Consider the following 144,179-nt stretch of genomic DNA (forward strand, 5'->3'; position numbering starts at 1 on the left):
CTGTAATGGATGATGTGCTTAGCTTACAAAATTAGTCACAGTGGAAAAAATGCGAGTCTATTAAATAGTTAAGTTGAAGGAAGTTTCTGACGCGGAGTTTATGCTATTCTCACGTCAGCACTATGTAATGACTCTTCTGGGCATCACAGCATCGATGTGAAGCCATTTTGAAGTTTTCACTAATCCAGGAAATATCATAGTTCGAGAAAATCCACTGTGAAGTGTGAAGTTACCGGATAATTCAATTATTACCGTACTTATTACTATCATTTTCTTCATACTGCTGCTGGAACACATGTGCTTGAAGATCACTTAATGCCTTTTGGTCACTATGGAAGTAGTTGCCCAAGAACAGGTTCTTTCCCTGTCTACGGAATCCTTTTCATGTTAATATCAAACATCAGCAATTACTCGTAGATTACATCGAAACTAAAGTAACTGATGAAGACGTTACTTGATAACAACAGCGCGCTGCCTTTCTTCATTTACTTGCGGCCAGAAATGGCTGTCGAATACTGCCAAACCAAAAGCCAAGTGATCTTACTGCCTTCCGAAATACGTCGCTGTCAGTTCTTCCATATGATTTGGTCGACGTAACCTGTTTCAAGTTGAGTATGACAGAGAATGTTTTAGAAAATCAATTGTATTCCTTTGCAATAAACGGAAAGATTTTCCGTTCTAAGCTATCCAAGTTCAAAATTTTCGGAATATTAGTTCAAATTTAATATTCGCTTCTATAATGTAGGAAAGTATTTCACAGTTGCAAAACCCGTTGGTCTCTCTCTCTCTCTCTCTCTCTCTCCCTCTCTCACTCACACACACACACACACACACACACACACACACACATTCTTTTTTTATTTTTATTTGTTTGGTGTGCTCGACTATCGACGAGGCCAGAAAACTTCCGTGAATGAGTTTATTAGGCTTGAGCAGAGCTACGAAAGAAATATAAAAACAACCATCAGAGTTACTGATTTATGATGCTTAGTTTGCAGTCAGTTCTGAGTATTATTAGTAACTACGCTCCAGTCCCAGAACCTGGTTACAGAAATGCGAATCAGACGCAATACGTATTCCAGGCCGTCACAGCCGCGTCTTTGAAAGGCCAGCTGTGGTCACTTCCCATCTGCTGTAGGATCACATCGGTTCGTCTTCTTCCTGCTAGTACTGTAACTGAGATTTGGCAACGAGGCAAGGTATGTTTGGCAACTCTGTGTGCACGGAATAAAGCCTCAAAGTTCATTGATTTTTCCTGTCTTTTCCATTGAATTATCTGAGTTATTATCGCTTCAGGTGTAACAATTCTAAATTTACGGTTTTCAGCCCAGGAAAGTCGTTGCATGTGTAAATCGCAACTAAACCCGTCCTTTAAATAGCGGTTTACAAGTTCTAGACTCTATTGGCCTCGTAAGAGAAATGCACACCACATACCTCTTCGCTAGCTCCGTGGTGACGTGCTGACCTCTGAAAAAGCGTCTGTTATGGTTCGTGATTCGTGTCTCGCTGAGTGTAACGTTTTTATCCCTTCTGTGAAAGAGCTACAAGCGGTCAGATCAAACATCGATAAGTAAATCGCAAGAAAATACTTTCAGCTTGTGGTGTCACCGCCAGACACCACACTTGCTAGGTGGTAGCCTTTAAATCGGCCCCCGTCCTTTAGTATACGTCGGACCCGGCGTGTCGCCACTATCAGTGATTGCAGACCGAGCGCCGCCACACGGCAGGTCTAGAGAGACTTCCTAGCTCTCGCCCCAGTTGTACAACCGACTTTGCTAGCGATGATTCACTGACAAAATACGCTCTCATTTGCCGAGATGATAGTTAGCATAGCCTTCAGCTAAGTCATTTGCTACGACCTAGAAAGGCGCCATTACCAGTTATTATTGATACTGTCAATCATGTAACGTCAAGAGCGACGTTCACCATTAATGGATCGAAGTATTCCACCAGCTACGTCCGTTTTTTCTAAATTCTAATTTCCCTGTCCTGTTAAAGGCCTCACGCCAGCCTGTGTGATCTAAAACGCGTGCTTATTGGCTTCCTCCAGTAACCCGGTGTTGGCTCTCCTGCCAACCACAACATTGGCGACGAGGATGGGATATGTACTCAATGCCCGAGGCATATGTCCCAGTCCCAAGCACCTCCGTGCCATACAAGACTTGCCTTCGACGCAGAATTTGAAGCAGCCACAGAGTGTGCTGGGAAAACTTAACTATTATCACAGATATGTGCCGCTTACGCGGTAAAGGTGTTCCGTTCATCTGGACGACGGCATGCGAACGCGCCTTTCGCCAGTTGAAATCGGCGTTGCTTTCCAATACTTGCCTTACGCCATTCGATCCCCAGAAGCCCCTTTTGTTGATGGTGGATGCATCGGATTTCGGGATCGGTGCTGTGCTTGCGCACAAAGATGGTTCGCACCATCGCCCTATTGCCTTTGCGTCCAAATTGCTCTCGTCTGCAAAAGAAATTATTCACAGATCGAGAAAGAAGCATTGGCTCTCGTATTTGGTGTTACAAAGTTTAATTATATCTTGTATGGTCGTCACTTTACCATCATCACAGACCACAATCCTCTGACATCGCTTTTTCATCCGACCAAGCCTGTACCTCCACGTACAGCGCAGAAACTCATTCGCTGGCCTATTTTCCTCTCGCAGCACCGCTACGATATCTTGTATCGGTCCACTGCTAAACATGGAAACGCCGATGCGTTGTCCCGTTTGCCTGTTGCTGAGGATAGAGCATTCGATTCCTCCGAACTTGCTTGCATGTTCATTGATTCGGAAACCGATGACGTGGTCGAATCGTTTCCGATTGATTTTCGTCGTGCAGCTACAGCCACTGCTGCCGACCCAGTCCTTGCTACCGTTCTGCGTTTTGTCGCTACGCAATGGCCCTTGTTAAAGTCACGGATCGGGGATCCGTTGGTTCGCCGAATTTTTGCTCACCAGGAGAGACTTTTTGTACGACGTGGTGTTTTGCTGTTGCGTTCAGATAATGATCAATCCATGGTCGTGGTACCATGTTCGTTACAGTCCTCTGTCTTACAGCTTCTCCACCAAGGACATTGGGGAATAGTGAGAACGAAACAACTTGCTCGTCAGCACTGTACTTGGTTCGGAATCGATGCCGCGATTACGAATATGTGCTCTTCTTGCATGGTGTGTGCCGAACAACAATCAGCACCACCGCGGAAATTCTTTGCATGGCCAAAAGCCACTTCCCCTTGGAGACGCTTACACATCGATTTTGCTGGTCCATTCTGGAATGCTATTAAGTTGGTTGTGGTAGATTCATTCAGTAGTTTTCCTTTTGTTGTCTGGATGTCTTCCACGACGTCATCTGCCACCATCCAAGCGTTATCTGCTATCTTTTGAATTGTAGGTCTTCCACAGACTATTGTTTCCGACAATGGCCCACAATTCATGTCCGCAGAATTTCAGTCATTCTGCAAGGCCAATGATATTCTACATCTGACGTCCGCGCCGTTTTCGCCACAGTCAAACGGTGCCGCTGAACGACTGGTCAGGACTTTCAGGTCACGGATGTTGAAGTTGAAAGAGTCGCATTCTCGGGAGGACGCGTTATTGCTCTTTTTGTCCTCGTATCGCTCTCAGCCCCGAGATGGTCGCTCGCCGGCTGAGTTCCGCCACGGTCGCCCTCATCGAACCTTGATGTCTTTGCTACATCCGCCGCATCAGGTTCCTGTGCAGCGGCAGACACCTGCTTTTGCCCCAGGCGACGTAGCTGATGTTGGCGTGCACCCTGGAGCAGGTTTTCAGGCGTTTCCTAGCTCCCCGCATTCCGAATGGCAGGATGCGGGTGGCACAGCCTCGCCTGTTGTTAGGCTCCCCACCTCGTCGCATACGTCAACATGGGGTCCTCCCGACGGCGGGCGGAAGCCTTATGCCACAATCGTACGCCGATTTGCGGGGGAGGAATGTGGTGTCACCGCCAGACACCACACTTGCTAGGTGGTAGCCTTCAAATCGGCCGCGGTCCGTTAGTATACGTCGGACCGGCGTGTCACCAATATCAGTGATTGCAGACCGAGCGCCGCCACACGGCAGGTCTAGAGAGACTTCCCAGCACTCGCCCCAGTTGTACAACCGACTTCGCTAGCGATGGTTCACTGACAAAATACGCTCTCATTTACCGAGACGATAGTTAGCATAGCCTTCAGCTACGTCATTTGCTACGACCTAGCACGGCGTCAATACCAGTTCCTATTGATACTGTGAATCATGTAACGTCAAGAGCGACGTTCACCATTAATGGATTAAAGTTAAGTATTCCACCAGCTACGTCCGTTTCTTCTGAATTCTAATTTCCTTGTCCTGTTCCAGACCTCACGCCAGCCTGCATGAGCTAAAACGCGTGCTTTTCGGCTTCCTCTAGTCACCCAGTGTTGGCTCTCCTGCCAACCACAAAAATGGCTCAAATGTCTCTGACCACCATGGGACTTAACTTCTAAGGTCATCAGTCCCCTAGAACTTAGAACTACTTAAACCCAACTAACCTAAGGACGTCACACACATCCATGCCCGAGGCAGGATTCGAATCTGCGACCGTAGTGGCCGCGCGGTTCCAGACTGTAGCGCCTTTAACCGCTTGGCCACCACGGCCGGCCCTGCCAACCACAACACAGCTCATAGTGCAATGGTGAAAAACTTACAATGCTGCACAGCAAGTAACGCCTCGTTCCGCTGCTGACAAGCAAATTTTGGGTCTCTAGGAATATCGTGGGTAGTTTTATTTCATTTCCTTTAATACAGCGCACAATAATCGTAAGGTTTCTTTTAGTCTTGTTAAAACAATACTAAACATGAGAGAGAAATAAATCATCAACGATATATGCGAATTCTCTGATGTGATCTACACTCCTGGAAATGGAAAAAAGAACACATTGACACCGGTGTGTCAGATCCACGATACTTGCTCCGGACACTGCGAGAGGGCTGTACAAGCAATGATCACACGCACGGCACAGCGGACACACCAGGAACCGCGGTGTTGGCCGTCGAATGGCGCCAGCTGCGCAGCATTTGTGCACCGCCGCCGTCAGTGTCAGCCAGTTTGCCGTGGCATACGGAGCTCCATCGCAGTCTTTAACACTGGTAGCATGCCGCGACAGCGTGGACGTGAACCGTATGTGCAGTTGACGGACTTTGAGCGAGGGCGTATAGTGGGAAGGCGGGAGGCCGGGTGGACGTACCGCCGAATTGCTCAACACGTGGTGCGTGAGGTCTCCACAGTACATCGATGTTGTCGCCAGTGGTCGGCGGAAGGTGCACGTGCCCGTCGACCTGGGACCGGACCGCAGCGACGCACGGATGCACGCCAAGACCGTAGGATCCTACGCAGTGCCGTAGGGGACCGCACCGCCACTTCCCAGCAAATTAGGGACACTGTTGCTCCTGGGGTATCGGCGAGGACCATTCGCAACCGTCTCCATGAAGCTGGGCTACGGTCCCGCACACCGTTAGGCCGTCTTCTGCTCACGCCCCAACATCGTGCAGCCTGCCTCCAGTGGTGTCGCGACAGGCGTGAATGGAGGGACGAATGGAGACGTGTCGTCTTCAGCGATGAGAGTCGCTTGTGCCTTGGTGCCAATGATGGTCGTATGCGTGTTTGGCGCCGTGCAGGTGAGCGCCACAATCAGGACTGCATACGACCGAGGCACACAGGGCCAACACCCGGCATCATGGTGTGGGGAGCGATCTCCTACACTGGCCGTACACCACTGGTGATCGTCGAGGGGACACTGAATAGTGCACGGTACATCCAAACCGTCATCGAACCCATCGTTCTACCATTCCTAGACCGGCAAGGGAACTTGCTGTTCCAGCAGGACAATGCACGTCCGCATGTATCCCGTGCCACCCAACGTGCTCTAGAAGGTGTAAGTCAACTACACTGGCCAGCAAGATCTCCGGATCTGTCCCCCATTGAGCATGTTTGGGACTGGATGAAGCGTCGTCTCACGCGGTCTGCACGTCCAGCACGAACGCTGGTCCAACTGAGGCGCCAGGTGGAAATGGCATGGCAAGCCGTTCCACAGGACTACATCCAGCATCTCTACGATCGTCTCCATGGGAGAATAGCAGCCTGCATTGCCGCGAAAGGTGGATATACACTGTACTAGTGCCGACATTGTGCATGCTCTGTTGCCTGTGTCTATGTGCCTGTGGTTCTGTCAGTGTGATCATGTGATGTATCTGACCGCAGGAATGTGTCAATAAAGTTTCCCCTTCCTGGGACAATGAATTCACGGTGTTCTTATTTCAATTTCCAGGGGTGTATAACAGTCTGACATTGCACATGCATGAAGAAAACTTGTTCTGAGTTAAAGCTGTCAAACAATGTTTGAAGAAGAATAAAATGCCACTACCAGATGACAGCTAATGTAGAAAATACTTTTCTGACTATTTTGGCACGACGCGCTCTCCCCATACGTAATACAAAAGATTCGAGATGCATCTGCTGCCTGGCCGTCTATTAAACCTGAAAAGAACAAAATGTCGCAGAAGTTAGCCCTCTTTCCACATGCGGCTATTTTGTGTTGAGAAGTGAAGGTAATTATGTTGAATGTTCCATTAAATTGGTAACTTCAGCAGACAGCAGAATTCCATTGTAAAATATGTGGCAGCGAATGAAATGGAACTCGCGACATCTTATCTACAGTGTGATGATGATGTTTGGTTTGTGGGGCGCTCAACTGCGTGGTTATCAGCGCCCGATTATCTACAGTGTGTGACACCGTGACGCTACTAGCTGTCATCTACCTACAGCATCTCTAGAAGTCAACAATAGCTCCACCAAAAACAGCTTCCGCTTTCCACAGTGCTGTGAGGTAATGCATATGGCCGGATCTAGACTTCTGAGAGACAGACAGTTACAGCTTTTCTTTTGCACTGCACGACGTTTTCAACAAACATATAGTGCAATAGTGTAGCTCTAATGGAAAAGAACACTTCCTCTTTAAATTTCTGCATCCTACACTGTTGGCAGTTCTGTGTAGGTGGCCTTACATGATTTTATTTCGGTGCTTACAAAATAGAGTCGAATGCTTGCACTGGGTAGCCGAGGCAGCTAGTTCATGGCAATTCGGCCAACCAAGTAAATGAATGTACTGAACATGCTGCAAACCACTACAGGTAGCCTGTGTGTCAGAATTCTCATCGAGTGTGCCGCAAAGGTGTTATGAAAGAAAATTGAGTCGTACAGAAGATGATTTGGTGGTCTGTTGGATTGATGATAGGTTTCTATGATGATGGTCTGTGTTTGATTCCAACTTCTGTCCATGAGTTGTAATAGGGAGAGACAGATTGTATTCTCTTCTGGCTACGCCTAGTGAAGAAGGTATAATGGCATTGTGGTCTGAAATTCACATTAAACATGATACTCCTTCTCTACCAAGTAGTCGTTAGGTTGCACCACAATAAAGACAGGAGTGGCGAATTGTGGGAACTCTGTCACCCGCAACCTTTCTTATACTAGTTACTTATTTACAGTGACGAAACAAACGCTATGTAGGGTCTCAGGACCCTTATTCCATCTTTTATTTGATCTTCTGGACGTCGATAAAATTAGTTCTGAACTTGGAATGCAACTCAGACTGCCCTTAACACGGAATTTGATCCCTTCGTGACAATACAGCTCGACTACAATTTGTTGTTTGTTCAAAACTGCAGATTCCTCAACATCTCCACATATTGCCCATGAAAGGGTTCTAATGCTGGCCCGGCACTAAAGTTTTCACTATGTATTATCAAGCTCTAGCATGAGAACACCTATCTGCTGATGGATAATAATTTTGATTTTTAATGCATTTTCATTCGTTGTCAACACTAACGATATCTGACGTTTTTGACTCTCAGTGAGAGACAGAACTATTTGAGAGATCACACTAAGTTCAAGGATGTTATTCCGAGCTGCTGGTGGAAAATAATTCTGTAGCTGACGTCTCTTTGTGTTTTGTCAACAACGGTATGGTTCAAATGGTTCAAATGGCTCTGAGCACTATGGGACTTAACATCTGTGGTCATCAGTCCCCTAGAACTTAGAACTACTTAAACCTAACTAACCTAAGGACAGCACATACATCCATGTCCGAGGCAGGATTCGAACCGCGACCGTAGCAGTCGCGCGGTTCCGGACTGAGCGCCTAGAACCGCTAGACCACCGCGGCCGGCCAACAACGGTATGTGTGCGGTTCGATTCCCAGTCAGCAGTGAACTCTTCGTCATAGTTAAAACATGCTCACATGTCGCTGCTGCTGTTAAAAATGTTTACGTTATGTAATTTAAAGTTGATATTTGCCAACTGATACTGTCTAAAATCGAGATATATCACTCTCTGTATGGCTAGTCAGGAATGACTGTCAGTTTCCGTCAGTCACGAAATCTTAGTCTGCATGACATGGGTTTGAATCCAAATGCAGAACGAGACGCTTCGTCGTGTCATTTGAAGTTCATACATATTCTCAACTAGCTTCTCGTGAATAACTTAAATTTTTAATATCATTTTGTGTTAAATAACAAGTACGGTATTTTACTTTGAAGAGGAAATCATGAATACCACTAACTTACTACGCGCATTACCTATCTGACATAATAATGAGAGTGGTAACATTTCAGTTATGTCATTTATTGCAATAAATGTGAACCTACAAGTCTTCAGGACAGTCTTATCTGTGATAAGGTGTTCCCTGATATTTTTAGTATCGTGGTGTTTCTTTAAACCTTCAATTATTGCGATACAGAGCCGAGTTTTCTGGTGGTGACTTGTTGGAGCCATTTTCAATAGTCAAATGACTGTACCAAGGAACGATTAGAGAACCTGCTAGACAGCTGCGTTATGTGGGTTGCATGCGAATCCGGCGAAATGCAATTCAGGTCGTTCGGATACTTCTACGCACTCTTGGATAAATATCTGTGGACACTCATTAGTATGACATGAAGGATCAAGGTCGGCAGATGATGCAGTGGACAGTGATTAAGCCGAACATGTTATGGGATAACTTAGCCAGTGGGATAAGAGAGCCTACAGACCATTGCTCGTGCGTCGTAATAAACTATTTTAATGTATACGTAGCTTTTTCTCAATTTTTTGATTAATTTGTGGCCTACAGACACGTGGCCCCATCAGCCTACTCCTGATGTATGTCATGTTACAAATGATAGTGAGTTACACGTAATTCAGTAAATAAGTATTCAATGACACACACATGCACACACACACACACACACACTCACACTCAGACACACACTCACATACACACACACACACACACACACACACACACGCACACACACATTGTGCCATTCCTACCACAAACTTTTTTCATACGTGACAGAATAAAGGCTGAAAATAAGTTAAAGAGACTGTCAAACGGCGGAGGTTCGAGTCCTTCCTCGGGCATGGGTGTGTGTGTTTGTCCTTAGGATAATTTACGTTAAGTAGAGTGTAAGCTTAGGGACTTAAGTCCCGTAAGTTTTCACACACATTTTGTACATTTTAACTGTCAAAAGCATTAATGACAAACAAACATTGAAATACACTCCTGGAAATTGAAAGAAAAACACCGTGAATTCATTGTCCCAGGAAGGGCAAACTTTTATGACACATTCCTGGGGTCAGATACATCACATGATCACACTGACGGAACAACAGGTACATAGACACAGGCAACAGAGCACGCACAATGTCGGCACTAGTACAGTGTATATCCACCTTTCGCAGCAATGCAGGCTGCTATTCTCCCATGGAGACGATCGTAGAGATGCTGGATGTAGTCCTGTGGAACGGCTTGCCATGCCATTTCCACCTGGCGCCTCAGTTGGACCAGCGTTCGTGCTGGACGTGCAGACCGCGTGAGACGACGCTTCATCCAGTCCCAAACATGCTCAATGGGGGACAGATCCGGAGATCTTGCTGGCCAGGTGTAGTTGACTTACACCTTCTAGAGCACGTTGGGTGGCACGGGATACATACGGACGTGCATTGTCCTGTTGGAACAGCAAGTTCCCTTGCCGGTCTAGGAATGGTAGAACGATGGATTCGATGACGGTTTGGATGTACCGTGCACTATTCAGTGTCCCCTCGACGATCACCAGTGGTGTACGGCCAGTGTAGGAGATCGCTCCCCACACCATGATGCCGGGTGTTGGCCCTGTGTGCCTCGGTCGTATGCAGTCCTGATTGTGGCGCTCACCTGCACGGCGCCAAACACACATACGACCATCATTGGCACCAAGGCAGAAGCGACTCTCATCGCTGAAGACGACACGTCTCCATTCGTCCCTCCATTCACGCCTGTCGCGACACCACTGGAGGCGGGCTGCACGATTTTGGGGCGTGAGCGGAAGACGGCCTAACGGTGTGCGGGACCGTAGCCCAGCTTCATGGAGACGGTTGCGAATGGTCCTCGCCGATACCCCAGGAGCAACAGTGTCCCTAATTTGCTGGGAAGTGGCGGTGCGGTCCCCTACGGCACTGCGTAGGATCCTACGGTCTTGGCGTGCATCCGTGCGTCGCTGCGGTCCGGTCCCAGGTCGACGGGCACGTGCACCTTCCGCCGACCACTGGCGACAACATCGATGTACTGTGGAGACCTCACGCCCCACGTGTTGAGCAATTCGGTGGTACGTCCACCCGGCCTCCCGCATGCCCACTATACGCCCTCGCTCAAAGTCCGTCAACTGCACATAAGGTTCACGTCCACGCTGTCGCGGCATGCTACCAGTGTTAAAGACTGCGATGGAGCTCCGTATGCCACGGCAAACTGGCTGACACTGACGGCGGTGGTGCACAAATGCTGCGCAGCTAGCGCCATTCGACGGCCAACACCGCGGTTCCTGGTGTGTCCGCTGTGCCGTGCGTGTGATCATTGCTTGTACAGCCCTCTCGCAGTGTCCGGAGCAAGCATGGTGGGTCTGACACACCGGTGTCAATGTGTTTTTTTTTCCATTTCCAGGAGTGTATAACTGTGGGGAAAACATTATGTCATTAAAAGAACCAACGCGTTTGTATGTAATTGAAATAAAATCACTGACAGTGTAAAATTATTATTATCATTGTTCATGTTCGTTTGATGGAGAAGGACACTTTCGTTTGTCTCTTTTCATGGAAGTAGGTTTCAATGGCCGCCATTGGTGACGAAATCTCCAAAAACGCGGCCTGTCTGCTCTCGTCTGATAATGTAAGTGTAATACTGCGGAATATAGATTCTAAGATTTATGTGTTACCTTTCATTTATTCAAAAAGTCATTTTCCGCTTCCCCATCCTATCATATCAACTGATTATCGGATTGCCCGTTTGCTTGCAGTATTGCTTAGTCAATGGCGGTTAGACGCATTTGAACTAACAGTAAATATAAAATCATATTACACGGCCGTAACAACCTTGAGAGCTGAATATAAATATTATATATATCTTCAAGATTAAATTGTACGTATATTTTGTTTAGAGAGAGAAAACTAGAGCTTGCAAAAAGTTACTAGCAAAGATTAACTTTCTTGGCGGCCTACGGTCACATTTCCATTCATTACGCAAAAGGTATTAATATCAAATGCAATTTAGGAGCGTGAATGTTTATACCAGCCACTGCCAAAGATATGTTCAAAATAGCCGGGACACAGAGATTGTCATTTGCACGTTTGCTTGTTTGTGATTTGGGAAAGGTTAATTAAATGGCAACCACAGCCACACAATTTATCTTTTCACTTCATAAGAAGCCATTTAGATAGACCAACCTGTGACTTTCTTACAAAACTAAACAGCAACTTCTGCTGACCTCCTTTGAGTTCAGGAGATTCTTTTTGGCCTATCTGCTTCGGTTTTTCCACTCCTTAGAGATATGGAAATGTTTCGAAGACGTTCTTTACTTAGCTTCTTATAGTGCCAGCTGAAGGCCTGACAAAAGTCACCTGGAATCTGTGAGGAACATCTCCACATTGGGCATTGTCTATGAAACACACATGTGCCCAGAATACCAGCGTTAAGACCTGGACTTTCAGCTAGAAACATTTTTATGACACACTGTCCATTCGTCTCTTGTGCCTCTCACTTTCCCACAGTCTGGTACAGGGTGCAACTTCCAGAGAAACATCACATGCATCTTTCCCTCAATAGTAATGAAATTGAGAATCACTTATTAGTTTTACAATGATTGGTGCATGTTTCGATAATTCGCAGTTTCATTCCCCAGTAGTAATTTGAATTTAATCTGAGTGGTTTAATTTTGATCGAGGACTATTAACTAGGTCATAGAGCAGTTTTGGAAAAGCTGTCTCATGACCCCACTTAAAATGTCTTTCCACAGCTGCAGACTTGTTTTACATTGTATGGATGTTGTACCTGAGTGAATGTCGGTATCTGTTATAGTATTCCTATAATCGAACGTCGTGTAGATAAACCAAACCAACTTGTATATCATGAGGGATGATAACAGATGACTCTATAAATACACTCCACATGGCATATTGTGAATAGTAATCTGGTCAGCCCTGATGTGAAGGTCTGTGATACTGCCGCACTGTGGTTGAAAATTGAAGTGTGCATTTGGACAGCCACAGTAGAATGAGCTGCACCTGCTTACGGAACTCTCAGTTACGATAGTTATGAACGGAAAACTGGTCGGATACTGTAGGGAGCGTAACAGGCTGTACGGGATCAAGTGTCTAGGAAGGAGACGTCCAACGAACACCATGTTGTAATTTCCTGGCAGATTAAAAATGTGTGCAGGAGAGCTTCTGTAAAGTTTGGAAGGTAGGAGGCGAGGTACTGCCAGACGTAAAGCTGTGACGACGGGACGTGAGTCGTGCTTGGGTAGTTCAGATGGTAGAGCACTTGCCCGCGAAGGCAAAGGTCACGAGTTCGAGTCTCGGTCCGGCACACAGTTTTAATCTGCCAGGAAGTTTCATATCAGCGTACACTCCGCTAAAGAATGAAAATCTCATTCTGGGAACACCATATTTCTAACACCGTTTCGTCAGTAAACGGAAACAAGGCTGATGGAATCACAACTCCACGACCTATCAGGACAGGAAACTGGACGGACTGCCGCTTTAGAAGAAGCAGTAGTTACTCGCACATGTGAGGAGCCTTGGTACAGGTCTCGATCAGTTAGATGTGGAACAAGTACCACTTGCAATGTTGACTTCGGTTTTCGTATTGTGTTGAGCCAGTTGAGCGAACGATTGCTATGTTTACTTTCCTGCGCAAGTGCTTTTCCCAGTGTAGTCTGCTTCACTCGAGATGTAGCTAATTCCTAGGCTCGTAATAATCATGTATGAACCACCGAGAGTTCCAACGTCACAATTGAAAAGAGCCGCGAAAACAGATGTCCAGTGAGCTACAGACGCATGAGTCAATGATCCCATAATATGCCCGCTAAACAGTTCCTTTGTACACAGTGTTTGGATCAGACGTACAGGATGTTCCGAAAAGATTTATCCGATTTTAGAAGACAATGTCTTCTACATAAATGAAAACTTGGAGTGTACTTTGAATTATGTACAGAAACTACAAGCTTACCCTGGCGCCAGCTGTAAACTGTCGGCCCATTTACACTACTGGCCATTAAAATTGCTGCACCACGAATATGACGTGCTACAGACGCGAAATTTAACCGACAGGAAGAAGATGCTGTGTTTTGCGAATGATTAGCTTTACAGAGCATTCACACAAAGTTGGCGCCGGTGGCGACACCTACAACGTGCTGACAAGAGGAAAGTTTCCAACCGATTTCTCGTACACAAACAGCAGTGTTGCCTAGTGAAACGTTGCTGTGATGCCTCTTGTAAGGAGGAGAAATCCGTACCATCACGATTCCGACTTCGATAGAGGTAGGATTGTAGCCTATCGCGATCGCGGTTTATCGTATCGCGACATTGCTTCTAGCGTTGGTCGAGATCCAATGACTGTTAGCAGAATATGGAATCGGTGGGTTCAAGAGGGTAATACGGAACGCCGTGCTGGATCCCAACGGCCTCGTATCACTAGTAGTCGAGATGACAGGCATCTTACCCACATGGCTGTAACGGATCGTGCAGCCACGTCTCCATCCCTGAGTCAACAGATGGGGACTTTTCTACATCTACATCTACATCTATACTCCGCGAGCCACCTTACGGTGTGTGGCGGAGGGTACTTATTGTACCACTATCTGATCCCCCCTTCCCTGTTCCATTCACGAATTGTGCGTGGGAAGAAGGACTGCTTGTAAGTCTCCGTATTTGCTCTAATTTCTCGGATCTTTTCGTTGTGATCATTACGCGAGATATATGTGGGCGGTAGTAATATGTTGCCCATCTCTTCCCGGAATGTGCTCTCTCGTAATTTCGATAATAAACCTCTCCGTATTGCGTAACGCCTTTCTTGAAGTGTCCGCCACTGGAGCTTGTTCAGCATCTCCGTAACGCTCTCGCGCTGACTAAATGTCCCCATGACGAATCGCGCTGCTTTTCGCTGGATCATGTCTATCTCTTCTATTAATCCAACCTGGTAAGGGTCCCATACTGGTGAGCAATACTCAAGAATCGGACGAACAAGCGTTTTGTAAGCTACTTCTTTCGTCGATGAGTCACATTTTCTTAGAATTCTTCCTATGAATCTCAACCTGGCGCCTGCTTTTCCCACTATTTGTTTTATGTGATCATTCCACTTCAGATCGCTCCGGATAGTAACTCCTAAGTATTTTACGGTCGTTACCGCTTCCAATGATTTACCACCTATGGCATAATCGTACTGGAATGGATTTCTGCCCCTATGTATGCGCATTATATTACATTTATCTACGTTTAGGGAAAGCTGCCAGCTGTCGCACCATGCATTAATCCTCTGCAGGTCTTCCTGGAGTACGTACGAGTCTTCTGATGTTGCTACTTTCTTGTAGACAACCGTGTCATCTGCAAATAGCCTCACGGAGCTACCGATGTTGTCAACTAAGTCATTTATGTATATTGTAAACAATAAAGGTCCTATCACGCTTCCCTGCGGTACTCCCGAAATTACCTCTACGTCTGCAGATTTTGAACCGTTAAGAATGACATGTTGAGTTCTTTCTTCTAGGAAATCCTGAATCCAATCACAAACCTGGTCCGATATTCCGTAAGCTCGTATTTTTTTCATTAAACGTAAGTGCGGAACCGTATCAAATGCCTTCCTGAAGTCCAGGAATACGGCATCAATCTGCTCGCCAGTGTCTACGGCACTGTGAATTTCTTGGGCAAATAGGGCGAGCTGAGTTTCACATGATCTCTGTTTGCGGAATCCATGTTGGTTATGATGAAGGAGATTTGTATTATCTAAGAACGTCATAATACGAGAACACAAAACATGTTCCATTATTCTACAACAGATTGACGTAAGCGAAATAGGCCTATAATTATTCGCATCTGATTTATGACCCTTCTTGAAAATGGGAACGACCTGCGCTTTCTTCCAGTCGCTAGGTACTTTACGTTCTTCCAGCGATCTACGATAAATTGCTGATAGAAAGGGGGCAAGTTCTTTAGCATAATCACTGTAGAATCTTAAGGGTATCTCGTCTGGTCCGGATGCTTTTCCGCTACTAAGTGATAGCAGTTGTTTTTCAATTCCGATATCGTTTATTTCAATATTTTCCATTTTGGCGTCCGTGCGACGGCTGAAGTCAGGGACCGTGTTACGATTTTCCGCAGTGAAACAGTTTCGGAACACTGAATTCAGTATTTCTGCCTTTCTTCGGTCGTCCTCTGTTTCGGTGCCATCGTGGTCAACGAGTGACTGAATAGGGGATTTAGATCCGCTTACCGATTTTACATATGACCAAAACTTTTTAGGGTTCTTGTTTAGATTGTTTGCCAATGTTTTATGTTCGAATTCGTTGAATGCTTCTCTCATTGCTCTCTTTACGCTCTTTTTCGCTTCGTTCAGCTTTTCCTTATCAGCGATGATTCGACTACTCTTAAACCTATGAAGAAGCTTTCTTTGTTTCCGTAGTACCTTTCGTACATGATTGTTATACCACGGTGGATCTTTCCCCTCGCTTTGGACCTTAGTCGGTACGAACTTATCTAAGGCGTACTGGACGATGTTTCTGAATTTTTTCCATTTTTGTTCCACATCCTCTTCCTCAGAAATGAACGTTTGATGGTGGTCACTCAGATATTCTGCGATTTGTGCCCTATCACTCTTGTTAAGCAAATGTATTTTCCTTCCTTTCTTGGCATTTCTTATTACACTTGTAGTCACTGATGCAACCACTGACTTATGATCACTGATACCCTCTTCTACATTCACGGAGTCGAAAAGTTCCGGTCTATTTGTTGCTATGAGGTCTAAAACGTTAGCTTCACGAGTTGGTTCTCTAACTATCTGCTCGAAGTAATTCTCGGATAAGGCAGTCAGGATAATGTCACAAGAGTCTCTGTCCCTGGCTCCAGTTCTGATTGTGTGACTATCCCATTCTATACCTGGTAGATTGAAGTCTCCCCCTATTACAATAGTATGATCACGAAACTTCTTCACGACGTTCTGCAGGTTCTCTCTGAGGCGCTCAACTACTACGGTTGCTGATGCAGGTGGTCTATAGAAGCATCCGACTATCATATCTGACCCACCTTTGATACTTAGCTTAACCCAGATTATTTCACATTCGCATTCGCTAATAACTTCACTGGATATTATTGAATTCTTTACTGCTATAAATACTCCTCCACCATTGGCGTTTATCCTATCCTTGCGGTATATATTCCATTCTGTGTCTAGGATTTCGTTACTGTTCACTTCCGGTTTTAACCAACTTTCCGTTCCTAATACTATATGCGCACTATTTCCTTCAATAAGAGATACTAATTCAGGAACCTTGCCCTGGATACTCCTGCAGTTTACCAACATTACGTTAACTTTTCCTGTTTTTGGTCTCTGAGGACGGACGTTCTTTATCAACGATGATAATGTCCTCTCTGGTAAGCCGTCAGGTATTTTATCGTTTCGCCCAAGGGGGGGTCCCTCTAACCTAAAAAACCCCCGTGTGCACGCCACACGTACTCTGCTACCCTAGTAGCTGCTTCCGGTGTGTAGTGCACGCCTGACCTGTCTAGGGGGGCCCTACAGTTCTCCACCCAATAACGGAGGTCGATGAATTTGCAACCATTATAGTCGCAGAGTCGTCTGAGCCTCTGGTTTAGACCCTCCACACGGCTCCAAACCAGAGGACCGCGATCGACTCTGGGCACTATGCTGCAGATATTAAGCTCAGCTTGCACTCCGCGTGCGATGCTGGTTGTCTTCACCAAATCAGCCAGCCGCCGGAAGGAACCAAGGATGGCCTCAGAACCCAAGCGGCAGGCGTCATTCGTTCCGACATGTGCTACTATCTGCAGCCGGTCACACCCAGTGCGTTCAATAGCTGCCGGAAGGGCCTCCTCCACATTACGGACGAGACCCCCCGGCAAGCACACCGAGTGCACACTGGCATTCTTCCCCGACCTACCCGCTATTTTCCTGAGGGGCTCCATAACCCGCCTAACGTTGGAGCTCCCTATAACTAATAGGCCCGCCCTCTGTGACTGTCGGGACCTTGCCGGAGAATCGGCCACTGGCCCAACAGGCGAGGCATCCTGTGGTGGCTCGGAAACGATGTCATCACCACTAGGAAGCACCCCGTACCTGTTGGAAAGGGGTAAGGCAGCTGCCACGCGGCCAGATCCCACCTTCGCCTTTCGGCCAGGCACGCGAGAGCCCACCACTGTCCGCCATTCACCCTGGAGTGATGGCTGACCGGTAAGATGCTCACTGCCGGAAGACGCAGCGACATCAGGGGTTCCATGTGATTCCAAGGCCACCGAAGTAGGCATAGGTCTCACCACAGTTGCTCCAACGCCACTACGAGCCGACGCCTGCGCCTCGAGCTCGATGAGCCTAACAGACAAAGCCTCCACCTGCCCCCGAAGAGTGGCCAATTCTCCTTGCGTCCGCTCACAACAACCACAGTCCCTACACATGACTATGTTTACCCTACCCTATACGGTGACAAATTCCCAAGATAATCTTCTGATGAGCTACTCTGATAATCAAGAAACACTCACTGAAATACGAGACGCGAAAACTACGCTAGGTTTTCCCAGAAAAACTATTTAAAAGCTAAGCGCAGCAAATAAGTACAAAAACGCTTTATACAAACAGTACTCGCTGCTGCTGGTGCTCTCGCTCTCGCTGTCACAAGACAACTGCTGATTCAAGTGACTAGTGGCTAACGGCCGCGAAACAAACAAATGACGGTTTTAGGGCGCTTTCTGTTCTAAACGATCAAGAAAACACTAAGAAATCTAACACGAAAACTACGTAAAGTTTTATCAAGAACTGTTAGTTACTATGCAGAGCAGATAAACACAAATAGAATCCCTTCCTTAGTGGAAGGTCGTAAACAAAATGCAAAATAAACGCTTTATACAAACAGTACTGTGCTGCTGCTGGTGCTCTCGCTCTCGCTGTCACAAGACTTTTGCTAGACAACAACCATCTGCACGAACAGTTCGACGACGTTTGCAGAAGCATGGACTATCAGCTCGGAGACAATGGCTGCGGCTACCCTTGACGCTGCATCACAGGCAGGAGCGCCTGCGATGGTGTACTCAACGACGAACCTGGGTGTACGAATGGCAAAACGTCATTTTTTCGGATAAATCCTGGTTCTGTTTACAGCGTCATGATGGTCGCATCCCTGTTTGGCGACATCGCGGTGAACGCACATTGGAAGCATGTATTTGTCATCGACATACTGGCGTATCATCCGGCGTGATGGTATGGGGTGCCATTGGTTACACGTCTCGGTCACCTCTTGTTCGCATTGACGGAACTTTGAACAGTTGACGTCACATTTCAGATGTGTTACGAGCCGTTGCTGCACCCTTCATTCGATCCCTGCGAAACCCTACATTTCATCAGGATAATGCACGACCGCCTTTTGCAGGTCCTGTACGGTCCTTTCTGGATACAGAAAATGATCGACTGCTGCCCTGGCCAGCACATTCTCCAGATCTCTCAGCAATTGAAAACGTCTGGTCAATGGTGGCCGAGCAACTGGCTCGTCACAATACGAACTGTGGTATCGTGTTGAAGCTGCATGGGCAGCTGTACCTGTACACGCCATCCAAGCTCTGTTTGACTCAATGCCCAGGCGTATCAAGGCCGTTATTACAGCCAGATGTGGTTGTTCTGGGTACTGACTTCTCCGGATCTATGCACCCAAATTATGTGAAAATGTAACCACATGTCAGTTCTAGTATAATATATTTGTCCAATGAATACCCGTTTATCATCTGCATTTCTTCTTGGTGTAGCAATTTTAATGGCCAGTAGTGTAGTTGCCCGGAGGTGTCTGCAGGGTGCACCTAACTCGCTCGCTTGCACACCCGTTCATTAAGAATTTCCGTCGAGTGGAGGTATCGATGACACAGCAACAACAGGCGTTTCGCATTCTCCGTTTCGAAAGGTGCAATTAAATGTAACTTCGAGGCGGGATTTTCGTCTTGACTGAAGCCTCCTGTACACCAACAAATTTTTTGTCTCCGTGACGGGTCAAGTCACTGCAGCAACCCTGCCGTTTTATTTACGCGCTGAATATCGCGTGTCACGATGGTCGTTTTCGTTTATAGATCAAAAATTGCTTGTGTTGTGAGAGCTGTGTATTTCTCCGCCTGAACGGTGGACATAAGGTTATGAGGGACCATCGAAATATAGTTAAAAATGTAGGAAAATACAACTATAACAGATTGTACAAACGATCAGAGCAGAACGAATACCGAATGTTCTTGTCAAAGGTCATAAAGCAAATTTTCTACGCTCTGAGAGTTGAAAGAACGGAAAAGTGTTGTCCAAACATTCAAAACGTACACATTTATTAGTTTCACAAAATGTGTCTCTGAAAAAACATCACAAATATTTAGAATGCAGTAAATAGCACAATCTTACTTTATCCTTCGTATCTTGTTTGAAATGCCACAGAACATCGAAAATTTTTTTTCTCGTCAAGTAATTCTGATTTTTGACTGTTGAAATAATTTTCATATAACACGTTCTTATTTGTGCATAGCCTTGCCGTTTTCTTTGTCCAGGCATTTTAAAGCGTAAATAAGTTTTTTCCTTTCAGATATTTAGTCTCTCCTGTTGGAGATCTCTAATAGGAAAAATACCAGGACCTCCTGCACACTTTTCAGTGTGTCACAAAAACAGCAAACAATACCTCAGATATTACAGAGACACGAAAGCACAAAATACATTTCTATTACTATTAATATTATTATTTACATTTTATGGCCTTCATTGGACCAGTCTAGCCAACTTTACACAAAGAAATTTTTAGTTTCCTGTACGCCCAATACTTCTTCATTCTCTCAGACATCATCCTTCTTTCTTCATCGGAAATCACCCTTCCTATTGTCTGTTTGTTGATTCTCGTTTGCAGTCTGGTTTGTTTGGCTGCCAGTTTCCTGATTTTGTCAGTTTTGTTTCTTAGGTCTTCCAATGTAGTCTGTAGCTCATCCAGATCTTCCTTGATTTCTGTAATCCACTTAATGTTACACTTATTATTCCACAATTTTTCTATTATTCTCCTGTGTGCAGATTAAATGTCTCAAAAATGAAATGCATTTCTTCCTGATGTACTCATTACCGGTTCTATTTCCTTGTAGACTGTTTTATTTGTAGCTTCTCTCCAGTGTCCATCTTTCTGGTACGATTTGTTGATGCATGTTCTGATGATTATTCTCTCTATTTTGAGTATTTTCTCTATTTGTGCAGTGTTAGTTGTTTTGAAGATGGTTTCACTTCCTTATGTTATTTCTGGTTGAGTGATGATTTTGTAGTGTTTTAATTTTGTTGCTATTGACAGACGCTTTTTGTTGTAGGTGTTGGTGGTATATTGTGCTCTAGTCAATTTTTTTATTCTGTTATGCCATGTTGGCTTTTCATTGAGGTTATATGTTGTGATTTCTCCCAGATATTTGAATTTATTTACCATTTTCATTTCTTGGTTTCCTACGGCAATTTTGTTTATGAGTGGTGAGTCAGTTCACATGATGACTGTTTTTTCAAAGGATATTGCAAGACCATTTTTCTGTACTATTTCCTGTAATGAGATAACTTGTTGTTTGGTTTTCTGAATAATTTTGGACAAGAGAGCAAGGTCATGAGCAAATCCTAGACAATTTAAAATTATGTTGTTTTTGTGTTTTCCAACACAAGGGGCGATCAAGAAGTTTCCGTTCGATAGTCAGTTCAGAATCGGTACGCCAATCAGGTAAAATCGCCATTAACATCGAGGCATTCATCCCACTGATGAACCACGTTGAAGATATCCGCTTGATAAAACAGCAAAGGGCTTGGAAGAGCAGTTGAACGGAATGGATGGTGTCTTGAAGGGAGGATATAAGATGAACATCAATAAAAGCAAAACCAGGATAATGGAATGTAGTCGATTTAAGTCGGGTGATGTTGGGGGTATTAGATTAGGAAATGAGACACTTGAAGTAGTAAAGGAGTTTTGCTATTTGGGGAGCAAAATAACTGATGATGGTCGAAGTAGAGAGGATATAAAATGTAGACTGGCAATGGCAAGGAAAGCGTTTCTGAAGAAGAGAAATTTGCTAACATCGAGTATAGATTTAAGTGTCAGGAAGTCGTTTCTGAAAGTATTTGTATGGAGTGTAGCCATGTATGGAAGTGAAACATGGACGGTAAATAGTTTGGACAAGAAGAGAATAGAAGCTTTCGAAAGGTGGTGCTACAGAAGAATGCTGAAGATTAGATGGGTAGACCACATAACTAATGAGGAAGTATTGAATAGGATTGGGGAGAAGAGAAGTTTGTGGCACAACTTGACCAGAAGAAGGGATCGGTTGGTAGGACATGTTCTGAGGCATCAAGGGATCACCAATTTAGTATTGGAGGGCAGCGTGGAGGGTAAAAATCGTAGGGGGAGACCAAGAGATGAATACGCTAAGCAGATTCAGAAGGATGTAGGTTGCAGTAGGTACTGGGAGATGAAGAATCTTGCACAGGATATAATAGCATGGAGAGCTGCATCAAACCAGTCTCAGGACTGAAGACCACAACAACAACAAAACACCGTGTCCTTCAGCGTGTCCGTGACTGCTTGCTGCACATTCTCGTCCGACAGGAATCTTTGACACTTGAAGGTTTTTTTTTAAGGGACCGAAGGCGTAATAATCGCATGATGACAGATCAGGCCTGTAGGGCAGGTGCTCTGGTGTCTTCCACATGGCATAACTTCTGCGTTATGATGTTTGCGATATGGGGACGTCTTGTGTCGAATCACGACCGGCACGCAACTAGGCGCACCATTCCACAGACTTGCTGCCCCATACACATCTTTCATTTTGCAATGAATGGCTACCGGTCTTTCTTCGGCTGCCAAGAAAAGAATAACTGCACGTTGGCCCTGTTTGGTCGTATTTCGTAATAACGTCGCCCTGTTCGCGTTTCCGCATCATTGAGTAAAAGAGTGTTCATTGTGCAGAAGCGTGTAATCAGAATAATTGCAGGAGCTCACCCAAGATCATCCTGCAGACTTTTATTTAAAGAGCTAGGGATCTTCACTGTAGCCTCACAATATACATATTCACTTATGAAATTTGTTATGAACAATCAGAACGAATTCAAAAATCAAGGTTAAATCTCACTCTGGCTCACAAAGGGGTAAATTATGCTGCCACAAAAGTCTTTGGTCACTTACCTAATAGCATCAAAAGTCTGAGAGATAGACATATGGTATTTAAAAGGAAATTAAAGGAATTTCTGAATGGCAACTCCTTATACTCATTAGCTGAATTTTTAGATATAGTAAGTGGGTATTTTCCCAACCCCCCACCAAAAAAAATAATTAAAATGTTGACAGTTATGTAATATTTTGTGTAATGTAATATTTTGTATATACATCTTTTGTTAACCTGACACGTTCCACATCATTACGAAGTGTCGTATTCATGATCTATGGAACAAGTACTAACCTAATCTCTAATCCGAACGCACGTCAGAAAAACACGAATGCTACCCGAATCCATTGCCTACTTGTCCTTACGTATTCACCAGCATCGGAGTCGCCCTAGGTTCCGTATACGCTGGAGCAACATCCTCGGACGGAAATCTTTTGATAGTCCCGTACAGGACTGAGCTTGGTGACAGAGACAAACTTTCGATGTTACCAGACAACGTAGCAGTCCACCGTTACTGCGCCCTCAGTATTTTGGAATTTCACACTCAGTACAGTCAATTTTTTACTGACGTCACTGGTCAACTCGCAAGTGGTTGACAGCTGATTTACAAGCGAACATATGACGCGCACCGACAACAGGTAGCCGATTTTGAGTAGAAAGTCGTTCGTGTTAAAGAGGCTTTACGGGTTCTACGATGGATCAGCTGGAACGTTTGGATCTCACATTGCACCATCGAAGTTCGCCTGATTTCGCAAAAGGTGAAATACACTCCTGGAACTGGAAAAAAGAACACATTGACACCGGTGTGTCAGACCCACCATACTTGCTCCGGACACTGCGAGAGGGCTGTACAAGCAATGATCACACGCACGGCACAGCGGACACACCAGGAACCGCGGTGTTGGCCGTCGAATGGCGCTAGCTGCGCAGCATTTGTGCACCGCCGCCGTCAGTGTCAGCCAGTTTGCCGTGGCATACGGAGCTCCATCGCAGTCTTTAACACTGGTAGCATGCCGCGACAGCGTGGACGTGAACCGTATGTGCAGTTGACGGACTTTGAGCGAGGGCGTATAGTGGGCATGCGGGAGGCCGGGTGGACGTACCGCCGAATTGCTCAACACGTGGGGCGTGAGGTCTCCACAGTACATCGATGTTGTCGCCAGTGGTCGGCGGAAGGTGCACGTGCCCGTCGACCTGGGACCGGACCGCAGCGACGCACGGATGCACGCCAAGACCGTAGGATCCTACGCAGTGCTGTAGGGGACCGCACCGCCACTTCCCAGCAAATTAGGGACACTGTTGCTCCTGGGGTATCGGCGAGGACCATTCGCAACCGTCTCCATGAAGCTGGGCTACGGTCCCGCACACCGTTAGGCCGTCTTCCGCTCACGCCCCAACATCGTGCAGCCCGCCTCCAGTGGTGTCGCCACAGGCGTGAATGGAGGGACGAATGGAGACGTGTCGTCTTCAGAGATGAGAGTCGCTTCTGCCTTGGTGCCAATGATGGTCGTATGCGTGTTTGGCGCCGTGCAGGTGAGCGCCACAATCAGGACTGCATACGACCGAGGCACACAGGGCCAACACCCGGCATCATGGTGTGGGGAGCGATCTCCTACACTGGCCGTACACCACTGGTGATCGTCGAAGGGACACTGAATAGTGCACGGTACATCCAAACCGTCATCGAACCCTTCGTTCTACCATTCCTAGACCGGCAAGGGAACTTGCTGTTCCAACAGGACAATGCACGTCCGCATGTATCCCGTGCCACCCAACGTGCTCTAGAAGGTGTAAGTCAACTACCCTGGCCAGCAAGATCTCCGGATCTGTCCCCATTGAGCATGTTTGGGACTGGATGAAGCGTCGTCTCACGCGGTCTGCACGTCCAGCACGAACGCTGGTCCAACTGAGGCGCCAGGTGGAAATGGCACGGCAAGCCGTTCCACAGGACTACATCCAGCATCTCTACGATCGTCTCCATGGGAGAATAGCAGCCTGCATTGCTGCGAAAGGTGGATATACACTGTACTAGTGCCGACATTGTGCATGCTCTGTTGCCTGTGTCTATGTGCCTGTGGTTCTGTCAGTGTGATCATGTGATGTATCTGACCCCAGGAATGTGTCAATAAAGTTTCCCCTTCCTGGGACAATGAATTCACGGTGTTCTTATTTCAATTTCCAGGAGTGTAGTTTTTGTTTGGGGTTTTCCCTGGTTCAGTGACCAGAGTGGCTGGCTGCTACGCCTAGGATCCGTGCACTCCTATGGATTTTTCCTCGGTGGGAGGAATGGAAAGAGACGCACTCACCCTCGTGATGCCAACAGTAGCTACGTGACTGAGAAATAGCGGCTCCAAGGTCTAGAAAACCGACAACAGCCGGGAGAATGGTGTGCCGATCTCATGCCCCTCCATACCGCATCCGAATGACGCCACTGGCGCCATTTTCAGAGGATGACGCGGTCGGTCGGTCCCGACTGATCTGTGGCCTGAAAGCGGAGTTTTGCTTTGTTCTGTGGAACACTCCGTCTCAGTGCCTTTCTCTCTAACAAGTTGGGTGAATTTCGACGAGCAATAGCAGTGAATGCAGTGACGGCAGACAGGCTCGCAAAATAACGGAAAGAGTTAATTAACGTCTGCAGGGTTGACGCGCGTGTGTTGTCGGGCCCACTGAAGATTTATGAAAGGAAAATAAAACCTTTGATCTTAAACGTAATTGCAAATAGTATCACAAAGTTATACGTGATGAATGAAACAATATACGCTTGTAAAATCGGATGGCTCTTTTGAAAATTAAAAAGAATAAAAAAATTCATTTGTTCACGCCACCTAAACATTAGCCCACTTTTCTATCCTTTATCTGCGTAAAACGAGACTGCCATCTTACAGTGAACTAACAATTCCATTACGACAAGTTATTTTGTATGACGAGATATACTCTGAAGATGGACGACATTGCACGAAACCAGTCATTTTGAAATAAAAGTCTGCGATCAACAGAATACCTGGATGTAACAATGAGTAAGAATGGAATGATTACATTGCTCAAATGGCTCTGAACACTATGGGACTTAACATCTGAGGTCATCAGTCCCCTAGAACTTAGAACTACTTAAACCTAATTACCCTGAGGACAACACGCACATCCATGCCCGAGGCAGGATTCGAACCTGTGACCGTAGCAGTCGCGCGGTTCCGGACTGAAGCGCCTAGAACCACTCGGCCACAGCGGTCGGTTCACATAGGTCAGTCGTGGGTAAAGCAGGCAGCAGCGTTCGATTTATTGGTAGATTATTAGGGAAATTCAATCGTTCTACAAACGAGGTTGCTTGCAAATAACTCGTGCGACCTATCCCAGAATATTGCTCAATTGTTTGGACCCGTAGCAAATGGGACTAGTAGGGGATATTGAACGTATACAGAAAAGGGCAGCAGGAATAGTCACGTATTTGTTTGACCCGTGGGAGATTGTAACAGAGATACTGAAGGAACTGAACTGAAAGACTCTTGAAGATAAATGGAAACTATCCCGAGTAAGTCCATTAACGAAGTTTCACGAACCGGCTTTAAATTATGACTCTACAAATATACAACAACCCCCTACATATCGCTCCCACAGGGATCGTTAGGACAAGATTCGATTAATTACAGCACGCGCGGAGGTTTTTAAACAGTCATTCTTCCCGTGTTCAATACGTGAATGTAAGGGGGGAAAGGCCTAATAACTGGTACAGTGGGACGTGCCCTCTGCCAACAACTTCGCAGTGGTCCGCAGAGTATAGATGTAGATGTGGAAGAGAGCCAAACATTTGGAATAGGAGGGCGTAACTGGAGCGTAGAACGTGGCGCCCCGTGTCTCCGTGGATGCCAACTTGGCGCTGTTCTCTCCCCGTGAGTTATGCACCGGCCAACCGTATCGCGCGCTGTCGCCGACTTCGCAGGCGCGCGTGTGCCATGCTGTAGGTAGGCGCCGGTCGATATGGGCACCGCAACAGGTGGTCTGCCTGCCTCTGGAGAGGAGAGGCGCCAACAGCCCAGAAGAAGTGACAACTCGCACGAGAGGCTGAGGGGCTGCAACGCTGGCGAGGGTGAGAGGGCCGGATTTGCTCATCTGCTATCTGATATCTGCTACAGCCGTCCTCGCACGGGACGCGTTTCTGATGGCGAAGCACGCCAGATGTGGCGTCCGTTGAGGTAGCTGCACGCTCTGAACCGACCTGCTACATCTCACGGTTGCTTGTTTAGGAAAATGGATGATCGTTAGGTAGTTCTTTCAACTCTTAACGATCGTCAAAGACGCCCGTAGAAAATCGGAAAAATGATTCTCGTATCGTCGATGGCTTGAAGACGAATTGCTGGTAGAGGGACACTACATATGCTCAGTGGCGGCTCGTGAGTATACCGGGTGATCAAAAAGTCAGTATAAATTTGAAAACTTAATAAACCACGGATATAGATAGAGAGGTAAAAATTGACACACATGCTTGGAATGACATGGGGTTTTATTACAACAAAAAAAAGTATTGCTAGACGCGTGAAATATCTCTTGTGCACGTCGTTTGGCGATGATCGTACGCTGAGCCGCCACTTTCGTCATGCTTGGCCTCCCACGTCCGCAGACCTCAGTCCGTGCAATTATCGACCTGAAGTCGCAAGTGTATCGTGGACGACTGACATCTCTAGGGATGCTGAAAAACATCCCACGCCAATGCCTCACCACAACTCCAGACATGATTTACAGTGCTGTTCACAACAGTCTGCAGCTCGTGGTCGTGCGGTAGCGTTCTCGCTTTCCACGCCCAGGTTCCCGGGTTCGATTCCCGGCGGGGTCACGGATTTTTCTCTGCCTCGTGATGACTGGGTGTTGTGTGATGTCATTAGGTTAGTTAGGTTTGAGTAGTATTTAAGTTCTAGGGGACTGATGACCATAGCTGTTAAGTCCCATAGTGCTCAGAGCCATTTATTCTTGTTCACAACATTATTCCTCGAATACAGCTATTGTGGACATATTGAGCATTTCCTGTAAAGAACATCATCTTTACTTTGTCTTGCTTTGTTATGCTAATTATTGCTATTCTCATCAGATGAAGCGCCATCTGTCGGACATTTTTTGAACGTTTGTATTTTTATGGTTCCAATAGAACCCCATGTCATTCCAACCATGTGTGTCAATTTGTATTTCTCTATCTACATTATTCCGTGATTTATTCAGTTTTCAAATTTATACTGACTTTTTGATCACCCGGTAATATCTGGGTATTCACAAAATTTTAGATTCAGATCAATCTGAGAGTGGAAATTAATGGCATCTGCTGTATATCAGTTACGCTTATCAGCAAGTTTATACAACTATAGCCGCTGGCAATAATAATAATAATAATAATAATAATAATAATAATAATTACAACAGTTATAACAATAATAACAATGTACATAATTTATTAGAGAAAAGAAAGAATTGTTTTGTGGAACTTCGTTGTCTTGTACATAATTAAGTTAAGTTTAGGGCAAGAACGAAATAATGTGTAAGCTTTTGCAACTCTCCGTTTCGCATTTTTGTAAAACTGGGAGTGTTCGTCCTTTTCCATTTTTTCGTACAAATGTACAAGATCCCCATCAGATGTATTAGCCCACGAATTTACTTCCAGAATGAATATCAGAGATTCCTACGTTGTACTCACCAAACAGCTTCTGCTAATTGTACACTTCCTTGTTCAATGTTTGCTTATATAACACTTATTTGATTTCGTCACTGTCTCAGTCAACGGATCTGGTCTCGGGGGCCCTCCTTCCTTTGCAGTTTACTATTCCTGGTTATTTACTTTTTTGTTCCCAGAATGATATTTTCACTCTGCAGTGGGGCGTGCGCTGATATGAAACGTCCTGACGTCCTGGCAGATTGAAGCTGTGTGCCGGACCGAGACTCGAACTCGGGAGTTTGGCCTTTCGCGAGCAAGTGAGCTACTGACCGAGCTACCCAAACAAGACCCGTCGTCACAGCTTTGCTTTTTTGTTAACATTTAAAATCAATTCTACATAATTCATGTTTACACTGTACTCGAAACCCGATTTCCACACAGTAAACAACAAACTCTAAACACAAGCTGCCGGGTGTAGAAATGATTAATTTCAAGTAGTACTGTCTACCAACATGATCACGCGACTAGAATGGAAATGAGGTGCTGAGATTCATAAGGACCTTAAGCCCAACGTCGTCGATCACACATTTAAGGGAAAATCAGAGAAACCAGATTTCGTGAATTTTCATGTACACAATGTGGGCCTACAGCACAGGTGAAACTTACTCACCATTTCAGAAACATGAATAAATGCTACAGTCTCACAATCGACAGTGATTTACACCCTTGTGATTCTCAGCGCTTCAAATTATGATAAAACTATACACTTAATGTACTACAACTCATTCAGAACCCACAAAATAGGTCTTTCTATCAATATAACTATAACATATACTGACATCCGATCTATTTAGTGAGTGGATTGGCATGTCTGAGGAGTGTGCTATCATCTAGCGGGATTTACGCCGACAGAACGGGGATAAAAGTCTGCCACATTGTGCTACCTCGTGATAGCGCTGCAGTAAACTTCTAGTTATCTGGTAAGTGCAAGCTGTGCACATGCACATCGTGAACCGTGTACGTTGTTTATCAATTCTGTATGTATTTGGCCTTTAGGGCAATTACGTCACGCCAGTTGCGCATTCGTAAATGCTCCTTAAAATGGGCACAACCGATGATATGCTCGCGACCCTGATGCTAGGTTTCACAGAGTCTACAGGGGCAATAGTGCGGCAGATTTAAGTGCCGTATCTTTCAGACTTCAGCATCTATGTTAAGTTGAAGAGCATTCAAAGACAAATACCCAATAAATCCGCGAGGTGTCCAAAGTTCAGTTGTTCACGTGCTCTTGTGCTCTTCACAGCAGCCGTTACGGCATACTCTGCACAACGATTTGCATATGTGGCATAAATTAATGGTTGACTCTGTTGAATATCTATCACATTTTCGGGTTTAAATTGAAAGTAGTTGAAGTATTGTGCGTTTCTAATGTCTGTTTCCACACACACAATATGCATAATCTAGGTGTGATATTCGCTACAGTACCTCTGAAATAACCGACTTCAGCACATACGTGATCAAAAGTATCCGGACACATCCAAAAGCATATATTTATCATATTAGGGGCATTGTGCTGCCACCTACTGATAGGTAATGCATATCAGTGACCTCAGTAGTCATTAGACATCGTGAGAGAGCAGAATCGGGCCTTCCACAGAACTTAATGTTGAATTTGTATCTGTCCTGAGACGCCATGACCGGCCTCATTTGAACTCTTCTGTTGGGAGAGTTAATTTGGAGTTGGAATGGCTGCTTGGGTCGGGTGCAGGGGCTCATATTGGTGTGGTTTCTGTTGATTCTCTCAGTAGGTGGGACTGTACCAGCCACAGCCTACATCTCAACAGAAAAGGGAAGGGTAAACTGGCTGGGGTAATAGCAGGAAATTTAAGGGGGAGGCACTGCCATGAATGGTAAAATTACTAGTGGTTACAGGTGTTGGAGCAGCACCTTTTTTAGAATAGGTAAGACAGAATGATGCCAAGTTCTACGAGAGGTCAGGATTCAAACAAATCTTCAGTTTAGGAAAGAAATTAAACAGCACAATTCTAGCACATTGGATCACCAATCACAGCTGTCAATTATAAATTTTCACCAGTAACCAGAAATTTTATCTCCACCAAGTTGTATATCTGTCCTAGGTAATTGCATTGATGAATAAAAGTCACCCAACCCAGTTGACATAATCTGCCTCTCTGATCACCATGTAACCACTGATATAGGAACTAGGCCTAAGCACAATGAGAAACTCAGACAGGAGAGTACTGCAAATGTTAGAATAAGGAAAGGTTCTCATAAAAGTATAATTAAAAATAATGTAAGTATATTTCATCAGTATATTGGGAGTTTAAAGAATAAAATAGATGAGCTTCTGGTTTGTTTAGAAGATTTAGAAGCTGATGATGAAATAGATATACTATGCCTGTCTGAGCATCACATTGTTACTGATATGGATAAGATAAATGTAAGTGGATATAAGCTCTCTGCACATGTGATTAGAGAAAATTTGGAGAAAGGAGGAGTTGCCATATATGTCAAAAGTTATCATTGTGCAAAAAGTATAGAAACATAAAAGTTTTGTTTAGAGAAACATATAGAAGCATGTGCCTGCGAGCTTAAATTAAATAAAGGCACATTTATAACTGTAACTGTATATAGGTCCCCATCGGGAAATTTTCATCTATTTCTGAAAAATTTGGACTCCTTGTTGTGCTATCTGTCAGACAGGGGAAAGCAAATTATTATTTGTGGGGACTTCAATGTAGATTCTCTGAAAGAGGGTGATAGGAAAAATGACCTTGAAGTATTACTCGGTTCTTTCAATTTGACACCTACTCGGGTGCTAAAGGATAGCAGCTCACTGATAGATAACTTCTTCATAGACCAAGATAAGTTTAACCAGATAGATGCTCAGCCTGTTGAGAATGGTCTTTCTGATCTTGGTGCACAGCTAGTTACAATATATGACATAGCTCCATTCAGCAGTACTAAACAGTCCTCCAAAGTAGTACGTTCAGTCAACAATTTAAAAATTGCAAATTTCAGGGAAAGCCTACAGCAGTTAGACTGGGATTAGGTGTACCGTGAACCTGATTTCAATTTAAAATATAATTTATTTCATGACACTTTTGTAAACGCATTTGAAAACTGCTTCCCCAAGAAAATAATTAAATATACTCGTAAGAAACCATGTAACAAACCATGGCTTACTAAGGGTATAAAAATATCTTGTAACCGGAAAAGGGAAATGTATCTGACAGCAAGAAAGAGTAGTGACCCAGAAACTATCAAACATTATAAAAACTACTGTGCTATATTAAGACAAGTTATTAAAAATCCACAAGTATTTGTATCATGTCTGAAATCAGCAACTCTGATAATAAAATTAAAACAATTTGGAATGTTATTAAAAGAGAAACAGGTCAACCAAGGGCACAGGAAGACAGTATTACCATCAAATTGAATGAAAACTTTACGAACGAAAAGTCAGAAGTTGAAAATATTTTTAATAATCATTTTCTAAATGTTGTGGATATAGTAGGATCCAGGTGTTCATTAGAAGATGCTAGGTAGTTAATGGAAGAGGCCATACCTATGAAATTTGATACAATTCAAATCTCACCCACTTCTCCCTCTGAAATTAGGAAAATAATAAACTTGCTTAAAAGCAAAAACTCACATGGAATTGATGGCATTTCCAGCAAAATACTAAAAGCTTGTTCTCAACAGATAAGTAAGATTCTCAGCCACCTGTGTAATAGCTCTCTGGAACAGGGCATTTTCCCTGATAGACTGAAATATGCTATTGTTATACCTTTCATAAAAAAGGGGATAGATTTCATGTCAACAATTACCGTCCAATCTCCCTTCTAACAGCTTTATCCAAACATTTTGAGAAAGTAATGTATTCAAGAGTAGCTTCACATATCTGTAAAAAGGAAGTACTAACAAAATGTTAGTTTGGTTTCCAGAAAGGTTTTTCAACAGAAAATGCCATATATGCTTTCATCAATCAAATTTTGAATGATCTGAATAACCGAACACCACCCACTGGGATTTTTTGTGATCTCTCAAAGGCTTTTGATTGTGTAAATCATGAAATTCTGCTAGACAAGCTCAAGTATTGTGGCATGAGTGGGACAGTGCACAAATGGTTTAATTCGTACCTCACTGGAAGAGTGCAGAAAGTTGAAATAAGCAGTTCTCGTAATATGCAAAGATCAGCACATTCCTCAAACTGGGGAACTATCAAGAATGGGGTTCCACAAGGATCGGTCTTGGGTTCTTTGTTGTTCTTAATATACTGTATATTAATGACTTGCCGTTCTATATTCATGAAGAGGCTAAGTTAGTTCTCTTTGCTGATGATACAAGTATAGTAATCACACCTGACAAACAAGAATTAACTGATGAAATTGTCAATAATGTCTTTCAGAAAATTACTAAGTGGTTCCTTGTAAACGTACTCTCACTGAATTTTGATAAGATGCAGTACATACAGTTCCGTACAGTAAATGGTATGACGCCATTAATAAATATAGACCTTAATCTGAAGCATATAGCTAAGGTAGAATATTCAAAATTTTTAGGTGTGTCCATTGATGAGAGATTGAATTGGAAGAAACACATTGATGATCTGCTGAAACGTTTGAGTTCAGTTACTTATGCAATAAGGGTCATTGTAAATTTTGGTGATAAATATCTTAGTAAATTAGCTTACTACGCCTATTTTGACTCATTGCTTGCATATGGCATCATATTTTGGGGTAATTCATCACTGAGGAATAAAGTATTTATTGCACAAAAGCGTGTAATGAGAATAATAGCTGGAGTCCACCCAAGATCATCCTGCAAACGTTTGTTTAAGGATCTAGGGATATTCACAGAAGCTTTTCAGTATATATACTCTCTTATGAAATTTGTTATTAACAACCAAACCCAATTCAAAAGTAATAGCAATGTGCATAATTACAATACTAGGAGAAAGGATGATCTTCACTATTCAAGATTAAATCTAACTTTGGCACAGAAAGGGTGAATTATACTGCCACTTAAGTCTTTGGTCACTTACCAAATAGTATCAAAAGTCCGACAGATAACCAACAAGTATTTAAGAAGAAATGAAAAGAATTTCTGAATGACAACTCCTTCTACTCCATAGAGGAATTTTTAGATATAAATTAAGAAAAAAGGAAAAAAAAAACAAACAAAAAATTATAAAAAAATTTAAAAAACAACAAAATAAAAAAGTTGTTATATTAACTTAATAATGTTGTTAAATTAACTTAATTATGTCATGTATTGGAAAATTTGACTCGTTCCACATCATTACGAAATATCGTATTCATGATCCATGGAACTAGTATTAATCTAATCTAAATCTTATCTCACGTAGTTCAAACGTGGTCAGGTGATTGGGTGTCACTTGTGTCATACGTCTGTACGCGAGATTTCCACACCCCTAAACATCCCTAGTACACTGTCTGCGATGTGATAGCGAAGTGGAAACGTGAAGGGACACGTACAGCACAAAAATGTACAGGGCGACCTAGTCTGTTGACTGACAGAGACCGCCGACATTTGAAGAGGGTCGTAATGTGTAATAGGCAGACATCTAGCCAGACCATCACACAGGAATTTAAAACTGCAAAAGGATCCACTGCAAGTACTATGTCAGTTAGGTGGGAGGTGAGAAAACTCTGATTTCATGGTTGAGCGGCTGGTCATAAGCCACACATAACGCCAGTAAGTGCCAAACGACACCTCGCTTGGTGTAAGGAGTGTAAAGACTGGACGATTGAACAGTGGAAAAACATTGTGTGAAGTGACGAATCACGGTACACAATGTGGTGATCTGGTGGCAGTGTGTGGGTATGGCGAATGCCCGGTGAACGTCATCTGCCAGCGTGCGTAGTGCCAGCAGTAAAATTCGGAGGCGGTGGTGTTATTGTGTGGCCGTGTTTTTCATGGAAGGGGCTTGCAACCCTTGTTGTTTTGCGTGGCACTATCACAGCACAGGCCTACTTTGATGTTTTAAGCACCTTCTTACTTCCCACTGTTGAAGAGCAATTCGGGGATGGCGATTTCATCTTTTAACACGATCGAGCACCTGTTCATAATGCACGCCCTGTGGCTGAGTGGTTACACGACAACAACATCCCTGTAATGGACTGGCCTGCAAAGAGTCCTGATCTGAATGCTATAGAACACGTTTGGGATGTTTAGGAACACCGACTTCGTGCCAGGCCTCACCGACCGACATCGATACCACTCCTCCGTGCAGCACTCCGTGAGGAATGGGCTACCATTTCCAAGAAACTTTCCAACACCTGATTGAACGTATGCCTGCGAGACTGGAAGCTCTCAAGGCTACGGGTAGCCCAAGACCATACTGAATTGCAACATTACCGATGGAGGGCACAACGAACATGTAAGTCATTTTCAGCCAGGTGTATATTCCAAGACAGAGATTTGTTTCGCAAGCTCATTGTAATGGAACAAGAGATTTTTCTAAGCTACACATCATCACTGGAAAAGAAAATGCCGGCAAGGTACAAATATGAGGCAATCTATAAAACCAAGATATAGGCATTTATATCGTTTACACTTTTAGGTATTTATAACTTTTAGATAAAGTTTCACAATAGCAAAAACTTCCATTGTGTTACATATCTAATTTCTGACATACGCTGATGAGCCAAAACGTTTGACGACCTGTTTAATAGCTTGTTTGTCCGTCTCTGGAACTAAATACTGCGTATCAGGGATCCGACAGTATGTTGATTGGTTTGTGGAAGTATGTGGCATTAGACGTCTACGTACAGTCCACGTAATTAGCGATTTTGGTCGCCGAGATATCAACATGAGTTCACTATAATGCTCCGAAACCCACTGTAGCACTGTTCTGGCTTCGAGACACGGACATTTAATTTGCTAAGCGATGACAACGCTGTTAGGGAAGGTGGTTCGCAGCAGCCAGCTGCTAATTCGGCAGAGATGCCACAGATCATCATCTATCCTACGTTACAGACCAGACAACCGTCCGATCCCCACAAACGTTGAAGAGTCGTGGACGTCCAACCACTTAGCTCCTAGTGATAGTTTCACTATCCTTCTGTTTCTTTCCGTAGATGCTCGCGGCAGTAACACGTGAACGTTCGAGCAACTTCGCTGTCTTTGAGATACTCCTTTGCAGGCTCTGCGCAATAGTAATCTGCCATTTGTCCAAGTGATCTCCACAGATTTCCCCATTTGCAGCTCATATGTTCGCTAGAGTGATCCCCCTTAAGTGTCTGCTCTGCTTACATACTTTTGCTACCGCGCCACTTGCCCGCAAGTCCACCAGGTGCCGTCCAACGCTGCGGTGGGCAGTGGTCATAATGTTTTGGCTTATCAGTGTAGAATGGCACTCACATTAATATTTCTGGCCGCTGGGGAAACATTGGCCGACAGAACAAATATTTCAGCAAATACATTAGTTATAATAAATCACAGATTCACAAGCTGCGACATCGTCGCGAAAAGACACAGTGACCCAAATATGTAATAAGTTTCCTTTAATTTACGTCTGTGCTCACAGTCTTTTCTGTTTAACAGATTACCGGTTTCGGTCTTTAATGACCATCATCAGATGTGTCTCATAGGACTTTGTTTCTATGAGACAGATCTGATGATGGTCATTAAAGACCGAAACCGGTAATCTGTTAAACAGAAAAGATTGTGGCCATAGACCTACATTAAAGGAAACTTATAAATCACGGAGGTTACAGCAGGTCACACTTGTATTAAATTAATGAGGAAGTCCTGGAATCTTTCAGGAAACATAAGATGAGAAAAGGATTTGCTCATATGCAGACACGTTCCTCTGCCTTCAGTGTTCACTTGTTATCAGTTACACTACGGTGTGACCATTACATTAGCGTCTAAGGTGAAAGGTACACAATGTTTACAAACGTCTAATGCTGTAACTACGGACGTCACTATTTGATATTTCTCTAAAACGAATACTACCAAAGTCGACGTGCTTTTGATAAATATCAGTGCGTCGTAACACTGAAACGCCGTAGTGTCATGATACAGAAAGCATCAGCTACGAGGATCTTTTAACCACCTAAATGTAATTTGTCGTCATTTTGTTATAACAAGCAACGAAATAACCAAAACCGACGCGTTTTGGGGAGTTGCATAATGTGTAGGTGCTTTAAACCGATTGTACTTACACCACGTAAGCTATGATGTAAAAATCACCAAATACGACTTTCAACTCAATTTCACTTAACACAATGTGACACATGTGACGCAAAACCGATCCTGCATCTCATTGGCCTTGTTGCTCTCCTCAACCCAAAAATCTGACATGGCCGGTTCTTCCTTTCACTCTTCGCAGTGTACTGGAACGTCGAGTTTCACGCTGAGACGTTACCAGCTCATCGTGCACGAACTTTTCCACGTCCCTTGAGAGGATGCGTTGATCTGTCTCCACTGCACCTTTCTTTATTTACCTTCAGTCTACGGACGGGCGATAATGCACGTATCAAAACAACGCTGTGGCTGAGTCTACACCTACATCTACACATACGTACTTCCACACACGTTCTCTTCTACGCCACAGACTGTGCATGAAAAATTGATGGAGACTTTCCACCCCTGCACTTGAATTGCGACCAACACAAAAGTTTCTGCTGTCACCATTGCCAAAAATGGTTAGTATGCTAATCGAGGAGTCACAGGATGTGTGCGTACCGTACGCCACTAATACGGTATCATCGATGGTGTAGTAGACAGCGAAGGGATTGAAGGGTAACGTTTTTTACGTGCCATAACACGAGCCTGGAAAAAAAACAACCCCTGTGACAGTCGGGACAGGTAGAAGGGCGGTTGATAGTTATGTGTCAGCAGTGACAGTTCATGCGTGGGTGTTAAAAAATGTTAGTAAACAGGTGTTATCGCTATAACTGGGCACTGACGATACCCCCTAGGCCAGCTGCAGTGTCTGTGTACCTGTATCATGCCAAAGTCGTCATCAGAGAGATCAATTAGATTATGAAATCAGATGCTCATTTCGTAGAGCTGTGTGGGGTTTGTGTGTGTTTCGCGTGTTCGACTTCCCTGCTTTTCAGCTAGGGAACGATGGTACAGCAATCACTCGCAACTTGTGTTTATTGTAGATGATCTACGTTTGGGTCACCGAGTGGCTACCAATGCCACAGATAAAGTTAAGACATTTCAGCCGTTATTTGGGGTAATCCCTCTTGGACTATACACGTCAAGAGTTCAAACTGCACTGAGTCCTCTGCTTACAGTTAGCCAAATGGACGTTCCAGATGGAATCAAATTTAAAATAATTCCCTGCTTTTGCCGGTTAGTAGGCAATGTGAGCGCAGCGTGCTGTGGAATACTGCGTTGTCTGAGTGCTCTGTTTAAGCCTTCCATAGGTGCTTTTTGGCGGTTATACTTCCAACTGTGGTTCTGGTACTTGTTCCCGGATACAGAATGAAGGGGTCGTTCGAGTGTCTTCAGTTCTTGTACAGTTGTGTGGCGAGTTTTTTTATCTCCTCTGCGAGATTATCGAGGCGTAATTCGTTGTGTAAATCCCGGTGCGTGTGTCTGTTGGAGCATTGCGTTTGATTCGTAGCACCTTGTTCTGTACGACCTGCAGGTGGCGCAGACGTGTTGCAGCTGTACATCCCCAGACTGGAGCTACGTATGCCGTCACTAGCAAACGCAGCGAATGAAAAGCCTCCGTACGACTCTTTATTTATCTTTTATTGTCCTCACGGTCCTTTTGCGAGATGTACACAGTATATTGGTAGAATGAGGATCGTTCTGCAATCTGCCTGACATAATGGTTCTCTAGACATTCGCGGAAGGCACGCTTCTGCCTTCGGGGCCTCCCTTGTAAGTTCACGAAGCAGTTCTCTAATACTCGCGTGGTGATCGAACCAACTGGTAACAAATATAGCTGCACGCCTCTGGGTTTCTTCGATGTCTACTTTAATCCTAACTGGTGGGGATTGCAAGTACTCGAAATGTACTGAACAATCGGTAGCACTTTCCTACAATCCTATCAACAAACAGAAGTCGGCCGTTCGCCTTACCTACGTCCTCGTTCGATTTCATATCGCTTTGCAATGTTACCTGCATATATTTAATCGACGATACTGTGTAATACAGCACACCAATAATACTCCATTCGAACATTACGTGATTGTTTTTCCTAGTCGTCTGCATTAACTTACATTTTTCCACACGTAAATCAAGTTACCATTTAGAAGCTGAAATAACTGCTCAACATTAATAACACCACAAAAATTGGCCCAATAATACTACTGCGTCAGACGGAAAGTCTGTCCAAATTATCCTGTATCCTCCTATAGTCACTAAGTGACAACAATTTCCAGCACGCTACACGTAATCAACAAACAGTGGCAGATTACTGCTCACTTTGTCTGTCATAAAATGTATTTACAGAGTGAGCCAAGAGCGTTCGTGTCACACGTCCCTGGCAAACTTCTGATGATACATTTCTCTCCAATAAACACTGGAGCTATACTTCTTAATAGTTCTTCGACCGATTCAAACATCTGAGAACCTATTCCGTATACCAGGACATTCGCTAAAATCATGCATTTGACACCTATTAAGCAAGTAATACGTTCCACGCTGAATTCTGTACGTAATTTTCTGTGTATAATCTCACTGCTAATATGCCTGAAAGGTTACTTGGTCTGTTCACTGAAAATGAGTGCATTCATTAGAAGTCGTAACACCGCGTATGTGAGAGTCGTCAACCGCATGAAATCATCTCTCCTAAAAGAAATGGACAGTTCGTGTACCAAAGACTGACATACTTATTATATCAAACTAAATCTGACTTGATAGTATCTGTGAATCAATACAGAGTGAACATAAATATATGTCTGCTACCTGCAAATTCGGACTGAATGAGCAATGCACTGGAAATCATGCTTACAATGTATACCCTAGCACTGCATCCATACGACATATATGGCCGTAATAATGACCAGCGCAAAGTAGTCTCTTCGTAGCTCTATTCTGCGATTCATAGGCTTGAGTTACGTCGAAACCTACCCTAGAAATTGAAACGTAACACACGTACGTATCTAGTTGAAATACTCGTACATTTATCATGATACACTGGGTAGAGGGGTTACTTACGACATATGGACAGGGCATTGAAATGTGGAATAATGTACTTGGGTTTAAAGATGGTCAATAGTGACTTTAGCTAATTCATGTGTGTTACCAAAAAACTAGAATAATGGGAGTCCAACGTCTACCATTATCTTAAACGTACGTCGTCAATAGTTGTGAGCACACAATCAAATACGTAGCCACGTGTTATTTAAGCGAAGTATGATTAACATATAAAATGCATGAACTGTCATCAAAAAATATGGCAAAGACAGAGGAAACTGAAATGTCAGCACGAACTTCCAAACAAACTGAATTACCAGTAATCAATAAACAACCCTCGTAACAAGAGCATGTCACGGGGTTGCTAACTAACCACAAAGCCCACACTGAATAGTTTGACCAGATTATAATCACTTTCTATAAATAGTAATGGTGGTAGACAAAAGAATTAATGGCACGAAACAGCATAGAATAACTTTGCGACATAACCCAAGTGCTCTCTGAGAAGTGGCTGCCAGACAATATGAAAAGTATTCGCCGCATTTGTGTTCTCGCCTGCTCAAATAGAAGTAGGCTGAAGACAGTTCAACGACATGCACAACGATACAAATGTGTAAGCAGATTCCAAGCTGCATGCGATTCCAGATGGCCAGTCAAGGTATGCTGTTCTTCCTACTCCGAGACGCTGTAGCCAGTGTCAGCTTATACTAACGCCAGCATCCGTATCGTTGCCAGCAGATGCTGACCTCACGGCTGTGACTACGCTTACACACAAAGCGAAAACCGAAATCGCCCGGATTAAAAACAGTTCTACCTCGAAGGAATCGTTAGTGAAAGAAGCCAAAAAAAAATGCTTATATACACTCAGGTGACGAAAGTCACGGGACACCTCCTAATATTGTGTCTGATCTCATTTTTCCGGGCCTAATGCACCAACTCGACATGGGATGACGCAACAAGTCGTTGGAAGTCCCTGCAGGGACATTAAGCCATGCTGCCTCTACAGCCATCCATAATTGCAAAAGTATTGCCAGTGCAGTTTGTTCTGAACGAACTGACCTCTCGATCGTCCCATAATTATTCGATGGTTTTCACGTCGGGAAATCTCGGTTGGCACATCATTCGCTCGAACTGCCCAGAATGTTCTTCAAACTAGTTCCGGACAGTTGTGGCCCTGTAACATGGCACATTATCTTCCATAAAAATTACATCGTTATTTGTGAACATGAAATCCATCAATAGTCGCAAATGGTTTCAGATTAACTGAACATAACCATTTTCAGTCAATAATCGGTTCAGTTGGACCAGAGAACCGAGTCCATTCCATGTAATCACAGCCCACATCATTACGGAGCAGCCGCCAGCTTGCACAGTCATTGCTGAAATTGGAAATTTGTGGTAAGTTCTATGTGACCAGACTGCTGAGGTCATCGGTCCCTAGGGTTACACACTACTTAATCTAACTTACGCTAAGGACAACACAAACACCTATTCCCAAGGGAGGACTCGAACGTCTGTCGGGGGAGCCGCTCGAACCGTGGCAGAGCGCCTGAGACCGCACGACTACCTAGCGCGGATGGTTGACAACTTGGGTCTATCGCTTCGTTAGGTCTGCGCTACACTCGAGCCCAACCATTAAATACGGACTCATCTGACCAGTCGTCTAGGGTCCAACCAGTATGGTCACGAGCCCAGAAGAGGTGCTGCAGGCGATGTCGTGCTGTCGGCAAAGGCATTCGCGTCGGTCATCTGCTGCCGTAGGCCACTTACGCCAGATTTCGCCATACTGTCCTTATGTATACCTTCGTCGTACGCCCCACATTAATTTCTGCAGTTATTTCACACAGTCTTGCTTATCTGTCAGCACTGCCAGCTCCACACAAGCGCCGCTTCTCTTGGTCGTTAAGTGAAGGCCGTCGTCCACTGCGTTGTCCGTGGTGAGAGGTAATGCCTGAAACTGGGTATTCTCGGCACACAGTTGACACTGTGGATCTTAGAATATTGAATTCCCTAACAATATCTGAAATGTGATGTCTAAAGTTTCTAGCCCCAACTGGCATTCAGCGTTCAAAGTCTGTTACTTTCCATGTTGCGGCCATAATCACATCGGAATCCACTTCACATGAACTACCTGGGTACAAATGACAGCGGTGCCAATGCACTGCCCTTTTAAACCTCGTTTACGCGATGCTACTGTCATCTCTATGCGTACATATCGCTTTCGAATAACTTTTGTCACTTCAGAGTATACACTTTGATATGTCATCGTCGTAGAAACAACGATGGATAGATGTACAGGGTGATCAAAAAGTCAGTATACATTTGAAAACTTAATAAACCACGGAATAATGTAGATAGAGAGGTAAAAATTGACACACATGCTTGGAATGACATGGGGTTTTATTAGAACCAAAAAAAAGCTAAACGGGTGAAAGATCTCTTGCGCGCGTCGTTTGGTGATGATTGTGTGCTCAGCCGGCACTTTCGTCATGCTTGGCCTCCCAGGTCCCCAGACCTCAGTCCGTGCGATTATTGGCTTTGGGGTTACCTAAAGTCGCAAGTGTATCGTGATCGACCGACATCTCTAGCGATGCTGAAAGACGACATACGACGCCAATGCCTCACCATAACTCCGGACATGCTTTACAGTGCTGTTCACAACATTATTCCTGGACTACAACTATTGTTGAGGAATGATGGTGGACATATTCAACATTTCATGTGAAGAACATCATCTTTGCTTTGTCTGACTTTGTTACGCTAATTATTGCTATTCTGACCAGATGAAGCGCCATCTGTTGGACATTTTGTGAACTCTTGTAATTTTTTTTTTGTTCTAATAATACCCCATGTCATTCCAAGCATATGTGTCAATTAGTACCTCTCTATCTATATTATTCCGTGATTTATTCAGTTTTCAAATTTATACTGACTTTTTGATCACCCGGTACATGGTCCAATGTTGTATCATCATCATCGTCATCATCATCATCATCATCATCATCATCTCAGTCTTTTCGCACGTCATGTGGGGTCGGCGTTGCTTTGCTGGATCCTTCTCTTCCATAAATGCCTATCCAGTTCTTCTTCTCTGAGCCATCCTTTCTCCCGTAGGTCCCCTGCTATCTTGTCTTTCCATCGCAGTTTCGGTCATCCTCTTCTCCTTAATCCTTCAATTTCTAGGACTTCAACTCTTCTCCTCACGTAGTACGCCCCTCTTCTCTGCACATTTCCATACCATCTTAGCCTACTTTCTTGGATATTCTTCCCTATGGGCCCCACTTTCACAGTTTCTCAGAGTAAATATTAGAATGATGAGAGATTGTGAACGTAGTCATCTATCGAAACTACTAAACTTTTTAACTAGGTAGGATTAAGCAACAGAAAAGTTATTCACCCATTCACCTCTTTGTGGATAGCAATGAGAAATCTATCACGCTTTTGTTACAATGCTTTCTTCTTGCTTTTATAATGTCAGTGATTTTAAACGAATCAATACCATTCGTTCCATTCGGACATTTTATAAAGAAACACATGTACAGTATAATTTAGGCGAGGACGGCCAATGTCCCTTCAGAATAGAGGCACACCAAACTCGAACACATGGAAATCGACGATATGCCGCAAGCAATCAGAATATATGGTAAGAGGCACTACATCAGTAGTGTGTGGATAAGTTGAGAACTTCGGACGGACTACCCAGTCCACGCAGTTGCTATGACCACAGTGTCCGGATGGCGCAGCGGTCAGCACATCTGCCTAGTAAGAAGGTGACACAGAGTGGAATCCCGGACTGGCACAAAATTTTTTACTTTCCCCATTGATTTAAATCATACTCCACTGGTAGCTAATGTTTTTATTTTCTATGTGTCTTTATAAACTTATTAGTTCCTTCGGAGCATTCCATTGCGGACATTGTTTACTGAAGCTGTGGATCGTTAATAGCTGTAACCCTGCGGGGAGTTTCTCGCGGCTGGAACGCAATCGTTCCTCGGGTAACAGTCAACAGAAGTGGACTGCCGCGTGCAGATTCGTTCCACTGCGCAATCATCTACACTGTTACAGCGTAGTGGTAGCCGTAGTATGTTTCCATCTGGAAGTATGTTGTGTGTTCTTGCCTGGAGTGCTGAACTCAGATTTACTCAAATCGGATGTACTGTAGTACGCATACTTCACTAAGTACAGATATTTTACATTCAGTTTAGCCTGCTTTTGTGTGAAGTCTAGTTATTTCTCGGGATATTTTCTGTCAGGTAAACAAAAATTTGGTCATGTGCGAGTAGAACTCGAGCACTGAGAGTTTCATAAAATATTAATTCAACCTGGGAATCGAGAATATCGACATTTTACTTGCTTTCGACACTGATACTAGCGAGATATCGGTCCCAGAGAGTCCAAGATTTTCAAGAATGTTTTTATTTCAGTAATATAAATGTGACATAAAGACACGAAGGAGGTAGGCGACCATCGTTAGTTGTCCGTTCAGGATGACTGGGTCGCAATGGTAAAAGTCAAACAACAGGCAAGAAATCATTTTATTGCTCATATGACGCGTTTCGGAATGTATCCATCATCAGATATCCAGGAGCGATTACTACACAGAAATATAGCGTTTCAAGTTGAACGTAAAACGCCATATTTACGTCCATTAATCGCTCCTGGATGTCTGACGGTGGATAAATTCCGAAACGTGTGATATGAGCAATGAGATCATTCCTTGCCTGATGTTTGACTCTTACCGTTGCGACCCAGACAGCCTGAATGCAGATCTTACTTATTGTATTAATTTTAAGATCGACGTCGAATAGCAAATGACAAAAGAAATACTTCTTTCGTGTGGTACAATTACAAATCAACTATTTTCTGATTTTCTTCATTCACTTGTTCTGCGAAATCATGCTTCTAGGCAGACTTTGTGATTTTTTGGCTGTATTGACTTAAAAGCTTACATTTATTACATAGTCAAGGTCCTATAGACCTTAGTATGTGTAATAAATTTCAACATAATATGTTTACACGTTCCTGAGAAAAGCGAGTCTTAGCATATGGACGCATAGAAATCCAGATTTTTTTCGTGTGATTTTATTACAAATTTACAGTTTTCTGATTTGTTTCTTTGGTTGTGATTCTTGCCAAATTTCATGATCGTAGTCCAACGGAAAGTAACTTACAGACTTTGATGATTGATTTTTTATCACAATATCTGACAAATGGTCGTGTCTTTCGACTGCATTGTCTTAGAAACTTTGACGTTTTACCCTCCCCCCCTCCCCCCCCCCCCCCCATCAAGGCGCCATGAACCTCAGTATGTAACATAAACTGCAACTTGATACATCTACCCGTTCCTGAGAAAAAGAGTTTTCAACAACCGGACAGACAAAGAGACGGACAGAATGACAAACGGACAACAAAGTGATCCTATAAGGGTTGCGTTTTTACCGACTGATTTACGGAACCTTAAAACAGAATAAAGTGTCACAATGTTAAATTTATTGCCAAACTGCGTCTTCCAAAGCGACTGTGAGTAGCCCAAGAAAAGATCTGGAGCGACAATAACTAACAATAAGTTCGTCAACACATAAAGCGCCTCGCTGCTGCGAATTATTTTGCTTGCCTCAGTATACTTCAAGACCAACGTGGAATCTATGAAATAATTAATAGGTTTCTGGAACATATTACCCGACTGGAACTGGAAGCTGCAATCTAGTACTCGTATATTATTTATTCGAGTCAAAAATAAATACAGTATACGTTGAATACCATTAAAAGAAAATGAAAGAAAGAGTTATCAAGGTACACTGCTGCAGATTACGTTGTCATTTTATTCTCATTCACGTTGACATCTTATTTTGGATTTGAATTTTCGGAAAACAAGTTAGGAATGGTTGTAATACCACATTGTAAAAATACATCTATAAAAGCACCTAAAATACCAGGAATTTTGTGAGAATAATGACCGAAAATATTTTTTTCATGTTACAATCATTCACAGCAACACCAATACAAACCATATTCCTAACAAAGGAAAACAGTCTATTACGAACTAACTTTCTACTCTGATGCACCCTGGTGAACCTAAAACCACTCAATCTCTCTAAAATAACAAATTCTAACTGTAAAGAAATCACACCAAAACGAACAAGTGGCCATACCGAAACCTAACCATCTCTTGGTACAGTTGTCGAAGCATCGAAGGGCGGACCTATCGGTAACAGGCCTCAGAGGATTACAGAAAGCAACTTCGGCTACCGAATCGAAAATGAGGCCACTATCGAGGATAACCTATCGCACCGATTACTATGAACGATACGCAATAGTGCTCTAGATACGTCCTCGGCCTGGGATCTCGTACACTGGAGTTGAACTGTCTTCAGAGGTGAGTGCCGCTTCGAACTGGGCCCTGATGCAGCGAAGACGACTGGAAACGCCCTGGATAGCTGTGGTGTACCATCCTAACTGTCACCCATCGTATGAGCCAACAACCAGAATTAATGATCTGGTGTGCTATTTCTTTTCGTAGCATGACCCGTTTGAATGTATCTGCAGCACATTTACTGCACAGCGGTACATCGACTCGTGTAGTGGCATTCACGGCAGGCCATTCTGGGTTTACATTTCAGAAACATAATGCCCAGTCGCACACGACGAGATTTTCTACCGCTTATCTTTGTGCTTGCCAAACCCCATGGTGGTCAGCAAGATCGCCGGATCCCTATCTGATTGAGAAAGTTTGGAGCTCTGCAAACCGTTCGGTATTTTGACGATCCAACGCGCCAGCTGGACAGACTTTGTCACGATAACCCTCAGGAGGACATCCAAAAACTCTATCCGTCAGTGCCAAGTCGAATAACTGCTTACATAAGGACCAGAAGTCGACCAAATCGTTGTTGACTTGCTAAGTTTCTGAAGCAGTTTATCTTGAACAACTCATCTAATTGTTCTGAAACTGTAGTCATTTGTTTGTCTGTAGATGTGTGGTACATCTCATCTACGGATTTACGTCTCATTGAGGTAATTAATTCGTTGTGTGTCGTTTGTTTTTGTCATGGAATCTATTAGTTTTGGCATCAATAGCTATATTATTTGTGCATAGATATATGTATATGAAATAGAACGATACAAAACGTGTATGTTGTTATATCCTCACAAATCAGAACTTATATTAAATAATTAGTTTAATATCAATGTAAACACAATACTGAGTTTGTATCATGAGGATCTCGAAGTGAAGCAACGGGTTCATACCAAGGAATGTCGTTTGTAGGAAACATCTGGCGCAATGAGAGCTGCTGGTGCGATGGTGTTTACAGTAATTTCATTCAATCATACGACTGAGCACCAAGAGGCTATTATCAAAGGCAGGATACCCCTGGCATCCTTACTTGTCGGGTGTGAGCGAGCGAGAAGTTGTACATACAATTGTCTGTCAAATGTCTGGGGCAGTTTCAACGGAACTTAGTAAGAATATGCCTTAATATCTCAAAAATATGTGGGGGATAGAGGCTAAGTCACACATAGCACCATTAGGAATATAAATGAGAGCGGTGGTGGAAATGCAGTGTTGTGTAAAAGCAGCAGATAACAACTGATAGTGTCTGATTCGTAGACTTCGGTGTAGTTAAGCTCGTTGATGATAAGCGCGATAGTACCTAACGGTTTTCTGCTGAGTACGAGTAGTACGTCTCTAAACAACATTCCACATGAGCAAGCCATTCGCGACTGCCTACTTACCTCCGTATGAGCCCTAATTACTCGTATCTTATCTTCCCGATCCTTTCGTGGGATATATATTGGATATGTTGGCGGCAGTAGAACCATTCGGCAGTCAGCTTCAAATACCGGTTCTCTAAATTTTCTCAGTAGTGTTTCCTCCAGGGATTCCCATTTGAGCCCCCGAAACAGCTCTGTAACATTTACGTGTCGTTCGAACCTACCGCTAAGAAATCTAGCAGCCCGCCTCCGAACTGCCTCGATATCCTCCTTCAAATTGACCTGGAACAGATCCCAAACACCCGAGCAGTACTCAAGAACAGGTCGCACCAGCGTCCTACGTGCAGTATTCTTTAACGTGAACGACACTTTTCTAAAATTCTTCCAATAAACCGAAGTCGATCATGCGCCTCCCCTACCACAGTTCTCATGTTCTCACGTTCCATTTCATATCGCTCTCGCCCATATATTTAAACGACGTGACTGTCTCAAGCGGGACACTCTGACACTGTGCCGGCCGGAGTGGCCGTGCGGTTCTAGGCGCTACAGTCTGGAACCGCGAGACCGCTGCGGTCGCAGATTCGAATCCTGCCTCGGGCATGGATGTGTGTGATGTATTTAGGTTAGTTAGGTTTAAGTAGTTGAAGTTCTATGGGACTGATGACCTCAGAAGTTAAGTCCCATAGTGCTCAGAGCCATTTTTTACTGACATTGTATCCGAACATTACAGGTTTGTTCTTCCTACCCATCCACCTTACCTTACATCTTTCCACATTTAGAACTAGATGCTATTCATCATACCGACTGGAAGTTTTGTCTAAGTCGTCTTGCATCTTCCTGCAGCCACTCAACTTCGACACCTTCCCGTACACCACAGCATCATCACCAAACAACCGCAGATTGCTGCCCACCCTGACCACCAAGTCATTGGAAATGTAAATGTCGTGTGGCTAGGGCCTCCTGTCGGGTAGACCGTTCGCCTGGTGCAAGTCTTTCGATTTGACGCCACTTCGGCGACCTCCGCGTCGATGGGGATGAAATGATGATGATTAGGACAACACAACACTGAGTCCCTGAGCGGAGAAAATCTCCGACCCAGCCGGGAATCGAACCCGGGCCCTTAGGATTGACAGTCTGTCACGCTGATCACTCAGCTACCGGGGCGGACACCACCAAGTCATTAATGTACACTCCTGGAAATGGAAAAAAGAACACATTGACACCGGTGTGTCAGACCCAACATACTTGCTCCGGACACTGCGAGAGAGCTGTACAAGCAATGATCACACGCACGGCTCAGCGGACACACCAGGAACCGCGGTGTTGGCCGTCGAATGGCGCTAGCTGCGCAGCGTTTGTGCACCGCCGCCGTCAGTGTCAGCCAGTTTGCCGTGGCATACGGAGCTCCATCGCAGTCTTTAACACTGGTAGCATGCCGCGACAGCGTGGACGTGAACCGTATGTGCAGTTGACGGACTTTGAGCGAGGGCGTATAGTGGGCATGCGGGAGGCCGGGTGGACGTACCGCCGAATTGCTCAACACGTGGGGCGTGAGGTCTCCACAGTACATCGATGTTGTCGCCAGTGGTCGGCGGAAGGTGCACGTGCCCGTCGACCTGGGACCGGACCGCAGCGACGCACGGATGCACGCCAAGACCGTAGGGTCCTACGCAGTGCCGTAGGGGACCGCACCGCCACTTCCCAGCAAATTAGGGACACTGTTGCTCCTGGGGTATCGGCGAGGACCATTCGCAACCGTCTCCATGAAGCTGGGCTACGGTCCCGCACACCGTTAGGCCGTCTTCCGCTCACGCCCCAACATCGTGCAGCCCGCCTCCAGTGGTGTCGCGACAGGCGTGAATGGAGGGACGAATGGAGACGTGTCGTCTTCAGCGATGAGAGTCGCTTCTGCCTTGGTGCCAATGATGGTCGTATGCGTGTTTGGCGCCGTGCAGGTGAGCGCCACAATCAGGACTGCATACGACCGAGGCACACAGGGCCAACACCCGGCATCATGGTGTGGGGAGCGATCTCCTACACTGGCTGTACACCACTGGTGATCGTCGAGGGGACACTGAATAGTGCACGGTACATCCAAACCGTCATCGAACCCATCGTTCTACCATTCCTAGACCGGCAAGGGAACTTGCTGTTCCAACAGGATAATGCACGTCCGCATGTATCCCGTGCCACCCAACGTGCTCTAGAAGGTGTAAGTCAACTACCCTGGCCAACAAGATCTCCGGATCTGTCCCCCATTGAGCATGTTTGGGACTGGATGAAGCGTCGTGTCACGCGATCTGCACGTCCAGCACGAACGCTGGTCCAACTGAGGCGCCAGGTGGAAATGGTATGGCAAGCCGTTCCACAGGACTACATCCAACATCTCTACGATCGTCTCCATGGGAGAATAGCAGCCTGCATTGCTGCGAAAGGTGGATATACACTGTACTAGTGCCGACATTGTGCATGCTCTGTTGCCTGTGTCTATGTGCCTGTGGTTCTGTCAGTATGATCATGTGATGTATCTGACCCCAGGAATGTGTCAATAAAGTTTCCCCCTTCTGGGACAATGAATTCACGGTGTTCTTATTTCAATTTCCAGGAGTGTATATCGAGAACAACAGCGGTCCTATCATACTTTCTTGGAGCACTCTTGATGATATCCTTGTCTCTCATAAACAATCGCGCTTGAGGACAACAATTTTGCTGTTCCGTTCTTTTACCGTTCTTATATACAGGAGTCACCTGCGGTTTTTTCCAGTCACTTGAAACTTTGTTCTGGGCGAGATACTGACGATAAGTGCAAGATAGGGAAGAGGCTAAGCTGTACTCTTTGTATAACCGAACTAGGGTTCCCTCTGGACCTGGTGATTTATTTGCTTTCAAATCTTTCTGTTGTTTCCCTACGCCAGGGATGCTTATTATTATGTAGTCCATACGGGAGTCTGTCAGATGCTCAAATGACCGTATGTTTGTGCGATTGACCTGCGTGAACGATTTGTTGAAAGTGAAATTCAAAGCTCGGGGTTTTCGCTTTGCTGTCTTCAACAGCCATACCAGATTGGTCAACAAGGGACTGAATGGAAGACTTATACCCGCTTAGTGATTTCACACACGACCAGAATTTTCTCGGGCGCTCTGCCAGATCTTACGCTAAAGTATGACGGTGGTAGTTGTTGTGTATTTCACGCACAGATCTTTTCACAGACACGCGACTATAATAGCTCGATATAGTCGAAGAGTCGAGCCGCACACATTTGCTTTTATGCTCAGCAGCTAACTTGCTGCAGATAACAATCTGTAGATGTGATCCTGCAGTCAAATAGTCTATTTATTGGCTAGAACTGATAATTAATAAATCGACAGAACCATAAAATAAAAGATAATGGAATAATTTAATAAAATGTGTTGTAGTCTAACGTTTGTAATGAATGCAGACGACGAGTATTATGTTGAATAACGTTCATTCGTGAAAGCATATCTCAGTTAAACGGAAAGTGGTCCTACGACATCCAATTGAAGTATAAACAGCAAATAATCTTAACAAATGCAGTAACGTTGTGTTAAGAGCGTTACGAGAACGGTAGCTGAATCCCCCAGATAAATAATCATGCAAGAGGAGCGAAAAGTAAATCCATTTTGTGAACACAATACACGAAATATTCACCAGCTTAAAACCGTTCGGGGTTCAATAAAATGATTTACAAATTAACACACGTGAGATAACGAGTAGAAACTCATACTCTGTCTATTCTCAATTCTGTAATGGAATCGGAAATGTTTGAGTGTCGTAGTGGTCAAAACCACTCACCTCCACGATCAAATACAACGTGATACCACGGGCAGGTCTGCCTTGTTCCAGAACTCGACTTAAACTCCCCCTGAAGGTCCAAACGGAAAGTGCCCTGAATCGCTTCCCCGAGTGCATCACTTGAGAAGTCTCTCTGCACTTGACTCCAGCGGTATTCCGCCACTGACTACTTCTTCATTGGCTGAATGCCGTCCTCACCAAAAATACGTCGTTCTTATGTTACATAGACATGATATGACTCAACTTCATAACTTACCACACTAACCTAATTCATTACTACACTATTTAAATAAAGAATTTTTATAAGTAGTTGGTTTCACCCATAACATGCACAATAATCAGAAATAAAGGATTGTTCATAAATAAATAAGCTCGAATTCTTGCGGCAGTGCACCCATATTAAATAACAACAAATTTTCGTCAAATATCGTTTAACTATTATTTATGTTTTTCTGACTTTTCGTTTTTTTTTCAGTAGTGGTGTCAGTTAACCACCGATGTGACGTTATTTAACTGAAAGTATACATATTTGTACTTTGTATTTGAAATACCTTTTCAGTGAAGGTATTTTGTACTTTTTGTAAGATACTTTTTGAAATGAATTTTAAAATCATTTAGAAAATACAAAGTTACTTCACAACTTTTTTCTCACTTTGCAGTCAAATCTTCTGTTGTGAATCAGGTCCTGCTAGTCTACTGTATGCTTCATGTGATCGTTGAATGTCTCTCTAAAGTGGCCTCAAGTAAGTATTGTGTTAGTAAATTTGTGCTTTCAGTGTGGAGACCAATTCAATGTGGAAACTAATTCAATAAGCAAAAATGGTTCAAATGGCTCTGAGCACTATGCGACTTAACTTCTGAGGTCATCAGTCGCCTAGAATTTAGAACTAATTAAACCTAACTAACCTAAGGACATCACACACATCCATGCCCGAGGCAGGATTCGAACCTGCGACCGTAGCGGTCACGCGGTTCCAGACTGAAGCGCCTTTAACCGCACGGCCACACCGGCCGGCAATTCAATAAGCCCCACAAAGTGAAACTGTCTTTTACTTATTGTAATTGTCTTTTTTTATTAACCATGTCAAAGCATTGCTTTGATTTGTACCTTATGGCTTGTACCTAGTGCAAAAGTACAGTGTTATGAAAAATATGTTGAATCTCTAGCTGGTTTCAAAATATGTTTCATCGTGTTAGCTGAGTAAATCAATAAGTTTCGCATAGATTATTGTCTCTTACACAATAAATAAATTGCTAATGAATTAGATTTCGATTCAGCTCTGGGGGCATGTTCCTGGGTATATAAAACAATAGACACCATCATTTCTGCTGCTTTTAGGAAAATTGCCGTTATACGCTCAATGATACTTTTACCTTGAAAAATTAGTTACATTACAATTACTTGAGTAATTCGTATATTTATCGTTAGTAATTAATCAACTTCCAATGTGCGACTTGCACTATGTGACAATAAGTGGGACCGAATGAGGAATGACATTTCATGTCAAAAGCATTTTACGAGATTTGCCGCGGGTTTTCCTCTACGAGGAACCGTTCTTCTGGTGACCAGCTACCTCACCAGCTGTAACTGGAAACACTGTGAAGTTCCTCGCTCAGTCTCTGCTGCTGTTAAAATGTGTTAATATGCTGGAATGCCATGAAGCCAAAATTTACTGCGGTTCCACTACTATGTACGTCATACACATCACTACACAACTGGGTCGCGATTTATCTATTTTTCACCAAACTAGAAAGAAAATTAGCTAGACATTAATATGTCAACTTAAATATTCTCCTTTAAACATGAAATGTTAATAACTATTTCTCTCACTCAATCCTAAAATCTAAAAATAACACAATTTAGAAAAACAATATTATGAAAAGGGTAGTTACTACTCACCATATATCGGAAATGGTGAGCACCAGAGACACACAACAAAAAGACTGTCGAGAAGTTGGCTTTCGGCCAATAAGGCCTTTGTCAAAAACGTACAACATACACACACACACACACACACAACTCACACACACATCTCACAATTTAAAGAGCAGTCTTCGTGGTGTAGTCATAGTAACCGAGTGATCAACGTAAGATTAGGAGTTCGCGTCTACCATAAGGTAATTTTCTTTCGGTGTTCAGTGAAATGGTGGAACTAAAAGTTTAGTCACAAGAAGATCACGCAATGTCTGTGTATAACACGTAGGGGTAAACTGTTTAAACATCGCGGCAGGGGCGCAGTTGACATTGTCCTGTTCAATAGCTGATTAAATACATATAATTCTTTAGATTTCTAATTGCTTTTTACATACTGTAATTGGTGGATTGTTTACAACTAAGTTTCATTTCAAGGAGTGACACTTTGACTAAACTTGTATTTCACGTCTTTCATATTCCTCACGCAAACTCTTAAGTATACTGTCACAAGGACTGCTACAACAGATACTGCGCACATTAACATTAAATTGCTATCCTAGCCAGAAATAAAAGACAAAACTAGATTAAGCATCATTATATTCTTCACAAAGCTGATATGCTTAACTATAGTATTGTTTACATTTATACAAAGCAGCAGTAACGACACAGATGATTACAGCTTGTCATAATTAATGTGTCAGGATGGCCTGGCTTGTGTGGCCCTGACTGAATACAACATTTAAATACTTATATTTATTACAGGATGGGCACAAATGTGCCATCAATACTGAAGCATTGTTTTATAGATGCTAAAAAGGAAGCTGGAAGTCAGATAAATGTGTTTGTAATTTGCATAAAATGTTTAAAAACGTTGAAAGTTGGTTTTCATGCCACTATAAAATTTTTAAAACTATTAAAGTAAAAACACACTACTGTAAAATACCAAATATACCTTTGATTATAATTAAAAAGTTGGTTTTCTATATTGTTTATCCTTTCTTTCATGGACCAGAAAAACATTATCGAACTGTCTTCAGACAAAAGAACACGCTAGCCTTTTGACTGATTATGAAAAGCTGCAACCTGCACATAGGAAGAAAAGAAAACAAGAAATAATGATATTACTCACGTGCCTATATGTTCAAAGAAAGAGAAACGAATCACACTTACAAATGATATGCTGAAGTTAGCTAATTTCGATCAACATGCTGTTGATTTTTTAATTAACAACATGAGCCCAACATCAATAATTGAAAACGAATCATTTAAAACGCTGACTAAAAGTGCTTAGCAGTTATCAAGACCTCCAGAAATTATGTGTGATCAAACTTGCGGGAATAAAATTACCGAAAAATTTAAGAAATCAAAGGAAATTACTAAGGTAGCTATGTAGACTGCTGAATTTGTGTCTACTACCGCTGAAATTTGGTCATCATCCAGAAGAAGCTATCTATGAGTTACAGTTCGTCGAACTGATTACAGTACGCTTACAACAGAAAGTGCTGCACTAGCTTGGAAAAGGATTGAAGGTTCTTACAAAGTTTCTGAGCGTGTTTTTTGCGTACATTCAGAATACGATCCAAAATTGTCTAAAATTTTGAAAACTATTACTGATAATGGATCAAACATGGTTAAGAAATTTACAGAATTTAGGACAAGTTAACAGCGCTGTAGATAATGATGATAATGACAACTTGCTTCCATTAGTTTTTCCAGAGGCATCTGATGATCTTGACAAGTATCTCCTTCCTTGTCATTAGAGATGTGTAACTCACGCACTGCATTTGATAGGTGCAAAAGATATGATAAAGCTACAAGGCAAAGTAACCCTTGCAAAAGCTGCATGATGCGGCCTTAGCTAAATGCCAAGCAGATTGCAATCAGTGATCTAGGCCTCCGAAAGCATGTGAGGCATACCTTGATCTATTGGAAAATCTATTACTTATTCATGTCCAACAAGACGGAATTCGTACTATAAGTGTGTTGTCACTAGAAAATTTAAATGCAGCATTAAGAAAATTTGAATTGCACTATCTCAGAGACAGTAGAACGTAAACTGCTTGAAACCGATTATAGAAGCTATAAGAAGCTTAGAAGGAAACAAAAATATTCTATGGACCTCTGTTCGGAAAAAAATAAGTGTAATAAAAAGCAGAACAACAATCAGAAAGTGTTACTGAAAATAAGAGGGAGAAAAATGACTATTATATGTTTGTGCAACATTCGCATTCCTCAGCAACAAGTGACAACGCAAACACTTTCACTAAATTAAAGAGACTCAGTTCTTGAAAGATAGTGACAGTAATTTGGATTCACTAAATAAATATCTGTCAGTAAGGAAAATTTTTGTAAAGTGTAATACTTGTTTACCAAGCTTTGCGCCAGGAAAACGTCTTTTCTTCCTTTGGGAGAATGATCATGAGGCTCCATAGAAGGAAAATTATGGATACATTGTTTGAGAAACTAGTTATTTACAAACAAAGGATGATTATAGCACTGTATTTTAATAAAATATGTATTTTGTATTTAAATATTAAATGAAAAATGTTTTTAGTATTTTGTATTTCAAATACAAAAATTTAAAAGATTTTGTTATTACATCCTTTTTTAAAAATATTTTTCAGACCTCTGTTTAATAGCGCTTGTAATTAAGATATAAATAAATTTACTGGCAAAATAGTATAATATTTTGCCAGTAACTGCACAGGTTTGACAAGGTATGAGGCATTCATGCTGCATTCAGTTGCTGTGTTATTGTGGAGAATACAATGTTCTGACAGACATTTGCATAATAAAGAAGATATAAAACATGTCATAAATCAATAAATAAAATGGATACAGATTAGTGGGTTTCATCAATGATAGCTACAGTGCAATACAGAATCTAAGATATCGTTTGTTGAAGTAGTATGGAGCATTTAAAAGTTGTTAACTCTAAGGTTCGTTGTGAAAAGGTTTTTTCACTCTAAAAATATTAACTTCTACAGTTTTAAATATAATGAAAATATTGTTGTGATTTTGGATCCGTCCCATTTATATGACACCACAGATGAATTGGTATTTGCTTTTGTCGAGTTTATACGTGCTTGTAAGAGGTCATTCTTCACATTGTGTGAAAGTCCTCCGTTACTGGTGCATTCCGCTCTCTTCTAAGCGAACGACCCCTGTACAGCTCCCTGTACTGGTATTTTCTCCATTTCTAGCCACACTGCACATCTTTGTACCTAGCTTGCCCGTACTGGTTGCTTAAATGGACCAGCTGCAGCGCGTCCTCGGCTCTGGGTCCGTATTGCTTCACAAACAGATTCATTTACCCCCACACGAATTCTAGACGTTCAATTAACTCACCTGCAAATGTGTAATGTTACACAATGGTGGAGATATTTCGGTATTAAGGGTTTTGAGGTAGTTTGTGATGGAGTGGCAGAGAGATGAGATAGAAATAGTCTAAAGCGACATGTTAGTGCCCAACACTTAGTTTTCGCGATTGCTCGGTTGAATGTTAACTGTCCTCATGATATTTGACCTATAGAGATGGGCATGTCCACATGGATGGAGATGGAGGTAGGATTGGAAGGGGTGGCATGAAAAGCTCAGTATGAAATGTCTGAAGTAATTTCAATATAAGTTGGTGCACATGTCACGTACTTTCTGGGAAAAACTATGTACTGGAACGGCGTGACATAAAATTAATTGAAAGTGCCTGATACAGTTTGTAACTAGAAAGTGCCTGCTAATCAGCTAGAGTACTAAGCTGTTAGCTTCGAATATTTCTGGGACTGTTTAAGGTGTTGGTGAAGTTGGTGACATGCGGAACTGTCTTGCCTATGATTGGTAGAGCGAAACGAGACTAACAAAAGATTTGAAATAGTGGCCAGGCATAATACAGAGCTTCTTATATTCTCTTAACTGAGCATATCATCCCTCCCCCCTGTTTCCTCCCCTATCAGATGAGAGGGGGGGGGGGGTTAGCCGAATGATGCTAAAATACAGTCCTGGAAATGGAAAAAAGAACACATTGACACCGGTGTGTCAGACCCACCATACTTGCTCCGGACACTGCGAGAGGGCTGTACAAGCAATGATCACGCACGGCACAGCGGACACACCAGGAACCGCGGTGTTGGCCGTCGAATGGCGCTAGCTGCGCAGCATTTGTGCACCGCCGCCGTCAGTGTCAGCCAGTTTGCCGTGGCATACGGAGCTCCATCGCAGTCTTTAACACTGGTAGCATGCCGCGACAGCGTGGACGTGAACCGTATGTGCAGTTGACGGACTTTGAGCGAGGGCGTATAGTGGGCATGCGGGAGGCCGGGTGGACGTACCGCCGAATTGCTCAACACGTGGGGCGTGAGGTCTCCACAGTACATCGATGTTGTCGCCAGTGGTCGGCGGAAGGTGCACGTGCCCGTCGACCTGGGACCGGACCGCAGCGACGCACGGATGCACGCCAAGACCGTAGGATCCTACGCAGTGCCGTAGGGGACCGCACCGCCACTTCCCAGCAAATTAGGGACACTGTTGCTCCTGGGGTATCGGCGAGGACCATTCGCAACCGTCTCCATGAAGCTGGGCTACGGTCCCGCACACCGTTAGGCCGTCTTCCGCTCACGCCCCAACATCGTGCAGCCCGCCTCCAGTGGTGTCGCGACAGGCGTGAACGGAGGGACGAATGGAGACGTGTCGTCTTCAGCGATGAGAGTCGCTTCTGCCTTGGTGCCAATGATGGTCGTATGCGTGTTTGGCTCCGTGCAGGTGAGCGCCACAATCAGGACTGCGTACGACCGAGGCACACAGGGCCAACACCCGGCATCACGGTGTGGGGAGCGATCTCCTACACTGGCCGTACACCGCTGATGATCGTCGAGGGGACACTGAATAGTGCACGGTACATCCAAACCGTCATCGAACCCATCGTTCTACCATTCCTAGACCGGCAAGGGAACTTGCTGTTCCAACAGGACAATGCACGTCCGCATGTATCCCGTGCCACCCAACGTGCTCTAGAAGGTGTAAGTCAACTACCCTGGCCAGCAAGATCTCCGGATCTGTCCCCCATTGAGCATGTTTGGGACTGGATGAAGCGTCGTCTCACGCGGTCTGCACGTCCAGCACGAACGCTGGTCCAACTGAGGCGCCAGGTGGAAATGGCATGGCAAGCCGTTCCAAAGGACTACATCCAGCATCTCTACGATCGTCTCCATGGGAGAATAGCAGCCTGCATTGCTGCGAAAGGTGGATATACACTGTACTAGTGCCGACATTGTGCATGCTCTGTTGCCTGTGTCTATGTGCCTGTGGTTCTGTCAGTGTGATCATGTGATGTATCCGACCCCAGGAATGTGTCAATAAAGTTTCCCCTTCCTGGGACAATGAATTCACGGTGTTCTTATTTCAATTTCCAGGAGTGTATAATCGTGTAGTTATTAACACTTAACAGATTAAAATAAAAGAGTGTTAATTCCTTTAAATGGTTCAAAATAAGTTACAGACGATGACTATGTGGCTGGAGCTAATGTAATGACGATGACAACATGTCTGGCAATTCTCAAGGTGTCAGCTCCCAGTAAATGTTTTGTGGGTAGGAAGGAAGGACGAGTGCAGGGGTGAAAGGACAAAGTTTCCTTAGCTCTCTGCTTTTATACCGATGTCACACCAGCGCATGATTATGCTTTCTATGTATGAGCTGTTACGAATAAATTAGTGAACTTAACAATACAACTTGAGTATTTTGATGTGTGAAACACAGACAATCTAAAGTATCAAACCTGTAATTTCCCCGAAACTACTTACCGAATTTCTGCGAGTGAAACAGCGTTTCATTTGTCTGTTTCAGAACTGAAGTAACATCAGAGGAAACTACAATTTCTCTCTTTTTAAAATCCAAGTTGATGTCTACAGCTCTATAATTCATGCTGATATGAGAAAAGACTGTACGTCGTCCAGTGAGGACTTTCATACAATTCATTTGAGTGAAAACATAGACACATTACAAACATAAAGAAGGAAAGAAACATAGCTTGAGATAATGATGCAAGTGGTTATCATGTTGATATTTACTATTGTACAACTGATTTATTCCACGGCATGGAGACAAGTTGATGACCCATGGAACATGCAAACTGTTAACTAAATAACTGCTAATATACGCATCACGCTTTCTTACTTTTACGACATGTGCTGGAAGTTACTTTCACTGCTAATGATTCTCTCTCATTTGTAACGAAGTACCGAGTCCAGCTGCTAGTTTATTTTTTATCAGCTCTTAATCCTGGGCTGGTACTCTGCACGCCGTATGTTACCTAGGTTGCAACGCAGAGTTGTATCTTAGGCTTTCTAGACATCAAGAAATTCAGCAACCATATGGCTTCCTCTGTGACAACCTTGTTGGTCTAGTTAAAGAAATGGTGAACTATATCCTACAAGAAGGGTGTCTGTAGAATACTTTCTTTCGAGTTACGGACGTCATCGATGAACGCGCTGAGTTCGCCTGCGCCGGGTCTGAAAGCCGTAAAACGGTAACGACCTGAGTCGTAATGCGGCGCTCCAGTTCCTAGTTTGAAGCATCTCAGTGCTAAATCTGAAGCACCCATAAACGTGCTGTTTAATGAGCGAATCAACAAATCAGCCGTGTTAACTCCTCGCCAGGCGTACCTTATAAGAGCCACTCGAATGACGATTTAATACTACAGTGAGCTTAGCTTTTATGTTACAATGTCAGTGACCCGTTTCTTCACCTGCTGTTATACGAACGTAACGCTGGCGTGTGACTCCGCTAAAGCAAAGAGAAAAATATCGCAGGAATGTTGTTAATTTCAAAACCTAACTGTCAAATTTGACCTGCGGCAGCTAAAGTGTTAGAACGCATGTAACGGCATAAATAAAGCTTCAAAACAGAGTGTCTTGCAATGAACTTGTGTACAAAGATAGAATGCTTACAGATATTGACCTGTGATGTGTGTAGATGTGATGTACTTGCACAGAGATACAACTGATTACCATTTCAGTACAAGCTAATGACTTATTCAAGACAAAGAGCTTCACAACTTCACAAACTGAGCAAGTCAATAACACGTTGGTCCACCTCCGTCCCCTCCGGCTTGGCATTGATTGATATCTGTAGAGTTGTTGGCTATTCCCCTGAGGTACATCGTGCCAAATTCTGTCCAATTAGCGCGTCACATCGTGAAAATCACGAGTTGGAAGCAAGGAACTGCGCGTCACATCGTGAAAATCCCGAGTTGGAAGCAAGGAACTGCTCGTAATGCTTCAAACTCTCTCAGTTGGAGAGAATTCCGGCTGCATTGCAGGTAAAGGTAGGATTTGGTGACCACGAAAAAAAAGCAGTAGAGACTCTGGCCGTTTTCAGGCGGGCAGGCGGGTATTACTCTTCTAGAATGTAAGCCCTGGGTGGTTTGCCATGAACGGCAACAAAACAGGTCTTAGACGTACCGCTGTACTGTACAGGTGCTACGGATGACAACCAAAGTGGTCCTGCTATGAAATTAAACGACGCCCGAAACCATCACTTCCGCTTGTGAGGCCGTATGGCGGGCGATTCAGGTTAGTCTCCCACCGCTGTCCGGACAGTTTTCTCTGGTCATCAGGGCTCAGTTCGAGGCGGGACTCATCACTGATGACAGTTCTCCAGTTAATTATATTCAATGCCGAATGTTCCTGTTATCACTGCAAACGGGCTTGTTGGTGTTCAGAGGTCAATGGCAGATAGCACAAGGAGCGGCGTGAACACATCCCCTTTTCTGTGAGTCGTCTGTTAACTGTTCTTGTGGTCACTGAAACAGCAGTTGCAAGTCGAGTCGATGATAATGATGAATGGGGGCTGTGAGTGCCTCTCTAAAGATTGCTCGGTCTGTACGTTCTGTTCTCTCTCTAGGTCGAGCGCTTCCTTCTAGACACTATGTTTGGACATGGTTCATCCAGTCCTGCCAACATTATCAAATAGTGACGTCGCTCCTATTGGAAAGTGAGTGATTCGCCGATTACTCCAACCACGGACTTTGAACTGAACTACGCGTCGTTCCTCAAACGCTGACATCTGTGTAAACGTCCCCTATTTACTGTTCTTGTCAACTGCAGACTTAAATTGCACTGCATCATCGCACATGCACCCATCTAATTGTAACCAGTTTACATAACTCCATCATGGTATAATACATCCTTTGACAGAATGAAATTTTCACTCGGCAGCGGAGTGTGCGCTGATATGAAACTTCTTGGCAGATTCAAACTGTGTGCCGGACCGAGACTCAAACTCGGGACGTTTGCCTTTCGCGGGCAAGTGCTCTACCATCTGAGCTACCCAAGCACCAATCACTCTCCGTCCTCACAGCTTTACTTTCGCCAGTACCTCGTCTCCTACCTTCCAAACTTACGGAAGCTCTCCTGCGAACCTAGCAGGACTAGCACTCCTGAAAGAAAGGATATTGCGGAGACATGGCTTAGCCACAGCCTGGGGGATGTTTCCAGAATGAGATTATCACTCTGCAGCAGAGTGGTAGAGCACTTTTCCGCGAAAGGCAAAGGTCCCGAGTTCAAGTCTCGGTCCGGTACACAGTTTTAATCTGCCAGGAAGCTTCACATTCTTTGATGTCAGACAAATTGCCAAGATTCGATGGGGTAGTGTACGGCTGCTATGAATGTTTAATTCTTCACGCCCGGGTTCCCGGGTTCGATTCCCGGCGGGGTCAGGGATTTTCTCTGCCTCGTGATGACTGGGTGTTGTGTGATGTCCTTAGGTTAGTTAGGTTTAAGTAGTTCTAAGATCTAGGGGACTGATGACCAAAGATGTTACGTCCCATAGTGCTCAGAGCCATTTGAACCGTTTGTTTAATTGTTGGCGACATGAGCAATCGGGTGTGTCATTTCATTCTGGCTCCTCTAGCGGTGTACTACGGTACTTTGACGTGAGCATTTCGAGGTATACCAGGACTGAAGAATTTACAATGGACTAAGTGGTACGTGTTCTATGTGATTACATAGTTTTATTGTTGGAAAACACAAAGGCGATATTCGATGAGTAAACACAAATAACTCTTAATTACAGAGCTGCAGTGCAGTTGACTAAGTCGGCAATAGATAGCCCTCCACCATGGTTCCCACTTAAAATGTGAATAACGCTATTTTCACTGAATTAACAGAGATTGTGAATGCCAAACTTGCCGGCCGGAGTGGCCGTGCGGTTCTAGGCGCTACAGTCTCGAGCCGAGCGACCGCTACGGTCGCAGGTTCGTATCTTGCCTCGGGCATGTATGTGTGTGATGTCCTTATGATAGTTAGGTTTAATTAGTTCTAAGTTCTAGGCGACTGATGACCTCAGACGTTAAGTCGCATACTGCTCAGAGCCAATGGCAAACTTCATGCCAGTGCACCGTACATATGCCGAGCTATGACTGCAGCTATTTGATTAGGCAAACGCCGTATGCATCGGGAAATTCACCTCCAATATTCATATGATGCCGGAGCAGCACAGTGCTGGCCGTGTATGGGAGACTGCGCAGCACTACGGTGACTCGACCAAAGTACCACAACCTCTATTACTAGATACAGGATCTCCAACTGCGTCTCCAAACCAAATATGGAACTATCATGCCACGTGAACCAAGGCTCTTGGTCAATAAATTCGCTCAAATTTCCACCATAGTCGCCTCGCACCTAATAACGAATGTATATAATGAGCCCTGCAGCTACCACATAGAACTTATATCTCCATCTGGTGATGTCCCCTGCTCGTGGTTTAGTGGCTACCGTTACGACCTCTGGATCACGGAGTCCCGTATACGATTCACGGCCGAGTTGGAGATTTTCTCCAACTTGGGACTGGGTGTTAGTGTTGTCATCATCATCATTCGGGAACTGGTGAGGTTGGAATTGGAAAGGTTGGGTTGTACAGACACTGATGACTTCGATGTTGAGCGTCCCACAAACCAACATCATCATCATCCATCTGATTGTAGCTCTCACTACGGCAGTCTGATCATAACTGTCCTTTCTCTCAATCCTCCCTCGACACATTGCCCCTTCTGCTTACTACTCTTTTCAGAGACAAACTCTTCTTACCCAATTCCTTCAAAAGCACAATCCACCAATGGCATAGAATCAACAGTGCTCTTCGCCAACGTTTAATACACGGTACTGCCTTCCTCCACCAGATAGGCAGATCCTTCTGCACTTATCCTCACTCAATCGCGGCATCAAACAGATGCCCTCTGGTATACGTCTTGACGTCACCGTCAGCTCGCCAGTCACAACATAGAATTACGCTTTGCGTGGGAACACTGGCTTGGAAATCGAAGTGAATCTCAACCAGTTTGCCGGTTCTCAGAATGCCTGTGCAGTAGACATCGCGCCATGTTGACCCGAGAGGTTTTTCACATGCAGATAAGACGTTCTCAGGAAGGCACACCGAGGAGCATTGTCAGGACTACCTGCGGAAGCCAAGACATGCAATTTCGAGATCGATTACTAGCATGTCGTTGCGTCGCAAATCGTAAAAGAGGTAATAAAAGCTCAGTCACCGTCCTTTGCACAGCAGTGCCCTGTGTCCCATCGAAACATGCGTGAATTTGGCGAACCCCGTGCTGCTTAAGGCCAATTCATCATTGCGCCTCTCGCAGCGAGTAAGAGGTGACCAAGACTCCTGGCCCGTCACTCCATGCTCCTGAGCTCAGGCGTTCGCATTCTCTAAACTGCCAACAGTAATGTTGCCATTCTGCTAACCATGCTAGTGACTGTCGCCTCACACAACAGCACCTTAGCTGTCCATGAGATAGACGTGCTTCCAATATGAACTTAATTCCTTCACCTCAATCTACTGCATGCAAAATTACATTACAATCGACACCAAGCCTAATCACTGTCCATCCTGTCTACTATTCTTTTAACTGCTCACAGTGGCAGCTTAATGTGATACGAGGGCGCTAGTTTGCTTATGGTCCATAACTGTAACGAGTTAGGTGAAAGAAAGGCGAGACCTAAGGACTTTCCACCTTTCAACAGCATACACCTGCAAACAAACAAAAAATGAATTACATCATTTTTTCGAAATGATAATTACAATTTTATCACTACCTGTTCTAAATAAACCCAGCATGCGGTATGCAAACAATGCCGTATGTTCTGGCATGAAGCAATTCCTATTTCTGTATACCTGTCACTATAAGTGATTGACTTTGTGTGATTCTGTAAAATAGTTACAGCTTCAACATTATAGTTGAACTTGTGTGACTTTCATTTAAAAATACTTCTATTCTTCGTTCACCAGCCAAATTTACATCTAAACTCATTTTTACATCAGACTTCGGATGTAGGGTAAGATTGGAAACAGGTTTATGAGACTTCTCTCAAGGACGTTAATATTTCTTAATTATATTGGGTCATTCCTCAAAATCATCCAAATAGTTATCATGTTATCTTTTAATTTTTACTTGCATATGGTATCTAAATAACCTGATTCATTTACTTTGCTTTCTGTCTCCCCCGTTACTTTAAAGTTAGCCTGTCCTACGTTGCAAAAGTAGCAGTTGCGGTATTAGTTCATTTATTCTTCCATGAAGCTCTTTTACATGAATATTGTTCATTCTGTAGTGTCACAATTCAAGAACAACAAATATGACGTAAGCCACATACAGTGAGTAAGAAAAAGTTATACCCAAACTGTTAGGAAAGATTCCTTAGACGTAGAGGAATAAAATGTGTTAATTGGACATGTGGCTGTAAATGCTTTATACTCGATACATACGTTTTTGGATAGGGTCCGCCTTCAGTAAAAAACAATTTTCTTTTAACCCATACTCATGTTAGGGCTCAGTTTCTACTTCTCTTCATAGCCACCTTGACCATGGGAGACACGACCCGTCTGAATTATACTTAGCAAACAACACGCAAAAATCTGTAATCAATAATTACATCAATATATTAAGGGGAGCCGGAACGATCCATCTCTTCCATGTTAATTTTAGCAAATAGAAGGAACATTTTTTCTAAAACCATTAAACATATTTCTCTGAAATTCGGACCATATGTTCAGTGAATATTTCTCTACAAAGTTATAATGTCATGTTAAGAAAAATTTATTGGTTTTTGTTTTACAATTTTTTAAACACATGCTTATTTTCTTCTCTAAAATTTTGCACTTTTTCTTCTATAACTCTTCAATTATACAATATTTTTTACAATTTGTTATAAAAATGAAGGAAAAGAAGTACGCAATATTGTTTATAAATTTCATTGATATACTATTAGCAGTTTTTGAGAAAATGTTCCTCAAAGATGAAAATTTTGAAGTTACGGGAAATGGCTTCCAAGGTTTTTTAATACTTTACTGCCCCATATGATGGATTATCAGCATCCTCTGATTTTTCCAGTGTTAGTTTTCTTTTCATTGGTCTTTTCTTCCCTTTTGCTGCATGTTGTAGGCTTTTGTCTCTTCTTCCTGCACCTCTTAGTCTTTCTTCATGAATTAGGCGCATTGAGGAAATGGTGTTGTGTCCTGGTTGGAAACCTAAACGTTTCAACACATCACGTTTGATAATGTTTCCTTCATTGTATGTTGCTAATGCATCATACACTCCAAAATGCAATGTTTTTATCTGCACAAATACTCTTTTGGGAACCGTAATCCAAATTAAATTATTTACACTTTCGTTTGGATTTTGTGTTTGCCCATGTAAACACTTTTCCAATAAACTTGGCTGTGATAAATCTCTGAATATGGGCTTTATTACATCAATTACAGCATTTGTCAAACTGTTTTTATGGGCATATTCCTTTCCTGATTGGTACTTGAGTCATAACCTGTGGGGCACAGTGCATGTTGTGGGTGCTCATTTGTTGATTCAGTCTGAAAAAATAATGCCCATATTGCTCTCCTCATATGCTCAATGCTTCTTGTATTTTGCCTAATTGCACACCCATAATACCTCTGCAATCTATCGGTCCCTCTTCCTCCAAGGGTCTTACCATCACTAAGCTTCTGGGATCCTAATGTCTGCTTTAGTTTGCGCAAGTGAGACCCCACGCGCTTCTGCACATGTCCAATGCACTCATGTTTTTTAATGTGAATTTCATTTCCATAAGGTTTGAGTTCCTCTACAGCTTTATATCCCTTAGAATCACCCTCTTGTAGATAGGTAGTGTATCGTACATTATACCACTCCTGTGATCTGGAAAAAATTGCTTTCCCTCTCTCTACTTCCATCGCTCCACTCGTGCTGTGAAAATTTGCTTCACAACTTTCACTATGTTCGTCCTTGGTATTGCCCTTACATCAACAATGTTTTGAGAGAATAGCAACATCAGTTCCTCCGATTAACTGCACTCCACGAACTCATGAGGTCGGCCACCTTCTTCTCCTGTATCAAGAACTACATAAGCGCAAATAACACTGAAGGACTATATATCGAAATATCGGATGCATGTGCTCTGTCAGAATAGTGTGGATTAGTAGCTGTAAATATGTTACTGAATATCAGATGCCTGTGCAGAGCAGAGAGAGACCACCGAGACCATCACCTGTGCTGAGAGAGAGGGGGGGGGGGCAATTCCGGGGAGCTGTGAGCAAGTAGGGACTTCATACACTGATGCCTAATATGACTGTGAGAGAAGGGGAACACTAAACGATATTACTTCGAGAATAGCTGAATTTTCATTTCGTTCTTGCGTCGTGGAGACTAATTTCATTCGCAGTTGTGAATATGGACAACCATCAGCTGCATATTAGAATGAGTACGGTGAAACTTTGTGCTGGAAGGGGACTCGAGCCCGGATTCCCCACTTATTGCAGGCAGTCGCCTTGCCATTCGGCTACCCGAGCACGACTCGCGGCCACTTCCAAGCATTTCCGAAGGGAAATTGCATAGAAATTCGGAATAACACGGGCTGTGCAGTATCGTACCTTCATCCGCGTCCAAGCGCTCTCCTGTATGGAAACAGAGTACAATTACTGTCCATTGGGAAGTGGAAGGTTAAACTGTTAGCGTCGCAGAGAGATGTTGTATCGAAATCGCGTTAGGGCTCGATAGCTGAGAATACTGTCTAGCTATCACTATTACGAACCACGCATTGAAGTTGCGTTGCTCGTTATAAATTAATTTAAACAAATTAATCAAGCTATCCAACAAATGTACATCATCGCCTAGTTAAGATTGGTTGGAGGACAATCGGGTTTAGAGATTTCAAAGCAACAGTACACTTAACAACATCGGCTTAATGTGCTCAAAGTTAGAAATGAACCAAAGAAAATTACTACTAAGCAATTATTATAGAGTGAATTACCCTGAACATTAACAGCAAACTGCGCCCCCTCTTCCCCTAGAACACAATGGAATATACCCCAGATCTAACCGGACGACTGCTCTGGAAGTGCAGCGAATGCGTTAGTAATCGTGTGCAAGGCTCGCGAAATAAGACATGTAATCAAAATGGTTCAAATGGCTCTTAGCACTATGGGACTTAATTTCTGAGGTCATCAGTCCCCTAGAACTTAGAACTACTTAAACCTAACTAACCTAAGGACATCATACACATCCATGCCCGAGACAGGATTCGAACCTACGACCGTAGCAGTCGCGCGGTTCCAGACTGTAGCGCCTAGAACCGCTCGGCCATTCTGGCCGGCGCAGGTAGTCCAATAACCCAAGTTACGCTGCAGTCCTTTAAATTCTGGGCTGTACAGATAACGGACGGCTATAATTGTAAACTTAACTTGCACTGGAGAACAAAGGAACTCGTACATCTGCCTAACATCATGTAGGGCCCCCGCGAGCATGCAGAAATGCCGCAACACGACGTGGCAAAGACTCGATTAAAGCCTCAAGCAGTGCAGACGAAAACGACTGTCCATAAAAATGTAAGAGTCCAAGGACTTGGAGATCTCTTCTGAACCGCACGTTGGAAGACATCCCAGGTATGCTCAATAATGTTCATGTCTGGAAAATTTCGTGACCTGCGGAAGTGTTTAAAGCCAGAAGAGTGTTCGTGGAGCCACTCTGTAGCACTTCTAGACATGTGGAGTGTAGCATTGTCCTGCTGCAACTGCCCAAGTCCATCGGAATGCACAATGGACGTGAATGGATGCAGATGATCGAACAGGTGTGTGTCACCCGTCAGAGTCGTATCTAGACGTATCAGGAGTCCCAGTCACTCCAACTGCACATACGCCACACCGTTACGGAGCCTCCACCAACTTGAACACTCCTATGGTGACATACAGGGTCAATGGATTCATGCGATTGTCTCGATTCAATCTGAAACGAGACTTGTCCGACCAGGCAACATGTTTCTGTCATCAACATTTCAATCTCGGTGTTGACGGGCCCATGCGAGGCGTAAAGCTCTGTGCAGTGCGCTCATCAGGGGGCACGAGTGGGCCTTCGGCTCGGAAAGCCCATATCGATGATGTTTCTTTGAATGATTCGCCTCTGACAATTGCTGATGGCCCAGCATTCAAATCTGCAGCGATTTGCGGAAGGGTTGCAGTTCTGTCACGTTGAACGATTCTCTTCGGTCGTCGTTGGTTCCGATCTTGCAGGACCTTTTCCCGGCCGCAGAGAGGTCGGAGATTTTATGTTTACCGGATTTCTGATATTCACGGTACACTCGTATAGTGGTCGTACGGGAAAATCCCCATTTCATCTCTAACTCGGAGGTGCTGTGCCCCATCGCTCGTGCACCGTCTATAACACTTCGCTCAAACTCAAATCTTGATACCCCACCATTGTAGCAGCAGTAACCGATCTAACAACTGCGCGAGACACTTGTCTCATATAGACGTTGCCGAACGTAGTGCCGTATTCTGCCGGTTTTCATATCTCTGTATTCGAATACGCATGCCTATACCATTTTCTTTGGCGCTTCAGTGTAGTTACAGCTCAGCGAATATGCTTCCCCGCGTACAAGTCTGCATTGGATGCAACTGCAAAGACGGCGGCCGAGAAGAGTTGTCACCGATATCAGAAAAGGTCCAGACGTCTCACACTCGGCAAGTCCTGAAATCGAATCCTCACCTCAACGTAGAGCTAACTTCCGAAAAATTCGACGTGGAGGGTAGGATCTCCAAGCACTGCCACAGTGTCAGCAAGAACTCCGTTTTGTTTTCCAGAATGAAATGGAACACTGTACAAGTTCCCCATTCTTGGCTCACTGAATGCATTTTAGTATGCAGAATATTGTTATTAACTCCTAGCCAGGTTCCACTCATTCAATTATTATGAAAGTATTGAAGGGCAATCTGTTTTAATTGTTAAAAACTGTTCAAAAGTCAAAATCGCACAAAATAGTTTTTATTAAACCGGTTTCTACAATCGTTCCTGTCATCTCACTTGTCGAGCCCTTCGCGCCAGAGCACTGTGTCGGACAAGATCCACGTGACTGGATAAACTTGTTTTCGAGGTAAGGCAATGAGATTATCTTCTGTGTTCTGTGTACCGGAAGATGAATTCATCACAGATGGCTACCCTCTGAGGGACTAGTCGGCAACTCCTTTGAATTGAAAAACCTCATTCGTAGCCGAACTGGGCGGCCAGGGGCTTGCTACAGACGCTTCTGCGAAAAGCAGCACCTTTGAGTCCGGCCTCCTTGCACCAAAGCCTTTGAGTCAGACCTCCTGTACAAACGTTGGAACTGCTGTGCGGTCGCGCAGTCTGTTCGTTTTTCAGCAAAGCAAACTAAAACTTTCCACCACACCTTTCCTCAAACATAATCAAAAACGACCGGATAAAAAGATAAATATCGCATAGCGATATGTAACTGCTATGTCACAACTGTGCGTATCGTGACGAAATATATATATCTCAAATTTGCATCTATCAGACGTAATAAACAACAAATATGAATTGTTCTTAGAACAGACAACAATTATGAATAGCTTACGAATGACGATAAAGAGTAAACAATGCAGGCCATCTTAAGGCGTGTTGTTTCTACGCTCGTTCAAAAAAGGTTCAAATGACTCTGAGCACTATGGGACTTAATATCTGAGGTCATCAGTCCCCTAGAACCTAGAACTACTTAAAAATAACTAACCTAAGGACATCACACACATCCATGCCTGAGGCAAGATTCTAACCGTAGCAGTCGCTCGGTTCCAGACTGAAGCGTAATTGAATATACATACCAGATATCTACGTGGGTCACTTCAATGTGTGACTTTTCCTACAGCCCTGTAGACGTTAGTTAATTGTGGTATATAAGTAAATAACTGGCCGAGCGCCAAAACAGGAAAATTTGGTTGTTAGTGGAATTCCTTTTTAAGTGCCAAGGCTAATAACATGTGAGTACATTCTGACAGAAGCGCGATAACAGCGGGAAACGGCGTTTACAGCTGTCTAAAGACTGCACTCGTCTCTTAAGACCAACCTCGATGTTCAACTATTGAGGTCAGCCAACTTTTAGTGTATTGCAGTGCACTTCTGTGAATTTCTGACAAGTGATGAGTAGGACAGTAGGGCATTGCTGAAGTAATTATTATACGCAAATAATACAGAGTATTGCAAAAGGAAAACTACAGCAAAACGGAGGAGGAGAGGTGAAGGCAGCGCTCAAAGTGAAAGAAAGTAACTAGGCCACGAAGAAAAGAATATACTCGAAAAGAAAATGCTGTGGTTCTAGCTAAAGAGGGTCCCGATCAAGCACCAGGAAGACCTTGACTGTCATTTTAACATGTACTATGAGTCTTGGAATGAACGTAATGTTAAAGTACACTCCTGGAAATTGAAATAAGAACACCGTGAATTCATTGTCCCAGGAAGGGGAAACTTTATTGACACATTCCTGGGGTCAGATACATCACATGATCACACTGACAGAACCACAGGCACATAGACACAGGCAACAGAGCATGCACAATGTCGGCACTAGTACAGTGTATATCCACCTTTCGCAGCAATGCAGGCTGCTATTCTCCCATGGAGACGATCGTAGAGATGCTGGATGTAGTCCTGTGGAACGGCTTGCCATGCCATTTCCACCTGGCGCCTCAGTTGGACCAGCGTTCGTGCTGGACGTGCAGACCGCGTGAGACGACGCTTCATCCAGTCCCAAACATGCTCAATGGGGGACAGATCCGGAGATCTTGCTGGCCAGGGTAGTTGACTTACACCTTCTAGAGCACGTTGGGTGGCACGGGATACATGCGGACGTGCATTGTCCTGTTGGAACAGCAAGTTCCCTTGCCGGTCTAGGAATGGTAGAACGATGGGTTCGATGACGGTTTGGATGTACCGTGCACTATTCAGTGTCCCCTCGACGATCACCAGTGGTGTACGGCCAGTGTAGGAGATCGCTCCCCACACCATGATGCCGGGTGTTGGCTCTGTGTGCCACGGTCGTATGCAGTCCTGATTGTGGCGCTCACCTGCACGGCACCAAACACGCATACGACCATCATTGGCACCAAGGCAGAAGCGACTCTCATCGCTGAAGACGACACGTCACCATTCGTCCCTCCATTCACGCCTGTCGCGACACCACTGGAGGCGGGCTGCACGATGTTGGGGCGCGAGCGGAAGACGGCCTAACGGTGTGCGGGACCGTAGCCCAGCTTCATGGAGACGGTTGCGAATGGTCCTCGCCGATACCCCAGGAGCAACAGTGTCCCTAATTTGCTGGCAAGTGGCGGTGCGGTCCCCTACGGCACTGCGTAGGATCCTACGGTCTTGGCGTGCATCCGTGCGTCGCTGCGGTCCGGTCCCAGGTCGACGGGCACGTGCACCTTCCGCCGACCACTGGCGACAACATCGATGTACTGTGGAGACCTCACGCCCCACGTGTTGAGCAATTCGGTAGTACGTCCACCCGGCCTCCCGCATGCCCACTATACGCCCTCGCTCAAAGTCCGTCAACTGCACATACGGTTCACGTCCACGCTGTCGCGGCATGCTACCAGTGTTAAAGACTGCGATGGAGCTCCGTATGCCACGGCAAACTGGCTGACACTGACGGCGGCGGTGCACAAATGCTGCGCAGCTAGCGCCATTCGACGGTCAACACCGCGGTTCCTGGTGTGTCCGCTGTGCCGTGCGTGTGATCATTGCTTGTACAGCCCTCTCGCAGTGTCCGGAGCAAGTATGGTGGGTCTGACACACCGGTGTCAATGTGTTCTTTTTTCCATTTCCAGGAGTGTATTTTAATGCATTTCATTGATTATTGAAACGAATTTCAACCGACTAAAATCATCGTTCTGATAATGGGGTCATAGTTAAATATTTGCACTGATTCATTTAGTTATCTAACAAAGAGGAGTTACTTTACGGAAATAGAACACATATTTTTGGTGAAAAAACATTTTTATGTCTTGCGATCGTGGTTTTGCTCATACTGAGAAACGAAAGAAGCTAATGGTGTGCGTATTTCCGAAAGGTGTAGTTGGCCTCGTCACTGAACCTACGCGTACCACACAGTCCACAGTGACTGTTACCCAAGAAAGAAATTTTTACGACTAACTCATCAACTGAAAATAATATGAATTTCACCAGTGCGCATACTTGAGAAGCACAATGGATCAGACTGACTGCTGAACAGCGAGGGATACTGTAAGTTCGGTCAAATCTCAATGCAATAGAAAAGTTCAAGGAACATTACATCCTGAAGAGGAATGTGAAGCCTTCTGATGTTCAACAGAAGCAGCCAAAAACATTACACTGTCAGCGTAGGTCATCTGAAGAAAAGAGAAGGAAATTAGCTAAAATGATTCAATTTGCAAAAGGAGAATAAGTAATTTTACAAGAACCTAACGAAATCAGTGAAAATTGGTATGATGCCACATGTATCGTTATTTATGCTTAAGCCGTTGCATACAGAATGCTTCATTTTCTTCAGATATTGTACCATTTTGTTCTTAACATAGTGATATAGAATAAAAACACAATATGACATCAAAGCTGTACAGCTTTTGTTTTTGTGTATTATTCACAAACTTTTATACTACTTTCGTACAGTTGCTATGCAGAGTTTGTTGATTATCTGTAAGTCAGATTATTGCCTTTGACCCAGTATTTACTTACATGATACTATTACAAGAATTGCTCGAGTTGCAGCATGTGGCAGAGCAGCTGCAAAGATCAACCAAAACTTGATCATCACTGTTATCACGAAACTGAATGTTGCCGGCTGGAGCTACCGTCACGTGCCGCAGTAAGAAAAGCGTAGATGTGAAGCAGAGAGGAATAGAGAATTATTCTAGCGACTTTATGGACTGCAATTAGGGAAATTGACTGATATGACTTCGACAAAGGGTTGATTGTTATGGCTTGGCAGGGATGCTGGGCCATTTTGTTAATGCAGGTTGCATATTTTCAGGGGCAAACGTCATTGCTTTATAGACCCCTCTACCTCCCCATAACCTATTGTTATGCCAATTGATTTATGACCCCCTGGGGGGTGAGTTATGACCCTATTGGTCTGCTTCTGAGGAACCCCATCCCTCCCCCTCCTCTTTCCACACTTTTCTGAGGAATCCACAACGCTATCCCTTGTCGACACAAACACACTTTCGAAATCAAATCAATAATTAATTACATTTATGTATTAAGTAACCCCTCTCCCTCCTGGGAAGTCCTCCAGCCCTTCGCCACCCCCTCCTCACCTAGAAAAAACATTGGTGGAGAAATCGCTGAGTCTGTGCAGAGCAGTTGGTTTGGGAGGTGCAAGTATTACCCTGTCTGGAAACTACATGTCCTAATTATGTAATTGCACTGCTGCAGATTGGAGGTGTTGTCTTGTTGGAAAATTGTGTGTGCTCACCTTGACATGCAGGGATCAACTGAGGTAGAGCACAATGACACCACCAGAGGACATCCCACCTATCGCCTCACACCTCCCGGAAAACACTGGCGCGAAAAATAGCTGAGCCGCTAGACTGGAAGAATCTCATCACAGAAAATTTATTTATATAGCAAAGGATGTACTGTTCATTTATAAAATTCAAATAGCAGGAGTTGGGTCGTTCGTTTATTTGGCAGGAAAAGTTCATCATTCTCTGCTGTTTTTGAGGATACAGGTCTTGTGAAATACATCAAAAATAGGTAGTTAAATACACAGAATACCGTCAAGAAACACTCACCACACATAATTACACTACCACAGAGCACAATAAAATATGTGGTGAAAATAAAGTCCTGATCACATCACTGACTGCCAGGACAATTGCACCGTACTGTGAACACCAGAGATCATGGACCGCCGCAGCTGCTGGACTGTGCTAATCCTGTGCAAACAAAGCATCAGGTAGCCGCATCCATTTCAAATTTGATAAGACACTCACTTCCTGTCTCTCTCCCTCCCTCTTCCTCTCTCTCTCTGTATCAAGCGGTTACAACGAGTGCCTATCATGTGCCACACTAATCCCTCTTTTGTCCCGAACAAAGTAATCGATACCCGGTAAATTACCAGCTGTAGATGTCTTGAAAATATTCGCTAACTTTATCACACTGATTGACTAATCAATTAAATCGATACTCTCTGTGTAGGACAGTTTTTCCTTGCATCCAATTGATGGATACTAGGACTGGAATATGAGGTGCGATTCGATCCTGCAACTGCCCAGTTTCCAAACCCTTCTGGATTTTTTTCCTGTGCGTCCTATTGGTGGTTACTGGCACAGATACATCGTTTGTTAGGAAGTCCATTACGTTGGAGGTACTGAGGATTTTAAATTTCAGCTCATTACGATGCTATGTCATTAAACAATCTGTGGACGCAGTGCATTGATGTGTACACTCAAATTACCACTATTGGATACAATAAATTGGCCAATCCGTAATTTGACGTCTAATTGGAAGCGATGCTGTATAAAATCATACTTGGAATTTCAAATTTCGGCGTGAATTTATACCATCATGGTTGTGGAATTCCTGATCACTGCTGCCATGAACGCAGCCACTGTCTCGGACATGCAAGTCTGCTAGAGTGCACCACCCCAGCCATGGAGGGCAATCAGGGATGATTTTGGAGGTACTCATAGGAATTCGGATCTTATTAATACGTCCAACGCTAATCACTTGGCAGTGATCGATATTCAATCCCTCAATTTTCCAAGGAGAAAACATTCAACATCGGTGATCACGGAGAAAACCCAATGCATCCTGATTATTAGTTCACAATTCAACTATCCAGAGGGCGCCAGGAGGGTCGCCGCTGGGACATGTCCACACGGCTGCAGGCAAGAACCTACTAGCCAGCTGGCTGGAACTTTTCTTTGCACCCACTGCTCTCGACAGTCTTAAACCAGAAACGTCAATTCGTTCCGATCACCAGCTACCTCTGCCAGGCGCCCTAATGGCCCGCAGAATCGTCCCAGGAAACCAGCCACATATTTATCACTGTAATTACAATTATATATTACGATTGTTGACATCTGACAATGAGTGAAGTATTAGAAATTCCTTCTCATGACGGCTGTGGCTCTGGAGGAATCTCACGTTGAAGTATCAATATCTGTATCCTCCTTATGGCTAGATATACACTCCTGGAAACTGAAATAAGAACACCGTGAATTCATTGTCCCAGGAAGGGGAAACTTTATTGACACATTCCTGGGGTCAGATACATCACATGATCACACTGACAGAACCACAGGCACATAGACACAGGCAACAGAGCATGCACAATGTCGGCACTAGTACAGTGTATATCCACCTTTCGCAGCAATGCAGGCTGCTATTCTCCCATGGAGACGATCGTAGAGATGCTGGATGTAGTCCTGTGGAACGGCTTGCCATGCCATTTCCACCTGGCGCCTCAGTTGGACCAGCGTTCGTGCTGGACGTGCAGACCGCGTGAGACGACGCTTCATCCAGTCCCAAACATGCTCAATGGGGGACAGATCCGGAGATCTTGCTGGCCAGGGTAGTTGACTTACACCTTCTAGAGCACGTTGGGTGGCACGGGATACATGCGGACGTGCATTGTCCTGTTGGAACAGCAAGTTCCCTTGCCGGTCTAGGAATGGTAGAACGATGGGTTCGATGACGGTTTGGATGTACCGTGCACTATTCAGTGTCCCCTCGACGATCACCAGTGGTGTACGGCCAGTGTAGGAGATCGCTCCCCACACCATGATGCCGGGTGTTGGCCCTGTGTGCCTCGGTCGTATGCAGTCCTGATTGTGGCGCTCACCTGCACGGCGCCAAACACGCATACGACCATCATTGGCACCAAGGCAGAAGCGACTCTCATCGCTGAAGACGACACGTCTCCATTCGTCCCTCCATTCACGCCTGTCGCGACACCACTGGAGGCGGGCTGCACGATGTTGGGGCGTGAGCGGAAGACGGCCTAACGGTGTGCGGGACAGTAGCCCAGCTTCATGGAGACGGTTGCGAATGGTCCTCGCCGATTCCCCAGGAGCAACAGTGTCCCTAATTTGCTGGGAAGTGGCGGTGCGGTCCCCTACGGCACTGCGTAGGATCCTACGGTCTTGGCGTGCATCCGTGCGTCGCTGCGGTCCGGTCCCAGGTCGACGGGCACGTGCACCTTCCGCCGACCACTGGCGACAACATCGATGTACTGTGGAGACCTCACGCCCCACGTGTTGAGCAATTCGGCGGTACGTCCACCCGGCCTCCCGCATGCCCACTATACGCCCTCGCTCAAAGTCCGTCAACTGCACATACGGTTCTCGTCCACGCTGTCGCGGCATGCTACCAGTGTTAAAGACTGCGATGGAGCTCCGTATGCCACGGCAAACTGGCTGACACTGACGGCGGCGGTGCACAAATGCTGCGCAGCTAGCGCCATTCGACGGCCAACACCGCGGTTCCTGGTGTGTCCGCTGTGCCGTGCGTGTGATCATTGCTTGTACAGCCCTCTCGCAGTGTCCGGAGCAAGTATGGTGGGTCTGACACACCGGTGTCAATGTGTCCTTTTTCCATTTCCAGTAGTGTAATTGTCCACGTAAAATCTTTCATCCCCCTTAGCGCTATCTATGCAATGAAATGGCGATTTTCCATGTCAAATCCATACCTCCATTATGATTGGACAGAGTCATTTTCTTTACACATGTTGGAGCACTGACCACATTAACTTTACACCGCAATAAATACTTTATAAGCCTGCTGATCACAGAGATTCTATCACACATCCCCTACTAAGTATAATACTTCGCCAATAACTGAATGCTGGAGGCACCAAGCAATATTGACCGAAAATTTGCGATGGATGGAAATGCTCCATTTGTTTTTCTTGCAAATGTTACCAGTGTGTGTTAAGAAGAGAAACATAATCGTCTTATAAGCGACCAGCTATTAAAAACACAATCGCTATTACTACGTTACTATCACCCTGCGTAAAAAGCAGTCTTTGTTCTACAGACACACACATGTAACGCTAATGATACCCATGATAAAAACTATACATACTTTATTAATCGAGGTATGGTATTGCTTCCGAAAGAAGTGGTCTTCCTCACAAACACTGTGACATTTAATATAGGCGAAGATTGTGCGGGTGTGCATTAACAGAATAAACGAACTGGTGCACGTCGCCTGTAGTGTTGAAGCTCGTAATAAAATCACTATTCTCACCGAATTTAGAAAGTGATTCGGCTAAAGAACGTATTATGCCGATATTTGCAACTCCCTGATATCACTGCTAGGTATTTCCCACGCTAACAAACAGTATTTGTAACCATGTAGCCACTGAAACATTCGAAATTTACCACTCCAGTCAACTCCAGATGTCCTCCATGGCCTCGGTATTGCACTCTGTCAGACACGTGCGTTCATAATTATGGCTGTGTACATGATGGCAGTTTTTTCCTACCTCTGAGCGTTGGTACTGGTGATTACGAGGAGACAGGCATGCTGCGTGTACACATATGCGATCTGAGTGGGCTCTATGTACGAGTGTTTTCAGGATCTCAGGCATGTAGCCAGGAAAACTACCAAGATCGTGGTTTAGCGCATCTCATTACATTGCACTGCAGTGTACTTTGTACCATAGTGGTATTTGTTGTTGTTTCTATACTATGACGCGATAGATCCTTTCTTCTTCCCTCTTCATCTTGGGATAGCTCAGGGAAGAAACTTAGGAATTCTATAATGCTTTACAAAAGACACTTTGCAGACCTATAGTGGTCGGGAATTCCACGGTCATCACGGTGTAAATTCACGCCAAAATTTGAAATTCCAACTGTTATTTTTATAGCGCCGCTTCCAATGAAGCTATCAAATTCCTGTCTGGTCAGTTTATTGTTTCCAGTTGTAGTACTGCGTGCACAAACACCAATCCATTCACTCCGCCCATTCTTTAAGGATACAGGGTACTTCTCCAGCTCAATATTATGTAAAAAAAAATGGTTCAAATGGCTCTGAGCACTATGGGACTTAACTGCTACGGTCATCAGTCCCCTAGATCTTAGAACTACTTAAACCTAACTAACCTAAGGACAGCACACAACACCCAGCCATCACGAGGCAGAGAAAATCCCTGACCCCGCCGGGAATCGAACCCGGGAACCCGGGCGTGGGAAGCGAGAACGCTACCGCACGACCACGAGATGCGGGCCCAATATTATGTAAAAATCAACACCAATTTCATTCAGGCACTGTTTGTAATGTATATGTTTTACAGACTTTTTGTTGATATCAGGTAATGCAGCATACTTTCTAAAAGAATTAGAAGTACTTTGAATATTTTTCAACCTGTTTAGGGTTATTACAAAAAAATACAAAGAAACAGATGCAATATTTTTTCCAATATGCTTTCTCAAATTGAGGTACCAATTAATCCAATCTGATACATTTGAAGGAGATCAAATTTTTACCAGATATGCATGATATGATGGCTGAGGTAATAGACATATTTAATTTCACCTACAACATATAACACAAGAATAAAAAAATCACATCTTACATTTTACTTTTTATAATTTTTACCTAGTAAAAAAGTAATTTTTTTAAATTTAGTCGTTTCTCCAATAAAGCTTAGGTATACTACATAAGTATGGATTACTACAAGTTACAGAAAAAAATTAGAGCAATGTTTTATAAACTTTAGGAAATATTTGTACCTGAATTCTGAAAAATACAACTTGCGGGAAATTGAGAATGAAGACATAAGTCCAATTAAATTGTGGCTCAGAACATTCCTGAAGCATTTCTTCATCTTTAAGGTTCCTCCAGGCATTGCTTTTAGCTCTCCTTGCTTCTTTGGTCACTTGAAGAGCGAATCTTTCAGCTTCATGCACCCATTGTCTGTCACACGTAAGCAATCGATCTTCCATTGTTGTTGTTGTTGTGGTCTTCAGTCCTGAGACTGGTTTGATGCAGCTCTCCATGCTACTCTATCCTGTGCAAGCTTCTTCATCTCCCAGTATCTACTGCAACCTACATCCTTCTGAATCTGCTTAGTGTATTCATCTCTTGGTCTCCCTCTACGATTTTTACCCTCCACACTGCCCTCCAATGCTAAATTTGTGATCCCCTGATGCCTCAAAACATGTCCTACCAACCGATCCCTTCTTCTAGTCAAGTTATGCCACAAACTTCTCTTCTCCCCAATCCTATTCAATACCTCCTCATTAGTTACATGATCTACCCACCTTATCTTCAGCATTCTTCTGTAGCACCACATTTCGAAAGCTTCTATTCTCTTCTTGTCGAAACTAGTTATCGTCCATGTTTCACTTCCATACATGGCTACACTCCATACAAATACTTTCAGAAATGACTTCCTGACACTTAAATCTATACTCGATGTTAACAAATTCCTCTTCTTGAGAAACGCTTTCCTTGCCATTGCCAGTCTACATTTTATATCCTCTCTACTTCGACCATCATCGGTTATTTTACTCCCTAAATAGCAAAACTCCTTTACTACTTTAAGTGTCTCATTTCCTAATCTAATTCCCTCAGCATCACCCGACTTAATTCGACTACATTCCATTATCCTCGTTTTGCTTTTATTGATGTTCATCTTATATCCTCCTTTCAAGACACTGTCCATTCCGTTCAACTGCTCTTCCAAGTCCTTTGCTGTCTTTGACAGAATTACAATGTCATCGGCGAACCTCAAAGTTTTTACTTCTTCTCCATGAATTTTAATACCTACTCCGAATTTTTCTTTTGTTTCCTTTACTGCTTGCTCAATATACAGATTGAATAACATCGGGGAGAGGCTACAACCCTGTCTTACTCCTTTCCCAACCACTGCTTCCCTTTCATGCCCCTCGACTCTTATAACTGCCATCTGGTTTCTGTACAAACTGTAAATAGCCTTTCGCTCCTTGTATTTTACCCCTGCCACCTTCAGAATTTGAAAGAGAGTATTCCAGTTAACATTGTCAAAAGCTTTCTCTAAGTCTACAAATGCTAGAAACGTAGGTTTGCCTTTTCTTAATCTTTCTTCTAAGATAAGTCGTAAGGTCAGTATTGCCTCACGTGTTCCAACATTTCTGCGGAATCCAAACTGATCTTCCCCGAGGTCGGCTTCTACCAGTTTTTCCATTCGTCTGTAAAGAATTCGCGTTAGTATTTTGCAGCTGTGACTTATTAAACTGATAGTTCGGTAATTTTCACATCTGTCAACACCTGCTTCCATATTAGAGCCATATTTTATGCCTAAATTTCTCGGGACTTCCCACCTTCTTATCACTCCATCACTGAAGCATATCACTGCAATAGTGGCCAAACATTTAATGTATTTAGTCCTACAAAAACATTCTGGGCTAATCTTTAGCATATGCCATGGTTAAAACTTTCATTTCTATTCTGAGTGCCCCCAGGAAGACATTTACTAAGAAAAAGATGGTCACAGAGGTCTCTAAAAATTGGTTTTATTTCATTCAAAACAGGCTTAGGAAGAGAATGCTTATGATGGCATATTTAACCACTTTCTTTTGCTTATATTGGTAAAAGCACTCCGTCTTCAGGCTACAAGTGGCCCATCGGGACCATCCGACCGCCGTGTCATCCTCAGTTGAGGATGCGGATAGGAGGGGCGTGTGGTCAGCACACCGCTCTCCCGGTCGTTACGATGGTTTTCTTTGACCGGAGCCGCTACTATTTGGTCGAGTAGCTCCTCGATTGGCATCACGAGGCTGAGTGCACCCCGAAAAATGGCAACAGCGCATGGCAGCTGGATGGTCACCCATCCAAGTGCCGGCCACACCCTACAGCGCCTAACTTCGGTGATCTCACGGGAACTGGTGTATCCACTGCGGCACGGCCGTTGCCCAACTGGTAACCATACCAAGAATCTTCTCCTTTAGGGAAAAGTCCGTGAACAGGGTGGTCATTTGTGGACAACTTACGATGGTACGTGGCCCCTACAACTTTTCTCATTGCTGTAACATCATTCAGAGGTGCAACTCGTCTAATGGCCAGTCCATAACAACTCTGAAGAAGATATATTTCAGTTTCAGTCAATCTGCCTCGGCCAGATAGAATTTCCATAAGATGGCAAATTTCCTTTCATTTCTGTTCGTAGCTTCCTCAATCTAGCTTCCAGTCTCTTTTGCACATATCCACAACACTTCAGTTTTGTTTCCAAGGTATCACCATAAATACTGAATTCATTAATTTTATTGAAAACTTTAGATTCCCCATCGCCTAGGTGCTCGGTATATCTAACGTTAGAAACGGGCACCACCCTCTGAAATATTTTTAGAGCTCCATCTCATTCCATACCTTCACTGTAACCATCATAATTCTTAGAACATAGATGTTCAATACGTCCTTCAGTGTTACGGTGGCAGGTGTGGCAGTATTAAGATAAACACTCAACATCAGTAACTTTACTATTCTCCAGAGAAGTAGCACTTACATACCATTCAAGGAACGATGTCCTCGACATTGCCATGTCCCATCAAGTGCAACAGCAATGTCCCTGGTTCCACTAATATTTACAGTTTCTTCTATTGAAAGTTTCATAGATGCTTTAGACACAGCCGTCAAGGCACCTAAAAGTATTTTTATGTACTTGCTGAATCTACTGGGAGGAGGAGGAAGGTCCATCAAACAACAAAACATTTTAGCAGCCTTGTTTCCTTTTCCTATTGCACGCATTCCATACACTAACTTCACATTCACATTATATGAATTATGCACAATGTTCGAAGTCATTTTAGAGGTAAATTTATGCAAGATCTACACAGAACTGCAAATTTTGACGCTAATCCCTTCCTGCTACTTTGTTGTTCAGTTATTTCCAGACAGCCTGCACCATCACATTGTTTACATTTCGCATCTTCCTTTATCAAAGAAGATAAAATACCCACATCAACAACAACAAATCCACTACAAACAGCGTCATTGTTAACACAAACATTTGAATCATCAGGAGGCGTGCCATGTGGGAGTTTCTTCCCTGAAGAACGCATACATAGGTTACTTTCGACAGTGTGGCTTGCTTTGTTTGTGAACTGGTTACACGGAATTTCCTTTTATTGAATTTCTTGTTGCGTGGTATAGTTCGTATTTATTCCACCATAAAGGATGTGTACTTTCACAAATGTATGTAGCACTTGGGCAACAAAGACTCAGTAACATATGAACAAACTGATTCAGCGAAACAAAAGTAAATACTAGCTAAGATAATGATTTACAGACACTAGAAACTTGCACTGTTAGCAACATATACAATGTATCATACGCATAATCGCTGGATACAGAAAGTTCAGAGCTCTTTTCGAAATAATACTGGTTTCTGTAACACAAATAACGGAGGTGTGGCGGCATACACGACCGTAATTTAAAATTTGGTATAAGTCATTTTTCATTTGAAAACCTATAATTTATATATCCATATAATCAAGAAAGACTATAGAAATTAATAATGTCACAAAAAAGTTCAATTTTTCCATCATTTATAAGTACCCTGTATCATTAAGGACATAGCATGTAACTGAGCTGAAATCTGAAATTCTCAGCTACCTGTAATGTAATGGACATTCTACCAAACCATGTAACTCTGCCAATATCCACCAATGCGAGTCAAGGGAAAACTGGGCAGTTTCAGGATCAAATCCTGCCAAATATATCAGCCCTAGTATCCACTCAGAGGAAGCAAGGAAAAACTTGCCTACATAGAGGGTATAGATTTAACTGATCAGTCAATCAATCTGATAGAATGAGGGAATATTTCCAAGACATCCACTGCTGGTGATTTACGAGGTATCTATTACTTTGTTCAGAACAAAAGAGGGGTTAATGTGGCACATCACTGACACTCGCTGGACAGAAAGTAGCCGCTTGAGATACGAGTATTGAGAGAGAGAGAGAGAGAGAGAGAGATAGAGAGAGAGAGAGAGAGAGAGAGAGAGAAACGGGTGGGGGGGTAGGAGGGAGAGAGGCAAGAAGTGAGCCCAATACAAAATTTCAAAGCGATGCTGCTACCTGATGGTCTGTTTGTGAAAGGTTAGCATGTTCGCAGGGCTGTGGCAGTATATGACCTTTGATGTGCATGGCGGAATGCGATTGACATCGCAATCAGTGATGTGATCAGGACACCATTTTTCGGCAAAATTGTTTAGCACGACCTATGGCAATGTAATTATGCATGGTGAGTGTTTCATGACGGTGATTCATGTAATTACTTCTTCCTGATGTATTTTCAAAACATGCATCTTTCAAAACAGCAGAGAATGATGAGCTTTTCCAGCCAAATAAAAGAGAGATCCAAACCCTAATATTTGAATTTTATAAATAAACAATGTATCTTTTGCTATGTAACTGGATTTCCTGTTGTGAGATCCTTCCAGTCCAGCAGCTCAGCGGTTTTTCCCGCTAATTTTTTCTGGGGTGGATGGGGAGGGAGTGGGCGATAGGTGGGATGTCCTCTGATGGTGGCATTGTGCTGTACCTCAGTTTTTCCCTGTATGTCAAGGAGAGAACATACAATATTCCAAAAAGAAAACTCCTGCACTCTGCAGCAGTGCAGTTACGTAATTTGGACATATAGTTGCTGGACTGGGTAATACTTGCACCTTCTAAACCAATATCCCTGCCCAGACTGAGCGAATTTCCCACCAATTTTTTTTTGGGTGGGGTTAGAGGGAGGGGAGAGAAGGGCTGGGAAATTTCCCATGATGGGGAGAGGGTAATTAATTGACCATTTTAATTAATTATTTACCTAAGTTGACATAAAAAATGTGCTTGTATCAGGGAGAGGGAAGGTGGGGATTTCCCAGAGAAGAGGGGGAGGAGTATCATGAGTGTTCGGCGGTTTCTTAGAGGGACTGATTTTCCTCAGGAGGTCAGAAATCAACACCCAGGAAGTCATAAATCAATAAAAATAGATGAGATGGAGATGGAATGGGTCATAAATCAAGTAAGTCTGCCCCTGAATATGTGGCCCAGCACCCCTGTTTTCCAACTACTGTGGGTGAGCACGCCTCATAATGGAATTTGGAATGTCAGAGGTCTGACCATTCTGTAAAGCAGAACATGTGATTATCTGTCACAAATCTGATGACAGAGTACAATTATGGTGCAGGCACAAGTGTTTCAGAGCTCACAATTCAGCGCACACTGATGAGCTTGTTGCTCCGCAATGCACGATCAGTACATTTTCCAATATTGACCGTGTAGTTTTATCAACTGCGATTTCTGTGGGTACAAGGTAATCGAGACTCGACTGTGGATCAATCGAAACGTGTTACCTGGTCGGATAATCATGATTGGTTACTCCAGGCCGATAGGCATGATTCGTTACACCAGGCCAATAGGCATGAGTGGATACATCGTCAGATGAACGAACGGTTGCTCGAAACAGTCATTAAGCCACAGACACTGATGGGGGCAGTATTACGCTATGGAGGGCTTTCGCCTCGGCTTCCATCGGGCCTGCAGTAATAGTCGAAGGCACTGTGACACCTGTGGATTACGTTAATATTATTGAGAACCACCTACGCCCCTTAATGTTATATGTGTTCCCGACAGTGAGCCGGCCTGTGTGGCCGAGCGGTTCTAGGCGCTTCAGTCTGGAACCGCGCGACCGCTACGGTCGCAAGTTCGAATCTGCCTCGGGCATGGATTGTGTAATGTCCTTAGGTCAGGCGCCAGCTCTGTACCCTGAGACCACCGACCTGTAATTTGCACCTGGTGTTACATACCTCCGATAAGCTAGCGAGAACTTTTCGAATCTATTACCCTCACAATGGCTTCTGTGTTCCTTTCCAAAGGTGGACCAGTACGCGTTTAAGCAGGTGGTCATAATGTTGCAGCTCGTCAGTCCGTACTTAACGTATAAGTGACTTCGAACAGGGCAGCCCACATTTATCTTTGTTATTTTTTGTATCATCAGACGAATCATTTTATACTAGTTTCGTGTGTAGAATTTCTAAATACGCCTTTTGCCCAACCAGTCAGCCGGCCAGAGTGGCCGTGCGGTTCTAGGCGCTACAGTCTGGAACCGCGCTGCTGCTACGGTCGCAGGTTCGAATCCTGCCTCGGGCATGGATGTGTATGATGTCCTTAGGTTAGTTAGGTTTAATTAGTTCTAAGTTCTAGGCGACTGATGACCTCAGAAGTTAAGTCGCATAGTGCTCAGAGCCATTTGAACCATTTTGAACCCAACCAGTCAATTGAAGGAAAGCATATGGTTGGAAATGGTTGTTTACGACCTTCCACTAAGGAAGGGATTCTATTTGTGTTTATCTGCTCTGCATAGTAACTAACAGTTCTTGATAAAACTTTACGTAGTTTTCGTGTTAGATTTCTTAGTGTTTTCTTGATCGTTTAGAACAGAAAGCGCCCTAAAACCGTCTTTGTTTGTTTCGCGGCCGTTAGCCACTAGTCACTTGAATCAGCAGTTGTCTTGTGACAGCCAGAGCGAGAGCACCAGCAGCAGCGAGTACTGTTTGTATAAAGCGTTTTTGTACTTATTTGCTGCGCTTAGCTTTTAAATAGTTTTTCTGGGAAAACCTAGCGTAGTTTTCGCGTCTCGTATTTCAGTGAGTGTTTCTTGATTATCAGAGTAGCTCATCAGAAGATTATCTTGGGAATTTGTCACCGTATAGGGTAGGGTAAACATAGTCATGTGTAGGGACTGTGGTTGTTGTGAGCGGACGCAAGGAGAATTGGCCACTCTTCGGGGGCAGGTGGAGGCTTTGTCTGTTAAGCTCATCGAGCTCGAGGCGCAGGCGTCGGCTCGTAGTGGCGTTGGGGCAACTGTGGTGAGACCTATGCCTACTTCGGTGGCCTTGGAATCACATGGAACCCCTGATGTCGCTGCGTCTTCCGGTAGTGAGCATCTTACCGGTCAGCCATCACTCCAGGGTGAATGGCGGACAGTGGTGGGCTCGCGCGTGCCTGGCCGAAAGGCGAAGGTGGGATCTGGCCGCGTGGCAGCTGCCTTACCCCTTTCCAACAGGTACGGGGTGCTTCCTAGTGGTGATGACATCGTTTCCGAGCCACCACAGGATGCCTCGCCTGTTGGGCCAGTGGCCGATTCTCCGGCAAGGTCCCGACAGTCACAGAGGGCGGGCCTATTAGTTATAGGGAGCTCCAACGTTAGGCGGGTTATGGAGCCCCTCAGGAAAATAGCGGGTAGGTCGGGGAAGAATGCCAGTGTGCACTCGGTGTGCTTGCCGGGGGGTCTCGTCCGTAATGTGGAGGAGGCCCTTCCGGCAGCTATTGAACGCACTGGGTGTGACCGGCTGCAGATAGTAGCACATGTCGGAACGAATGACGCCTGCCGCTTGGGTTCTGAGGCCATCCTTGGTTCCTTCCGGCGGCTGGCTGATTTGGTGAAGACAACCAGCATCGCACGCGGAGTGCAAACTGAGCTTAATATCTGCAGCATAGTGCCCAGAGTCGATCGCGGTCCTCTGGTTTGGAGCCGTGTGGAGGGTCTAAACCAGAGGCTCAGACGACTCTGCGACTATAATGGTTGCAAATTCATCGACCTCCGTTATTGGGTGGAGAACTGTAGGCCCCCCCTAGACAGGCCAGGCGTGCACTACACACCGGAAGCAGCTACTAGGGTAGCAGAGTACGTGTGGCGTGCACACGGGGGTTTTTTAGGTTAGAGGGACCCCCCCTTGGGCGAAACGATAAAATACCTGATGGCTTACCAGAGAGGACATTATCATCGTTGATAAAGAACGTCCGTCCTCAGAGACCAAAAACAGGAAAAGTTAACGTAATATTGGTAAACTGCAGGAGTATCCAGGGCAAGGTTCCTGAATTAGTATCTCTTATTGAAGGAAATAGTGCGCATATAGTATTAGGAACGGAAAGTTGGTTAAAACCGGAAGTGAACAGTAACGAAATCCTAGACACAGAATGGAATATATACCGCAAGGATAGGATAAACGCCAATGGTGGAGGAGTATTTATAGCAGTAAAGAATTCAATAATATCCAGTGAAGTTATTAGCGAATGCGAATGTGAAATAATCTGGGTTAAGCTAAGTATCAAAGGTGGGTCAGATATGATAGTCGGATGCTTCTATAGACCACCTGCATCAGCAACCGTAGTAGTTGAGCGCCTCAGAGAGAACCTGCAGAACGTCGTGAAGAAGTTTCGTGATCATACTATTGTAATAGGGGGAGACTTCAATCTACCAGGTATAGAATGGGATAGTCACACAATCAGAACTGGAGCCAGGGACAGAGACTCTTGTGACATTATCCTGACTGCCTTGTCCGAGAATTACTTCGAGCAGATAGTTAGAGAACCAACTCGTGAAGCTAACGTTTTAGACCTCATAGCAACAAATAGACCGGAACTTTTCGACTCCGTGAATGTAGAAGACGGTATCAGTGATCATAAGTCAGTGGTTGCATCAATGACTACAAGTGTAATAAGAAATGCCAAGAAAGGAAGGAAAATATATTTGCTTAACAAGAGTGATAGGGCACAAATCGCAGAATATCTGAGTGACCACCATCAAACGTTCATTTCTGAGGAAGAGGATGTGGAACAAAAATGGAAAAAATTCAGAAACATCGTCCAGTACGCCTTAGATAAGTTCGTACCGACTAAGGTCCAAAGCGAGGGGAAAGATCCACCGTGGTATAACAATCATGTACGAAAGGTACTACGGAAACAAAGAAAGCTTCATCATAGGTTTAAGAGTAGTCGAATCATAGCTGATAAGGAAAAGCTGAACGAAGCGAAAAAGAGCGTAAAGAGAGCAATGAGAGAAGCATTCAACGAATTCGAACATAAAACATTGGCAAACAATCTAAACAAGAACCCTAAAAAGTTTTGGTCATATGTAAAATCGGTAAGCGGATCTAAATCCCCTATTCAGTCACTCGTTGACCACGATGGCACCGAAACAGAGGACGACCGAAGAAAGGCAGAAATACTGAATTCAGTGTTCCGAAACTGTTTCACTGCGGAAAATCGTAACACGGTCCCTGACTTCAGCCGTCGCACGGACGCCAAAATGGAAAATATTGAAATAAACGATATCGGAATTGAAAAACAACTGCTATCACTTAGTAGCGGAAAAGCATCCGGACCAGACGAGATACCCTTAAGATTCTACAGTGATTATGCTAAAGAACTTGCCCCCTTTCTATCAGCAATTTATCGTAGATCGCTGGAAGAACGTAAAGTACCTAGCGACTGGAAGAAAGCGCAGGTCGTTCCCATTTTCAAGAAGGGTCATAAATCAGATGCGAATAATTATAGGCCTATTTCGCTTACGTCAATCTGTTGTAGAATAATGGAACATGTTTTGTGTTCTCGTATTATCACGTTCTTAGATAATACAAATCTCCTTCATCATAACCAACATGGATTCCGCAAACAGAGATCATGTGAAACTCAGCTCGCCCTATTTGCCCAAGAAATTCACAGTGCCGTAGACACTGGCGAGCAGATTGATGACGTATTCCTGGACTTCAGGAAGGCATTTGATACGGTTCCGCACTTACGTTTAGTGAAAAAAATACGAGCTTACGGAATATCGGACCAGGTTTGTGATTGGATTCAGGATTTCCTAGAAGAAAGAACACAACATGTCATTCTTAACGGTTCAAAATCTGCAGATGTAGAGGTAATTTCGGGAGTACCGCAAGGAAGCGTGATAGGACCTTTATTGTTTACAATATACATAAATGACTTAGTTGACAACATCGGTAGCTCCGTGAGGCTATTTGCAGATGACACGGTTGTCTACAAGAAAGTAGCAACATCAGAAGACTCGTACGTACTCCAGGAAGATCTGCAGAGGATTAATGCATGGTGCGACAGCTGGCAGCTTTCCCTAAACGTAGATAAATGTAATATAATGCGCATACATAGGGGCAGAAATCCATTCCAGTACGATTATGCCATAGGTGGTAAATCATTGGAAGCGGTAACGACCGTAAAATACTTAGGATTTACTATCCGGAGCGATCTGAAGTGGAATGATCACATAAAACAAATAGTGGGAAAAGCAGGCGCCAGGTTGAGGTTCATAGGAAGAATTCTAGAAAATGTGACTCATCGACGAAAGAAGTAGCTTACAAAACGCTTGTTCGTCCGATTCTTGAGTATTGCTCATCAGTATGGGACCCTTACTAGGTTGGATTAATAGAAGAGATAGACATGATCCAGCGAAAAGCAGCGCGATTCGTCATGGGGACATTTAGTCAGCGCGAGAGCGTTACGGAGATGCTGAACAAGCTCCAGTGGCGGACACTTCAAGAAAGGCGTTACGCAATACGGAGAGGTTTATTATCGAAATTACGAGAGAGCACATTCCGGGAAGAGATGGGCAACATATTACTACCGCCCACATATATCTCGCGTAATGATCACAACGAAAAGATCCGAGAAATTAGAGCAAATACGGAGACTTACAAGCAGTCGTTCTTCCCACGCACAATTCGTGAATGGAACAGGGAAGGGGGGATCAGATAGTGGTACAATAAGTACCCTCCGCCACACACCGTAAGGTGGCTCGCGGAGTATAGATGTAGATGTAGATGTAGACGTGTTTTGGCGTGTCGTGGGAGATGTTTGTGGAAATTATAGGCACTAGTCAACAGAATTCTTCATGATAGTGTAAGTAAACGCATATAGCAATTACGATATAATATACTGCAGGGTTATTTGCAGTTTTTATTGCTGATTGTTCTGTCTCACTCACTATGTACTTCCTCAATCAATTTTTTTTTTTCTGCAGTGGAGTGTGCACTTCATACAGTGCAAAACGTCCAGGCAGTTTAAAACTGTGTACCGGAACGGGAATCGATCTTGGGAGCTTTGCAAAGTTTTCATTCTGGAAATAATCCCATAGGCTGAGGCTAAGCCGTTTCTCTGCACGATACTTTCTTCCAGGAGTGTCATTCCCGTAAACCTTGAAGTTTCAAGTTAGGTGGTGAGATAATGCCGGAAGTAATGTGAGGACGGATTGTGAGTTATGCTTGGGTGTTTTAGCCCGTGGTCAGCAAAGATCCTGGGTTCGATTCATGGTCCGCTACACAGCTTTAATCAAAGTTTCACTATGTAGTTCTTTCCCTCCTTTGTTATTTCATGTTTTATCTGTTCCCCTTACTGTAGGGGAATAGGTCGTCTTCTCTACATATACCTTTGGCCAATGTTCCAGGACGTGCGTGACTCATCGTACCTCCACACATCCACACCTCATCCACATATGTTTCTGTTTTTGTTGCTCGGATCCCGTTCTTGTTGGTTGTAATTTCGTGTTTTCGTCCTCTACCCATTCCTCCAATACTTTCCACTTTCATATTATGGCTCATTCATGCTGCCATGCCGTGGCTGCCGACACCTCCCATTGGTAATGGGACTTTATATTGTGGACGTATCCACTCGTGTGTTTCTTCCGTGCCGTTCTAGCAACGCGTATTTCTGACATAGGACCTCGCGGCGCCACCGCTGCCCCTGTGCTCATTATCTCTGACGTAATTTCGTGGCTTTCTTGATGTTCTTACATTTGTCCGTCTCGGATAGTCCCCATCATGTCTACGCTATCGAAAACAGACAAAAAATTCTTCTAAACCGTTCATTAATATTTCATTCATTTCAGATCCGTAAAAATCGACTTATGGCCTATCTTACAACAACACTTTCCTTTTCTGAAATACGTACCAAATTATCTGCCAAGCATAGTAACGTCACGTTGTACTGTTCTAAATTGGAAACCGCGTAGCGCAACGTCTGCAACACTCCGTGCGAATGTTTTGGTAGATATTCGCGTTAGAATGCCTTGTAGGTGTGACGTGTATCGTCGACTTCCGCTGCCCATCAGGCGGTATCTCTTTAGATACAACCGCCGACAAATCTGCTCCTTACATTTATTGTAGTGGAGCTCCCATTTTCGTTTAATGTTGGTTACTATTGGCATTCCACGTCCACCTGTTGTGCGCCCTGGTAGAATTTTGTCTTTATTCCCCTTCCGAATACCCTGTCAGACTCCATTTCCTGCACTTCAGTTCACGGTATTCCCGTTGTTTATAGCCTGTCCGTCGACATCCGCGGCATTCCTTCCGCTCTGAAAATTTCGTTCCTCTTTTGAACTCGGGTCACTGCGCACGTCTCTTCTAACGCTGTCACAGTATTATGGCTTCCGCTAAGTAGTTACGGAATTTTGCCTGAAACTTTCTTGACTTAACAGGCGGCAATCCCTCGAAAAATATAGCTAATAACCTGCGTTCTGCTTCCTTCTGGAGGACACTGCTAGTATGGTCGCTGTTTCTCAGCTCCTTTATTTTGACGTGTACCATCCTAGTCCCGTCTACTATGCTCCCGAAGCACCTCAGGTCTTCACAACACGTTGTTTAACTGCTCTCTGTAAAATTTACTGGTATTTTAACACGTTTTTATTACGTCACATTCTTTTCTGCCTGTCTGTTAGTTACAAACTTTGCAGCTGATTTTAAACTAATTTTGTGATGAGCTGGAGATTTGAAGTTTTAGCTCAGAACTTGATGACAAGGTTCAAATGGTTCAAATGGCTTTGAGGGCTATGGGAACATCTGAGGTCAACAGTCCTCTAGAACTTAGAAATAGTTAACTAACCTAAGGACATCACACACATCCATGCCCAAGGCAGGACTCGAACCTGCGACCGTATCAGCAGCGCGGTTGCGGACTGAAGCGACTGGAACCGCTGGGCCACACGGGCGACTGATAACAAGGCTGTATTATTAAACTCTTTTGTCAGTCTATTCGGTAGGGGTGGGTTGGGGGTGAAAAAGTCTAGTAACACCTAACACTTCGAATGCCCTCAAAGACCAACGCATTGTGTGGACAGTATTAGAATGCGATTCAAGCGGCATGTGAGCGGACGAGTACCGCTTAGCAGTGGTTGGAGGGAAGGGGAGGAGATGGCCTGAAAGAGGGGGAGAAAGAGATGAGTGCAAGATATGTGGCGCAAGCATACTCGGCCGAAGTTGCAGACGAAAGGCTAGTATGTATAGGCCGAATGAATAATTATTTCAATAAAAAAGACATGATCTCATCGAAACGTGGAAATTTACATACACAGAACAAAGGAGCAGAAAATAATGATTCAAGTAAAAATAAATATTTGATTTAACACGTTTTTAATCGGAATAAAAAGTATAAAATAACTGCTGCAAGTACCATTCAGATTTATATACCTTACATATACGCTGAAAATTTCTGCTTCAGAATTTTTAATAGCTATGACATTACTTGTATTTTTATAACAAAAAAACGTAGGGCATATGCAGTAGATAATAGGAGGTGAACGGCTCATGTATCAATTACGTACTGCATGCGCACCGCGTTTTACGTTATATATCTTACAGGTATTGTCATAGCTATTAAAAATCCACAAGCACAAAATTTTCACGACTGTGCTTAGATAGTTAGGAAACTTTATGGGGCTAAAAGAAATTATTTTATACTTATAAGTCTAATTTAGAAATACATTAGATTGAAAATGATTTTTTCACTACAATAACCATTTTTTTCTGAAAGCTGTAAGGACGGGTCGGGAGTGTTGCAAGGGTAGCTCAGTTCGGAGAGCGCTTGAGGTCGAAAAGCAAAGGTCCCGAGCTCGAGTCTCTGTCCGGCACATAGCGTTAATCTGCCAGGACATTGTACCGTCTCCTGGAAAGCCTTCTAAAAACCGTAGTAAAATGTTACGAAAACCATGAGTGAACTGTGTCAATAAGGAATAAAAATATGCGTGTTTATGTACGAAAATCTGCTGTCAGTGATTAAATATTATATTGGATAGAGAATACTCTACACCTTCATGTATCCTGAACATAAAAAAAATAATAAATACACTTCTGTAATAAATTTGTGTAATTTTGTGTAATATTATGTAATATTTCTTTAATAAATAGAAAAACAAAGACTAGAAATATATCAAATGGTTCAAATGGCTCTGAGCACTATGGGACTCAACTTCTGAAGTCATTAGTCTCCTAGAACTTAGAACTAGTTAAACCTAACTAACCGAGGCCCGAGGCAGGATTCGAACCTGCGACCGTAGCTGTCTCGCGGTTCCAGACTGCAGCGCCTAGAAGTATATCATGTCTTGGAATTTCTATAATTGTGGGATGAAGACATGGATGAATAAAATAATCATTGTGGTGTCAGCTCTAGAACCTATCAGACGCTTTTGCACGAGGTTACTTCTGAAAGCACGATTTTGTTAACTGTACATAAGTTTTTTCACAATACATGTATAAAAAATATTTGTCCTATTAGTCACATTTCATACCTCTCCGTCCATGAGAATATAATTAAGGGGGAATAATTGATTACTGCTACAATTCAAGCTTTACCATTGGCCATCTGCCATTCTTTTGTCGTAATGATGTATTATGTGAACTACAATTATTATGTGAACTACAATTAATCAGATGATATTACGGCTTCAGCCACACGATAACAGGAAAAAGTACTTTAAAAAATTTGCTATCAGCAAAAGAAAATATTTTTTGCCGAGAAGTTTTCATTAGAAATACACCGTTAGCACAAAGATAATAAATAATAATATGCGGCTCAGGCTTGCTTATGAGTAAATCGCTGACTGTTAAAATCTTGTTTTCACTGCCGTAAGTATTATTCAAATCATAATTAACAGTATAAAAGGTCAGTGTTTAACTAAAAATTTACGTAACATAGAGAATAACAGTGCAGCTACAAAGGTGATTATACCGCGTCCCTCTCTGCAACAATATTTATTTATCAGGCATTAACTACTACAGTCTTAAACAAACCAATTTCATTTTTGAGCTAGCCTTGTGTGTCAAAAACATAAGTAAATTGTTATAACCCAACCTAGTACCTTTACTCAGAATTATTTGCCTACGATGCAACTTTGATAATCGTTAGCGTATATTTTAGCAGCTACGACGAGGTGTGAAATACACGCGTCGTCACGACTTATAAATATTTTCATCCACAATTCCAAACGTGACAAACCGATACTCTGAGTTAAGAGAATAATAGAGAGAGAGATATGATATAACGTTTCAACAATTATTCTCCTGTAGCAATGCACCAAACCCACTCTTAAAATTTCGAATGTCATCGGAATCTTTAGCTTTTCGTGACACATCGCGTACGCATTAATGTCCCCCACTGAACGTAATTTGTCCATAAACAGCAGCATTTCTTCTAAGCAACAGTCTCATTTTTCGGGTGTTAACAGTTTGGGTATGAATGCCAACGTGTCGTCCCCTGCCTAACACGAAAAAGGAGCGATTATCGTGGCGCTACAGGTGTTTTGGATGCGTACCAACGTACTAAACGAGCATTGTTCCCTCCTATGGTGCCTTAATGTATCCACCCGCTCGCAAAGCTCTGTAGTGTCTGCCTCCTTTCTCGCTATCTGATTCAATAAAGATCTCAACCGCCACTGTTGTGGTAACCCTCTTAAATTCTGATTCGCCCATTGCAAAGCTAGCTTCCGTGAGAAACGGGAAAAATTCAATACTTCTGCTATTTCAGAAGCAAAATAACTGATGATGTTCGATGTAGGGAGGGTATAAAATGTAGACTGGCAATGCCAAGGAAAGCGTTTTTGAAGAAAAGATATTTTTTAATATCGTGTATAGATTTAAGTGTCAGGAAGTCCGTTCCGAAACTATTTTTATGGAGTATAGCCATGTATGAAAGTGTAACATGGACGATAAACAGTTCACACAAGAAGAGAATAAAAGTTTTTGAAATGTGGTGATACTGAAGCATGCTGAAGATTAGACGGGAAGATCACGTAACTAATGAGGAGCCACTGAACAGAACTGGGGAGAATAGAAATTTGTGGCAGAACCTGATTAAAAAAAGGAATCGGTTGGTAGGACATATTCGGGGGCATCAAGGGATCACCAGTCTAGTACTGGAGGGAAGCGTGGGGGTGGGGGATAATGATCGTAGATGCAGGCAAAGAGATGAATACAGTAAGCAGAGCCATCCGGTGTGGCCGAGCGGTTCTAGGCGCTTCAGCCTGGAACCGCGCGACCGCTACGGTCGCAGGTTCGAATCCTGCCTCGGGCATGGATGTTTGTGATATCCTTAGGTTTAGTTAGGTTCAAGTAGTTCTAAGTTCTAGGGGACTGATGACCTCAGATGTTAAGTCCCATAGTGCTTAGAGCCATTTGAACCAACAGTAAGCAGACTGAGAAGGATGTAGTTTGCAGTAGTTCCTCGGAGATGGAAAAGCTTACACAGATAGAGTATCATGGAGAATTGGATCAAACAACTCTTCGAACTAAAGATCATAACAATTACAGCCTACATCTACACACTGTGAAGAGCACGTGTATTGGTACTTCCCATTGTGGAAGCAAGGTTTCCCAGTACAAGTAAGGGAAAAATTTGAAGATAGATAATTTGTTATTATATCATACGAAAGAAATATGTTTTAGTCATTTGTTAACCGACTGTGTGTCTGCCCGGCTGTTACGATCATTTTTCCTCAAGAACAGGTAGAAGTGTCAAGTTTAGATTCATGCTTCAGTCTGCGGCTTCTGGGTTGTATAAAGAATGAAACGCTCCTACATCAACGAAATCGAAAGATACGGCCATTTAAGTCACATACTTTGATATACTGCCAGTATCAATAGTGGTAACAGGCAAAAATAGTCGAAATTCTCGGTTCTCGTGATGGATGCTCTATCTACATACATACATAATTAAGGTCATACTGAACCTACGATGCGCCAGTTTTAATCGCACTTATCTGGATCTTTTTGAAGATAGTGGAGCCCTTGCAAGCCCGCACTAGAGTAGTAACCATCAGAAAAAGTTCTACTGTCACCACTGCAGTATGGTTGGTATTCAAACGTAGGAGTCACAGGGTGCAGGTCTTTGACGTTGTCAGTCCGTCTGGGCACGACGACCCACTAATACGGTCCTATCTACGAAATGTTGACAGAAAGCGATAGAAGGGTAGTGGTATAAAGGGCAGTTGGAGAAAAAAGTGCCACGTGATGTGCCATGGGGCGGGGGGGGGGGGGGGGGGGAAGACTGTGATAGTCTGTGTGGGTAGTATGTCTACTGGCGGATTTGTGCCGTGGCGACAGTTCGTGGCTGGGTTTTAGGAAATGCTAGTGCAGAGGCGTTCTCCTTGTAGCTGGTCTCCGACGAAATATCCTGGGGAAAGTACAGCATGAACGTACCTGTAGCGTACCAAGTCGTCATATGAGTGGTCAGTTTGGTTATAAAATTGGCCGCTCGTTGTGTGGGGTTGATTTGTGTCATCTTTGTTCGGCTTCCCTGTTTAAGCCATCCATTTGGTTTTATGAGTACGGCTGCCGGTGCTATTTAGGTTTGACGAAATACAGTGGTTCTCCGATATAGCTTTATTTGTGTACTCTGTTTAAGCTTTCCATAGGTGGTCAATATTCCAAACGGAAAAGTTCTTTTCAGTTGTTATGCTTCCCTCTGTGGTTGTGAAAGGATTGTTTGAGTGTCTTTGAGTTCTTGTACAGTCGTGTGGCGAATTTTATGAACTCCGCGAGAGTATCGAGGTGATATTCTTTATATAAATCCGCGGAGCGTATATATCTTGGAGCATTGCTTACTATTCGTAGCACCTTGTTCTGTACGATCTGCAGGCGGCGCAGACATTTTGGAGCTGCATAACCCCAGACTAGTGCCGGGTATGTCATCAGGGGTCTAGTAAAATGAAATGATTGTGAGACATTGTTGGCCGGGAGGCCCCATCCGGGGGAGTTCGGCCGGCGTCTGCAAGTCTTATTTCAGTGGAGGCCACATCGGCCGAATTGCGTGTTGTTGATGACGATGATGTTGAAGACAGCACAACACCCAGTCCACGGGTGGGGAAAAATCTCCGATCCGGCCGTGAATCGAACCCGGGCCCGCTGCAGGGTAAGGAAACAAGTTATCACTCAGCTAAGCAATTGGACAGGTGTCCTGTAAGTGTCACGCATATGGACTTTGAAACCCCCTAACCAGTATGCTTCGCCTGTTATGCATAGGGTACCTTCCATGTGCTTTGTTGGGGACGTGTTGTCACCAGACACCGATGTGCCTGACTTTTTCACGGATATATTGGACGTGTGTGTACGGTGTTTGTCTACAATGTTAATGTTTGTGCAGCTGCTTTTGTCTGCGTGTGAACAAAACTGCCTCGCACTTGTTGACGTTTACCACCATACGCCATTTCTCCATCCAAGCCTCGGCCGTTCTGAGTGCTGTCTGTAGCCGTGAACTAATATTTGATGGTTTCTAATCTTGTTCTGGGTTGGCAGTTTCACCTGCGTAGATGGCATTCACGCCATTCGTACCATTCGTGCTGATCTTTTTATACATGCAATATGGGTCCTACATATTTAGGCAGTTATTTAGGATAGGTCGCACTAGTATTTTGTAAGCAGTCTCCTTTGCAGACAGGCCTTATTTTGCCGCCATCCCACCAATTAAGTGAAGTTTTAGACGTGATTTTCCTACTACGGCTAAGCCTATAGGGTCGTTCTCTTTCACATCTTTACAAACTGATGTTCCCAAGTATTTGTATGTACTGACTTATTCCAATTGAGTCTCATCGAAATTTGTCATGGAATACTACGATTTCCTGAACATTTAAGTCAACTTGCCAACCTACCCACGACTTTTAAATTTAACAAGATGTTTCTTGATATATAAGCATCTTTTCTCAAACAGTACTTCGTTATAGATAACTGTATGATCTGCAACAAGTGTATTACTATTAATACATCTTGAATAGGGAGATACCTCATGACGACTGAACTAGGAGAACGTTCTAAGATTTTACAACAAATGGATGTTAAAGATAGGGGATGATAGTTCTGTGAATCATTTCTGATACCCTGCTTATAAGCGGATGTCACCTGTATTTTCTTCCAACTGCTGCGCACAGTTCTCTGTTGTAGGGATGTACAGTATGTTACTCTTAATATGGGCGACGGATCAGCTGAAAATATTGTATAGACGTTGAGAGGGATTCTATTGAGTCTTAGAGCAATGTCTCATTTTAGCGATTTTAGCTCTTTCTCAGTGGCACTGACAATAATAATACGTAATTCACTCGTACTTGGAGGGAGAAATGAACATGGACAGTACTGATGGATTTTGCTCGGTAAAAGAACATTTTTATGTGGATTTTAGTTTTTCTGCTTTTCCTCAGTTACTCTTGATTTCAGTTCCTGCTTCATGCTTGAGTTTCTGGACACAAATATTAATGCCGGGACAGTGTATTCCCTTTATGTGGTGCTTCAGTAGTTACATAAAAACATGCACATACACGAATGTAGCGTTGTGTCAAAATTTCAAAACAGTCGGTGAAGAATTTACTGACATTTAAGATTCTGAGTGTATAAATATTTCCATTTTTTTGTATACAGCTGTGGATTCCCGTTTGTCCAAAACTGTACGTATTCGTCCGCAGCTGGTGGTCGTACGGTAGCGTTCTCGCTTCCCGCGCCCGGGTTCCCGGGTTCGATTCCCGGCGGGGTCAGGGATTATCTCTGCCTCGTGATGACTGGGTGTTGTGTGCTGTCCTTAGGTTAGTTAGGTTTAAGTAGTTCTAAGTTCTAGGGGACTGATGACCATAGATGTTAAGTCCCATAGTTCTCAGAACCATTTTAGTACGTCTTCGAAAGTTCTTCACCGACTGCTCTGAAATGTTGATAAAACGTTGCATTCGAATACTCGTGGTTTTATAATATCTGTTTTTCAAAGATATATAATATACAAATGTGTAATATATAAAAAGAAAATATTATTATCAAATACCTCCAAAAGCTATTGACAGATTTGCTCTAAATTTTTACACAGTTCCCTAACGAAGATTAGGATTGACGTAAGTTTTGTATTTTTAATAACATATTTCCTATACTGAAATGTTGTTAGCAAAAAGGAAAGGTGTATTCATGACTTACCGGCTTACGATTAGCATACTAACTACAGAATGTGAATATGCAATAACAATAAACAAGCGTCATGGGCAGAGAGAGGGGAAAAGAGGAGATGGACAGAGGGGTGGGAGGAAATGGAGACAGAAAGCAGAAAGGAGGACATGAACAGAGAGAGGTGGCAGGAGAAGATGGAGAGAAACAGGGGTGACAAGGAGATTACCCAATTCCCGTACCTATAAGAAACATGTTCTTTCTTTTCCATTTAAGCAGAGTGAACCACAGCAGCACGTGACCAGGAACATCTAGTAGAGTAATAAAAGTTACAAATTAGGTAGTTGGATAAATATAGCCCTACTGCTGGAAAAAATTAGTACATCCTTTTGGAGATTTCCAATTCACTCAATATTTATTGCTGCAACACTGCATATGGGGTATATGAAATGGTTTCATTTACAGATCAATAGCACAAGCGATTCTGAGATACCGGGAATCAACTCATGCTGAAACACGTTGTGTAGCCTCCACGGGCACCAACGGAAGTGCTGACTCTTGCATCCAGTCGATCATGCAGATGGTGAAAACTATCATGGCATACTTTACACCACGTCTGCTCGACCTGTTTACGTAGTTCTGTAAGAGTTGTTGGTGGACGAGTAGCACGTGTCACTTCTCGTCCCATCATTCCCCACACGTGCTTATTTGAAGACACTTCCGGACATCTTGCTGGCCGGAGAAGTTGCTGAGCGTCATGCAGAGCACCATGAGGTTCACAGGTAGTGTGTAGGCGAGCATAATCCTGTTGGAACAACACATCACTTTCCTGTTGCGCAAACGGCAAAAGCAAAGGTCTGAGAACATTCTGTACGTGCCGAGCTCTGGTTAGCGACCCCTCCAGAAACACCAAAAGTGAACGAGGGTTGTAGCTTACCGCACACCAGACCATAAGCCCTGGGGTAGGGCCAGTGTGTCTTGGCCGAATGCACTCTGCGAGACAGCGCTCACCAACTTCTACGTCGCACGCCCAATACTTCCATGCAGACAGAATCTGCTTTCATCACTGAAGAAAACAGGCCGCTATTCCAGGTGGCCCTCTGACGGCACCAGTAGAGCCGTGCACGTCGACAGTGTGGCGTGAGAGGAAGACGGCCTAGAAGTGTGCGTGCCCTGACTCCCACTGCTAATAACCTGATCGCAACAGTTCGTGTTGACACGTCTGGGCTCACAAGCGCTCTTATCTGTGTGGTGATAGCTGACAGTGTCCTCCAAAGGGTCCCGTCTCACGGGCAGGCACTACGCCCCACTGCTCTGCATTGGGCTCAGCAGTCTCAAACGGAACGAGCCCGTGACGTCACCGCAAGAGCCAGACTTGGCCACCTGTTTATGATCGCAATGCTACGGGCCGGGCCAGGGGTCCGTAAATTAACGAGACGTATTACTAAGGGTATGAAGCCCGGCCGGCTAGCTGCGCTGTCTGACACTCTGCTTCCCAAGCGGGAAGGTTTGGCGGTCAACGGCAGGAATCCGCATGGCGGATTAGAGTCGAGGTCCGGTGTGCGAGCCAGCCTGTAGATGGTTTTTAAGGCGGTTTTCCATCTGCCTCGGCGAATGCGGCCTGGTTCCCCTTATTCCGTCTCAGTTACACTATGTCGGCGATTGCTGCGCACCCACTATCTCCACGTATGCGTACACCATATGAAACGTCCCCTTAGAAAAATTATACAAGACTGTGCTTAAACTGCCACACAATATTTTTAGCGCAACGCAATCTGACTTTCAAAAATCCCTACAAAAGAATGGCCCTGACTAACATTAAACTATACCTTTCACATATCACTTACCTCACAAAAATCTTCATTACTCGAACTACTGCAATACAGCGAGCGCCACTACTGCCACCTAAATAAAAGATTCAAACTACGGAAGGCACTAACTACTGATAGGGATAGTTAGCAAATGAAAGATTTTAATAGAGAACAAACAATGTATTTACCTTAATAGTCATAATATATATATATATAGCAGTTCATGACATCCAGTCTTACAAATTTCAAAACTCCGCCATCTCTTTCTCCACATCCACCACTGCTGGCGGCTCACCTCCAACTGCTCAACGCTACGCGCTGTTCACATCCATCTGCCCAACACTACAATGGCAGACAACAATGCAAACTAGCCACAGACTGCACACAGCACAGCCAGTGATTTTCATACAGAGCGCTACGTAACGTTGCCAATAAGAAAACATAAACAGCCTACTTACACATAATTACTCTGCCACGCAAACATTTGGGGTTACACTCTTACACTCGTCTGGTACGAGACGTTTCCGGGGGGAGGGGTGGGGGGTGTCCACTTTGGGCCGAACCGCACAACAACCCTGGGTTCGATGTGGGGCGGCGGTGGGGCGGGTGGTTTGCTGCGGCCTGTTGTGGGGTTGAGAACCACTGCTGAGGGCTACGGCAAGACGAAGCCTCTCCGGCGTTTCTAGGTCCCCTGTTCAATACACAATACACACACAAGGTTATGAGAATTAAACCGTACTCTTAGGCGTTCCACTTGAATAGTACCATTATTGTCCTGCGGTACTGGAATAACGTCATTATTGGTTAAAACGTTACACGGCGTACCGTTACTGCAGTAATAAAATGAATTACAATACGTAACGTAAGAATATCGGGTACCAGAAAAGGAATAACCGTACCGGAATAACGTTATGATCGTCTGAAACGATATGCCGTGTAACGTTATGGCAGTAAAGAAATGAATTCCGGTACATAACGAATAACACTTCTATCTGGGGGTACAAGGAGAACGGTACTCTACCTGTAACTAATAATCAGGGGTTCATAACTTAACAAAACGTAGTAATAACGTTATTCGGGACCTGTAACAAATTAATCCGTTTTCTTGAAAACAGAAAAATTTAACGAAATTTCTAGAGTAGCATTGTCAGAGGAATTTTACTTATGAATGCAGTTAAAGAAAGAAGTGTGCACAAACACAGCACATATCTCTTGCACTTACGTTACTACGGGAGTGACTAATGACAAAATCTTTCTAATAATTGTTCATATTTAGATACCTAGTATTTTAATGAACTTGAAACAGGTTGCACACTATGTTAAGAACAATTTGTAGAGTAGGAATGGGGAATTTAGCGAAGAAACTTTTTTGAACTGTTCACTAGGAAATCGACTTAGAGTATTGTTTTGAAAATATCAATTTTTGGATCACTGTATCTTGGAAACGGCAAATACGTTTGTAAAAAGTTATTTAAATAAAATATATTAGTTAATGAAATTGATTTACGAAAGAAATGCGCCATGCAAGTCATACGCAGTACGGAACGAACATCGAAGACTTTTTGAACTTTTTCATTCCCTCAAGAACTACTATTTCAATATGAATTGATCATATCAATCACTTTGTTATTGTCCTCTTTAAATTGATAAAAATTAATGAAAAAAGAGGATCCTGTGCCTGCATCCAGAGCTGTGCTGTTGTGCCCGCCAGGACGGTGGCAGGAAGCGGGAGGTAGGCTGCCCGAGCAGGCGCAATAGTGCCCGCCCTGGTCTAGACGGCAAATTATTTTAAGTGTAACTTTGATAAATTGTCGTCTACTATGGATGTCACAGAAACAAGAGGACTCCCGCTGTACAATGCATTAGAGTTGTACTTGCTAAGAGAATTCAAATGATCCACCATCAGATATCGTAGGAAGGTTTGCGTCAGATAAAATTCAAAAAAGTAGAGGTTAGAAATCACGGACCAACGTTTCTACGCGATGACGTAATTTTCTCTAAGGACAAGGTAGCAAGCAGATACCGTTTCTGGTTATTAGGTCGTTAATATATAGATATACAGGATTGTACATTGATCGCGACCGCGCCAAATATCTCACGAAACAGGCGTCAAACGAAAAAACTACAAAGAACGGAACTTGTCTAGCTTGAAGGGGGAAGCCAGATTGCGCTATGGTTGGCCCGCTAGATGGCTCTTCCATAGGTCAAACGAATATCAACTGCGTTTTTTTTTAATGGAAACCCCATTTTTTATTACATATTCGTGTAGTACGAAAAGAAATATGAATGTTTTAGTTGGACCACTTTTTTTGCTATGGGATAGATGGCGCTGTAATAGTCACGAACATATAGATCACAATTTTAAATGAACAGTTGGTAACAGGTAGGTTTTTTCAATTAAAATACAGAACGTAGGTACGTTTGAACATTTTATTTCGATTGTTCCAATGTGAAACATGTACCTTTATGAACTAATCATTTCTGAGAATGCATGCTTTTACAGTGTGATTACCTGTAAATACCACATTAATGCAACAAATGCTCAAAATGTTGTCCGTCAACCTCAATGCATTTGGCAATACGTGTAACGACCTTCCTCTCAACAGCGAGTAGTTCGCCTTCCGTAATGTTCGCACATGCATTGACAATGCGCTGACGCATGTTGTCAGGCGTTGTCGGTGGATTACGATAGCAAATATCCTTCAACTTTCCCCACGGAAAGAAATCCGGGGACGTCAGATCTGTGAACGTGTGGGCCATGGTATGGTGCTTCGACGACCAATCCACCTATGATGAAATATGCTATTCAATACCGCTTCAACTGCACGCGAGCTATGTGCCAGACATCCATCATGTCGGAAGTACATTGCCATTCTGTCATGCAGTGAAACGTCTTGTAGTAACATTACGTAGTAACATTACGTAGGAAATCAGCATACATTGCACCATTTAGATTGCCATCGATAAAGTGGGGGGCAATTATCCTTCCTCCCATAATGCGGCACCATACATTAACACGCCAAGGTCGCTGATGTTTCACTTGTCGCAGCCACCGTGGATTTTCCGTTGCCTAATAGTGCATATTATGCCGGTTTACGTTACCGCTGTTGGTGAATGACGCTTCGTCGCTAAATAGAAGGCGTGCAAAAAATCTGTCATCGTCCCGTAATTTCTCTTGTGCCCAATGGCAGAACTGTACACGACGTCCCAAGTCGTCGGCATGCAATTCCTGGTGCATAGAAATATGGTACGGGTGCAATCGATGTTGATGTAGAATTCTCAACACCGACGTTTTTGCGTTTTCCGATTCTCGCGCAATTTGTCTGCTACTGATGTGCGGATCAGCCGCGACTGCAGCTAAAACACCTACTTGGGCATCATCATTTGTTTCAGGTCGTGGTTGACGTTTCACATATGGCTGAACACTTCCTGTTTCCTTAAATAACGTAGCTATCCGGCGATCGGTCCGGACACTTGGATGATGTCGTCCAGGATACCGAGCAGCATACATAGCACACGCCCGTTGGGCATTTTGATCACAATAGCCATACATCAACACGATATCGACCTTTTCCGCAATTGGTAAACGGTCCTTTATAACACGGGTAACGTATCACGAAGCAAATACCGTCCGCACTGACGGAATGTTACGTGATACCGCGTACTTGAATCGTTTGTGAGTATTACAGCGCCATCTATCACAAAGCGAAAAAAGTGGTCCAGCTAAAACATTCATATTTCCTTACGTACTTCACCAATATGTAATAAAAATGGGGGTTCCTATTTTTAAAAAACCCAGTTGATATCCGTTTGACCTATGGCAGCGCCATCTAGCGGGCCAACCATAGCGCCATCTAGCGGGCCAACCGTAGCGCCATCTGGTTTCCCCCTTCAAGCTAAACGGGTTTCGTTCTTTGTAGTTTTTTCGTTTTATGCTTATTTCGTGAGATATTTGCCCTGGTCACTATCAATGGACCACCCTGTATATAGCATAAACGTTTAGAAATTGCAGTGGTTAGATATTGGTCTGTAGCATCCTGTGATGTTGAAAGTTTTTCATCGGTAAAAAAATATTTTTGTTGACTTATTTTTTAGTTGAACGTCCCGCATATCTCACTTCACCACTTTTTTGCGTTTGGGCACGTTGTCTGTGGTCCATTGTTATTTTCAAGTTTACCACGCGAGATCGATGCCGGGCATGTAGTCAAGTAGAAGTTTGCACTTTAGCCAGACCATATAAAAATCTTCCAAGAGCAACCCTTCCTCTTGACAGGCCGTAATTGTGGTTCTGATGAGCTGGAGAGCGGCTATGGCACTCTCGAGAAGGCCCCACTCAGTTTCGTTAACATTGCACTTCTCCTCACCTTTGTCTGTAAAAAAAAATCGCGAAGTTCTAAGGCTGTCCACCGACGACATCATGTCTAAGACGCTCCCCATCTACTGCTGGTATCCAGCGTGGGTAGAGCTTGTTGCTGCTGTCTTCGTATGAGGCGGGCGTCCGTTGGATTTCGAAGGCACTTTGTCAAAGAGCGAACTTTGCGATGAGGTCGTCCCATGGAAAGGGCGGAGCCACAGCGATTCCGTCATTAACAGCCAACTGCAGGGTATGTGCCGCATATATGACGCTTTCAGCGAATTCGCCACATTGTCTGTTGTGAAACTCACTACGTTTCCGAGAAGAACTTCGAAGCAATCCAGCAGAAGAATAATTTCCATCTTGAGGTTGGCCACCGAGTGTTTGTCCGACGACTCTCAGCATCCTACCTACAACCTTCCCGTCCTTGACGTACTGAACGTTTACTCTTAAAAAGTGTAGATGTTTTTTTCATGTTGCGTCCGCTTTTAAAGAGAGCACTTAAATTCCTTGATTAGTTTTGCTTGTGCTGCGGCAGCAAACTCCGGAGTGAGTGGAGGAATTGTTGCAGAATTCACGACAATTCTGAGAGGTCACAGAATAACATTGTTTTCTGTTTTCAAAAATTATTGCCATATAAACCAAAAATAATAATACTGTTCAATTAAAGAAGCACGAAGCTTTGCATATTTTCTTTTGCAGAGGCTGCAAAAACGACAGAACGATTCCAAAGAGCTATGAATTTAAAAATATACGTACAATATTTTCTATTTAAAAAGACTTCAGAAGTAGACTAGTTTAAATAACAATAATCGCAACAATAAATTAAATTATTTTACAAGAAACAATCTTTCCAGACAATTTTCTAAACCTTGTGTTCCGATCTTTAGAAGATATATTGTACGTACTGTAAATAAAAATAGACAGGTTTTTTCTTGTACTTTTCCGTCAAGGATGAATATTTAACCAGGTATTAATCATTTACATATTTTATACTTTTTCTGCAATGACATGTGACTGTATGATATATTTTCAGCCACGGGAAGCGACGGCTTTTGCTATTTTGAACTAACGTATGTGACGAAGAGGCTACAGTGATTCATGCATTAAGTCAATTTGTACAGTTTATTTACAACAAAACAATTGATTACTGATACCATGTGAAATCATATAGACAAAAACATTAATATGACGCAAAGACCCCTCCCCCTGATATTTGTGAGGACCTACGAACGTACAATATCCCACTCAGTAACTGCTATACCAGTACCTGTTTCCTGTCTGATTGCACACCCTTGCGACTGAATGTGTCACCGCACCTAGGACCGCCTCGTGATAAACAGCCTTACAAATGCAAGCTCCCCGCGGACCCCGCGATCGCTCGTAATGATCAGGCACGAGCATCTCCTCAACACGGAGACCTTCCATTCATGGCACTATTGCGACAGGCAGTCATTGACAGCCGTGCATGGTGATGGCTCAATAATGTTATAAACTCTGGCTTCACCGCCCACCTCCTCGTCGCTCCAATCTCTTCAGATGCCAACCCTTCGTGCGCTGACATCTACCGTTAGCCGTGTTTGATCTATAGAATGTGTTGTCAACTGTTGCGACGCTACACATATAACAAGCAGAAATTATTCTCGCTAAAGAACGATGGGATACAATCATTCCAAATTATTTTAATTGTTTGCACAGTAAATTATTTCGATCAGTGCTTTGAGACTGTCCACACTGTAGGCAGATGCTATAATCACCAATATTTTATCTAAATTTAATCACTCTTTCATACGGTCGACGGCATACAATCGTTCCTTTTTGGCTGTTTTTCTTTTTGCACTAACAAATGAGTATATGGGATTATTGCAACTCTGGAACACGTCGACTTTTACTATTTTTCGCTAACATGTAACAAAAATGAGCTATAGGCTACTAAATATCGAAGGGCAGGCCTTATTCATGCACGGAATCGGTTATGGGCTGTACAGTCTCTAGGTGTCTAGCATGGCTCCAATCATTGGTAACATGATTTTTGATTCCCGGCGGGGCCAGGGATTTTCTCTGCCTCGTGATGGCTGGGTGTTGTGTGATGTCCTTAGGTCAGTTAGGTTTAAGTAGTTTTAAGTTCTAGGGGACTGATGATCATAGATGTTAAGTCCCATAGTGCTCAGAGTTGAACATGATTTTCTGGAAGGCGGCACTGTCCAGAAGGATGAACGCGTGTTCGTGTTTCGTCACCAATTGCATACACTGCGATTTCAGCTGTGAGCCAGATATCTTGACGCCATTCAGGACCCTTTCCATACACATTCCCTTTTTGGGAGCTGGTTTTCCAGCTTTTTTGTAGCCTTTGAAAAGTATATTTGTGGCGTCCTTGGATGTGCTTCGTAAGATTTCCACTATGCCTTCCTTTGGAACATCAACGACATACCAGGTTTACGGCAAAAATTTCACTAAATTGAAATTCTTTGTTCTTAAATCCAGTAAACAAAAACATTTCAATTACTTAGCCACATTCTTGCTACACATGTCCACAGTTAACAAATCGGCCTCGTTCGGATACATCAAAAAGTGTTTCAGAGCGTGTTACAGAGGGCGAAACAAGACTGTAAAAGTGTGTCACGTGCGTCAATGCAGTGAAAATATAGTCCGGAGGCTAGCGGTATTTTTGATTAATGATTTGGAATCATTGAGTTTTGCTTATAAATGATAGTTCTTATCCTAACTAAGCGTCAGTCGACCATATTACGGCAATATGGCGACGGGTGTTGGAGATCGTCACCCAGCCACGTGTCAAAAATATTCAAAATGAAGTAACAGCTAATGAAGTGGAACAAGAGTATATGTCTATTTGTAGTGTACCTTGAACGAGAAAGCTCGTTAGCCGGCGAATTATAGGTGTGTAACATGAATTGATCGCTTACCTAGGTTTCAAGTCAGCCCTCTTAATGTGATCCCCGATTTTTTTTTTTTCGGTCCTGGAGGAAGGTGACGTGAAAGCTGCTATTTCTTATGTATGTAAAACATGATTTAATACCCAGGTGATTGATGCGGAAACTGGCAAGAAGGAAGTGCGGTATATGATGAATCCGATGAAGAGGATGAACTTCAAAAATGACTCTGAGCACTATGGGACTCAACATCTTGGGTCATAAGTCCCCTAGAACTTAGAACTACTTAAACCTAACTAACCTAAGGACATCACACACACCCATGCCCGAGGCAGGATTCGAACCTGCGACCGTAGCAGTCCCGCGGTTCCGGACTGCAGCGCCAGAACCGCTAGACCACCGCGGCCGGCAGGATGAACTTCAGCGACGGAGAAGAATGCCCAGCGACGCAAAGCTCCGAGAGAGTGTAACCGAACGATTTCGTATATTAAGTTATTTCGAAGGTACGAAACAACTGAAGAAAAGCACAAATGTCCTACAATGCTGGGAGGAGGAACGTTTAGTATAGTCAGAACTGCATGCAGTTGCTCGTGTCGTTATCGCTATCCCAGCAACACACGTGAGCGTGGAGCGGCTCTTCTCATCTCTGCGATACGTGCTGAACCTAACGAGGAACAAACTTGGCGAAGAACTCATAAACAACGTCTTGTTCCTCAACAGTCACGAGGATATTATGAGGAAAACATTCCTCGACTCCCCCCCCCCTTTCCCCATCCCCGTTAACTACATCATCTTTGTCTTCTGGGGGAAACCAATGCTCTTCTCTGTTCTCCGATTTGGAATCCGAACCGTCTATGACGGAGGCAACTACCGATAATATTGGCACCTAAATTGAGACATGTATGTTGCTATCTTGTACTAAGGGCCCGTGTACTTGCAACATAAATTCATCTTCTACCACAAAATGTTTAGTGTTATTCATTGACAAATATGTGTCTTTCACGTTCCATATTTCGAAAACCATGATGTGTTCTCTCATTGTCAAGACTTCCAAAAATCCAACAAATAGAACAAGTGCTACACGTACTTTGAAGTACATACTATTTGGAATAACTAGTAGCAAATTCTTGTGTAAATTTTCACTACACCAATGTTTCAACCAACCTGAAAGTTACATATGATGTTCATAACTATATTTGGAGTAGATTTTGAAAATTTCAAAATAGAATAAAAGTTTTCTAGGAAATCGACTTGGAAAAATTATTTGAGAATATAAATTTTAGAATCAATGTATTTTGGAAACGGTAAACAGTTTTGAAACACGCTGTGTAGCAACAGTTCACATACTTTCACTTTGCTACATATTAGTTATATGTACCGAAAATTCTAGTGACAAAATGAACGGATCAGTACCTTCCAGTATAGCACATTTTTGTGCGCTGTCCTCTCCCGATTTCTCTCCCTCTCTCTTACGTTTTCTACCTGTTCCGCTTTGTTCATAATTCATTTCCTCTCTTCCAGTTAGACAACTACATACACCTTGCCAAATAGGTACTCCACCCGTTAATATTTTTACGACTTACAGTGAATTGTGCTCAGATTTTGCGTAGAAATACACAACAAATATACATATATTCAAATGCATATAAATAAATAATACGTTTGGCTGAAGCTTGAACAGATTTCAAATTTGTGAAAAACATTACTATGACGAAGATTCTTTAGTACTTTGTTAAATTAAAACTTTCATTAAACTTGCCACATTTTAGTCATTTCTTCAATCTTATTAATTTAAATTACTTCATAATAATAAAAAAATTATGTAACCACTAAAATAAAAGGTTAAATCCAACGGTAATCCTACTCGCTGCGAAGAACAAGAATGAGGATTTGGTTTCAAGTGATACACTCCTGGCTCAGCGCGGCGAGGCTGCCACAGCGCAGTGAGCTGATCAGCCGAATAGAGCCAGCTCGGGTTTTTCCTTTCAAACTGGTTGAGCGCATCTTGAACGCGCTAGTCGCTTTTAGACCCAGTCGTTGCACTACTATAGCCGGCAGCCCGGACGCCAACTTAGAGTATACAGACAGTCTCCTGTTCCCTTCATTTCACCACTATGAACTTTGCTACTATTAGCACGAAAAAGTATGTGCAGTGTTCCGCACCACTTGTTTAGTTATCTCTTCATGTTTACGGAACGTAATTCCATTTAGTTACAACGAGAACGGTGCATGGCGTAACGTTACCAACGATGACATTATTTCTGTTTCACAGTCCAGTAACATTATTCAGGCCAAATAACGTTATTTCTACTTGGTAATTATTTCGTTGCGTTCTGGGACGTAATTCAATTTCGTTTTAGCAATAACGTTATTCGACATAACGTTACATAGCCTTGACTCTCAATTCCGGTCCAGCCCGCGATAACGTTATTCAGGCCAATTTCGATGTGTGTTACTTCGTACAAAAGCTTTTCAAACCAATTATTTTGTTTACAGACCTCTGTGCCGGATAACGCCACCTCCTGCACGTCCCCCCCCCCCCTTCCCCCTCGCCCAACCCCTCCAGCCCTTTCAAAACAGCCCAGTCCACGAGCTGACAACGCACTGCTCCGCTCTGGACAGCTGATTGCCGAACGGGACGTGCCCAAACGTGACCACTCAGGACGGGCACGGTAGCAAACAGGGTGTGCACTGCGCGCCTTTACGATCATGTTAAAGCTGTTTATAGTAATGTTACCTTCTATGCTCTCAATTCGCTGATTTATGTACTTATTTTTCATAAACGAAGCTTTACTCTTATCAGTTTAACCAGAACTAGGACTGCTGATGCGGCATCGATATGTCGATATACCCATGCTTTTGCTGAACGTATCAATATGTATGGACGATATCATCCACACATTGTATCGATATAAAGGCTGCATTATCGAGCGGCGACATTTTATTGTGTACTATACTTTCTTCACAATTTTCGTTAAATATTTGTAACTGTTGTTCTGAAATTGTAGTAGACCATAATCTTACTTGCACTGTGTGGAGGAGTCTTGCTACGTTTTGAGCTTTAATCACGTCCAGTCGTTCTCTTTGACTGTATGAAGGAAGTATATGTGACACAAAAGAAGTCAGATTGCACTGGGGGAAGGGGGGCGGGAGTGGTGGTGAATGGAATAACAAGATCCCCAATATGGAAGACATAGCACGCCAGTTGTATTAAAAACCATTTTCAACGGTACTAGTATGTCGTTTCTTTACATCGACATTCTTCAAAAACAACTGCTGAAAATGACGAACAAAAATCTAAATGACAGGATTGGTCCCTGCTGTGGCGGCAGAGACGTAATCGGCGCTTTGCATCACCAACAAGGAAATGCAACGTTTTGCTTCAGTAAACAATTTTGACAATAAACTGATAGGTCTAGGTCGCTGGCGTTGGCAGAACTGAAAACTCCTTTTATTGTGCTACTTACACGCAATCACCTTTGATAGCAAAGTGGTTATCGCCAAGCGTGAAAGTGCATCGGTTTCCTTTCAATTCTTGCTCTAACGGGGGATAGGCAGGCTGCTAGCTTGTTAATGTGCAGACTATCTAATGATAAATCAATACTTACATATACAGCTCTAATACTGGCAGTATATTTACAGTGTGCAGCTGATATTTTCATAGGCCAGGTAGGCCTACGTACATATTTTTTCCGTTGATATATCGATTCTTCTTTTATTATATCGAGAGCCTAAATGACATTATTTTAAATATCGATATATCGGACACCCGTTTTTTTAAGTATATCAACAGTACTAATCAGAACTCTCGTAGTATACTTACAGTTATGTTGGAAAGTAAGTTTGTTGTGAGTACAACTTCCACAAGCCGCTGTAACATCTTAAGGCTCATTTCAATTTTTATTACCGTTATCTACTCGATTTTTTTTATTAACATTACCAAAACAAGGCTGCTGAACTTATGTACAGATTTTGTCGTGTCGAATGCCGAATTATGACGAAGTTGATTGTTGGTTGGTCGGTTTGTTGATTTGGAGGAAGGGGCCAAACAGCGAGGTCATCAGTTTGTTCGGATTAGGGAAGGATGGAACCATCCCGCCATTCGCCTGAAGCGACTTAGGGAAATCACGGAAAACCTAAATCAGGATGGCCGGACGCGGATTTGAACCACTGCGCCACCTTGCTTGGAGAAGTCGATCGTAAGAAATCCTAATGTTCTGTCTTGCGTGTATTTTTTTTAAAAGTAGCCTACTATATTTTCCCATGGATAGTGTGTACCGTTATGCACTAAAAATATTTGCTTCTGCTCACGAAAATTGGAGATTTGGCTCCGTGTGCCCGCAGAGCGTGTGTGTGATGTCAAAACTAAAAATTGTAGAATTCAGTTTCGTAAGAGGTGTTAATACAGAAGGAAATACGCAACGTATGAAGTATCGCGTGAGACGTGTTGATATTACCCTATACTTGCAGGCTAGCCTGTGGTGGTGGCTTTTTTCCGTCTGCCAATCGGCTGAAAAGTCGTAACCATCACACCCATGGGGTGCGACGTTTGTCAATAGCGAAAGGAAATCTCACATACGTAAATGGTGGGTCCTGTGTGTATCATCTATGACTCGTACTGCCGGTTGAGACTAGTGAATCGATCGTTTTATTTCACGTGCAGTCTAAATAGCGATTCTTTTTAACCAGGCAGGTGGCGTTTGTGCAACATTGTACGTCTCCATAATTCTCTGTAATACAAGTGCTCCAACACAATTACCAGGAATTGACTTGCACTGTAGGCAAACAAATGAGGTGCGAATCGTTAATAAAAAGTAGGCAATCGTTTATAAAGCTTCGTGTTTAGTGTTTCGGAAAAGCACTTTGTGTCCTGAATTGTTAAATAAAAGTGACTGTATAATACCGATCTTACGTTAACAGAGTATCATATTTTTCATACTACAGCAGGTGAGTGCAGATATTGCAAGTGATTTGAAAGGGAAGGAAAAAATATGTTCAGCACACGTCGAATAAAGCAAAAAATTATGGTTGGTGAGTACACAACCCTAAAACCTCATCCTGATGTCGGAAGCTCAGATTGGTCAGTGGTTAAGCCTATAGTAGATGATGATAGCAACAGTGTTAATTGTATTTGTTGTGTGGACTGCAGTGTAGTTTACCTCCACGCTAAAGGGTCGTCTGGCACTTCATATATTTCACGCCATTCCCGTGTGTCTCATAAGCAAGTAGCAGTGGCATGCGTTGACCAAAAACGCCTTCCCATATTTGCTCGGGTACAAGATTACTGACAAATGCGTGGATATGTGTGCATGAGACTTGAGATCTTTTGGAAGTGAAGAATTTTTGGATCTGGCTCGGGTATTAGGGCAATGAGTATGGAAAAGCATGCGCTAAAACTATTATGCTTCATCCCACAACCGTCTCACGACACGCAATAGAGAAAGCGAAAACATTTGGAAATGAAATTATGCCTGAGGTAATTCTTTACGTGAACGGAGGCGAACGTTCAGCAACCACAGATATATGGGCATGTAGCGCAGGGAGAAAACATTACGTGACATATATGGTGTCTTATTTTGTTAATTGTGACCTCAGATGACGCACCTACTTCACGACCAGCCTAAAACAGGCGCAAATATTAGAAGAAATTGTTGGTACGATATATCCCTTACTATTTACGATAATAGTTTCAAAGATGTACCTTTTAAAAGGTGCCAACATTTTCGGTGACCTTAGTGGATAATTTAGAATGAATTGCTAAGAAATGCTTTTAATACGCATTTCATGTCATCCAGTGGCCCACAACTTTGTTTTTTTATGTCTGCGGTGAACGAACTTTTAACTTTTGCAAAGCGAAGTGGCCTTATTCATAGTAATGTGAGAGCACTGGAGCAATAGAACGATACCCACTGGAATACGCGAATGACCGTGCTTGAATCGGTCAAAAAGCAATACTCAGCATAGTATCAAAAGCTCTCTGAGAAAGCAGAAATAGAGAGAAACAAGGAACTGACATCACATTGATGGACGATGTGATTTCTCTCCTGACGATATGTGTGCTGTTGTGTTTTTATATTAAGCTGGTATACGTTAGCACGTAAATTATTTCAGGAATTTCATAGCAAACGGAGAAATGGTTTACATTGACTTTTTGTTGCCATTGAAGATGACACCCCTGAAAAGAATCTCTGGGTAGAGAAGCCTCGGAAAGAAAGCATTTTGTGAATCCTAAAAAATTGTGTAGAGGAAAAGTTAGAGGCCTCACGAGCTAGCTACAGGGTGACAACCATTGAGCTGTATGAAATAAATTCGTCATAACTTTTTAATGGTTTGCGTTAGGATGTTTAAACTGCACTGTTGGCCGCGGGGAATGATGGAAATTAGTATGCGCATTACAGTTTTGATTAGTGACGAACCAAACTTTTATTTGGATTGGTTCGCCTGTAAGCAAAATTGGTGCATTTCGGGGACTGAAGCGGTTCTAGGTGCTACAGTCTGGAAACGCGCGACCGCTACGGTCGCAGGTTCGAACCCTTCCTCGGACATGGATGTGTGTGATGTCCTTAGGTTAGTTAGGTTAAAGCAGCTCTAAGTTCTAGGGGACTGATAATCTCAGAAGTTAAGTCCCATAGTGCTCAGAACCATTTGAACCATTTGGGGACTGCGAATTCTTATTTAGCGATCGAGAACGCTCTTCACCCTCAAAGGATGACTGTATGGAGTGCATTGGCTAGTCACGGAACAATCGATGCGATATTCCTCGATGGCAAGGTGACTACCGAACGGTACGTGCAGGTTTTGGAAGATGATTTCATCCCCATTATCCAAAGTGACCATAATTTAGACAAAATGTGGATCACGCAAGATGAAGCTTGATCCCATCGAAGTAGGAGAGAGTTTGATGTCCTGGAGGAGCACTTTGTGGATCACGTTCTGGCCCTGGGGCACCCAGAGGCCACTAGGATGGGCCTCGACTGGCCGCCATATTCTCCGGATCTGATTACATACTACTCCTTTTTTGTGGGGCTATATTAAAGATATTGTGTACAGAAAAAAACCCGAAACACATTGCAGAGTTGAAAACAGCCATTCAGGAGGTCATCGACAGCATCGACGTTCCGACACTTCAGCGGATCATGCAGGATTTCGCTATTCGTCTGCGTCACATCGTCGCCAATGATGGCAGGTATATTGAACATGTCATAACCTAGATCCGAATATCTGTAGTGACGTTTACATGTTGAATAAAGTGTGTGCACGAAGTAATCTGTAAATAATTTACGTTTGTTTTCATATAGTTCAAAAATAGTCACTCTGTACTTTCCTGTGTACACTTTCTCGCCATCTGAAAACGATGAATTTCAGAGGCGTGACGTCATGGGAGAGGTAGAGCGTAAATTCCACTGACCACCACATAGATAATTTCGACCGAGAAGCCGCAAAAGGACGCCATCTACCAAACTAAATTCGGTCTCAGAAAAGACGGTCATCTCAGATGTTTTTCACCTGAAGAATAGCGAAATACAAGTGAACTGTTTGACAGACTGTCCAGGTAGAATCTGAGAGCGGCTGTGGCGAAGTCCAGAGATGCTGGAAGGTAATTCAAATATTTTTAAGAACGGAACGTTTGTTTTTGTTTTCAGTAGTACTTTAACATTCTGCTGATTCGCCAAACGGTAGATTATAAGTATATGTTTTTCTTTCCTAACAGGTGAGAAGCCTTGCGGTGAAAGAGGAAAGAAACAATCAGCTCAACACATTCTAATCGAGTACCACCACCAAAAGTACAGAAGTTTGTTTTTTGAGCAGATATTGCAGACACTCCGACCCTCACAGATGAGTTGGATGAACGCTTAAACCAGTATCGTAAACTGGTCAAAAATGTGGCTTCTTATTTGTATGAAAGCGGGAAAATTTTTCCGACTCTCGAGAAAATCCCCAGACACATTTTATTTGTACAGTCATCCAGCTCTACGTCAGAGGGAAATTTTAGTTCTGCAGTTTTCATAATGATCATACGCAGCTCATTTATGAGACCGGACGATGTTGATGCTCTTCTCTTTCATCATGGCAATACTAGTATAAAAAAACTCTAGTTTTGTTTTATGTTCTCTCTAAATCGGTTATCGATTATTGTATCTGGTGGTCTAGGATCTTCTGTCTATGCAAATTGTTCTCATATTAGTGCTGATTTTATTGCACTAGAATAAACAAAACAGTTTCTTTGTAGATTATTATTGCATTGTACACTTGTACACTTTAAAGCTAGTTTAATGAAAATCGCTTAAAATGAAAACATTTAGTTTGAATAATCAGCTGACACGAAGTAGTATTGTGACGTGTGCTGGCATACGCTGTCTCCAGCACACCATGCGGCATAGAGGTTACGTCAGTATCGATAGAGACCAACGACAAGACTCGCTGGAAACACGACGCAAAAGCCGTCAGCCGCCAGTATTTACGATCGCCACCGCGTACCGGAAGGGCACTTTAGCCAGTTAGTTTGCCAGTTCATTCGAGTTTAGACTATTAGTTCGAGGCAGTTCAGCCAGTCAGTTCGTTCAGTTAGTTCGAGACAGTACGCCGTGAAGTCCCAGCCTGTCACCGAGATGGAGCTGCAGGCTTAGCGTCTAGCACAGAGACAGGCAGCACATAGCAACCTCACAGTGAATAAAGCGGACTTCTGCAAAAAAAAAAAAAAAAAAAAAAAATGGTTCAAATGGCTCTGAGCACTATGGGACTTCACATCTGTGGTCATCAGTCCCCTAGAACTTAGAACTACTTAAACCTAACTAACCTAAGGACATCACACACATCCATGCCCGAGGCAGGATTCGAACCTGCGGTTCCAGACTGAAGCGCCTAGACCGCACGGCCACACCGGCCGGCGGACTTCTGCTGCAACAGCATTGATGCTATGAGGACTATACAGAAGGGAACTTGTGCCACGGCGCACGGAAACTTAAAGTTAAGTAGCTCTTTCTTTATGAATGAAGAACCCAGTTATTAATTGTGTGCAGTTGTGTTATACAATGAGGATATCGGCCACCAACCAACATCCTCTCCTAGCCTCCCAATAGACAACGAGACGACATAAAAGTGGCTAAAGAGAATACAACAGTAGCGATGAGAACATTTCAATGATGAAAAATTTGAAACTTCCTGGCAGATTAAAACTGTGTGCCCAACCGAGACTCGAACTCGGGACCTTTGCCTTTCGTGGGCAAGTGCTCTACCATCTGAGCTACCGAAGCACGACTCACGCCCAGTACTCACAGCTTTACTTCTGCCAGTACCTCATCTCCTACCTTCCAAACTTTACAGAAGCTCTCCTGCGAACCTTGCAGAACTAGCACTCCTGAAAGAAAGGATATTGCGGAGACATGGCTTATCCACAGCCTGGGGGATGTTTCCAGAATGAGATTTTCACTCTGCAGCGGAGTGTGCGCTGATATGAAACTTCCTGGCAGATTAAAACTGTGTGCCCGACCGAGACTCGAACTCGGGACCTTTGCCTTTCGCGGGCAAGTGCTCTACCATCTGAGCTGCCGAAGCACGACTCACGCCCGGTACTCACAGTTTTAACCTGCCAGGAAGTTTCATATCAGCGCACACTCCGCTGCAGAGTGAAAATCTCACTCTGGATGAAAAATTTGTTTGCTTCTCTTGTGTTTGAGGTAGCACGGCTTTCTAATTGCAAATTTTTTGTTCTGTTCTTCCATGTATTCCAGAAGGGGAGCCGCAAAACTAATCAAATTTCTCTTTCCAGAGGCTTTGCTTCTTTGTTGTTTTTACTATAATGTATTTGTGCAAACCATGGCTACCCTGTGCTCTCCACCCACTACCTCCGCGCCTCAGCTGCAGACGGCCAATGTAATGGATCTAACACAAGCTGTTCAGTTTCAGAACCAAAAAATTGCTACTTTGCTGATGACGGTACAACAACGTCTGGCCGCCCAAGCAACGGTGGCCGCACAACAGACCGCCCAACACACCGAGCATGTGCTGCAGCCGGTTCCGGCAATTTAACGATATGGAAGAGGAATGGCACTAATATCTAACACAGTTCCAAGCTCATAGTGCTGTCCGTCGCGTTCACGGTGCTGTAAAGCCACAATATTAGTTTCGATTGCGGTGTTCCCAGTGTTCAGGTTAAAACAAAAACTATTCCCAATTGCGTCTCTCGACGAACTCAGTTAGGACGAAGCAATCGCTGCATTGACCGGGTCCTACGACCAGCGAGTTCAAGTAGCTGCAGCAAGATATCATTTTTTCCGTTTGCCGAAAAAGCCGGAACAGACGTTCAATCGGTACCATAGGGAATTAACGGGCAAGTCTAGGAAGCGTAGCCGCGCGGGATTCGCCGAGCGGTCTGGGGCGCTGCAGTCATGGACTGTGCGGCACGTCCCGGCGGAGGTTCCAGTCGTCCCTCGGGCATGGGTGTGTGTTTTTGTCCTTAGCATAATTTAGGTTAAGTAGTGTGTAATCTTAGGAACTGATGACCTTAGCAGTTAAGTTGCAGTAGGGTTTTGGAGCGTATACTGTATTCAAACATTATGAATCACCTCGAAGGAAACGATCTATTGATACGTAATCAGCATGGTTTCAGAAAACATCGTTCTTGTGCAACGCAGCTAGCTCTTTATTCGCACGAAGTAATGGCCGCTATCGACAGGGGATCTCAAGTTGATTCCGTATTTCTAGATATCCGGAAAGCTTTTGACACCGTTCCTCACAAGCGACTTCTCATCAAGCCGCGGGCCTATGGGGTATCGTCTCAGTTGTGCGACTGGATTCGTGATTTCCTGTTAGGAAGGTCGCAGTTCGTAGTAATAGACGGAAAATCGTCGAGTAAAACTGAAGTGATATCAGGTGTTCCCCAGGGAAGCGTCCTGGGACCTCTGCTGTTCCTGATCTATATAAATGACCTGGGTGACAATCTGAGCAGTTCTCTTAGGTTCTTCGCAGATGATGCTGTAATTTACCGTCTATTAAGGTCATCCGAAGACCTGTATCAGTTACAAAGCGATTTAGAAAAGATTGCTGTATGGTGTGGCAGGTGGCAGTTGACGCCAAGTAACGAAAAGTGTGAGGCGATCCACATGAGTTCCAAAAGAAATCCGTTGGAATTCGATTACTCGATAAATAGTACAATTCTCAAGGCTGTCAATTCAACTAAGTACCTGGGTGTTAAAATTACGAACAACTTCAGTTGGAAAGACCACATATATAATGTTGTGGGGAAGGCGAGCCAAAGGTTGCGTTTCATTGGCAGGACACTTAGAATATGCAACAAGTTCACTAAAGAGACAGCTTACACTACACTCGTTCGTCCTCTGTTAGAATATTGCTGCGCGGTGTGGTATCCTTACCAGGTGGGATTGACGGAGGACATCAAAAGGGTGCAAAAAAGGGCAGCTCGTTTTGTATTATCACGTAGTAGGGGAGAGAGTGTGGCAGATATGATACGCGAATTGGGATGGAAGTCATTACAGCAAAGACGTTTTTCGTCGCGGCGAGATCTATTTACGAAATTTCAGTCACCAACTTTCTCTTCCGAATGCGAAAATATTTTGTTCAGCCCAACCTACATAGGTAGGAATGATCATCAAAATAAAATAAGAGAAATCAGAGCTTGAACAGAAAGGTTTAGGTGTTCGTTTTTCCCGCGCGCTGTTCGGGAGTGGAATGATAGAGAGATAGTATGATTGTGGTTCGATGAACCCTCTGCCAAGCACTTAAATGTGAATTCACTTCCTCAAGTGTTGCAAATCTTAAAGCAATATGATTTGGGTGCCACAGCGGCCAGTAAGTTCGACGAGGCCCATATTTGTCGTGTCGAGTCGCCCCTTGCTCGTGATCTCCCCATGTCATCACAATAGCGACCGCGCAGGGGAGAGCGGGGCTACAAGTTCCGATTCTTAGTTGATCTCAAAATTCGTCAGGAATACTTGATTTTAGTACTCATACGATGCAATCAAAATTAATTTATACATGTAACTTTGATATTAAGACAGTTATTTGGGTCGTTTCTTGTGAGATGGTTTTAGTAATATTGTTTTAATGTCTGAAGTCGTAAATTAACATCTTATCCCGACTGGGGCAAATTGTTAACAAGCCATGGTAAGTCGTTACCATATCTGTTAAAGCTATTATTTGTGAAATAAAAAAAATATGATTAAACCATGTCTGTTTATTTAATTTATTATTTGTGAAATAAAAAAATATATGATTAAACCATGTCTGTTTATTTAATTTTCGACGATGTCGTACGATTATAACACGTAACTACAATTTGTACTTGAACAATTACTAACCCTTTAGTTATTAACAGGTTGTCAAATAACTTGTAACTACTCAGCCTTGATAATTCAGGCTTCATTCACATTGGCCTTGTCTTAGGTTGAAAATATCTATCATATTGTCGTCATAGGCAGAAAACATATATACTTATACGTAATTAATTAATCATCAGAAGATATATATCACAATCACAGTTCGGGAATAGTTAGGTTAATAAGGGTTGATTCTGCCTACATCTCGAATGGGCCAAGTTCTTACATTCTTGTCACTGAACCCATTCTTCGCCAGAACGTGAATTAGAGTAACTGTCACAGCACACTAGACAATAAAACTCTAAACTGTCCACTCCACTCTCCGACCTTTCACTACTCGTTTGTGTCGGTCTGCTTAGCTGGCTGGTAACGAGCTCGCCTCCCATTCACTGGGTCCGGGTTCGATTCCTGGCCGGGTTGGAGATTTTCTCCACTCGGGGATTGGTTGTTGTGTTGTTCTCATCATCATTTCATCCTCATCACCGGCCGCAAATAAGACTTGTACTTGGCGGCCGAACCCGAATGGGACCTCCAGCCAACAAAGCCATAACATCATTTCATTTCATTTATACTACTCGTCTGTAAAACCTGACGTTTAACAGACTTCCTCTTCCCTTTGTCATTTCCATTTGTTGTTTTACCTTTCCCTTTTTCTTTATTTTTTCTCACTTTTTTGTTGTTGATGTTCGCTTTCCTTTTCTTGCTTTGCTCTTCTACTAAGGTTTGTTTCACTGGAGTATCGGTTAAAATAGCTGATTTTCTAAGACTTCCTTTTTATTTTTCCAACCATTGGTGGTACCATCGGAAAAATGACGTACTGCTTCTGGAGAGAAAGGGACTTGACCTCCGAGTTGTTCTTCTGTGACACTAGAAGATGGAGGCAGATTAATAACCCCTGATGGCCCTGGCTCATCAACGATTTGTCTTGTATCTGCACTAATGTTTACAATTTCAGATGCATTAGAGTCTATGCAAGTTACAGTCTCTGATGCTGCTTCCGACCTATGTCATGTGAAATACCTAAATTCGCTAAAAGGCGATTTGAAACATACGACGGAGCGTAGTCGTTTTCTGTAAAAACGCTGGGGTCATAAGGCCAAATGCCAGCATTTCCAAAAGCGTTCATTACGTTTATGGGAGTCACTGCACGAGGCAGCGCGTATCTAACAATTTCTGGGATCTCATACATCGGCATCTTCTTGCCAGGATTACTGCGTAACCAATTGTCCCGAGCCTTTGCACAATAGCTTTTGAAAGGTGCATTTACTCAAACAGCCAGTGGCTGTAGGCGGTGTGCACAATGAGACGGGAATGACAGCATTATAATGGAGTTAGATTTCAAACTTCCTGGCAGATTAAAACTGTGTGCCCGACCGAGACTCGAACTCGGGACCTTTGCCTTTCGCAGGCAAGTGCTCTACCATTTGAGCTACCGAAGCACGACTCACGCCCGGTACTCACAGCTTTACTTCTGCCAGTACCTCGTCTCCTACCTTCCAAACTTTACAGAAGCTCTCCTGCGAACCTTGCAGAACTAGCACTCCTGAAAGAAAGGATATTGCGGAGACATGGCTTAGCCACAGCCTGGGGGATGTTTCCAGAATGAGATTTTCACTCTGCAGCGGAGTGTGCGCTGATATGAAACTTCCTGGCAGATTAAAACTGTGTGCCCGACCGAGACTCGAACTCGGGACCTTTGCCTTTCGCGGGCAAGTGCTCTACCATCTGAGCTGCCGAAGCACGACTCACGCCCGGTACTCACAGCTTTACTTCTGCCAGTACCTCGTCTCCTACCTTCCAAACTTTACAGAAGCTCTCCTGCGAACCTTGCAGAACTAGCACTCCTGAAAGAAAGGATATTGCGGAGACATGGCTTAGCCACAGCCTGGGGGATGTCTCCAGAATGAGAGACACAGTTTTAATCTTCCAGGAAGTTTCATATCAGCGCACACTCCGCTGCAGAGTGAAAATCTCATTCTGGAGTTAGATTTCGCTTTTTCCACCACACTGATATCACCATGAGATTGGTGATTATCGAACAACTACAAAATTGGATCTGCATGTGATGGTTTAATATGTTTGATAAAATGATCCATATATTTCACGAATTCCGTAGCTGTCATCCATGCTGGCCTGTTTCCTGCGCCAATAGATTCCGATGAATCCTTGTATTTAAGCGTTGGGAAAATAAACATGGGAGAATCTGCATGTCCTAATGCATTTACTGCTAGTTCCACTGTAACCAGTGTCCCTCGTTCAGCAGATACTATGGCTCCAACTGGCTTCATTCTCTTCTTGGCAATAATTTTCTTCGGCTTTAGCACTGTGGTAACTCCTACTTCATCTAAATTATATATTAATGAAGGCGTAGATTTATATTGATAAATACTGTGCTCGGCCTTATAAAACATTCGGTAACATTGTGTTTGTTGAATGATGTCGCCCTGCTGGCGTTTGTTGACTCCGGTGTTCTTATTGACAGGTGAGGATGTCATTCAAAAAAACCAGTCAGCCAGCCTGGACCAACTTTTTTATTTTCGTTCCACGATGGTGGAACATTAAATGTCAGTGCACATTCGGACGCTAACTTTTTGACTTCCTCTGGCGGAAGACTAGAGAAAATTGAAGCACAATGCAACAGATATTCTGCTAATTTATCTTCCTGTTCTTCAGTAAAGATCAATCTTACTTTTATGTAACCAATCGGGATGTTTTCTACCGCAGGTCTTAGATTTTTAATAAATTTGTACAACGTCATATGATAAATATCGAATTCCAGTTTTTATTTTCTTGTCATCGTTGACAACTGCATCTGCTGCTTTTTGCATCAATTCCTGTGACACTAAACCTCGTGTTGTTTTTCGGCATACGTCCTCATACTACAAAACCAAAAAAACAGTATTTATATTCCATTGGTGGTACAAATAAATTGGGCAAGTTGTTCCGAAGTCATAACGTGCCCCCAAAAAACGGAACATCTAGCGCCAATCACACATGTTTTAATAAAAGCAAGATATTGGTTACGTTACGAAACACAGGTAATTTACGCATTGTGTACCAAAACGGTAGATAAATCCTTACAATAAAACTGAAGGCTACCGATTAAAATTAGTGAGACACATCAAAAATATCAAATACGAAAATATTTACTTACTTGAACCAGCGACGCACCAGCTGTCGTTCCGATGTTCCGGGGACCAGCAGCTTGTTTACGATGGCTGCCGTCGGTGCGCTGTGGCGTTTCATTTCACGACGTGTTTACTTCATATCTTTTTCCCTCGCGGAGTTATTTCAATCGGAACAATTTACCTCGGTAACTTCTATCACCACTCTCCCCTACACAGCCGCGCGGACAGCCACGTAAACATGTAAACAGACCTGTGAACTTTGTGAAGTGTTGCCCTAGACGTTTTGCTTGCCATAAAAGACAAGACTGTCCATCACGAAACGCGACGTGTTACACCTGTGGATAAAAAGGCCATGTCGAAGCAGTTTATGTAGGTTGACTCTTACAAAGAAGAAAACAGAAACTAGCCACTACATCTTTGTAAGAATCAACCTATCTTAATTGTACACAGCCACGGTGTCACTATGTCAGTTTTAGACAAAATAGCACGAAGCAGTTTGTTTTTAACAGCAGTTTTGCCCGCTCCCAGAAAAAACAGGATGTGCACATGCAATGAACGTTGTGTTTTCCCAATATAAACAGATTCCCACAAAACGTAAGATTCAGGTTGTCCCTCATTCTCGCCCTAGTGCTGTACGGCGACGTTCTAACAAACTATTTGTCTCATTACGAATTTCTGGCCGTCGTGAACTTCCAGTTAAACACAGATGCATCACTCACTTTGCTTAATAGTGCCACGAACGAACATTTAGGCTCAACACGCCTTTCTAAATCTAACAAGCACTTCACTGCTTCAACGGTCAGGAAATTCCAGTGCTCGTACAGTGTAGTTTGCCTGCCAGATACAAATCTCAGACCAGGACAGTGAATTTTATGGTGTTGAAATCAAGAGAGCATGAGAATATTTTTGGTTTTGATGCTTTTGATTTGTTTCGCCTTAGCATCCAGGACAATGTACTTTCGGTCTCTACATTTGTACCACAGGACAGTGTAGATAGCTTGCTTAAAGTATTTCCTGAACTATTTTCCGAAGGAATGGGAAAAACTAATAACTTTGTAGCGCATGTTACATCGAAACACAATGCACAGCCTATGTTTTTTCGGGCCCGCCCCATTCCAATTTCATTAAGAGACAAAGTATCCAGAACTCAGTCGTGCACCGATATTTTGGAGGTCAGCATAGCCTTTCAGTTCAACAACGTGTGATTCTAGTTCAAAATGGCAGTAGACAATCTCGTGTGCTTATTCCAACAGGTTTGTAAAAGGATTTGTTGCGATTACTCCACCAAGGACATTGGGGACTTGTTCGCACTAAACAGTTAGCGCGCCGGCACTGTACTTGGCAGGGCATGCACGCCCACATTGAACAGATGACGTCACAGTGTTGCGCATGCTCGAAGAGCCACAAACATTCTCAGCTTGACCTAAGACTCAATTGCCATGGCAATGGGCGCACATAGACTTTGCAGGATCATTTTGGAACACTCGTTGACTCATAGTGGTAGACTCTTTTAGCAATTTCCCATTTACATTGCCTGCGCCTACTACCACATCATGTAGCAGCATTCAAGCGTTGTCCTCAATATTTTGCGTAGAAGGTTTGCCAGAAGTACTTGTGTCGGACAGTGGACCACAGTTAACTTCACGTGACTTTCAACAGTTTTGTGAACGAAATGGCATTCGTCATCCACCTCACGTGCAGTCCAACGGAGAAGCAGCACGCTTCGTACGCACTTTCAAACAGATGGGCAAGCTTCCACCACCCACGCATGAGAATGGGCGCTGCAACTCTTTCTCGCCTCATATCGCTCCCACCCACGAGACGGACCACCAACGGCGGGACTTCTCCATGGCCGCCGCCATCGGATGCTGCCGCACTTGCTACACCCACCGCAGAATCCGACGCCGTTAATGGTCCCCAAATATCCCTTTGCGTTGCGCGATCTATTTCTTTTCGGGATTTATGGCAACGGTGGTCACTGGGAAAAGGGCATAATCTAGGAATGCATTGGCTCTATTATGTGTTTGATTGCAGGTCTCGATGCTTCGCAGCGCCGCCACCAGAAGCAAATTCGCGTATGTCATCTGCCCCCTGATTCTGCTGCTTTTCTGCCCCGGATACACGGCTTCACAGGACCGCGCGGACTTTGCAGCCGCCCGCTGGTGCCGCAAGGACAACCCAGGCGGAACGGATCGACGATGCGCTCTCGCTCCCGTCACCCCCGACCGCCGACCCCATGGGCATGGACCCGCCATCGCCATCGCAGTCGCCATCGCCGTCCCCATCATCGCCCAACACATGCCCTGAACGTGTGCCCTGGCAGCAGTTTTCCAGAGAATGTTGCATCGCAAGCAAGATGGCGGGGTACGGTCGGGAGTCAGCCGTCCTCCAGAGTCACGGCTCCCGGCCCATTACGAGTCCAGCATACTGCCTCCCTCTCTGCTGCCGTTCGCAGCTTTCACGACAATGGTGCGGCATTTTGGGTGGAAAGAATGTGTTGGCATACGCTGGCTCCAGCACACCATGCAGCACTGAGGTTACGACAGTATCGATAGAGGCCAATGACGCCGGCCGGAGTGGCCGAGCAGTGCTAGGCGCTTCAGTCTGGAACCGCGCGACCGCTACGGTCGCAGGTTCAAATCCTGCCTCGGGCATGGATGTGTGTGATGTCCTTAGGTTAGTTAGGTTTAAGTAGTTCTGAGTTCTAGGGGACTGATGACCTCAGCAGTTAAGTCCCGTAGTGCTCAGAGCCATTTGAGGCCAATGATAAGACTCGCTGGAAACACACCGCCAACGCTCTCTGCCGCCAATATTTAGAATCGTCGCCGCGGATCGGAAGTCCACTTTAGGCAGTTAGTTTGCCAAATTGTTCGAGTTTAGTCAGTTAGATCGAGACAGTTTAGCCAGTCAGTTCGTTCAATTAGTTCGAGTCTGTACGCCGTAAAGTTTCTGCGTGTCACCTGGACTTAGCATCCAGCACAGAGTCAGGCAGCACATAGCACTTCTGCTTCAACAGCATTGCGACTAAGTTGACTATACAGAAGAGAACTTGTACCACAGAACACGGAAACTTTAAGTTAAGTAGCTCTTTGTCTATGAATAAAGAATCCAGTTATTTTTTTGCGAGTAGTTGTGTTATACACTCCTGGAAATGGAAAAAAGAACACATTGACACCGGTGTGTCAGACCCACCATACTTGCTCCGGACACTGCGAGAGGGCTGTACAAGCAATGATCACACGCACGGCACAGCGGACACACCAGGAACCGCGGTGTTGGCCGTCGAATGGCGCTAGCTGCGCAGCATTTGTGCACCGCCGCCGTCAGTGTCAGCCAGTTTGCCGTGGCATACGGAGCTCCATCGCAGTCTTTAACACTGGTAGCATGCCGCGACAGCGTGGACGTGAACCGTATGTGCAGTTGACGAACTTTGAGCGAGGGCGTATAGTGGGCATGCGGGAGGCCGGGTGGACGTACCGCCGAATTGCTCAACACGTGGGGCGTGAGGTCTCCACAGTACATCGATGTTGTCGCCAGTGGTCGGCGGAAGGTGCACGTGCCCGTCGACCTGGGACCGGACCGCAGCGACGCACGGATGCACGCCAAGACCGTAGGATCCTACGCAGTGCCGTAGGGGACCGCAACGCCACTTCCCAGCAAATTAGGGACACTGTTGCTCCTGGGGTATCGGCGAGGACCATTCGCAACCGTCTCCATGAAGCTGGGCTACGGTCCCGCACACCGTTAGGCCGTCTTCCGCTCACGCCCCAACATCGTGCAGCCCGCCTCCAGTGGTGTCGCGACAGGCGTGAATGGAGGGACGAATGGAGACGTGTCGTCTTCAGCGATGAGAGTCGCTTCTGCCTTGGTGCCAATGATGGTCGTATGCGTGTTTGGCGCCGTGCAGGTGAGCGCCACAATCAGGACTGCATACGACCGAGGCACACAGGGCCAACACCCGGCATCATGGTGTGGGGAGCGATCTCCTACACTGGCCGTACACCACTGGTGATCGTCGAGGGGACACTGAATAGTGCACGAGACATCCAAACCGTCATCGAACCCATCGTTCTACCATTCCTAGACCGGCAAGGGAACTTGCTGTTCCAAAAGGACAATGCACGTCCGCATGTATCCCGTGCCACCCAACGTGCTCTAGAAGGTGTAAGTCAACTACCCTGGCCAGCAAGATCTCCGGATCTGTCCCCCATTGAGCATGTTTGGGACTGGATGAAGCGTCGTCTCACGCGGTCTGCACGTCCAGCACGAACGCTGGTCCAACTGACGCGCCAGGTGGAAATGGCATGGCCAGCCGTTCCACAGGACTACATCCAGCATCTCTACGATCGTCTCCATGGGAGAATAGCAGCCTGCATTGCTGCGAAAGGTGGATATACACTGTACTAGTGCCGACATTGTGCATGCTCTGTTGCCTGTGTCTATGTGCCTGTGGTTCTGTCAGTGTGATCATGTGATGTATCTGACCCCAGGAATGTGTCAATAAAGTTTCCCCTTCCTGGGACAATGAATTCACGGTGTTCTGATTTCAATTTCCAGGAGTGTAGAACGAGGATGCTGGCCAGCAACCAACATCCTCTCATAGTTTCCCACTGTACAGTGTAAGTAGGCTGTTTAGGTTTTTATATTTATATTGGTAGCGCTCTGTATGAAAATCACTGGCTGTGCTGTGTGCAGTCTGTGGCTAGTTTGCATTATTGTCTGCCATTGTATTGTTGGGCAGCTGCATGTTAACAGCGCGTAGCGTTGCGCAGTTGGAGGTGGAGGTGGAGGTGAGCCACCACCAGAGGTGGATGTGGCTAAGTGAGATGGCGGATTTTTGAGAGCGGATGATCTGGATGTGTGTCCATCAGAAACAGTACATTTGTAAGAATGGATGTCATGAACTGCTATGTATAAATTATGACTTTTGAACACTAATAAGGTAAATACATTGTTTGTTCTGTATCAAAATCTTTCATTTGCTAACTATGCCTATCAGTAGTTAGTGGCTTCAGTAGTTTGAATCTTTTATTTAGCTGGCAGTAGTGGCGCTCGCTGTATTGCAGTAGTTCGAGTAATGAAGATTTTTGTGAGGTAAGTGATTCGTGAAGGGTATAGGTTAATGTTAGTCAGGGCCATTCTTTTGTAGGGATTACTGAAAGTCAGATTGCGTTGCGCTAAAAAAAAATATTGTGTGTCAGTTTAAGCACAGTCATTTATAATTTTTCTAAGGGGACGTTTCAACAGCTCTACAGAGACAACGAAACGTCATAAATCTTGCTAAAGAGAATACAACATGGACCATAGTTAACTTTTCTTATCGTGAAGCAAAAATGGTTTGACACTTCTCGGGCAAATTATAAATTCAGTACCTACCTTATGCAGTCGCACCAACACTCAGAAGTTTTGTTCTTATTTTTATTTGTTTGATCGTCCGAATAAAATTAACAGTGCTGATTTTGGACAGATTCAGGTACTCCCAGTGTCAGGACATTTCATTCCAGTAATCAGTTTATTCCCGAGTTCGATTCTTGATGTGTTCGAAAATGGCCCACTATGCGCTGAAATCTAGTTTATGACCATCATTCACTTAAAAAGAAGATATTCAATGTGTAAACAAACCAATTTAAACAGACGTATAACCAACTAAATGTGTACGTTTTAGCTGCAAATAACATTTCGGAAAATTACATCAAATATATCGCTGAAAAAATATTTCGCAGGCACCATAAAATGAAATTCTCTTAACACTGGAAAATATTTCGACCGTAACAGTTTATTTTCGCCATATTTAGGGAAATCTCTCATTGAGAGAAGGTAACAGGACATCAGGGAGTGGTAGAGCACGGTACACGGTGCAGAATATACACTCCTGGAAATGGAAAAAAGAACACATTGACACCGGTGTGTCAGACCCACCATACTTGCTCCGGACACTGCGAGAGGGCTGTACAAGCAATGATCACACGCACGGCACAGCGGACACACCAGGAACCGCGGTGTTGGCCGTCGAATGGCGCTAGCTGCGCAGCATTTGTGCACCGCCGCCGTCAGTGTCAGCCAGTTTGCCGTGGCATACGGAGCTCCATCGCAGTCTTTAACACTGGTAGCATGCCGCGACAGCGTGGACGTGAACCGTATGTGCAGTTGACGGACTTTGAGCGAGGGCGTATAGTGGGCATGCGGGAGGCCGCGTGGACGTACCGCCGAATTGCTCAACACGTGGGGCGTGAGGTCTCCACAGTACATCGATGTTGTCGCCAGTAGTCGGCGGAAGCTGCACGTGCCCGTCGACCTGGGACCGGACCGCAGCGACGCACGGATGCACGCCAAGACCGTAGGATCCTACGCAGTGCCGTAGGGGACCGCAACGCCACTTCCCAGCAAATTAGGGACACTGTTGCTCCTGGGGTATCGGCGAGGACCATTCGCAACCGTCTCCATGAAGCTGGGCTACGGTCCCGCACACCGTTAGGCCGTCTTCCGCTCACGCCCCAACATCGTGCAGCCCGCCTCCAGTGGTGTCGCGACAGGCGTGAATGGAGGGACGAATGGAGACGTGTCGTCTTCAGCGATGAGAGTCGCTTCTGCCTTGGTGCCAATGATGGTCGTATGCGTGTTTGGCGCCGTGCAGGTGAGCGCCACAATCAGGACTGCATACGACCGAGGCACACAGGGCCAACACCCGGCATCATGGTGTGGGGAGCGATCTCCTACACTGGCCGTACACCACTGGTGATCGTCGAGGGGACACTGAATAGTGCACGAGACATCCAAACCGTCATCGAACCCATCGTTCTACCATTCCTAGACCGGCAAGGGAACTTGCTGTTCCAAAAGGACAATGCACGTCCGCATGTATCCCGTGCCACCCAACGTGCTCTAGAAGGTGTAAGTCAACTACCCTGGCCAGCAAGATCTCCGGATCTGTCCCCCATTGAGCATGTTTGGGACTGGATGAAGCGTCGTCTCACGCGGTCTGCACGTCCAGCACGAACGCTGGTCCAACTGAGGCGCCAGGTGGAAATGGCATGGCAAGCCGTTCCACAGGACTACATCCAGCATCTCTACGATCGTCTCCATGGGAGAATAGCAGCCTGCATTGCTGCGAAAGGTGGATATACACTGTACTAGTGCCGACATTGTGCATGCTCTGTTGCCTGTGTCTATGTGCCTGTGGTTCTGTCAGTGTGATCATGTGATGTATCTGACCCCAGGAATGTGTCAATAAAGTTTCCCCTTCCTGGGACAATGAATTCACGGTGTTCTTATTTCAATTTCCAGGAGTGTATATTGGATAGGCGGCCCAGCGCATCCAGTGCGGTGGGCTGTGGTGGGATGAGCAGCTCTGTCCTACGGGCAGGCAGCGCGGCCGCCCCAACTGAGGATATTAGCCGGAGAATATCGTGAGCCGGCGGTGCTGCGAAGCGGACCGCCGTGCACGACTCTGGTGTCTGCACGACCTGCCAGTGCTGCCTTTACAATACGACTACCATGGCGGACGTCTGTGCTGTGTGCACGTCCGGTACCTCGCCTACGTGTGTGAGAATGTTCACGTGACCACTGATACCAGCGTCATTGCACAGCTGAGGCGGCTTGTCCAGCTTGTGTCGTAATTTTCCGAAAGTATCATTCCGCCAATCGAAAGAACATAATCTGAACCCTTTCATACTCTCTCAGCTCAGTGCAGGAAGCACGAGTGCGTCCCCGTGGCATGATTGCCTGCTTGCTTCACACTTTTGCACTTCACCGAGCTTTCCGGTTGTGAGCATTCCCTATTAAAGTGTAGACACAGACGGTGCTCGAGTAGCTATGCCAGTACGCTATCTGTTGGCGGACGACGTTGAAACCATTGTCATTACACCTACCATCCCCCAAGACGTGAGGCCCACGAGAAAGACAGGCCATGTTGTGTACGTCACAACACGTGACTCTGCAGGTCCTGCAACTGCCAGCACCCTTCTCCTGCGAAAAGCGACTAAATATTTCACATGACTTTAATAATTCTTGACTACGCGTTTAAAAACTGCAAGCTGTTGATAGCATACGACAAAGTTAAGACCCTTAGTTGGTACCTATTCCATTAGTTATTGATCTCCTGTGGGCCCTGCACAAGGCCAAGAGTTCGCGACGTGTGGCAGACAAGCCGATTAGTGTGACGTCGCAAGTGTTTTCCGATGCCTGTACGTCTCGTTGGCCCCACCAAGTGGCATATACCGTCATCGGATCAACATCGACGTCGTCTTTGCACGGGTACTAATTTTTTTCTTGCAGTGTAGTAAAACAAAGTTCACCCTGAAAATAAGTCTTTAATTCTTTTTATTCAGCACTGATCTACAGAATTTTCCCTGATAAAGACAACTCAACCTTAACCTATTCATTTATTACCCTCAAAATACAAGCCCGAGGCAATCTGACTGCTTTACACTGATAACATGACTTCCAATAATTTACACAAAAGAATGGCTCTGAATTGCAAGAAATCGTAACAATACTACAAACCCAAAAAACATGTGATTAAAGAGATATAAAACTACCTCCAACTCTGTTAATTGCCTAAACTCATTTCAAACAGGAATCGCGATAATGGAAACCTCATTCTTTTTCGTAAGTCACTTACCTCACAGAAAATCTTCATAACACGAAATACAGCAATTTCACCTAGTAACAACGGCCACCTAAATAAGAAAATTCTAACTACTGTAGACTCTAACTACTAGTAGGCATATGGCTCGAAAATGAAAGCTTTTGTTGTGTAGCAAACAATTTATTTTGAAAATTTTACCTTATTTATGTGATATCCAGTTCCATAAATTATATAGTTGTCAATAATTCTACTACCCAAACATTATCAACATTATTCGTCGCATATTTTCTTATGAGAAATTTCATCTCCCTTTACACTGCCTGTCCTACCAACACAGAGTCTCCAGTAAGAAAAACATGGTCATACACTTCTCTGTCCACCCGCTAACTGCTAGTTCGTCCAACCACAAAATCACTTGCCGAAGGCACAGAGCGCTTCGGCGATATTAACACAGTCTATAGCTCTGCCAGCATACAGACACGCTACATACAACAAAAAATTAGTCATTCTCTTACAAAAACACAGTCATAGCTAAGGTTAAGTCTTGAAAGTGATGCACACGTGGCAGCCAGGTGTATGGAATCAGAGCGGTAAGATGGACTGACGTGCAGATGAGACAGAATCACAAAAGGGGCTATTATGTCTGTACGTGCTCACGGCCACGCTGTGAATGGTTTCCCGATTTGTTGGTGTATCGTCGTGGGCCGTCTGGCGTGTTTACAAGGAATAGTGTATCCCTAGCAGACATGCAAATCGGATTCAGAAAAAATGATCGTAAAAAGATCTTAACCGTGTAAGTACTATAAATGGGTACCACGCCTTGTCAGCAACAATTGACCTCAACCGTGACAGCATTTGCTGCCGTCAGCGAATGCAAATCCATCTGAACCACTTTCCGAGACAGAATTGCGAAGGGAATGGTATATAACAGACATTTAGAGTAAAATATCCCTCGAAAGTGTTACTATCGTTGCGGTACATAAAACTGCAAGTCTGCAATGGGCCAAGCTGCAGAAAAACTGTAGTTGACTGTAGGTATATAGTGTGGTCCAACGAGTCTTGATCGAGATACAGATAGGGCCTTTTACTATTCCAGTAGGGAGCTCAGTCAAATGGTTTGGACTCTTTGTCAACAGCAGTCTCACCTGGGCAAGACATGTGGAATAATTCATTTCCAAGGTCGGTCGGTCACTCTACATCCTACAATCGATATATCGTGTGTGGTTGGGAGCTGAAGCTACAGTCCTACTGACTCTTTACCGTGGCATGATCAGGTCTGCACTGGAAATATGGGTGTTCGTTACATGACATGACATCTGTAAAGGTTGGCAGTACCGAGCCCAACGCATCTTTCTTGGGCCAATGAATTCTACATCTGTGAAAGCGTTTTCGATGGAAGAGAGGGAGACACCTCTTCAATTCCGAAGAACTATCTTGGGTCAGAAATTCATCCTTAGCAGAGCAGTGCAAACAGTTCGTCGTCTTCTCGAAAATCTTAAATGCTTCAATTTCGCCAGATAGGGTTCGAAGAAGGAGGGTAACCTTCCTAGCTCAAAGTTTCAGGCACCAAAGGTATATGATACCCCTCGTCCTTAAAAATTCTCTGCCTCCAGCATTTAATTTGCAATATGGTGTACTAAACTACCAGCCCACAATCGCATATCAGTCTTGCCTATCGGGTCGGGCTTTCACTACTTCTACTGACGTTTCCCATTTCATTTCATCAATGTGGCCCTCATCGGGAAAAATACTCAATGAGGGCTCCAGAACAGGAGAGGGCACCGACTTTGCTTACTTGAGATCCATTACCTTGGGCTATGTTTAAGCTACCGACGGAAGCCATCTTCATTGCCGAAGACCTCGCAATTAAGGAAGCCTTACATTATACGGAAAATTAGTTCAACGACATCCTTGTTGTCACTGTTTCGAGGAGTGCACTAGAAAACCTGGATAAGCGGTAATGGGGCTCCGACACTAACCGTCAGGTACTCAATGTAATGAAGTTACTCTATCAGTGTGGAAGTCAACATAAACGTGTCCAGTTATTAAGGATCAAGGGACACTCTTGTATGTCATGCAACAAGATGGCGAAACACCTGGCAGAACGAAGTGTGACTTACGGCTAACCTTCCACATACAGATTTTGTTGCAGGCTTGAAGGAAAAGGTTCGTCAAGAATGGTCACTTACGTGGGAGCTCTCGTAACTGTCTAAAGGAAGACATCATGTCGCAGTACAGTTGAGTATTCCGTGCAAAACCTGGTTCTCTCAAATGAAACTATCTGGACGTCATACCACTACCATAACACGCATCCGGCTGGGTCACGGTTGTTACGTTCACATCTTTATAACATGAAAGTTCAGCAATGTGTATACTGCCAAGACCGCACAATTAAAAGTGTAGATCTCTACCACGTGATACTACGATGTTCACGCTACGATAGACCACGCAACAAACTTTTTTAAGCCTTGATGTGAGCAGGAATCCTTTAACCTACGTCTATTACGGACAGCGGACCACAAAGGACTGCCAGTGTTGCCCAGTTTCTGCAAGAAGAAGATTTGCAGTTATAAGTCAGACTCAAAGGTTCCAGCGTAATAAGTTGTGATATATGGACAGCGTTGAGTGCGTGAATGTGCAGACTGGTATTAATGTATTTTCCAATGCGTGTGCTGTGTTATATTATATACCAGATCTGTAGTTATTCACTTCTCGGGCTAAATGGTTAATGTAATGGCCAACAAATAATAAAAAAAGTGAGCCTTGATTTTGAGTTCTTTCGAATCATACATGTCGTCAAGAGCACTCACAATCCAATGAGGCCCTTAACCAGCAGTGTGCGAAAGACTGACGTATTTCTGCGATGTTTCGGGTTCCGTTCATTTGGTTCATCTACATCTAAATACACACATCACCAGCCACTGTATGGTGTATGGTGGAGGGTACCATGAATACCTACCAAAAATCTTTTTTCCTATTCCACTCGCAAATGGAACGAGTCAAAAATGACTATCTATATGCCTCCGTACCAGACCTAATACCCCACATCCTGTCTTCGCGGTCGTTACGCAAAATGGACGTCGGTCGCACAAGAGTCGTTCTTCACTTAGCTGCAAAATCCTGTTCTCTTAATTTTCTCAGCAGTGTTTCGCAAAAAGAACATCGTCTTCCCTCAAGGGATTCCCACTTGCATTCACCAATCGTCTCCGTAACACACCCGTGTTAAGCGAATGTAGCGGTACCAAATCTAGCTGCAAGCTGCTTCCTCCTTTAATCCGAAGTGGGGGAATCCGGAACACTATAGCAGTATTTTTCGAAAGAGAGACCGACTCTAGCCGCAATCGGCCATCGAAATAATTCGATGGCCAAAGCTGAAAATTTGTGCCGGACAGGGACTCGAACCCAGATTTCCCACCGAGGGAGGTGGCGCAGTGGTTAGCAGACTGGGCTCGCATTCGGGAGGACGACGATTCAAACCCGCGTCCTGCCATCCTGATTTAGGTTTTCCGCAATTTCCCTTAATCGCTTCAGGCAAATGCCGGGGATGGTTCCTTTAAAGGGCACGGAACCCCATCCTTCGCTAATGCGATAGGACGGATCCTCGCTGTTTGGTCTCTTCCGCCAAATCAGCCAGTCAACCAACCAGACTTGTCCTCAGATCGAGCGGTTGCCTTATGTGCGTCGGCCATCCAGACGACCTTCCCATCCGACTCAATTTTTTTAACTTGTCACACGCTAGGCGCGTCCACTGGATTGATGACCTCAGCAGTTTGGTCCCATACAACTTACCACTACCTGTCACTGTTTATTCACCTACCTGCTCAATGCAAGTCCCGTATTCCCGCTATGCGTATCTACACTCAAGTTATCAAGGAAATCTTGCGTGTGTGTGTGTGTGTGTGTGTGTGTGTGTGTGTGTAGTATACCTTCGCAGTACTCAAAAGTTAAAAAAAAATGTTCAAATGGCTCTGAGCACTATGGGACTTAACATCTATGGTCATAAATCCCCTAGAACTTAGAACTACTTAAACCTAACTAACCTAAGGACATCACACACATCCATGCCCTAGGCAGGATTCGAACCTGCGACCGTAGCGGTCACGCGGTTCCAGACTGAAGCGCCTAGAAACACACGGCCACACTGGCCGGCAAGAATAAGTCACACTAGTGTTCTATACACAGTCTCCTTTACGAACACGCCACAGTTTTGTAAAATCTACCAATAAAATTAAATCGAGCATTCGCCAACCTTACTCCCGGTCCTGATGTGCTCGTTCCATTTCATATCTCAACGCAGCACGACTGTTATGTATTTGAACACTTGGTGCCGTGCGTGACTCGTGTTCGTGCCATTTGATTTGACATCCTGTTTTTACTGTACTACGACCTCGTTATGTTAATTTCAATTACTGGTGTCACTGATTGCTGCCTTACCTGCCCGTGAGCGACAGCAGCGGCACTTATCGATATAAGCCCTGGGGTATTATCTTTGCTGACATCATTCGAGGGTTGGATTCCCTCACTTCTTCGTCGAAGAGTTTCACTGCCTGGGCTACTCTCAGGGTGCACCTTCGACGTGGAAGATCCCCACCCTTGCCTTGCCGTCTGCTCGCCGTCACTACTGCTCGCAGCCGCCGGTGCTCGCCGCCGCCGCCGCCTGCCGCTGCTCGCCGCCCTCGCCGCCCTCGCCGCCGCCTGCCGCCGCCGTCTGCTGTCCGTCCGTCTGTTTCGCCGCCGCCTGCTGTCCGTCCGTCTGTTTCGCCGCCGCCGCCGCCGCCGCCGCCGCCGGTGCTCGCCGCCGCCGCCGCCGTCGCCGTCCACCCTGGTCGTCCGACCCTGGTCTTCGTCCGTCTGCGTCTTCGCCTGTTCCCCGTTTGTGTCCTTTCCTTTTCGTGCTGTGCGTTTTTTCTTCCTGTCGTCATGTCCGCCCCCACCACCACCGTCACTACTACCACCACCGCCATCGTCTATACATCCCCTTCCGCCGCCTCCACCACTATAACTTGGTGTGCCCAGTCCCCCCCCCCTCCTTTCATCCCACCTCTCCTCACTCTCCCTTCTCTCTCTATCTTTGTCGCCCCCTCTCCCGCTTCTTCCTCTCGCTCGTCTCGTTCTGAGCCTTTCCCCCCACTCCCCCAGCCTGTCACTGCAGCTCCGGCTCGGGTGGTGGCCCGTCGGGCCACTGTCCACGCCCCGCTCTCCCCGTCACCTTCGCCATCACCGCCGCCACTGCCACCGTCATCTTCATCGTCGCCGTCACCTTCGCCTTCACCGTCCCCATCTCCGGCGCCGACTCCTGCCCCGGGACCTGCCACTCCCCGCCACATTCCAGTTCTTTCCGTCCCCCACACCTCCTCCGCCGCCGTCAAGCGCCCCAGTGGCACTCCTGTCTCGTCTGCTCCGAAAAAGGCTCCGCCTCGTCCCCCTTCCCCCACCCCTGATGCCATGGATGTCTCCCTGCCCGTCCCTGCCCCCTCCTCCTCCTCCTCTACACCCTCCTCCTACCGCTACCTCCTCTCCCGTCCAGATCCCTCCCACCTTGAAGCCCGGAACCTCACCCTCTTCCTTCGCCAGCATTGTCCTGGTGCCCCCATCTCCCTCCTCACTCCTCGCCGTAATTCGGTACTCATCTCCTCCCCCAGCCCTACCCTCCACACGGACCTCCTTTCCCGCATCCCTATCACCTGCTTTGGCCCTCATGCCTCTCTCACCCCTGCTCCATCGCCACCTCCCTCCCGCCAACCCCAACCTCCGCGTCGCCCGCCGACCCTCACCGCCGCGATCACTCGGCTCAGTCCAGTGATCACGGAGGAGGAGGTGTTGGCGGAGCTTCAAGCCCATCCCCATCTGGAGGTGCGTAGGGTTCGCTGGATCCACAACGATGCCGGCCCCACCTGCCTTATGCGCGTTTTCTCTGAGCACACCCCCTCCATAGACCGTCTCCTGAAGGAGGGTGCCCTCCTTTTTAACCAGCGTTATAAAGTTGACCCCTCCCGTTCCCCTCCTCAATCCCTCCGCTGCCAAAGGTGCTTGCGATATAATGCGCACCCAACATCAAAGTGCCGCGAGGCCCCCACCTGCCCGCACTGTAGGCAAGCCCACTTTTTACGGCAGTACCCCAATCTCCAGTCCCCCCCTCCTGTAATACCTGTAACCTCCCTCATCCCACCTACTCCCAGAAGTGTAACGCCCGACCCCCTCCTACCACTCCTGAACTCACCGTTCCTGTCCGCGCTCTGGACGCCCCCACCCCTCCCGGCAACTCCCTTCGCCCACCCCCTACCGCTGAGGACATCATCCGATTCCTCACCATTGTCCTGCAGAATGTACATCCTTTTCAGCGCCCACACACCCTCCAACAGATCTCCCTCGCCGCCCGATCCGTATTCCACCTCAAAATGTACGCCACCTACTCCAACAACCAGGCCCATTTCACCTTCTCCCGTCTTGACACCCTCGTTTAAATCCCTGTCATGGCGCGACAGCAACGTATCCTTTTCAACAATATACGCTCCCTTCCCGCCAACAAAAACCTCTTCCTGCACACCCTTGCCACCCACCACGTGGATGCCTTCCTCCTCAATGAAACCTTCCTGCAACCCCACCACACAGTCCACACTTCGCCCTACCTCCTCCACCGCTCCGATAATCCCCTCCCGATTGCGCGTGGCGGAGTTGCCATTGGGCACCACCGCCAGATCCCCGTTCGGCTCCAACCTCTCCTTCCCGACCCCACCGAACACCTGATCCTTAGTGTCTTCTTCCCCGGCCTTACCATTACCTGCGCCACCATCTATGTTCGCCCCAACGCTCCTCTTCCCTTCAACTTCCCCTCCCACATTGACCATACCTTCTCCTCCTACGTGATCGCCGCCGACCTCAACATCCATAGTCGTTCCGCCGCCCAGTTACGGCGGTGGCATCGGTTCCTCTCCTCGCTTCAAGGCGACCTCATTCCCATCCCCCAGCACACCCGTCCCGAATCCAACTCCACTCCTGATGTTATCCTATCGTCCCCCAACCTCCTTGGCCGCATAACGGCCATTTCAGACGGTCGTCGCCCTCGCCCCGATCCTCGTACTGATCCTCCCCCTAAGTATGTCCACGACTATTCCCGAGCCGACTGGAATGCCTACCGGGATACCCTTTCCACCCAGGTCGATAGCCACCCTCTCACCTACCACCACCCTGACGATATCACCCATGCCACCTCCTTTCTCCAGCAGACCTTGTCTGAGGCTGTGGAGGCCCACGTCCCAACTGTCGCCATCCACCCCCACCGTCCTACCTTACCCCCACAGGCCGTTCTCCTCCTCCATGAATCCCGTCGTCTCTACCGTGCCTTCCTCTGGACGCGTGACCCGGACACACTACGATGCCACCGGCAACTCCAGTGACACGTTCGTAATTTGCTCGCGGCTAAGAAACGCCGGAACTGGCGACAGACATGCACCCGTTTAAATGCTACCCTACCAATCAACTCGTCCAAGTTCTGGTCAGCCTTCCGTCGCCTTACCGGAACTAAACCCTCCCCCTACTATCCTCTCCTCCACGATGATCACCCCTTCCCTGACGCCCTTAGTAAGGCCTACCACTTTGCCTCCTACCTCTCCGATGTTTTTTCCATCCCCGATGATCCCCAGTTCGATTACTCCCTCTTCCCGGATATCCGCGATCGAACTGACACCTCTGTCCCTCCCCTCGCTCCTGGTTTCCAGTACTTGGACAACATTACACACACGGAACTCAATGCCCCTATCACTACACAGGATCTCATTGATACACTCCGCACAAAACGCAACACCGCTCCTGGTCACGATCGTGCCACCTACCGTCACCTTCGTGAAGCTCCTTGTCTCTTTCCTCTCCACCCTGGCCAGGCTCTACAATGTAGTCCTGTCCACCGGTTACTACCCCGACCTGTGGAAAACCTCCCATATCCTCATGTTCCTTAAACCTGGCAAACCGCCGTCCGCCGTCTCCTCCTACCGTCCCATCAGCCTTACCTCGGTCTTCAGCAAGGTCCTGGAATCTATCCTCACCCGCCGCATCCACCAGCATCTCCGCCAGCACCGCCTCCTTCCCGTCACCCAGTGTGGCTTTCGGCCGTCCTTCTCTTCCGACGATCTTCTCCTTCACCTCACTCATCTCCTTTCCGAACAGCTTAATTCCCGTCGCTCCGCAATCTTCCTCTCCCTTGACCTCGAACGCGCTTATGACTGCGTCTGGCATTCCGGTCTCCTCTTCAAGCTCCAAACCTTTGCCCTTCCCATTAACTACGTCCGTCTGATCGGTTCCTTTCTCTCCCACCGTCCTTCCTATGTCACCATCCATAACACAGATTCCTACACCTTTTTCCCCTCCGCCGGTGTGCCCCAAGGCTCCGTCCTCTCCCCCCTTCTGTACCTTTTGTACACGGCGGACATGGGCGCTCCAGTTTGCCGATGACACCGCCTTCCTCGCCCTTGCCCCCACCCTGCAACGCTCCCAACGCCTTCTCCAATCCCATCTTGACCGGTTCACCGCTTGGTGCAACCAGTGGTTGCTCAAGGTCATTCCCTCCAAAACCCAGGCAATCATTGTAGGCAAAACCACCCCTTCCTTCCGCCTCCTTGATTTCTATCTCACCGTCTATGGCCGTCCTATCGCCCTCACTCCCACCCTTAAGTACTTTGGCGTCACCCTCGACCGTCGCCTCTCCTGGACTCCCCATCTCCAGACGATCCAAGCCAAGGCACGTTCCCGACTCCGTCTCCTCAAGCTCCTTTCCGGCCGCACGTGGGGTCTGGACCCCTCCACAATCCTCCACACCTATAAATCCCTCATCCGCCCTATCCTTTGTTACGCCCATCCAGCCTGGATCTCCGCCCCCCCTACCTTCTATAAATCCCTCCAAATCCTTGAACGCCATGCTCTCCGCCTTGCCTATCGCATCTGTCTCCCCTCCCCCACGTGGATCCTGTATGATCTCATCCCCTTCCCCCACCTCCTCCTTTTCCTTGAAAGGATACGGATCCTGTACACCTCCCGTAAACTTGATCCTCCTCACCCGCTCGTGTCCCCGATCCTCTCCCACCCCCTCCCGCTGCCGCGCCTGTATTCCCACGCCCCACCCGGTCTCCATCTCTCCACCCTCCTTACCCTCTCCCAAGGTGGCTTCCGCCAGCTCCCCCTCCCTGATGATGTCCTCGTCCCCTCCATCTACCCCTCTTATCAACTTTGACCCTGCCCCCCACTTCCGATGTCCTTTCCCTTAGGCACCCTCCCTCCCTTCTGTTCCCTTCCCTTCTCTTTCCTTTCCCCCGTCTCCTCCCTCCACCCCTCTTCCCCCGGGCTTCCCCTCCCCCTTCCTCTCTCCTCCCTCTCTCCCCTGCCCGTGGCGTCTCTGCTCTCCCCTCTCGCTCTCCCACTCCCCCTCCTCCTCCTCCTTCTCCTCCTCCTCCTCCCCCCTTGGCAGGTCCCCGGACTCGCACACGCAAAGTGAACATTCGCGCGCCGGAGATCATCGCCCTCAGTTTAGTGTCTGTGCCGTCGTGTTTGTGCATCTGTGTTTTTCGCCGTCCACGCTCCTTCGTTCACATGTGTCATCTAACTCGTCAGTGTTTGTGCACAGTGCCACAGTTTTCTTGTTCGTTTCGTCGATTGTGAACGGCTTCATGTTTTATAATTATTGTATCTACTGTTTTTTTAACCGCCACTCTGTTACTTATATGTCTCACATTCTTTTTTATAGTCATGCTTACGGCTGAAGAGCGGACTAAACTTTTCCGCTGCCAGCCGACCCTGTATGGGGTGTTCAAATAACAATAAAGAAAAAAAAATCTTTGCTGACTGCTATTGCTTCCCTGTTGTCGTGTGTTCGGAGTTTGTTCGGATCTGCCAGTGAGTTCGGAGGCGCTAGCAGTGCAGTTCGGACCTGGCAGTGTTTGACTTAGGACGCGGCGGGAGTTGAATAGGGGTGCGGCTGCAGTGGGGACCGGACAGCCATGACTCGCCCGACAGTTGCCGATACATATCACTTGAGTGCGGACTACCTTGGTTGGTCGTCGGTCGGTCGTCTTGTCGGACGGCGTGTACGTTGGCCGGCGATCGCTTATGGGTTGCACACTTGTGCCGACTCGTGATTCGTCCTTGTTATTGCACAGTCGCTGCCGTTAGTATTGTCTAGTCCTTCGTGCAAGTGTTTGTGAAACTGTGTGTAGGTTGTGACGTCGACTGATCAGTTATTTTAGTGCTGATATGTGGCAGTCGGTCAGTTGGTGTAGATCAGCCATGATAACTCCGCTCGGGGCAGTGGCGATCCAGGGAATCGAAGTTGAGTGGTGATTTAATTACCAAAGCAAGTGTGTTCACATTGTGCCGTTCGTTTTCATGGTAGGCTGTTTAGGGTATTCCCATGAGCAACAGCGAGTGTTCGATTTGGCGAAAGTTAGGCCACCATCCGGTGGAGTTTAACTGTATTTTGGTTAAAAAGTGGTTCAAATGGCTCTGAGTACTATGGGACTTAACTTCGGAGGTCATCAGTCCTCTAGAAGTTAGAACTACTCAAACCTTACTAACCTGAGTACATCACACACATCCATGCCCGAGGCACGGTTCGAACCTGCAACCGTAGCGGTCGCACGGTTTCAGACTGTAGCACCTAGAACCGCTCGGCCACTTAGGCCGGATATTTTGGTTATTTGAAGCCCAAGTGCACCAGCGGAATTTTCTGACTTGTGGCCGTTAGCGTTCTGGGTACCTGCCCTGGCTGCTGAAGTAAAATTCAGGCTGTGTCCTTTTCTCAACATGTTGTCGCTGTCCAACACGTGTGTATAGTTTTGACCACTTATGCATACTTGGTTGTGGGCGGCTACGCCTTTTACGTTTTGGCTTTGGAGTTCCTTGTGCACTGGTCGGATGGAAAGCAAGTCGTCTTGTCGGTTGTTCTGTTGACTGACTGTCTTGGTTGGGTTGCCGGCCGATCGGATATAGTTAGGCCAACTACCTGTCTGCCCTAAACAAACGTTAATATTTCAAGTGCAGACCAACCCCCGGAAACTTCTGAGCGCCGTTCGCCTTTTCTTATTGGTGTTTGTGTATTCTAATGGCTCATAGCCGATGGTTTGAATTTGTATGTTTTTAACTGGGTTTTAAATAATGGACATTCAACCGTTTTAAAATTGAAAGTTCCCTACTTGCCAAGTCTTGTTTGGGCCTTCACCCTCATTTAAAGTATAATTTTTCTGGATAAAACTTTGGGCCTGCTGCCTTCTGAAAATTTATTGTAGTTGTTTTTCAAATCATGTGCTTTCAGCCGTTCTAAAAATTGAAGAGGTTGTGCCCTAGAGCCATAAGGTTGTGTAACATATTCAGTCGACAGTTAAGCTCCGAAATTTGAGCTGTAAGGTTTGGGCAACTAAATAAAATTATGTGTGTTCGAGTGTAACTGACAGCCGCTCATTGTTGGCCCCTTCCCACAATTTCAACTATCTGTTCTGTTCTGTTTTGCAGATTTAACAATGCGTTTCACATTTCAGGACTGTTTTTCCCAGTCGTCTGCGTTAATTTTCATTTGGCTGCATTTAGAGGAAGACGCCTATCGCCACACCAAACAGAAATTCTGCCTAAGTCATCCTGTATCCTTCTACAGTCAATCAATGTTTAGTTACCCTTATACTGCAGCATCTTCAGCAAACAGTAGCAGATTGCTGTTCATCGTGTCCGCCGGATCATTTATACGTATGTAGAGAGAAAAAGAGCTGTTTTATTACTAGTCCTTGGGTCACTCCTGACAGTACCCTAGTCTCTGATGGTTGTCGTGCATATGAAGTAGGATATTTATTTCAAAATTCTGGGTGACTAAGTGTTGCCCTTTCTTCTACATCGTCATGATGCATA

The sequence above is a fragment of the Schistocerca cancellata genome, chromosome 9 (assembly GCF_023864275.1).
Source record: "Schistocerca cancellata isolate TAMUIC-IGC-003103 chromosome 9, iqSchCanc2.1, whole genome shotgun sequence".
Classification (NCBI taxonomy): Eukaryota; Metazoa; Arthropoda; class Insecta; order Orthoptera; family Acrididae; genus Schistocerca; species Schistocerca cancellata.